The 144179-nt window shown below is 42.2% G+C and overlaps 1 protein-coding gene across 1 annotated transcript; it reads right to left on the bottom strand.

Annotated features, from left to right (window-relative positions):
* Positions 1 to 24337: 24337 nt before the first annotated feature.
* On the bottom strand, positions 24338 to 133714 carry LOC139423130 (sarcoglycan, delta (dystrophin-associated glycoprotein)). Its single transcript, XM_071174815.1, has 8 exons — positions 133310 to 133714; positions 120941 to 121126; positions 96171 to 96272; positions 89317 to 89404; positions 88594 to 88713; positions 61323 to 61395; positions 29587 to 29710; positions 24338 to 28034 (listed from the first exon to the last, which is right to left on the bottom strand). The coding sequence occupies exons 2-8, from the start codon at positions 121124 to 121126 to the stop codon at positions 27855 to 27857; spliced, it is 873 nt and encodes a 290-aa protein (XP_071030916.1). The 5' UTR covers positions 133310 to 133714; the 3' UTR covers positions 24338 to 27854.
* Positions 133715 to 144179: the final 10465 nt, after the last annotated feature.

Raw genomic sequence — 144179 nt, 5'->3', positions numbered from 1 at the left:
CACCGACGCTCCGCCCCTGTGCCGCCTTCTCGAAGAAGCTTAGCCCGGCGGAGCGAAACTATGATGTGGGGGACCGGGAGCTGTTGACTGTCGTCAAGGCCTTGAAGGCGTGGAGACATTGGCTTGAGGGGGCTAAACACCCTTTTCTCCTCTGGACTGACCACTGTAATCTGGAGGACATCCGGGCGGCGAGGAGACTGAACCCTCGCCAGGCAAGGTGGACCATGTTTTTCACCTGTTTGGTATTTACCCTTTCATACAGACCAGGCTCTCAAAATGTTAAGGCAGACACATTGTCCCGGCTGTATGACACAGAGGAGCGGCCCATGGATCCCACCCCCACATTCCCAGCCTCTTGCCTGGTGGCACCGGTAGTGTGGGAGCTAGACGCAGACATTGAGCAGGCGTTGCGTACAGAGCCCGCTCCCCTTCAGTGTCCAGCTGGGCGTATGTACATTCTGTCTACTGTCCACAACCGGCTAATCTATTGGGCCCATACGTCTATTGGGCCCATCTGGTCATCCTGGTATCGGTCGGATGGTGCGCTGTCTTAGTGAGAAGTACTGGTGGCCCACTTTAGCTAAGGACGTGAGGGTTAATGTTACCTCCTGCTCAGTGCAAGGCTCTTACACACCTGCCCAGAGGTAAGTTACAATCCTTACCCGTTCCACAACGGCCATGGTCACACCTGTCTGTGTATTTCATAACTGATCTTCCTCCTTCATAGGGAAACACCACTATCCTGGTCGTTGTGGATCGTTTTTCTAAGTCCTGCCGTCCCCTCCCTCTGCCCGGTCTCCCTACGGCCCTACAGACTGCGGAGGCCTTGTTTACACACGTCTTCCGGCACTACGGGGTGCCTTAATATATATAGTGTCTGATCGAGGTCCCCAGTTCACCTCAAGGGTCTGGAAGGCGTTCTTGGAATGTCTGGGCGTCTCGGTAAGCCTTACCTCAGGTTTTCACCCCGAGAGTAACGGGCAGGTAGAGAGGGTAAACCAGGATGTGGGTAGGTTTGAGGTACTATTGCCAGGACCGGCCGGGGCAGTGGGCAGCGTTCATGCTCTGGGCAGAGATGGCCCAGAACTCGATCCGCCACTCCTCCACAAACCTAACCCCCTTCCAGTGTGTATTGGGGTATCAGCCAGTTCTGGCTCCTTGGCATCAGAATCAGACCGAGGCTCCTGCAGTGGACAACTGGTTCCGGCGCGCGGAGGAGACATGGGACGCTGCGCTCATGTCCACCTTCAATACGCCGTGCTGCGCCAGAGAAAGTGGGTGCGGACGGACGGACGGGAGGGGGGGGGGGGGGGGGGGGGGGGGGGGTACTGTCACGACCGCCGAAGTCGGTCCCTCTCCTTGTTCGGGTGGTGTTAGGCGGTCGACGTTCACCGACCTTCTAGCCGTCATTGATCCATTTTTTTATTTTCCATTGGTTTTGTCTTGTTTTCCTACACACCTGGTTCCAATCCCATTCGTTACATGTTGTGTATTTAACCCTCTATTTCCCCTCATGTCCTTGTCAGAGATTGTTTGTTGTGTGTCATTTGTTCTGGTCTGCGATGGGTTTTTGCACCCTATTATGTTATTTTTGTATACTTTGGTTTTCTGAGTTTTTTTGAATGTTTATCAATTAAACAGCTCCGTTTTTACCAAGTTCATTCTCCTGAGCCTGACTTCCCTGCCATCAGCCCGCACTGCATTACACCAAGGCTCTCCAACACATACTCTCTGATTACAACCTCATTGATGCCTGGGAAGCTCATAAAAAAGAGTACACTTTCTATTCAAACAGGCACAAAAAATTATAGCGAATCAATTTTGTACTATTATCTACATATGATCATTATGTTTACTACTGCCAGATACACATTTCAGAATCTCTTAATAGCCACAAGATGGCACTTTAATGATCCCTTTCTACAAAATCTTACTTTATGTGAACAATTTGAAACAGAAAATAATTCATTCATAATGATTAACAAAAATTCAGTCAATGATCCTCTGATCTTATTTGATGCCGTTAAAGGTTTTATTTAAAACAATGCATTTTGCATCTAGGATGAATAAATCACAATTAAAGAAGATTTGTGAAAAGTTGTTAACAACTTTAGAGCGTTCTCCAAAAAAAATGTCAGACCAGGTAACGACTACTCTCGCCAAAGTCAAGACAGAACTAAATCTATTGATAAGATGGAGAACATAATTTGCCACCCATCAAGTTAGACTCAACCATTACTTCTAAGGTAATCAACGCAAGGATGCCACCCAGTGTTCTCACTATCGCCCCTATCTTTGGTAAAAACAAATAACAATTTTCAAAAATGATATAGTCCCATCTCAAAATGTATTATCCTCAGATAACCTCTGAAGACTATTACATATCTTACATGCCTTATCAGAAACCAAAGCTCCTTAGGAGATCTATCTCTTAACGCAGAAAATGCTTTTGAAAGAATTGTCATATCTTTGGAACATGTGGGATTCATTTTGGAACATATGGGACTTGGCTCCAAATTCATTAATATGATTAAAATACTATATGCCAATCCCTCAGCCATAGTAATAACAGGCAATACCTGCTCTGTTCCCTTCAGAATAAATAAAAGTAGCAGGCAAGGTGATCAGCCTAGTCTCATAGACTAGACATAAAACACAGTCACCCAAGTCATAGACTGTATTCTCTGCTACCGCATGGCAAGTGGTACCGGAGCACCAAGTCTAGGACCAAAAGGCTCCTTAACAGCTTCTACCCCGAAGCCATAAGACTGCTGAACAATGAATCAAATGGCCACCGAATTATTTATTTTGACCCACCCCCCAACTTTGTTTTTTACACTGCTGCTACTCGCTGTTTATTATCTATGCATAGTCACTTCACCCCTACCTACATGTACAAATGACGTTGACTAACCTGTATCCCCATGCACATTGACACGGTATAGCCTCGTTATTGTTATTTTATTATTGTTTTTTTTTACTTTAGTTTATTTGGTAAATATTTTCTAAACTCTTTCATGAACTGCATCGTTGGTTAAGGGCTTGTAAGTAAGCATTTCACGGTAAGGTCTGCATTCAGTGCATGTGACAAATAAAGGTTGATTTGATTAAAAGTAAATCCGGGACACTAACATTAGTATGATATGTTACCATTTGTATGGTTACATAAGACAGTAGGTTACTTTTAGGGTGGATGGGTGGGTGTATAACGCAAACGTCTAGCAACCCAATGGTTGAGTGTTAGAATCTCATCACGGACAACTTTAGCATTTGAGCTATTTAGCAACTTTGCAACAACTTACTACGTTTTAGATACTTTGCAACTACTTAGCATTTTAGCTAACCCTACCCTTAACCTAACTCCTAACTTTAACCTTAACCCCTAACCATAACTCCATATTATAAGAAATGGATGATGGACATCAACAAATAAATACATACCATATGAAACATATCATTTAATACTATTTGAAGTGTCCCGGGTTTACTATTACTATGTTACGTCTACCCCTGAGTCCAGGTTGAGGTGATTCCATCTCACCTCTGCTATTTTTATTGTCTATGGAGCCTCTGGCTCAGGCATTCAAAAGAAATTACAACAAATCACACCAATATCACTAAATTCTATGGATTACTTCATCTCATTATAAGCTGACGATATCTTTATCTAGAAAGTTTATCCCAATCCTTTCCAAATGCTTTTTGGGAATAGATATATTTCCTTCCTTAGATAAAATCGTTGGCATAAATTAAATCCAACCTCAGTAGATAGACAAATATCTCAATTGCTTTAACTGGCAGAATATCTATTGTCAAAATAATTTCCATGGATATATTTCTGTAGTCCCACTTTTGACTATTGGAATAAAATCAACAATGCGATTTACAAATGTACAGTATTTTCAAGGTAAGCGATCCCGGATAAAATTGATGGGAAGTTGGGATGCCCACCTCTTTTTGTTTATTATTCTTTACATACCAATTTTACTATTACAAAATCCGTTATGATCAATATAATAATTTCTCTATATGCATTTCTTACTTTTGTTTTTCTTTTGAGTGGCAGCCCATGCGCACGTTATATAAATTGAAATTGATTGATTATATCAATTGAAATTGTTATTGTACCTGTAAAACCCCCAACAAAAATGACAAAACAAATAAAAACTAGGTAAAAAAGAAGTGATCATTTGATATTCCTGATATATCACCATCGTGCCACTGTGAAGCAGTGTGGCAGGGCTTACAAACTATTACAGACTACAAAGGGAAGCACAACCGCGAGCTGCCCAGTGACACGAGCCTACCAGACGAGCTAAATCACTTCTATGCTTGCTTCGAGGCAAACAACACTGAGGCATGCATGAGAGCATCAGCTGTTCCGGACGACTGTGTGATCACGCTGTCCTTAGCTGACATGAGTAAGATCTTTAAACAGGTCAACATACACAAGACTGCGTGGCCAGACGGATTACCAGGACGTGTGCTCTGGGCATGTGCTGACCAACTGGCAGGTGTCTTTACTGACATTTTCAACATGTCCCTGAATGAGTCTGTAATACCAACATGTTTCAAGCAGACCACCATAGTTCCTGTGCCCAAGAACACAAAGGTAACCTGCCTAAATGACTACAGACGCGTAGCACTCATGTCATGTAGCCATGAAGTGCTTTGAAAGGCTGGTAATGGCTCACATCAACACCATTATCCCAGAAACCTACTCCAATTTGCATACTGCCAAACCGATCCACAGATGATGCAATATCTATTAAACTCCACACTGCCCTTTCCCACCTGGACAAAAGGAACACTTATTTGAGAATGCTATTCATTGACTACAGCTCAGTGTTCAACACCATAGTACCCTCAAAGCTCATCACTCAGCTAAGGATCCTGGGACTAAACACATCCCTCTGCAACTGGATCCTGGGCTTCCTGACGAGCCACCCCCAGGTGGTGAGGGTAGGTAGCAACACATCTGCCACGATGATCCTCAACACTGGAGCCCCCCAGTGGTGAGTGCTCAGTCCCCTCTGTACTCCCTGTTCACCCACGACTTCATGGCCAGGCACGACTCCAACACATCATTAAGTATGCAGATGACACAACAGTGGTAGGCCTGATCACAGACAACGAAGAGACAGCCTGTAGGGAGGAGGTCAAAGACCTGGTCGGGTGGTGCCAAAATAACAACCTATCCCTCAACGTAACCAAGACTAAGGAGATGATTGTGGACTACAGGAAAAGGAGGACCGAGTACGCCCCCATTCTCATCGACGGGGATGTAGTGGAGCAGATTGAGAGCTTCAAGTTCCTTGATGTCCACATCAACAACAAACTAGAATGGTCCAAACACACCAAAACAGCCGTGAAGAGGGCACAACAAAGATTTGTCATGTTTCCTCATATCCTCAAAAGGTTCTACAGCTGCAACATCGAGAGCATGGTTGCATCACTGCCTGGTACGGCAATTGCTCAGCCTCCGACCGCAAGGCATTACAGAGGGTAGTGCGTACAACCAAGTACATCACTGGGGCTAAGCTGCCTGCCATCCAGGACCTCTACACCAGGCAAAGACCCTAAAAATTGTCAAAGACCCCAGCCACCCCAGTCATAGACTGTTCTCTCTACTACCACATGACAAGCGGTACCGGAGTGCCAGGTCTAGGACAAAATGGCTTCCCAACAGTTTTTACCCCCAAGCCATAAGACTCCTGAACAGGTAATCAAATCCAAACTATTTGCATGGTGTGCTCCTCCCCCAACCCCTCTCTTACGCTGCTGCCATTCTCTGTTGATCATATATACACAGTCACTTTAACTATACATTCATGTACATGTGTACATACTACCTCAATTGTGCCGACCAACCATTGCTCCCGCACATTGGCTAACCGGGCTATCTGCATTGTCTCCCACCACCTGCCAACCCCTCTTCACACTACTGCTACTCTCTGTTCATCATATATGCATAGTCGATTTAACCATATCTACATGTACATGCTACCTCAATCAGCCTGACTAACCGGTGTCTGTATGTAGCCTCGCTACTTTTATAGCCTCGCTACTGTTTTTCACTGTCTTTTTGCTCTTTTTATTTATTTACTTACCTATTGTTCACCTAATAACTGTTGCACTATTGGTTATAGCCTGTAAGTAAGCCTTTCACCATAAGGTCTACTACACCTGTTGTATTCGGCGCACGTGACTAATATACTTGGATTTGATTTGAAAAGAACAACGTAAAGAAGTGCTATACTAGAAGTATGTAATCAAACAGAAAATTTGTGAAATGCATTCAAAGCCTAAAACATCTCTTTCTAAGAGATGAATGACACTTTGATGCAGCATAGTGGTGCAGAAAACATTAGATGGTCAGCCTTGCAGTTTCAATAAAAAGCACGGTGGAATTGTAATAAAGCAAGCTTTGGGTGTGAGGAATAAAAGTCGATAAAACCATTAGCATTGTTCCTGAGCAGAGCAATCAATGATGAGTTCTTTATTCATACAGGGACCTTGACCGAACGGAAAAGGGGTTACTGGTTTGAGCACAGATTATAAATCTCCAAGAACATACAGTACAGTCATCACTTAAAAACACATAATTACAAATTAAAATTGACTATTTTATTCTTCTCCAACAAACAAGGGTTTGAAGGTTGAATAAAAAGAAAGCAATTCAACGCTAACATTTAATACAACACAACTCCCCTGTTTTGTTGCCATACATAAAACATTAAATATCTACGGCTTCATGACCCTGAGACAGTGTTTTGTAAACAACATAAACACACAGCAAAATTCCCACCCATGGAGGCACTCGCTGGCAGACCTCCCCTCCCATAATTGGTAACAACGCTTGTGTTGGACGGCCTGCTGGACACTGATTAGGATGTTTAACATGATCTACAGCCCCCTTCTATCTCTCTCTTACCTATCCTCTCTCTCTTCACTCTCTGCCCCCCCCCCCCCCCCCCTCATTTCTCTGTGTGTCTACAGCACAACAAGGAAGAGCCTTCGTGAATATTGGCCTCTGGATATAGGACATATCTCCCGTCGCTCCTGGTTGACAGCTAAATGACTTGGCGACTGTGGCTCCGCAGTAAATTGTAAATTGGACTTGTATCTAAATGGGGGTGTCAGAGAGGGCAACTCTAAAGAGGCTGATGAGCCACTGAGTGACATCAGGGCTATTTGTTAGTTGCTCTGTGTCTGTATTGGCTGTGGAATTGGTTAAACTCCACCTGTTGATGCCCTTTAAGTCTGAATAGAAGTTGTTTTGAATGTACAGTATGATGTTAATTAGTGTTTTAAAAGCCTATACATGTGATTGTGATATTGTGGAAATAAGTGTGAAGTGCTCCTCTAATACATATTTCACTAAAGCCAACATGTAATTGATTGTCAATGGGTGTCTTGGACATCTAAGATGACCCAGATAACAAGAAAATCACTTTTCAAACCACGTCCCTCGCTGTCACAGCAAACCAAGCTTAATTGAAGCGTGATGACTTCATTGAGTCTAACAACATTACATCAAATTAGGGTGTGAAATATAATTTGCAGGACAGGTCAGATGTATATCAGAACAGCATTTAATGTTTTCTGTTAGAAAAACTACATGAACATTTAAAGAGGCAGAGCTTCTGCAATTGGGCAGAGCTATCAATTTAGACAATGGCATATTTAATGCAGGACCATTTTCCAGTTCAAAAGAAGTTCAATTTGTAATCTGTTGGCTAAATTTATCAGCCAACCTAAAAGTTAACTGCTGTATGATTTTATAATATGCATAAAAACACGCTCTAACTATGCAATTAGCCACTATTTGTGTGGTCATGTACAATTACTTTGCTCCTCATTTTACTATTCACAAATTATTATCAACATCATTAAGTTTGATTTGCATTTCTTTCAACCGGAGCAAAGTTTCTGTTATACAGAAAAGTAAAGCACGAGAGATGCCCACTGGACCATAAACTATTGCTGTGCATAAACTGCATCAGCCAAACATATGCCATATACTGCTGCTGCTTCATTTCATAGAGAACTATTTGTAAGATAAACATAATTAATTAAGCAAACAACATTAAAACAAAACTCTTGGCCCTTGTCATGAGACCTACATACACAAATTATTTCCAAATGCAAAATGACTGTCACAACAAGTCATGACAGTTCTTGTTCTTCATAAGAAGTTATCGTATGGGATTAAGCGAGAAGCAATGTAGCTTTTGTTTAGCTAGCATGTCGTTCAAAGGTCTCTTTATCAGCCCCGCAACAAAGTTTCTCCCTGCATGCAATCACTGAGTCCGAGGTGCTAAAGGAGCTCCTGAAACTTAACCCCCAAAAAACACCTGGGCCCGAAGGGATAAGACGCTTTCTTCTTTAAGTTTGCTGCCCCTATCATCACCAAGCCTATCTCTGACCTTTTTAACCTGTCTCTCCTTTCTCTGGAGGTTCCCATTGCTTGGAAGGCAGCCGCAGTTCGTCCTTTATTTAAAAGGGGAGATCAAGCTTATCCTAATTGTTATAGGCCTATTTCTATTTTGCCCTGTTTACCAAAAGTGTTGGAAAAATGTATCAATAATCAACTGACAGGCTTTCTTGATGTCTATAGTATTCTCTCTGGTATGCAATCTGGTTTCCGCTCAGGTTATGGATGTGTCACTGCAACCTTAAAAGGTCCTCGATGACGTCGCCATTGCCCTTGAACCTAAGCAATGTTGTGCTGCTATTTTTTTATTGACTTGGCCAAAGCTTTTGATACGGTAGACCATTCCATTCTTGTGGTCCGGCTAAGGAGTATTGGTGTCTCTGAGGGGTCTTTGGCCTAGTTTGCTAACTACCTCTTTCAAAGAGTGCAGTGTATAAAGTAAGAAAATCTTCTGTCTCAGCCACTACCTGTCACCAAGGGAGTACCCCAAGAATCAATCCTAGGCCCCACGCTCTGCTCAATTTACATCAACAACATAGCTCAGGTAGCAGGAAGCTCTCTCATCCATTTATATGCAGATGATACAGTCTTATACCTAGCTGGCCCATCCCAGGATTCTGGGTTAAATGCTCTACAACAAAGCATTCTTAGTGTCCAACAAACTTTCTCTACCCTTGACCTTGTTCTGAACACCTCCAAAACAAAGGTCATGTGGTTTGATAAGAGGAATGCCCCTCTACCCACAGGTGTGATTACTACCTCTGAGTGTTTAGAGCTTGAGGTAGTCACCTCATACAAGTACCTGGGAGTATGGCTAGACGGTACACTGTCCTTCTCTCAGCACATATCAAAGCTGCAGGCTAAAGTTAAATCTAGACTTTGTTTCCTCTATCGTAATCGCTCGTCTTTCACCCCAGCTGCCAAACTAACCCTGATTCAGATGACCATCCTACCCATGCTACATTACGGAGACATAATTTATAGATTGGCAGGTAAGGGTGCTTTCGTGCGGCGAAATGTTCTTTACCATTCGGCCATCAGATTTGCCACCAATGCTCCTTATAGGACACATCACTGCACTCTATACTCTTCTGTAAACTGGTCATCTCTGTATACCCGTCGCAAGACCCACTAGGCCTCACTTCCCGCTATCTGATATATCAACTGCAGCCCTCATCCTCCACATACAACACCCTTTCTGCCAGTCACATTCTGTTAAAGGTCCCGAAAGCACACACATCCCTGGGTCGCTCCTCTTTTCAGTTTGCTGCAGCTAACGACTGGAACAAGCCGCAACAAACACTCAAACTGGACAGTTTTATCTCAATCTCTTCATTTAGACTCAATCATGGACACTCTTACTGACAGCTGTGGCTGCTTTTTGTGATGTATTGTCTATACCTTCTTGCCCTTTGTGCTGTTTTCTGTGCCCAGTAATGTTTGTACCATGTTTTGAGCTGCTACCAATGTCGTGTTACTACCATGTTGTTGTCATGTTGTGTTGCAACCATACTGTGTTGTCATGTGTTGCTGCCTTGCTATGTTGTTGTCTTGGGTCTCTCTTTATGTGGTGTTGTGTTGTGTCTCTTGTCTTGATGTGTGTTTTGTCCTAAATGTATTTTTTATTTTCTCACTTTTAATCCCAGCTCCCATCCCCGCAGGAGGCCTTTTGCCTTTTGGTAGGCCGTCATTGTAAATAAATATAAAAATCAGTCTTGGCAGTGTAAAGTCATAGGTCATAAACCAACATACACATCTCAGAATGGCAGTTTTAAACTATTCAAGAACCTAGACACTTGGTTGGAGCACCTAGTCAATGTAGAGTAATTTCTCTCAGTCCACTTTGCACCATTGTATACTATGTGAGAGACAAAACCACTTAACATTTACTGTCACTTGTCCCCTTGACTCATGCTGAGAGATGTTCTTTAACTGGTGTTAAAGGTCCAATGCAGCCATTTTTATCTAAATACCTAATAATTTCTGGGTAACAATAAGTACTTTACTGTAATTGTCTTAGCTAAGTGCAATTTCTCAAGCAATAATGTAGCTAGGACTGTCTGGGAGTGGTCTGAGTGGGGAGGGGAAAATGAAAACTAGCTGTTATTGGCAGAGAGGTTTGGAACTCTTTCTTACTGGTCTATATACAGTAGGGCTTACAGTTGCGTCACAAATCACTTAGCAACCACGCCAGGCGGCATGATGAAAGACCAAAGTCAGTCTGCTGGAACTTTGCCCTGTGTGTCCTCCAATTGTCTACATGGCTGGCTGCGTTTTACTACCACTGAAAACATTATTTGGACACAAAAAAACGGATTGGGAGAACCTCTTCAAGTAAGTAAATATACTTTGAAAGTGATGAAGAACAATCTTGCTTGCTAGTGTGGAACCCCATATTATCGGCATATTCAACAGCGTTTAAGAAATATATTACCGTCAATCATGTGATCAAGCCATCCATTTCTTGGTGTCATAAAAATGTTAGCTAACAGGTTATCAATTAGAATGTTTGACATTTCAGTTGAAATGCTACTTTTATTAGCTTTTTGATAAGTGGTTTAGCTAAAACATACATCCCATATTATCGGCATACTGTCCCCAGTCATTGGTAGCTAACGGTTTAATACTAAAATATAAATTAGCATGAATAATTTAAATGAAATAAAACTTTAATTTCAGTGATGTGCATTGAAAAAAACAATAAACTCTTTTGGAGTTTGTGTTGCAGAGATGCACTTGGAAAGTAAAGGAGAAATACACGATGGGTTGAATAAATATATATATTATTTTAGACATGTTTTTTTTTTACAAAGAAATAATTGCATATGAAAACAAACAAAACAAATAATTACATCTCAACCTCCATCCCTATATTATCACAGAAATCATAATAAAAGCCAGCTTCAAATCCAGCTTCACATTGCAGTTCTATAAAACACATAACAAACAGTAATCTTTTTCATACTTTAACATGTGTTTACCTGTGGAGGTGGCTGTATTCAAATTTCTGGGGGCAGGAACACCACACGAGGCTGCTGTGGTGATGTTACCAGGGTAGAAGGAGTAGGCGGTTGGTCCAGAGGAGGTCGCTTTGGTGGTGACAGACAGGGGGGTGATATGTGCATTGTGGTGGTGGTAGACGAAAACACTGACGATGACTTGGAGGAGCTGGTGTTTGTAGTGGTGGGGTTGAGGGGCTGACGATAGTGTGGCCGAGAGAGCAGGCACGTGGCCTTTTTCTGCAGCTGTGGGCTCCGGAGGCTCCTGCAGGAGTTGCACACTGGGAGGCACTGGCAGTGGTGATGCAGCTGTGAGGAGTGGTTCCAGCGGGGGGTCCAGCAGAGGCGATGGCGTTGATGGTCTCATCCATGGCATCCCTCTCATGTGCCCTCTGTGTTCTGAGGGCATCCCCTACCCTCTTTTCCTCTGCCTTCTCACCCCTCTCCTTCCACTGGCACGTGTATTCCTCCCTGCTGAGGCATGTGGCGACCACAGGGAGTCTTCTGTATCGGTCTGGCTGATACTTCAGGACAGTAAGGATGTGCCCCAGGTCCTTCACTATCAGCCCCCCCTCCACCCCCCACCCACCATCCAGGCTGTATCACATCCGGCTGTGATTGGGAGTACCATAGGGCGACGCACAATTGGCCCAGTGTCGTCCGGGTTTGGCCGGGGTAGGCTGTCATTATAAATAAGAATTTGTTCTTAACTGACTTGCCTAGTTAAATAAAGGTTAAATAAAATATTAGGGGGTGCTCTTCTAGGGCTGGGACTGGAGCAAGGGCTGAGGGTCCTCCTATGGTTGTAGGGAGGAGGTGCTTCCAGGAGAGGCAGTGCTGGGACAGTATTCAACAGGACCCTTCGGCGTTCAATGGCACCGGAGGGGATGGCTGGCGTTTTATGGGCTCTTAACCAACCGTGCTATTTTTTTATAACAGCATTGTTTGTAACTTATTTTGTACATAATGTTGCTGCTACAGTCTCTTATGACCGAAAAGAGCTACTGGACATTAGAACAACGATTACTCACTTTGAACTGGACAAATCTTTTTTTTTTTATGAGTCAGACGACAGGGATTTGCTCCAGACACCCGATGAGGCCCTCATCCACGTCATTCGCAGGAACAAGACGGAGATATCGCGGAAGGAGATCGGGGTGCCTTTACCCTCGGTACATTTGGCCAACGTACGATCGCTAGATAATAAAGTTGACGAACTACAAGCACGTATATTCTACCAACAGGACAGCGAGGCTGAAATAACATACAGCTGGCGGGTTACACACTGTATCGGCATGATAGAACAGCAGCCTCTGGTAAGACAAGGAGTGGCTTTCTATGTATAATTGTATACAACAGCTGGTGCACGATATCTAAGGAAGTCTCACAGTTTTGCTCGCCTGAGTATCTCATGATAAGCTGTAGACCACACTATCTACGAAGAGAGTTTTCATCTATGTTCTTCGTAGCTGTCTATATACCACCACAAACCGATGCTGGCACTAAGACCGCACTCAATGAGCTGTATACGGCCATAAACAAACAGGAAAACGCTCATCCAGAGGCGGCGTCCTAGTGGTGGTGGACTTTAATGCAGGGAAACTTAAACCTAATTTCTACCAGCATGTTAAATGTGCGACAAGAGGGGAAAAAACTTTAGGCCACCATTACTCCACACACAGAGACACGTACATAGCTTTCTCTCGCCCTCCATTTGGCAAATCTGACCATAATTATATCCAGGAAGCACCAGTGACACAGTCAATAAAAAAGTGGTCAGATGAAGCAGATGCTAAGCTACAGGACTGTCTTGCAAGCAGACTTGGAATATGTTCCAGGATTCGTCCGATGGCATTGAGGAGTACACCACATCAGTCACTGGCTTTATCAATAAGTGCTTCAAGGATGTCGTCCCCACAGTGACTGTACGTACATACTCCAACCAGGAGCCATGGATTACAGGCAACATTCGCACTAAGCTAAAGGTTAGAGCTGCCGCTTTCAAGGTGCGGGACTCGATCCCTGAAGCTTACAAGAAATCCTGCATTGCCCTGTGATGAACCATCAAACATGCAAAGCTTCAATACAGAGCTAAGATTGAATCATACTACACTGGCTCCGACGCTCTTCATATGTGGCAGGGCTTGCAAACTATTACAGACTGCAAAGGGAAGCACAGCCGCGAGCTGCCCAGTGACACGAGCCTACCAGACGAGCTAAATCACTTCTATGCCTGCTTCGAGGCAAGCAACACTGAGGCATACATGAGAGCATCAGCTGTTCCGGATGACTGTGTGATCACGCTGTCCGTAGCCGACGTGAGTAAGATCTTTAAACAGGTCAACATACACAAGGCTGCGGGGCCAGACGGATTACCAGGACGTGTGCTCCGGGCATGTGCTGACCAACTGGCAGGTTTCTTCACTGACATTTTCAACATGTCCCTGATTGAGTCTGTAATACCAACATGTTTCAAGCAGACCACCATAGTCCCTGTACCCAAGAACACAAAGGCAACATGCCTAAATGACTGCAGACCCGTAGCACTCACGTCCGTAGCCATGAAGTGCTTTGAAATGTTGGTAATGGCTCACATCAACACCATTATCCCAGAAACCCTAGACCTACTTCAATTTGCATACTGCCCAAACAGATCCACAGATGATGCAATCTCTATTGCACTCCACACTGCCCTTTCCCACCTGGACAAAAGGAACACTTATGTGAGAATGCTATTCAATAATTACAGCTCAGCGTTCAACACCATAGTACCCTCAAAGCTCATCACTAAGCTAAGAATCCTGGGACTAAACACCTCCCTTTGCAACTGGATCCTGGACTTCCTGACAGGCCACCCCCAGGTGGTGAGGGTAGGTAGCATCTGCCACGCTGATCCTCAACACTGGAGCTCCCCAGGGGTGCGTGCTCAAGTTTGCAGACGACACAACAGTGGTAGGCCTGATCACCGACAAAGTCGAGACAGCCTATAGAGGGGAGGTCAGAGACCTGGCCGGGTGGTGCCAGAATAACAACCTATCCCTCAACGTAACCAAGACTAAGGAGATGATTGTGGACTACAGGAAAATGAGGACCGAGTACACCCCCATTCCCATCGACAGGGCTGTAGTGGAGGAGGTTGAGAGCTTCAAGTTCCTTGTGTCCCGATCAACAACAAACTAGAATGGTCCAAACACACCAAGACAGTCAAGAAGAGGGCACGACAAAGCCTATTCTCCCTCAGGAAACTAAAAAGATTTGGCATGGGTCCTGATATCCTCAAAAGGTTCTACAGCTGCTACATCGAGAGCATGCTGACTGGTTGCATCACTGCCTGGTATGGCAATTGCTCAGCCTCTGACCGCAAGGCACTACAGAGGGTAGTGAGTACGGCATAGTACATCACCGGGCCTAAGCTGCCTGCCATCCAGGACCTCTACACCAGGCGGTGTCAGAGGAAGGCCCTCAAATTTGTCAAAGACCCCAGCTACCCCAGTCAGACTGTTCTCTCTACTACCGCACGACAAGCGGTACCGGCGTGTCAAGTCTAGGACAAAAAGGCTTCCCAACAGTTTTAACCCCAACCCATAAGATAAGATAACAGGTAATCAAATGGCTACCCTGACTATTTGCATGGTGTGCCCTCCCCCCAACCCCTCTTTTTACGCTTCTGCTACTCTGTTTATTATATCTGCACAGTCACTTTAACTATACATTCATGTACATACTACCTCAATTGGGCCGACCAACCAGTTCTCCCGCACATTGGCTAACCGGGCTATCTGCATTGTGTCCCACCCGCCAACCCCTCTTTTACACTACTGCTACTCTGTTCATCATATATGCATATTCACTTGAACTATATCTACATGTACATACTACCTCAATCAGCCTGACTAACCGGTTCCTGTATGTAGCCTCGCTACTGAATATAGCCTGTCTTTTTACTGTTGTTTTATTTCTTTACCTACCTGTTGTTCACCTAATATATTTTTTGCACTATTGGTTATAACCTGTAAGTAAGCATTTCACTGTAAGGTGAACCTTTTGTATTCGGAGCAGCTGACAAATAAACTTTTATTTGATTTAATTTTAATATAAAATTGTCCATCCTGGATGAAAATGTTTATACTGGCATCACCATGCACAGCCACATTTACATCACACACATTGAGAACAGTTAGCATTCTACATAAACACATAGAACACCAAATACCTGAATATTTTGTCTGCGTATTTCATCAGCCTCTGTCTGGTGAAGGGGAACCCAAGGCTGGCCCAGTAGATACAGTACTACACCAGAGAATTTTCATCCTCTGATGCAAGCAATGTGGGTGGTCCACTGCGACACCCATGGGTCACCCGGCCACTCAGCCTTTCCACCAGAGTCTGCCGAGGTACACCATGCACCTTGGTAGATGAGAAAGTAAAACTGTTATTAGCAGATAAAATTCACATACACCTGGTAATCTCCTAAAGTACAAAAGATGTCTAACCTTGGCAGCCTGGCGGATAGCCATCACTGCACCGCAGTCCTTCATGGTATGGAACATATCCACCTCACTCCTCTGCTTCCTCTTGACTTTCTCCATGCTGTGGTGGGAAATACATGTAGCTAAATAACTTGGAGTACTATAGACATGTTAGAAAGATAACTATCTGAATATGTATAAATATTTACAATTCAAAGCTAAGGCATTGAAAGGTGATGATGAAAGGTTTCATAATAACTGAAAGTGAACCCACGTTTCTTTTATGTTATCTGTAATGAAAATTAGTGTCCCAATTAGTTTAATATTGATGCATACATTGTAACATTTGACAAAGTACTGCCTCTATGTAGCTGTTGTAAGATGAAACATAGCCAATACCCTATAATAACTACAATGTTCTGCAGTTGGGCTGCAGTTATACTGAACTCTAACTGCAGTTACACCACAAAATTACTACAGTAAAAATACGGTGTAATTTTGGGTTCAGTATTTGCAGCATACTGCAGTTATACTGTACTCTAACTGAAGTTATACTGAATTGTACTGCAGTTAGACTGCACTCTGACTGCAATCTTTTTTCATAAGGGGAGTGATAGATATAAAAAATGGTTCAAAGTAAAAAATAAAATTTTGCAGATCGCGCAAAACACCCCCGTCAGATGACTCCAATTTTGACACGGTAAAGCTTGACGACATTCATCTGTTTTCGTATAATCTTACAATTTCTTTCCTTTTTGGTTACTAAGCAGTTCAATCAACATTTAGAAACTAAGCTAGCAACATTAGCAAATCCGTTAGCTATAATTCATAGGTTAAAAACTGCACTTACAGACCACACATATTAAATTGTATGGTCTGTAAGTGCAGTCAAATTTGACAATATACAGTTTGTCCCACAAAACGACTATATAAGTAACTTTTTTGAAAACTCTCATAATCTAACGTAACTGACAAATTGTAATGACAATTGGTGGTCAGCTAGCTAAAGGGTGTATTTAGTTGCAAAACTTACCGTTATTTTCCAGTTTTGAGTTTGAGGCGATTTAGTCCTATAACCACTAGAGAGTGTCTGAAGAAAGGGGGTGCCCTATGTTGGGTGGGAAATAGCTACTGTAACTTAACGTTTGTGTGCAGGCTAACTCAAATGAACATCCAACTTAATCTTAGTTACAGTTAAAGTCGGAGGTTTAAATACACCTTAACCAAATACATTTAAACTCAGTTTTTCACAATTCCTGACATTAAATCCTAATAAAAACTCCCTGTCTTAGGTTAGTTAGGATCCCCACTTCATTTTAAGAATGTGAAATGAATGTGAATAATAGTGGAGAGAATTATTTATTTCAGCTTTTATTTCTTTCATCACATTCCCAGTGGGTCCGAAGTTTACATACACTCAATTAGTATTTGGTAGCATTGCCTTTAAATTGTTTCACTTGGGTCAAACATTTCAGGTAGAATTTCACAAGCTTTCCTCAATAAGTTGGGTGAATTTTGGCCCATTCTGCCTGACAGAGCTGGTGTAACTGAGTCAGGTTTGTAGGCCACCTTGCTCGCACACACTTTTTTAATTCTGTCCACAAGTTTTCTATAGCATTGAGGTCAGGGATTTGTGATGGCCACTCCAATACCTTGAGTTTGTTGTCCTTAAGCCATTTTGCCACAACTTTGGAAGTATGCTTAGGGTCATTGTCCATTTGGAAGACCCATTTGCGACTAAGCTTTAACTTTGCTTCAATAAATCACATACTTTTCCTCCTCATGATGCCATCTATTTTGTGAAGTGCACCAGTCCCTCCTGCAGCAAAGCACCCCGACCACATGATGCTGCCACCCCCGTGCTTCACAGTTGGGATGGTGTTCTTCGGCTTGCAAGCCTCCCCCTTTTTTCCGCCAAACATAACGATGGTCATTATGGCCAATCAGTTCTATTTTTGTTTCATCAGACCAGAGGACATTTCTCCAAAAGGTACGATCTTTGTCCCTATGTGCAGTTGCAAACCGTAGTCTGGCTTTTTTATGGCTTTTCTTGAGCAGTGACTTCTTCCTTGCTGAGCGGCCTTTCAGGTTATATCAATATAGGACTTGTTTTACTGTGGATATTGATACTTTTGTGCCTGCATCCTCCAGCATGTTGTTCTGGGATTGATTTGCACTTTTCACAACAAAGTACATGCATCTCTAGGAGACAGAATGCGTCTCCTTCCTGAGTGTATGATGGCTGCGTGGTCCCATGGTGTTTATACTTGCTTACTGTTGTTTGTACAGATGAACGTGGTACCTTCAGGCATTTGGAAATTGCTCCCAAGGATGAACCAGACTTGTGGAGGTCAAAAAGAAAAATTCTGAGGTCTTGGCTGATTTCTTTTGATTTTCCCATGATGTTAAGCAAAGAGGCACTGAGTTCAAAGGTAGGCCTTGAAATAAATCAACAGGTACACCTCCAATTGACTCAACTGATGTCAATTAGCCTATCAGAAGCTTCTAAAGCCATGACATAATTTCCTGGAATTTTCCAAGATGTTTAAAGGCACAGTCAACTTAGTGTATGTAAACTTCTGACCCACTGGACTTGTCATACAGTGAATTATAAGTGAAATAATCTGTCTGTAAACAATTGTTGGAAAAATGACTTGTCATGCACAAAGTAGATGTCCTACCCGACTTGCCAAAACTATAGTTTGTTAACAAGACATTTGTGGAGTGGTTGATAAACGAGTTTGAATGACTCCAACCTAAGTGTATGTAAACTTCCGACTTCAACTGTAGCTAGCTACCTAACTTTACAAACTGTATAGCTATCTAAATTAATGAACCTGTTTTGGAGACTGGTTTTTGTTCGGATTTTCGGATGACTGACGTGCCCAAAGTAAACTGCCTGTTACTCAGGCCCAGAAGCTAGGATATGCATATACTTGATAGCATTGGATAGAAAACACTGTTAAAACACTGTGAGTATAACAGAACTGATATGGCAGGCAAAAAACCCAGGAAAATCCATCCGGAAATGTATTTTGAGTTCACAGGCCATTTCAGTGCTAGGCTATGGGAAATACAAATAGATAAGACCCAGATTGCAGTTTCTATGGCTTACAGTAGATGTCAACAGTCTTTAGAAATGGTTTCAGGCTTGTTTTTTGAAAAATGAGCAAGTAGTTGAAAAAACTACAACGTGTCTCTCATTCGAAAAGTAGTCTTGTTGGCGCATGAATGAGGTTCGCGCTCTTCGTTATTTAGCTTCCCTATTGAACATACTATTCTCCCTCTTAAATGTGATCGTTTATGTAGATGTTAGAGCACCTGAGGATTAATTAGAAACATCGTTTGAGTTGTTTGGACGATCTTTACCGGTTAACTTTTTTGGATTCGTTTGTCTGCATGTTGATCGAGTGGATTACTGCGATCATTGGCGCCAACTAAACTGACTTTTTTGGATATAAAGAAGGACGTTATCAAACAAAATGACCATTCATTGTGTAGCTGGGACCCATAGGATTGCAAACAGAGGAAGATCTTCAAATGTAAGTGATTTATTTAATCGCTATTTGTGATTTTGTGATGCCTGTGCTGGTTGAAAAAGTATTTTGGTGTGGGGCGCTCTCTTCAGATAATCGCATGGTATGCTTTCGCCGTAAAGCCTTTCTGAAATTTGACAACGTGGTTGGATTAACAATAAAATAAGCTTTTAAATGATTGATGATTATGTATTTTCATGAATATTTAATGTTACAATTTTTGTATTTTGAATTTCACTCTCTGCAATTTCACCGGATGTTGTCGTGGGTGTCCCGCTAGCAGTTCATGCGCCCAAAGAGGTTTGAAATTGGTCACGAAAGTCAGAAAAGCAATAAAATGAATCGCTTACCTTTGATGATCTTCGGATGTTTTCACTCATGAGACTCCCAGTTACACAATAAATGTTCCTTTTGTTCCATAAAGATTATTTTTATATCCAAAATACCTCCATTTGTTTGGCGCGTTATGTTCAGAAATCCACAGGCCCTCTACACTCAAGAGGTTAAAATAAAGTGGTGATCCTAATTGACCTAAAACAGGGAATTTTTACTAGGATTAAATGTCAGGAATTGTGATAAACGGAGTTTAAATGTATTTGACTTAGGTGCATGTAAACTTCCGACTTCACTGTATATATAGGGGCAGTACTCAGTTACATCACTTCCTGAAACAGGAGGTAAAAAATGTATAACATAGTTTCACAATATTAACATTCAATGTATCGAAATGCATGATCATACACATGGAATGTGATCAACATTTACAGTGATATACGTACACATACAATATTCAATTAGGATTAGAAAAACAAAACACAATTTGGACATATTGAAACTTAGTTAGTGCAAATCCAACCCTTCTAGGTAGTGAAATGTTTGGAAGCAGGAGATGATGGGGTTCTTATTTTAAAACATGTACAACTACTACTACCAAATTCAATGCCAGATACTTTTCTCCCAGAAGGTCTGAGTGAAACTTGGGGGTGCCCCTGTGATAATGAAAATGGTTTGCCTAAGACTACCACAACAGTTATATTGTCTGTGCTAAATGTGTTTAAATTGTAAAAGACAGAGAGAATAGTTGGGCTATAATAAATGAATGTTATTCAGTGGGGCAAGGCAAAGCAGAGATTACACACAAAATACTTGCAATTGCACCCATATAACTATAGCCTATTATTAATTAAAGTACAGTATGTTTAAAAAATCATAAACAATCTTTTACACCTTTTAGATGTTGTTCCAGATTACGTTTTATATATTCATACGTATCCTCAAATAAATGACTGTGAAACTGTGTTTGTTTATTTAGAAGTGATTGCTACACCCTTCAAAGGGGGCACTTTTGTCATGAATACAAGGTGATGGTGCTCTTTACTTAAATGGCACAAGAGAATCATTCAGATTGGCACATGATATGACAACCATTTTGTCTTCCTCAGGACTACCTGGACTGATGACTCCTGGCTGGTCGTGCTGCTGACCCAGTTTCAACTGTTCTGCCTGCGGCAATGGAACACTGACCTGTTCACCAGACATGCTACCTTGTCCCGGAACTGCTGTTTTCGTCACTCGCGCTCTCTCTCTCTCTCACATGTCACATCTCTCTCTCTCTCTCACATATCTGAATGCTCGGCTATGAAAAGCCAACTGACATTTACTCCTAAGGTGCTGATCTGTCTTCCAACATGGCTGCCAGGAGGCATTGTATGTCACCTGGCAATTCTCTATTAACTAATTTACTGCCTATTGATGTCACCAGCCAGGCCAAAATTCCATCCCACTAAAACAGGTTGAGATTTCAGGAGGTCTTTTCAAACACCTCTTACACTAAACGGGCATTACCATTTTTTTTCACAATTTCACAGTATTATTCCAACATCATAGTGTGGAAAGATATATATATATATATATATATATATATATATATATATAAAACACTGCAAAATCACGTGTTTGACTGCACTGGGCTTTTAACTGAGTTACTGGAGGGTACAGTGCCTTGCGAAAGTATTCGGCCCCCTTGAACTTTGCAACCTTTTGCCACATTTCAGGCTTCGAACATAAAGATATAAAACTGTATTTTTTTGTGAAGAATCAACAACAAGTGGGACACAATCATGAAGTGGAACGACATTTATTGGATATTTCAAACTTGTTTAACAAATCAAAAACTGAAAAATTGGGCGTGCAAAATTATTCAGCCCCTTTACTTTCAGTGCAGCAAACTCTCTCCAGAAGTTCAGTGAGGATCTCTGAATGATCCAATGTTGACCTTAATGACTAATGATGATAAATACAATCCACCTGTGTGTAATCAAGTCTCCGTATAAATGCACCTGCACTGTGATAGTCTCAGAGGTCTGTTAAAAGCGCAGAGAGCATCATGAAGAACAAGGAACACACCAGGCAGGTCCGAGATACTGTTGTGAAGAAGTTTAAAGCCAGATTTGGATACAAAAAGATTTCCCAAGCTTTAAACATCCCAAGGAGCACTGTGCAAGCGATAATATTAAAATGGAAGGAGTATCAGACCACTGCAAATCTACCAAGACCTGGCCGTCCCTCTAAACTTTCAGCTCATACAAGGAGAAGACTGATCAGAGATGCAGCCAAGAGGCCCATGATCACTCTGGATGAACTGCAGAGATCTACAGCTGAGGTGGGAGACTCTGTCCATAGGACAACAATCAGTCGTATATTGCACAAATCTGGCCTTTATGGAAGAGTGGCAAGAAGAAAGCCATTTCTTAAAGATATCCATAAAAAGTGTCGTTTAAAGCTTGCCACAAGCCACCTGGGAGACACACCAAACATGTGGAAGAAGGTGCTCTGGTCAGATGAAACCAAAATTGAACTTTTTGGCAACAATGCAAAACGTTATGTTTGGCGTAAAAGCAACACAGCTCATCACCCTGAACACACCATACCCACTGTCAAACATGGTGGTGGCAGCATCATGGTTTGGGCCTGCTTTTCTTCAGCAGGGACAGGGAAGATGGTTAAAATTGATGGGAAGATGGATGGAGCCAAATACAGGACCATTCTGGAAGAAAACCTGATGGAGTCTGCAAAAGACCTGAGACTGGGACGGAGATTTGTCTTCCAACAAGACAATGATCCAAAACATAAAGCAAAATCTACAATGGAATGGTTCAAAAATAAACATATCCAGGTGTTAGAATGGCCAAGTCAAAGTCCAGACCTGAATCCAATCGAGAATCTGTGGAAAGAACTGAAAACTGCTGTTCACAAATGCTCTCCATCCAACCTCACTGAGCTCGAGCTGTTTTGCAAGGAGGAATGGGAAAAAAATTCAGTCTCTCGATGTGCAAAACTGATAGAGACATACCCCAAGCAACTTACAGCTGTAATCGCAGCAAAAGGTGGCGCTACAAAGTATTAACTTAAGGGGGCTGAATAATTTTGCACGCCCAATTTTTCAGTTTTTGATTTGTTAAAAAAGTTTGAAATATCCAATAAATCTCATTCCACTTCATGATTGTGTCCCACTTGTTGATTCTTCACAAAAAAATACAGTTTTATATCTTTATGTTTGAAGCCTGAAATGTGGCAAAAGGTCGCAAAGTTCAAGGGGGCCGAATACTTTCGCAAGGCACTGTATAACATAAACAAGGACGTGAAAACGTAGAACAATTATCTGACGGACAGAAGAGTGAATATGCACACAAATGAAGCAATTCTTTTTTAAATAAGTTTATTGATACATTTTAGATTGCAACTCAATTCATAAATACAAACTGTATACAGAAAGTATAATAAATGTAAGATAGTTAACTGACACGTATTCGTGTCAGTTAACACGTATTCGCATTACGTATTCGCATTGTTACAATTCTGTCTATATCCATTTGTTTTGCATAGAATGTGCGAGGATCTTCATTTACATTCGCAAAAATGTGTTTTAATCGTAATTGAATCTTCTCAAAGAGGACTAAATAAATGTATGTGAACTAAATGAATACCTCATACTCGAGCATGGATGACACAGCTATCACTCCTGAAAGCGTTATATCAGATCTGTATCTTAAAATATGAAATAAGCATCCTCTTTTGATTGAATAGAGGACAGGTAACCAAAGTCTCGTTTAAAATGACAAGCTGCAGACTATTTTCAGACACATGAGAGAATGGCCCCTAATGTCAAACCCAAAGCAAGGTACGAAGTGAATTTTTTTTGATTATGAGTGTCATTTTGTCCTCATGCCCTCATCAACATTTTGTGCTCCTTTCACATGTAATGCTGTTCAAAATCGCCTCAAGACGTGACGTAACACATCTTTGTTAAGCTAAGAACTAAAACAAATTAAATTACACAAGAATGCACTTACACTCAGCTCAGAAAAATTGTTCAACTAAATATCTCAGAAACATGCAAAATATGTTATTCAATCAATTAGTGTTTACAGCCATTTTAATGAATTAAAGATTCATAAAACATAATTTTGCAAATTAGAATATAATAAATATGGCATTCAATGTCCTGATTTTAGCTCATTAGATCTCGTTCAATTGGAGAGGTGTGAGAGACAACACATAGCTAACGTTTAGAACACCCAAAAAATGTGTAAAATGGTAGTTCTGATATATATCATTCTGTGTCTTGAGCCACTGGCGGTTAGCCTATTGAACATATATAATTATATCCCCATCATAACAGAGAAACTGTGTATGTTTGAAGACGTCTGTCACTCTCAGTCTATAAGAGTACCACTGCCAGACAGACACTAGGAACGTTTCAATTTCCAAGTTTATTCAGCAATGTCGCAAAAAAAGTAGAAATTGAGATGATGGAAATGGCAGATATAGGATACATTTTCTAAAGATTGACACATTTTTATCCGTTCGACAGGGGTGTATTTTCCTTTGTCTAACTTTCTTTATTGTAAAAACTGTGATGGAAACTGTATTTTTTGAATAAATTATGATTTACAGGACAAGGATTGTCCTGACTTCCAAGAATGCCTGAATTACTTTGCCTTGCTTTTCTGGTTGGCTGGCAAGTATCAACATCCAATTATTTCAGATCTACAGGAGTGCAAGTTTCCCCATGGCACGGACCATGGAGATACGTTGACACATGAGAATTTTTCATTAGAATATGGCAAATATTAGTCAATTATTGCATTCTATCCATGCTGGCTTTTGCGGGCAACCTGAGAAATAAAACAAATAGGTGGAAGGGCATACAGGCTGTCGCCAATTTATTAATGCGCAATTTTCCTAAATGGGTAATGGAAACAACTTTTTTTTTAAGAAAGTTAAATAGAAATGCACCCCAGCAGGCAATTGTCACTTTCTAAATGTTGACCAAAAATCACTGGACCAGTTAAAGGAAACATACTGTAGCTATTGTCAAATGATGGACCCTTATGAGACTTTTGAGTTTGCTTTTCTGCTATAGTTGCAGGGAAATTATCTCACAAAACATGTAAAGGGTCTTAGATAATCCTTCTCAACCTAAGTGTGAACTGTGTTGATCAAGCACTTTTGGAAAATCTGATTCTAAAGTCCCCCATCCCCCATCCTTTGTCTTCTTTCAGTAGGCCAGAAGACAGACTTGAACGAAGGCAATGATTAACAGTGTCTCTCATTAGAATAATTCTACAGGAAGTCCTCCATAATAGTGGTTATTCGTTTGTGTACCCAGAAGCACTGTCATTGATCGGTATTTATTTTAGAGCAGTGTTTCCCAACTCCAGTCCTCAAGTACCCCCAACAGCACACATTTTTGGTGTAACCCTGGACATGGACACCTGATTCAACTTGTCAACTAGTCATCAAGCCCTCAATGAGTTGAATCAGGTGAGTTTGTTGGGGTACTCGAGGATTGGGGTTTGGAAACGCTGTTTTATAATTACAAACAGAGACAATCTAATAACTGGAGTCAGAATGACATGTATGTGCAGTGGACAGGAGAGTAGTAGAGGACTAGGGCCGGGCACTTAGCAAATACTTGCTAATGAGGCTCACGGCAGCCATTTGCCCTGTTCCTAAACAATCAAAACACACATCAAACACTCTGGACAGTCTGTCTCACTATAATGAGGAGGAAAAGGGGAGTTAAACTTAATTTGAGTGGTGTTGATACAGTCCTCTGATCTAGTCAATTAGCACTGGACACACTCAGGTTTGTACACTTTGTGTGTGTCTGTGTCATAACTTTTCTATGGTGCAGAACACTGAAATATAAGAATGCTGTAGTTTGGGTCAACTGATCTGCTTTTCAGACAACAATAACTGTATAAAACAGACCAAATTCAATATGCCTGGGGAAATGCTTCAGTCATCTTGACATTTAGTTTATTATATACTATCAGCAATACTCAGTGGCATTTTACAGTGTGTGCGTCTGAAATCTAAATTAATAAAAGGCTTTTATGTGGAGAAAAAAAAACATTTTACAGAGCCAATACAAAACGTAACATCTCTTGAATATACAGTAGCACAACATTGACAGAGCTGTAAAAACCCAGCTGTAAAAACCCTCCTGAAGACTGTATTGCTTTCCTCAGCAGGGATGCTGCACTTATAACGAGTGGTCTAAGCTGAGGCAAACAGCCCCATTGAAATGGAGTAAAGGAAGAGGACGTCGATGCAAGGCAAAGTGGACTTGAGTACATCCATTTTCTCTCTAATAAACTTGAACACAGACACTGTTCACTTCAGATTGCTTCAGGAGGATTGCAGTGTATGGGAGCTAAGGACAAGTACTCAATGAGTACTGTACAAGATGACTACGTATCAAGTCATAGTAGGGGCCCCTCCACTTTTTGGTTTGTGTGTCGGTTACTCTGAGCATCATTGAACAAGTAGAGCCAAATACACAGTTGATAAAAGGCAAAAAAAAAAGCTTTTAGTAGAACAAATTCCACACAACACACGAGGAATGCAAAGACCTCATCCCCAACTGCCAAACAAAATGGGCTAGGATTCATATGTACTATTGAGCTCAGCATGTGAGAAGTTCACACAAAGAAGAGGACCAAAATAACGAAAAAGCAATATCACTTCTCCCAAAAGGCAAACATTGTACACTATACATGCGTACCTGTAGAATATCAAGATGTTTACTTATTCAATCTTTTTTTTTTTACAAAAACACATGATATTATAAAAGCTTGAATTTGCAAAAGAGCATATTCTCCATTTATCGAGGATATGTCCTTGACACACACAGATGTGATTGTGTATTTACAAATAAACTATATAAAAAAACATGTGTTTGACAATAATATTTGGGCCAACATATTGGTAAAGGGATTAAACCACTGAAAACATATGAGAAAAGGAGAGGGAGAAAGAGGGTGTGGGTGCATGCAGTTGGGTGAGTCAGATATCTTTGCATTCCCACCCTCTACACACAAAGTGGATTTAACCGAAAGGAAAAATCAAATGTACTCATTAACAAAAGAAAGTCTGTGTGATGTGCTTCTCCTTGCCACAAGTGCATTGATATAAGGCACAGGCACAATTTCCCCTCTTTGAACAGAGTGGGTCACAATGGTTCAGTCCCAGTACGAGGAAATGGTAGGGTGATCACCTATGAAGACCATCACATCTCCATCAAATCAAATCAAAGTTTATTGGTCGCATACACAGATTTGCAGATATGTTCTCTATGGTATTTATGGTATATATACAGTATATACTCTGGTATATATTGAGATATACTCAATGTTTACCATAATGTTCCCTTAGCTGTGTGGGTTAAAAATCTGTGCTGCTGTTGTTCTCTTCATGATTCTATAAAGTCGACATTTACGTGAATTGACATGATATGCAAGTGTTACCAAGCTTGACACATTGACAATCAAAATCATTCACAAAAGAAAATACTATTGGCACACACTTCATGTTTCAAAACAAGAGACAATATTCGTTAGAACTGCTAACAAACTAGAAAAATTTAATCATAGAACAAAATAGCAATGAGCCTTCTATCACCACATGTGTGGTAGATGACTTCAAGCAAAAAGTGTAAAATGGCAGGATATTGCAGGGTTTCTAAATGTGGGTGATCACCCTAGTGATTCTGGTACTGAAATTGTCTTCAGGACAGCGAACAGAACATTGTCACTCTGAGTGTCTCTTTGTAAATCGCAGGAGAATCCCTCTCAGTTTCTGCCAGAGGGTTGTTAGGAGGGACAGAACACTTTGTGTGTGTGTGAGTGTCTCTGTGTATGTGTCTCTCTCTCTCTCTGTGTGTGTGTGTGTGTGTGTGTTTGATAACAATGTGTGTTGGTATGATCTATATGTGTATGTGTATGTGTGTTTCAATGTGTGTGTGTGTTTCAGTATACATGTATGTGTGTGTATGTTTCAGTGCTTGTGTGTGTGCATGCAAATGTTTCTGTGTGTGTGTGTGTGTGTGTGTATGTGTGTATGTGTTCTAGAGGCAGACGTTGTTGCTGATCTGACAGGTGGAGCCTTTCCCGGCCTGTGAGAGGAAGAGTTTTCCATTGGGACAGACGCACACCTCATAGACAGTTTGTCTGGAGGTGGTCCCCGATGGAGAGGCCTTGCCCTCCGGCAGACGCAGCAGCCTGATCCTCCGTGCGTCCAGATTGATCTGACCAAGAGGAGACAAGGGAAGATAAAGGCAGAGGGTATTTTATTTACTTACAGTATGTGTAGGTGGGTAGGTTGCTGAGTTAGTGAGAAAGAGTAGAGAGAGCGTGAGAGAGAGAACTGTGTGTGGGACTCCACCCATGTATTTGTTCAAAAAATCACCAAGTATAGCCTCCTCTACCTAACAACAAGACAATTATAATGAGCTTGAGATGATAGATCACTCAAAGCACTGTTGACAATATACTGTAGATCTGTTTGGTTTGCATGATCTATTCATTGTAGAAAACAAAACACAACTCTACATTTTGCTAAAGGCATCTCTGCCATGCTTCTGGGCTGAAGAAAAGTGGCTATCGGCTAACAAAGCCATTACAGGCAATAACCTCTTAACGGTCACACACCTAACTCATCTCTGAGCGCTCCTTCATGATTTAAGATGAACAAATCTATACCCAGGCGTTTAAGCTACACTCTTAGCACCTTTTCTTCTATCTCAAACCTAAAAGGGTTCTTCGGCTGTCACATAGGAGAACCCTTTGAAGAACCATTTTTGGTTCCACATAGAACCCTTTTGGTTCAAGGTGGGTTAAGGGTTATGGGTTCCATGTATAACCCTTTCCACAGAGGGTTCTACCTGGAACCAAAAAGGTTATCCTATGGGGACAGCCGGAAAAACCTTTTGGAACCCTTTTTCCTAACTTTAATTTGACATTACCATTTGAAATGGTATTTATTCTCTTTCACCCAACTTTACCATCCACCCAGTCTAAATCCCATCTCTCTAACCCCCCTCGCCCTCCCGGGACTGGGCTTGTATATTTGCCCGACCGGGAGTGGAACTGCTCCATATATAAAAAGGTAAAAGGAGTCATTATCAGGCGCCTGGGGGAAGCATTCCCATCAAATGACCTGGAACACTTAAGCAGGGAGTCTCAGCTGACTTCTCCACACATCTGCTATTGAGCAAATCTCTGCAGTGAGAGAAAGGTTCGGGGATGGGCAGGTCTCTAATAGGCAAACCTCACCACTAATTGTGGTTGGAAGTGTCAAGGGGCTCCTAGAGAGCGAGAGCTGTCTGTGAGGTGTCTGTCCACACATCAGGCAGGTGACACATGGACAGTTGGAAGGCTTCTCAAATGGAGTGTGAGTGCAGACACCTCACAGACAGATATAGCAAAGCACTAAAATGTCTGATATAAGTCACATCAAGTCCATAAAATGGAGAGGGGCCTCTGTTTATGTGTTATATCACCATTAAACTTCGGAACAAGGGCAACAATAGGACAAATTAAGTTTTACCCTCATTCACATTTTCCTCACATCATAACATTGACAGACAGATATACAGATGTAGAGTATACACATTGTGAGAACTCTTAATGCAGCTTTACTTCCTTCCTGACCTCCTTCCTTCATGACATCAGTGATGAACTGATCTGATATAACTTGAAAATGAAATCTATCGAGTGAAATCTTTTAGATCAGTGACTACTTTAAGGGAGGAGGATGGAAAGATGAAAAGATAAAAGTTGGGAAAATGGGTCCCCTACCTCGCCGTCTTTGGACTCCAGGCGTAGGTCACTTCTACACGTGGCCTGGATGTCCCCTGCCTCTGCTAGGATCTGGATTCCTTTAGGGGCCTCCATGTACAGAGACCGCGTGGGAGACTCCAGCCTGGAAGAGAGAGAAGAGACAATTCCAACAATGACAATATATAGTAAAGAATATCCAAGATAGAGCCTGGGAGAAAACAGAAAAATTATGCCCCTTGGTAGCTACGACTGCTGTTACTGAAACACATGACACACAAACAGAAAAACAAACAGCAAGTGAAAGTGTCAGGTGTATTCACTACATCATGACTTTTGCTAATCGTTTTTCTTCATACAATAACATGTGTCTGTTGTTCATAGTATAACGGGCTTCCATTGTCTCAGGATCTCATATCAGAGTATAACTTTTGGGGAGTGTAGTTATTCCTCAGTCAGTGAATGGAGATATGAACCAGAGCCTGGAACAAAGATATGGAGACAGTAAACAGTAATCTAGGATAAGAGGTTGTGGCTGCAGGTGAAGTTTTTCTCTGGCCCCTGCCAGCCTCAGCCGCTGCCCAACAAGGAAATGAAGTATCGATCACATGGCCAAACAAACAACTAGCAGCATTTATATTCCAATAAGTAGCTGTCATCTTTATTCATATCAAACGGGTTTGGTTGACCTTACTTAAACATTTAAATAATGTAGGGGAGAGAGATGAATGCTAGATGAAGGAACTTGAATTATATCAAATGTCCCTTACATATTGCTGTGATATTACTATATCCTAGTATTGTATTATGTTATATACTGTATCATATTATATTTTTATTATATTTTATAAACTGGGTGGTTCGTGCCCTGAATACTGATTGGCTGACAGCCAGACCGTATACCACGTGCATGACAAAACATTTTATTGCTCTAATTATGTTGGTAATCAGTTTATAATAGCAATAAGGCACCTTGGGAGTCTGTGATATATGGCCAATATACCACAGCTAAGGGCTGTATCCAGGCACTCCGCGATGTGTCGTGCCTAAGACCAGCCCAAAGCTGTGGTATTTTGGCCATATACCACACCTCCTCGGGCCTTATTGCTTAAATCTATCATATTATAATATTCTAGGCTATTACTGCCATCTGACTTGTTAACATTGGAAAAAAGAGGACAGAAAAGGGGCCTGGGTTATTATTATAAGAACATAATGGCCACCGAATGCTGTGCAATGACACTGGGAAATCAATAAACGCTTATAAGATTCAGGCAGTTGGAAATAATGTGGGCAGGATGTCAAAACAGGCTACATATCTAGCGACTGAGACACAACCCTAAATTACACCTCAGGTGTTAAATTAGAGGCCATGTAACTGTTATCACACTGCAATCTCTGCAATGTTCAGCCATTGAGAGAAAAAAATTAAATTTTTATACCTAGTGTGTCACGGTTTTCTGTGTGTGAAAGAGAGTCAGACCAAAATGCGGCGTGGCTATTGCGATCCATGTTTAATGAAACTGAAGCAACACGAATCCAATACAAAAACTACAACACAATAAACGTAACGAAAACCGAAACAGCCTCATACTGGTGCACATACACACAGAACAAGGACATCAAGACACTAAGGACAATCCAAACAGGCTACCTAAATATGGTTCCCAATCAGAGACAATGACGAACACCTGCCTCTGATTGAGAACCATATCAGGCCAAACATAGAACTAGACATGTAACATAGAATGCCCACCCAGCTCACACCCTGACCAACCAAAACATAGAAACATACAAAGCAAACTATGGTCAGGGTTTGACAGTACCCCCCCCCCCTCAAGGTGCGGACTCCGGCCGCAAAACCTGAACCTATAGGGGAGGGTCTGGGTGGGCATCTGTCCGCAGTGGCGGCTCTGGTGCTGGACGTGGCCCCCACTTCACCGTAGTCCTAGTCCCCCACCTTGTCCGCTTCCGTGGCCTCCTCACCATGGCAACTCTTCTCAATGGACAGAGGGGCGGCAGCTCGGGACAGAGGGGCGGCTGCTCGGGACATAGGGGCGGCTGCTCGGGACAGAGGGGCGGCTGCTCGGGACAGAGGGGCGGCTGCTCGGGACAGAGGGGCAGCTGCTCCTGGCTGACTGGCGGCCCCTGGCTGACTGGCAGATCTGGAAGAGTCTGGTTGACTGGCAGATCTGGAAGAGTCTGGTTGACTGGCAGATCTGGAAGAGTCTGGCTGACTGGCAGATCTGGCTGCCTCATGCTGACTGGCTGCCTCATGCTGACTGGCAGCTCTGGCTGCTCCATGCTGACTGGCTGCTCCATGCTGACTGGCAGCTCTGGCTGCTCCATGCTGACTGGCTGCTCCATGCTGACTGGCAGCTCTGGCTGCTCCATGTTGACTGGCTGCTCCATGCTGACTGGCAGCTCTGGCTGCTCCATGCTGACTGGCTGCCTTGGCGGCTCCATGCAGACTGGCAGCTCTGGCGGCTCCATGCAGACTGGCAGCTCTGGCGGCTCCATGCAGACTGGCAGCTCTGGCGGCTCCATGCAGACTGGCAGCTCTGGCGGCTCCATGCAGACTGGCAGCTCTGGCGGCTCCATGCAGACTGGCAGCTCTGGCGGCATTCTGCAGACTGGCAGCTCTGGCGGCTCCTTGCAGACTGGCAGCTCCTTGCAGACTGGCAGCTCCTTGCAGACTGGCAGCTCCTTGCAGACTGACAGTTCTGAACAGGCGGGAGACTCCGGCAGCGCTGGAGAGGAGGGAGCCCCCGTAAGGATGGGCCGGAGAGACAGCCTGGTACGGGGGGCTGCCACCGGAGGGCTGGTGCGTGGAGGTGGTGACGGATAGACCGGGCCGTGCAGGCGCACTGGAGCTCTTGAGCACCGAGCCTGCCCAACCTTACCCGGTTGAATGGTCCCGGTCGCCCTGCCAGTGCGGCGAGGTGGAATAGCCCGCACTGGGCTATGCAGGCGAACCGGGGACACCGTGCGCAAGGTTGGTGCCATGTAAGCCGGCCCAAGGAGACGCACTGGCGGCCAGATGCGTAGAGCGGCTTCATTGCATTTGGCTCGACGCTCAATCTAGCCCGGCCGATACACGGAGCTGGAATATACCGCACCGGGCTATGCACCCGCACTGGGGACACCGTGCGCACCACTGCATAACACGGTGCCTGCCCGGTCTCTCTAGCCCCCCGGTAAGCACAGGGAGTTTGCACAGGTCTCCTACCTGGCATAGCCATACTCCCTGTTAGCCCCCCCCCCCCAATACATTTTTGGGGCTGACTCTCGGGCTTCCATCCGCTCTGCCGTGCTAGTTCCTCATAATGACGCCTCTCTGCTTTTGGTCTTAAGTTGTACACTGAGATGAAGATGAATGAAGAGTGTGTGAACAGATATGTTGAGGATATTTAACATTGAGGAGATGTGTTTAACATCTAGGAGATGTTCACCATCTAAGAATGTAATTGGAAATATCAAACATTTTCCCCTTGAATCAAAGCACAGATGATTGGTGGAGGGATGTGTGGTTATTTTCATCACTAGACTCTTCCATTTTTTTGTCTCTCCCCTGCACAATCCTATTCAAGGATTTCATTAATGGACAAAGTGTTCCTTCATCAAATGCCCATATAAGCCTGGCTGTCACATTGCTAGTGAATGAGTGAAGGTTATGTACCAACACTCATATTGATCCTGTAGTTGTGTTCCAAATGACCATTTACCTAGCACAAGCATGTTAGTTACTGTAACATACAGTGCATTTGGAAAATATTCAGACGCCTTGACTTTTTCCACATTTTGTTACGTTACAGACTTATTCTAAAAGTTATGGGGAAAAAATCCTCATCAATCTACACACAATACCCCATAATGACAAAGAGAAAACAGGTTTTAGAATTTTTGTTAAAATTTGTAAAATATATATATATATATATGTATATACAGCTCAGGAAAAAATGAAGAGACTTTACTATTTATAGGAATGTTTTTGAGTAAAATTATAAATTTTGTTTTATTCTATAAAACTAATGACAACACTTCTCCCAAATTCCAAATAAAAATATTGCCATTTAGAGCATTTATTTGCAGAAAATGGCAACTGGTCAAAATAACCAAAAGGATGCAGTGTTGTCAGACCTAGAATACCTAGAATAATGCAATAATGGAAATTGAGAAATCGGGGAGAAGGGCCTTGGTCAGTCAGGTGACCATGAACCCAATGGTCACTCTGACAGAGCTCCAGAGTTCCTCTGTGGAGATGGGAGAACCTCCCAGAAGGACAACCATCTCCGCAGCACTCCACCAATCAAGCCTTTATGGTAGAGTGGCCAGACGGAAGCCACTCCTCAGTAAAAGGTACATGACAGCCCGCTTGGAGTTTGCCAAAAGGCACTTAAAGGACTCTCAGACCATGAGAAACAAGATTCTCTGGTCTGATGAAACCAAGATTGAACTCTTTGGCCTGAAGGCCAAGGGTCACGTCTGGAGGAAACCTGGCACCATCCCTACGGTGAAGCATGGAGGTGGCAGCATCATGCTGTGTGGATGTTTTTCAGCGGCAGGGACTGAGAGACTAGTCAAGATCAAGGGAAAGATGAACGGAGATCCTTGAAAAGCTGCTCCAGAGAACTCGGGACCTCAGACTGGGGTGAATATTTACCTTCCAACAAGACAACGATCCTAAGCACACAGCCTGGAAAATGCAGGAGTGGCTTTCGGGACAAGTCTCTGAATGTCCTTAACTGGCTCAGCCAGAGCCTGGACTTGAACCCAATCAAACATCTCTGGAGAGACTTGAAGAATATATGTGCAGCGAGGGTTCCCATCCAACCTGACAGAGCTTGAGAGGATAGCTTGTAGCATCATACCCAAGAAGACTAGAGGCTGTAATCACTGTCAAAGGTGTTTCAACAAAGTACTGAGTAAAGGATAGCTTGTAGCATCATACCCAAGAAGACTCAAGGCTGTAATCACTGCCAAAGGTGTTTCAACAAAGTACTGAGTAAAGGGAATATAAATTTGCAAACATTTCTATGTTTTTGCTCTAAGTGTGTCTGCCAAAACTTAGATCAACAGAATAATGTTGTGATGGTACATCATGTCCTTTGAAAGAGGATCAACACAACATGACACTACTTTGTTTGGAGTTTGACGTCAGTGTAGGAGGATGAGAAACATCGTCAGACTATCTCTACTAAAGGAGAAAACATTTCATGTTGGGTTTAGTTGCCATGTTGTGATCGGAAAATAGTCGAAACAAAAATAACTATACCATCATTGGTTAGATTCAGAAAAAAAGGAATTTCAAAAAGCATTTGTTGTTATGAAAATCAAAGCAACCACTCCCATGCATTAATATTATAGCCCAAAGTGCTCTTCCTCTTTGAAAAGCCTATGATTGTGAGCCTCAGCCTGGCTGTCTATCTGTATTCAGGGTCGGGGTGTGCTGTGTGCCTCAGATGCTTCTGGAGGGAAAATAAAACAGATTACAAGACACAACGTTACAGCAACAGCATCCTTGGCATTGTCTCAGGATCACAGAGAGTCAACTAATCAGACGCTTGACCAAGAAATGAAGGTTGTGTTGGGAATAATAGAAGAGGCTGAGGTAGACGTGATGTGCATCTCCTGGTGCACTGTTCAATTATGTATCTATATAAACATACATGTTTTGAAAAACGATCTGTTTTTGCCATTGCCCTAACTGGCTTTCATGCGATTTAAATGTGGGCTTGTCCGAGGTGTCAGACTCGGTGATGTAATGAACATGATGGGAGACAGAGAGCTGGTTTCAAGCGCAGGGTGCTGCAGGTGTTTATTTGTAAAGGACCACAGGAGGATGAATGTAGCTGGGTGCAAAAAGGCAACAATACAGGCAGGGAAAAGGCTAGTAACGTTGTCCAGGAGATCAGGCAATAGGTTGATAACAGGAAATCTGATAGGCTAAAGTACAGGCAGGGAATAGGCAAAAGCCACCGTTAGTGAGGCAGGCAAAAACTATTGTACACAGGAAGATTACATTACACTAAACACAGTGCTCCGAATAGAAATGTATCAAAAAACAAGCAATACCTTACAATGATGGGGTGCAAAGAACTGAAGTAAATAGTACGTGATAATAACATACAGTTGTGTGAACAGGTGATCAGAATTCAGGTGATTGGGATCTGGAGAGTAAGCTGCGTTCAGGGGATCTATGTGTTTGAGAGTGTGAGCTGGAAAGGGGGCTGGAAAGTGAGCTGCGTTCAGGGGATCTACGTGTTTGAGAATGTGAGCTGAAAAGGGGGCTGGAAAGTGAGCTGCGTTCATGGGATCTACGTGTTTGAGAGTGTGAGTTGGATGCAGACGTTACAGGCGACAGTTGCTGTCCATTTGAGTACTGTGGTTGGTTCCCTAAAACTCTGGGGAGGGTTTAGCGAAGGATCAATTACTCTGATAAATATATACTTTAAAAAGGTGGTTTGTCTGACAGGTCTGGGGCTTATTGTAGTGTGGTTGACCCCATTGGGTCAGCACTCCCAACTACAGTCACAGCATTTGTTTTAATGATTACAAATTACCTCCAAAACTCTGCTCAAAGATAAAACAGTTATAGCGGTCAAACAATAAATCTGGATAAATGGCGGCTCCGTTTTCAAAGAAAGCCATTTATGGCTTAATGTCACATTACTTTCTGAGAGCACATTCAATGTTCAAGGAGTTATTGTGGTGCTTTTTTGCTCTCAGGCTAGGCGTCATATTGTTTTGTTTGTATCTGTATAGAGAACGGGTCAGGACATCTGTCAAATAGTCCTGACCTCCTTTCTGCTGCCATAAGTGAGAAATGCATTCAATAGAAGGACATGTCCTATGGATGACACATTAACATCAACCATAGAGATATGATGATGGTTATTGGTAAAATTCTATAACATTTGCAGGGATTGGGAGAATATGACACTCAAAATAGAACATGGTGGGATCCTGAATTCTTACCTGCCAAGGATTCCAACACATTACGTAAATATGAGATTTTTACTCATGCTCCACTGTGCTCACCCCTCTTTCTAATGTAATTGGATAGTTTCGGCCATATCTCATTTTCAATTGGCCATTTGTCATAAAATAATGCATAAATAGAAGAAAAAGCCCTAGCCTACAACCAACAATTACACTGGGAATTGTATGCAGGAGCTTCGGAGCATCATTCAAAGTGATCTGTCCTTTTCTGACAGAACGTTTTTAAATTATCATTTCAAAAGCTCCATAAATGATGGATGAGTCATCACACAAAGTCATATCTCTGGAAGCAATATTATTCATTTGTCATAGAATACTCTCTGCTTGTCTCTCTGTCTCTCTCTCCACTCTTTCTCCAATTAACAACCCAAATAGCACTGTAACAGTAATCCAAATGCAATCTATATGTATCTACACCAAATGAATTTACACAAGATATAGTAGGAATCATATGTACATCAGTAAATATATTAGAGTGAGCTATGTCAAGAACCCGGTATATAAATAAATATTTGAGGTGATGTCAGGGAGTGGGAGAGAACTGTGTGTTTATAGTGTGTTCCTTTTGATTGATGGGTGTCAGAATGTTTGCTGTACATGGTGGCAGGGCTGATAACCAGTGTCACCTGTCAGCGAGGGTAAGCCCACTGTTGCCTTCTCTCCTCTCACTCTGACAGGGCCAGGGGGAGGGAGAGAAGTTCTGTGTCTGTGGCTTTACTAAGTTCTTTTAGGGGGTAAGGTGGAAGGTGAAGTGAGTGTGTGTCTGTGTGTGTGTGGGTATATGTGTGTGTGTCTGGGGGTGTGTATACAGTGGGGTAAAAAAGTATTTAGTCAGCCACCAATTGTGGAAGTTCTCCCACTTAAAAAAATGAGAGAAGCCTGTAATTTTCATCATAGCTACACTTCAACTATGACAGACAAAATGAGAAAAAAAATCCTGAAAATCACATTGTAGGATTTGTAATGAATTTATTTGAAAATTATTGTGGAAAATGAGTATTCTGTCAATAACAAAAGTTTATCTCAATACTTTGTTATATACCCTTTGTTGGCAATGACAGAGGTCAAACGTTTTCTGTAAGTCTTCACAAGGTTTTCACACACTGTTGCTGGTATTTTGGCCCATTCCTCCATGCAGATCTCCTCTAGAGCAGTGATGATTTGGGGCTGTTGTTGGGCAACACAGACTTTCAACTCCCTCCAAAGATTTTTTATGGGGTTGAGATCTGGAGACTGGCTAGGCCACTCTTGGACCTTGAAATGCTTCTTACGAAGCCACTCCTTCGTTGCCCAGGTGGTGTGTTTGGGATCATTGTCATGCTGAAAGACCCAGCCACGTTTCATCTTCAATGCCCTTGCTGATGGAAGGAGGTTTTCACTCAAAATCTCACGCTACATGGCCCCATTCATTCTTTCCTTTATCAGTCGTCCTGGTCCCTTTTCAGAAAAACAGCCCCAAAGCATGATGTTTCCATCCCCATGATTCACAGTAGATATGGTGTTCTTTGGATGCAACTCAGCATTCTTTGTCCTCCAAACACGACGAGTTGAGTTTTTACCAAAAAGTTATATTTTGGTTTCATCTGACCATATGACATTCTCCCAATCTTCTTCTGGATCATCCAAATGCTCTCTAGCAAACTTCAGACGGGCCTGGACATGTCCTGGCTTAAGCAGGGGGACACGTCTGGCACTGCAGGATTTGAGTCCTTGGCGACGTAGTGTGTTACTGATGGTAGGCTTTGTTACTTTGGTCCCAGCTCTCTGCAGGTCATTCACTAGGTCCCCCCGTGTGGTTCTGTAATTTTTGCTCACCGTTCTTGTGATCATTTTGACCCCATGGGGTGAGATCTTGCGTGGAGTCCCAGATCGAGGGAGATTATCAGTGGTCTTGTATGTCTTCCATTTCCTAATAATTGCTCCCACAGTTGATTTCTTCAAACCAAGCTGCTTACCTATTAAAGATTCAGTCTTCCCAGCCTGGTGCAGGTCTACAATTTTGTTTCTGGTGTCCTTTGACAGCTCTTTGGTCTTGGCCATTGTGGAGTTTGGAGTGTGACTGTTTGAGGTTGTGGACAGGTGTCTTATATACTGATAACAAGTTCAAACAGGTGCCATTAATACAGGTAATGAGTGGAGGACAGAGGAGCCTCTTAAAGAAGAAGTTACAGGTCTGTGAGAGCCAGAAATCTTGCTTGTTTGTAGGTGACCAAATACTTATTTTCCACCATAATTTGCAAATTAATTCATTAAAAATCCTACAATGTGATTTTCTGGATTTTTTTTCTTCATTTTGTCTCTCATAGTTGAAGTGTACCTATGATGCCCATTACAGGCCTCTCTCATCTTTTTAAGTGGGAGAACTTGCACAATTGGTGGCTGACTAAGTACTTTTTTGCCCCACTGTATATACAGAAGTTTACATACACCTTAGCCAAATACATTTAAACTCAGTTTTTCACAATTCCTGACATTTAATCCTAGTAAAAATCCCTGTCTTAGGTCAGTTAGGATATCCACTTCATTTTAAGAATGTGAAATGTCAGAATAATAGTGGAGAGAATTATTTATTTAAGCTTTTATTTATTTCATCACATTCCCAGTGGGTCAGAAGTTTACATACACTCAGTTAGTATTTGGTAGCATTGCCTTTAAATTGTTTAACTTGGGTCAAATGTTTCGGGTAGCCTTCCACAAGCTTTTCACAATAAGTTGGGTGAATTTTGGCCCATTCCTCCTGACAGAGCTGGTGTAACTGAGTCAGGTTTGTAGGCCTCCTTGCTCTCACGCACTTTTTCAGTTCTGCCCACAAACCTTCTATAGGATTGAGGTCAAGGATTTGTGATGGCCACTCCAATACCTTGACTTTGTTGCCCTTAAGCCATTTTGCCACAACTTTGGAAGTATGCTTGGGGTCATTGTCCATTTGGAAGACCCATTTGAGACCAAGCTTTAACTTCCTGACTGATGTCTTGAGAAGTTGCTTCAATATATTCACATAATTTTCCGTCCTCATGATGCCATCTATTTTGTGAAGTGCACCAGTCCCTCCTGCAGCAATTTTTCTCCAAAAAGTACGATCTTTGTCCCCATGTGCAGTTGCAAACCATAGTCTGGCATCTTTATGGCGGTTTTGGAGCAGTGGCTTCTTCCTTGCTGAGCGGCCTTTCAGGTTATATCGATATAGGACTCGTTTTACTGTGAAAATAGATACTTTTGTACCTGTTTCTTCCAGCATCTTCACAAGGTCCTTTGCTGTTCGGCGATTGATTTGCACGTTTCACACCAAATTACGTTCATCTCTAGGAGACAGAATGTGTCTCCTTCCTGAGCGGTATGATAGCTGCGTGGTCTCATGTTGTTTATACTTGCGTACTATTGTTTGTACAGATGAACGTGGTTCCTTCAGGCGTTTGGAAATTGCTCCCAAGGATGAACCAGACTTGTGGAGGTCTACATTTTTTTTTATTTTGATTTTTCTTTATCTTTTGATTTTCCTGTGATGTTAGGCACTGAGTTTGAAGGTAGGCCTTGAAATACACCCACAGCTACACCTGCAATTGACTCAAATTATGTCAATTGGCCTATCAGAAGCTTCTAAAGCCATGGCATCATTTTCTGGAATTTTCCAAGCTGTTTAATGGCACAGTCAACTTATGAGATTATAAACTTCTGACCCACTGGAATTGTGATACAATGAATTGTAGGTGAAATAATTTCTCTGTAAACAATTGTTGGAAAAATGACTTGTGTCATGCACAAAGTAGATGTCCTAACCGACTTGCCAAAACTATAGTTTGGTAACAAGAAATTTGTGGAGTGGTTGAAAAACAAGTTTTAATGACTCCAACCTAAGTGTATGTAAACTTCCGACTTCAACTGTATGTGTGTCTGTGTGTGTATATGTGTGTGTGTTTATATGTGTATGTCTGTGGGTGTGCATGTAGATCTTCTTCTGTCTATTATATTCTTTTAAGAGACAGAGCTGAGATTACTAGTGACCTCACCAACTCTGCAATTTATACACAACCGGCTCCAGTCTCTCAAAGTACACTTATTGTTTCCGCCCCAACACTTCAATTAATGTGTATGTGTGTGTGTGTACCTACATGTTTTGGTGGTAGCGAGATAGTATAGTATAATATGTTGGTGGAGGCTTGTGGCTTATGCTCCATGTGGCTCTAAATGCTCATTGATATGGATCTGCAATGTATAAGGGTTCAAATCCTTTGTTCTATTACAGACATCCTTTGTTCTCTATGAAAAGGTTTGAGGCCTTTGTCTTTGTTATCTATTATAGGGGTTCAAGTCCTCTATTAAAAGGCTAGAGTCCTTTATTTTTGTGAAACCTTCTTTTTGAATAGAAGTGAGTTGCTAGTTGAGTAGCAATTTGTACAGGTGTGGTTAATGTAAGTCTTCAACAAGCTTTTTGAAGTGAACAAAAGTTTGATGGGTAGCCAGGCCCTACAGAGACATGTTGTGTTCTAGAAGAGGTTTGAGTCCTTAAAAGGTGCTATATAAATATACACTGCTCAAAAAAATTAAGGGAACACTAAAATAACACATCCTAGATCTGAATGAATGAAATATTCTTATTAAATACTTTTTTCTTTACATAGTTGAATGTGCTGACAACAAAATCACACACAAATTATCAATGGAAATAACATTTATCAAGCCATGGAGGTCTGGATTTGGAGTCACACTCAAAATTAAAGTGGAAAACCACACTACAGGCTGATCCAACTTTGATGTAATGTCCTTAAAACAAGTCAAAATGAGGCTCAGTAGTGTGTGTGGCCTCCACGTGCCTGTATGACCTCCCTACAACGCCTGGGCATGCTCCTGATGAGGTGGCGGATGGTCTCCTGAGGGATCTCCTCCCAGACCTGGACTAAAGCATCCGCCAACTACTGGACAGTCTGTGGTGCAACGTGGCGTTGGTGGATGGAGCGAGACATGATGTCCAATATATGTGCTCAATTGGATTCAGGTCTGGGGAACGGGCGGGTCAGTCCATAGCATCAATGCCTTCCTCTTGCAGGAACTGCTGACACACTCCAGCCACATGAGTTCTAGCATTGTCTTGCATTAGGAGGAACCCAGGGCCAACCGCACCACCATATGGTCTCACAAGGGGTCTGAGGATCTCATCTCGGTACCTAATGGCAGTCAGGCTACCTCTGGCGAGCACATGGAGGGCTGTGCGGCCCCCCAAATAAATACCACCCCAGACCATGACTGACCCACCGCCAAACCGGTCATGCTGGAGGATGTTGCAGGCAGCAGAACGTTCTCCACGGCGTCTCAAGACTCTGTCACGTCTGTCACGTGCTCAGTGTGAACCTGCTTTCATCTGTGAAGAGCACAGGGCACCAGTGGCGAACTTGCCAATCTTGGTGTTCTCTGGCAAATGCCAAACGTCCTGCATGGTGTTTGGCTGTAAGCTGTGGATGTCGGGCCCTCATACCACCCTCATGGAGTCTGTTTCTGACCATTTGAGCAGACACATGCACATTTGTGGCCTGCTGGAGGTCATTTTGCAGGGCTCTGGCAGTGCTCCTCCTGCTCCTCCTTGCACAAAGGCGGAGGTAGCGGTCCTGCTGCTGGGTTGTTGCCCTCCTACGGCCTCCTCCACGTCTCCTGATGTACTGGCCTGTCTCCTGGTAGCGCCTCCATGCTCTGGACACTATGCTGACAGACACAGCAAACCTTCTTGCCACAGCTCGCATTGATGTGCCATCCTGGATGAGCTGCACTACCTGAGCCACTTGTGTGGGTTGTAGACTCCGTCTCATGCTACCACTAGAGTGAAAGCACCGCCAGCATTCAAAAATTACCAAAACATCAGCCAGAGGAAGCATAGGAACTGAGAAGTGGTCTGTGGTCACCACCTGCAGAACCACTCCTTTATTGGGGGTGTCTTGCTAATTGCCTATAATTTCCACCTGTTGTCTATTCCATTTGCACAACAGCATGTGAAATGTATTGTCAATCAGTGTTGCTTCCTAAGTGGACAGTTTGATTTCACAGACGTGTGATTGACTTGGAGTTACATTGTGTTGTTTAAGTGTTCCCTTTATTTTTTTGAGCAGTGTATATACAGTGGCAAGAAAAAGTATGTGAACCCTTCGAATATACCTGGATTTCTGCATAAAATTGTCATTAAATTTGATCTGATTTTCATCTATGTTACAACAATAGACAAAAACAGTTTGCTTAAACTAATAACACACAAACAATTATACATTTTCATGTCTTTATTGAACACACCGTATAAACGTTCACAGTGCAGGGTGGTAAAGTATGTGAACCGTTGGATTTAATAACTGGTTGACCCTCCTTTGGCAGCAATAACCTCAACCAAACATTTTCTGTAGTTGCGGATCAGACCTGCACAACGGACAAGAGGAATTTTGGACCATTCCTCTTTACAAAACAGTTTGTGTTCAGCAATATTTTTGGGATGTCTTTTGTGAACTTCTGTCTTGAGGTCATGCCACAGCATCTCAAATCAGAAACCGTGGATTGATGGCAGCATTCGTGTGAAACTGAAAGCGCGAACCACTGCTTTTAATCAGGGCAAGGTGTCTGGTAACATGACCGAATACAAACAGTGCAGCTATTCCCTCCGCAAGGCTATCAAACAAGCTAAGCGCCAGTACAGAGACAAAGTAGAATCTCAATTCAACGGCTCAGACACAAGAGGCATGTGGCAGGGTCTACAGTCAATCACGGACTACAGGAAGAAACCCAGCCCAGTCACGGACCAGGATGTCTTGCTCCCAGGCAGACTAAATAACTTTTTTGCCCGCTTTGAGGACAATACAGTGCCACTGACACGGCCTGCAACGAAAACATGCGGTCTCTCCTTCACTGCAGCCGAGGTGAGTAAGACATTTAAACGTGTTAACCCTCGCAAGGCTGCAGGCCCAGATGGCATCCCCAGCCGCGCCCTCAGAGCATGCGCAGACCAGCTGGCCGGTGTGTTTACGGACATATTCAATCAATCCCTATACCAGTCTGCTGTTCCCACATGCTTCAAGAGGGCCACCATTGTTCCTGTTCCCAAGAAAGCTAAGGTAACTGAGCTAAATGACTACCGCCCCGTAGCACTCACATCCGTCATCATGAAGTGCTTTGAGAGACTAGTCAAGGACCATATCACCTCCACCCTACCTGACACCCTAGACCCACTCCAATTTGCTTACCGCCCAAATAGGTCCACAGACGATGCAATCTCAACCACACTGCACACTGCCCTAACCCATCTGGACAAGAGGAATACCTATGTGAGAATGCTGTTCATCGACTACAGCTCGGCATTCAACACCATAGTACCCTCCAAGCTCGTCATCAAGCTCGAGACCCTGGGTCTCGACCCCGCCCTGTGCAACTGGGTACTGGACTTCCTGACGGGCCGCCCCCAGGTGGTGAGGGTAGGCAACAACATCTCCTCCCCGCTGATCCTCAACACTGGGGCCCCACAAGGTTGCGTTCTGAGCCCTCTCCTGTACTCCCTGTTCACCCACGACTGCGTGGCCACGCACGCCTCCAACTCAATCATCAAGTTTGCGGACGACACAACAGTGGTAGGCTTGATTACCAACAACGATGAGACGGCCTACAGGGAGGAGGTGAGGGCCCTCGGAGTGTGGTGTCAGGAAAACAACCTCACACTCAACGTCAACAAAACTAAGGAGATGATTGTGGACTTCAGGAAACAGCAGAGGGAACACCCCCCTATCCACATCGATGGAACAGTAGTGGAGAGGGTAGCAAGTTTTAAGTTCCTCGGCATACACATCACAGACAAACTGAATTGGTCCACTCACACAGACAGCATCGTGAAGAAGGCGCAGCAGCGCCTCTTCAACCTCAGGAGGCTGAAGAAATTTGGCTTGTCACCAAAAGCACTCACAAACTTCTACAGATGCACAATCGAGAGCATCCTGGCGGGCTGTATCACCGCCTGGTATGGCAACTGCACCGCCCTCAACCGTAAGGCTCTCCAGAGGGTAGTGAGGTCTGCACAACGCATCACCGGGGGCAAACTACCTGCCCTCCAGGACACCTACACCACCCGATGTCACAGGAAGGCCATAAAGATCATCAAGGACATCAACCACCCGAGCCACTGCCTGTTCACCCCGCTATCATCCAGAAGGCGAGGTCAGTACAGGTGCATCAAAGCTGGGACCGAGAGACTGAAAAACAGCTTCTATCTCAAGGCCATCAGACTGTTAAACAGCCACCACTAACACTGAGTGGCTGCTGCCAACACACTGACACTGACTCAACTCCAGCCACTTTAATAATGGGAATTGATGGGAAATGATGTAAATATATCACTAGCCACTTTAAACAATGCTACCTTATATAAATGTTACTTACCCTACATTATTCATCTCATATGCATACGTATATACTGTACTCTATATCATCGACGGTATCCTTATGTAATACATGTATCACTAGCCACTTTATACTATACTATGCCACTTTGTTTACATACTCATCTCATTTGTACATACTGTACCCGATACCATCTACTGTATCTTGCCTATGCTGCTCTGTACCATCACTCATTCATATATCCTTATGTACATATTCTTTATCCCCTTACACTGTGTACAAGACAGTAGTTTTGGAATTGTTAGTTAGATTACTTGTTATTACTGCATTGTCGGAACTAGAAGCACAAGCATTTCGCTACACTCGCATTAACATCTGCTAACCATGTGTATGTGACAAATAAAATTTGATTGATTTGATTTGATTTGATATAGGTCAGGACTCTGACTGGGCCACTCCAGAAGGCGTATTTTCTCCTGTTGAAGCCATTTTGTTGCTGATTTACTTTTGTGTTTTGGGTTGTTGTCCTGTTGCATCACCCAACTTCTGTTGAGCTTCAATTGGTGGACAGATAGCCTAACATTCTCCTGCAAAAGGTCTTGATAAACTTGGGAATTCATTTTTCTGTCAAGTATAGTTACGCTGTCCAGGCCCTGAGGCAGAAAAGTAGCCCCAAACCATGATGTTCCCTCCACCACTCCCTCCTCCATACTTTACAGTTGGGATGAGGTGTTGATGTTGGTGTGCTGTGCCTTTATTTCTCCACACACAGTGTTGTGTGTTCCTTCCAAACAACTCAACTGTAGTTTCATCTATCCACAGAATATTTTGCCAGTAGCGCTGTGGAACATCCAGTTGCACTTTTGCAAACTTCAGAAACTGCAGCAATGTTTTTTTTGGACAGCAGTGGCTTCTTCCGTGGTGTCCTCCCATGAACACCATTCTTGTTTAGTGTTTTACGTATTTTAGACTGGTCAGAGATGTTAGCATGTTCCAGAGATTTCTGTATGTCTTTAGCTGACACTCTTGGATTCTTAATCTCATTGAGCATTCTGCGCTGTGCTCTTGCAGTCATCTTTGCAGGACAGTCACTCCTAGGGAGAGTAGCAACAGTGCTGAACTTTCTCCATTTATAGACAATTTGTCTTACCATGGACTGATGAACATCATGGCTTTTAGAGATACTTTTGTAACCCTTTCCAGCTTTATGCAAGTCAACAATTCTTAATCTTAGGTCTTATGAGATCTCTTTTGCTCCAGGCATGTTTCACATCAGGCAATGCTTCTTGTGAATAGCAAACTCTAATTTTGTGAGGGTTTTTTATAGGGTAAGGCAGCTCTAACCAACATCTCCAATCTCGTCTCATTGATTGGACTCCAATTAGTTATTAGCCTAGGGGTTCACATACTTTTTCCAACCTAAACTGTGAATGTTTAAATTATGTATACAATATAGACAAGAAAAATGCAATATTTTCTGTGTTATTAGTTTAAGCACACTATGGTTGTCTATTAATGTGACTTCGATGAAGATCAGATCAAATTTGACGACCAAATTATGCAGAAATCTAGGTAATTCCAAAGGGTTCACATACTTTTTCTTGCCACTGTATATACATATTTTGGGGTTAAATAAATATATAAAGATAGAGACATATATTATACAGCTTTTGAAGTTAATAAGAGAGAAAACCACTCTAGAAAAGGGCAGAACAGCTCCTCCGGATGTGAGCATGAAAAATATTTAAAATTCACTGTCTAGTGATGTGAAGAACCATTTCAAAGTAGAGAAGTGTAGGCAAGAGATAATAAAGAAACATTCCATCATTATTGACAAAGATTGAATATGGAATCTGTCTGATAAACAAAAAGCTTGGGGAAATATACAGAGAATGTCTAATTCCTTGACAAAGACACAGTGGTCTTTAACTGTATTAGCCAAATTAAGAAAACGGGATGAGAAATTATTTTGGGAGAATCAAATCAGATCAAAGTTTATTTGTCATGTGCGCCAACTACAAAAGGTGTAGACCTTCCAGTGAAATGCTTACTTACAGGCTCTAACTAACAGTGCAAAAAAGGTATTAGGTGAACAATAGGTAAGTAAAAAAATAAAACCAACAGTAAAAAGACAGTGAAAAATAACAGTAGCGAGGCTACATACAGGCGGGCTGATATAGGTAGTATGTACATGTAGATATGGTTAAAGTGACTATGCATATACAGTTGAAGCCGGAAGTTTACATACCTTAAGGGAACATTTTGACATTCGCCATATGGTTAGTGAGAAAGTCCATATTGAAAATGTACGGTCCCTTACCAGACGTCCGAAAACGGTTGAAAAATTTGCGGACGCGTCGGGCCGTGTGGCAGGGCCGGATCTACCGGGAAGTCATCAAACGAACTCTCTCGGACATTCGGTTTCCGTTTTATAAAATAATCAAATTTTGGTCATTTTTCCGCTGTCCCGATAAATCTCACAAGAGGGCGAATGGAATCATATTGCAAATGTACAAAACATCACGAATCACGACGTGGCCTTATCTCCAAAACGGAAAAGACTTCGAAAAAGAAACTTGGTGAGCGTAGGTTCGGCAAATCAAATCAAATAAAATTGTATTTGTCACATACACATGGTTAGCAGATGTTAATGCGAGTGTAGCGAAATGTTTGTGCTTCTAGTTCCGACGATGCAGTAATAACCAACAAGTAATCTAGCTAACAATTCCAAAACTACTACCTTATACACCTAAGTGTAAAGGGATAAAGAATATGTACATAAAGATATATGAATGAGTGATGGTACAGAGCGGCATAGGCAAGATACAGTAGATGGTATTGAGTGCAGTATATACATATGAGATGAGTATGTAAACAAAGTGGCATAGTTAAAGTGGCTAGTGATACATGTATTACATAAAGATGCAGTAGATGATATAGAGTACAGTATATACGTATACATATGAGATGAATAATGTAGGGTATGTAAACATTATATTAGGTAGCATTGTTTAAAGTGACTAGTGATATATTTTACATCATTTCCCATCAATTCCCATTATTAAAGTGGCTGGAGTTGAGTCAGTGTGTTGGCAGCAGCCACTCAATGTTAGTGGTGGCTGTTTAACAGTCTGATGGCCTTGAGATAGAAGCTGTTTTTCAGTCTCTCGGTCCCAGCTTTGATGCACCTATACTGACCTCGCCTTCTGGATGATAGCGGGGTGAACAGGCAGTGGCTCGGGTGGTTGTTGTCCTTGATGATCTTTATGGCCTTCCTGTGACATCGGGTGGTGTAGGTGTCCTGGAGGGCAGGTAGTTTGCCCCCGGTGATGCGTTGTGCAGACCTCACTACCCTCTGGAGAGCCTTACGGTTGTGGGCGGAGCAGTTGCCATACCAGGCGGTGATACAGCCCGACAGGATGCTCTCGATTGTGCATCTGTAGAAGTTTGTGAGTGCTTTTGGTGACAAGCCGAATTTCTTCAGCCTCCTGAGGTTGAAGAGGCGCTGCTGCGCCTTCTTCACGATGCTGTCTGTGTGGGTGGACCAATTCAGTTTGTCTGTGATGTGTACGCCGAGGAACTTAAAACTTACTACCCTCTCCACTACTGTTCCATCGATGTGGATAGGGGGGTGTTCCCTCTGCTGTTTCCTGAAGTCCACAATCATCTCCTTAGTTTTGTTGACGTTGATTGTGAGGTTATTTTCCCTACCCCACACTCCGAGGGCCCTCACCTCCTCCCTGTAGGCCGTCTCGTCGTTTTTGGTAATCAAGTCTACCACTGTTGTGTCGTCCCCAAACTTGATGATTGAGTTGGAGGCGTGCGTGGCCACGCAGTCGTGGGTGAACGGGGAGTACAGGAGAGGGCTCAGAACGCACCCATGTGGGGCCCCAGTGTTGAGGATCAGCCAGCGGGGTGGAGATGTTGTTGCCTACCCTCACCACCCTCACCATCAGGAAGTCCAGTACCCAGTTGCACAGGGCGGGGTCGAGACCCAGGGTCTCGAGCTTGATGACGAGCTTGGAGGGCACTATGGTGTTAAATGCCGAGCTGTTGTTGATGAACAGCATTCTCACATAGGTATTCCTCTTGTCCAGATGGGTTAGGGCAGTATGCAGTGTGGTTGAGATTGCATCGTCTGTGGACCTATTTGGGCGGTAAGCAAATTGGAGTGGGTCTAGGGTGTCAGGTAGGGTGGAGGTGATATGGTCCTTGACTAGTCTCTCAAAGCACTTCATGATGACGGAAGTGAGTGCTACGGGGCACTCGTCGTTTAGCTCAGTGACCTTAGCTATCTTGGGAACAGGAACAATGGTGGCCCTCTTGAAGCATGTGGGAACAGCAGACTGGGATAAGGATTGATTGAATATGTCCGTAAACACACGCCAGCTGGTCTGCGCATGCTCTGAGGGCGCGGCTGGGGATGCCGTCTGGGCCTACAGCCTTGCGAGGGTTGACACGTTTAAATGTTTTCCTCACGTCGGCTGCAGTGAAGGAGAGTCCGCATGTTTTAGTTGCGGGCCGTGTCAGTGGCACTGTATTGTCCTCAAAGCGGGCATAACGGGCAGTTGGCCCCGAACAAGATGGCGTCTTGGCTTCAACGGTTTTTGAGTTATGGCCATTTTTCTGGGATTAAAGGTCCAAAATGAAAATAGAGCAATAATTTCAAAGTAAAGGAACCTACGGTGTCAATAAAAAAAGAACCAGACATTTATCAATCGTCGTTTAATGTCAAATTGGTGATGTTCAAAAATAGGTGTTTTTAAAAAAAAAAACAGTTACAGATCCAGTTGCAGGGTGTTCATACAAATCTTTTTAAAGTGTGCTGCGGAGCTCTGCAAGATTTCTGTGATTTTCTGTGATTTTCTGAAATAACTCACACTCACTAAACCCTCCGTAAATAACTCAGTTCTTAACGTAAATACTTAAAACTCAGGATTCTGTAAAGGCATACCCCAATCAATTATTTATAGCTTCCTGTGCCAACCGGAAGTGCCTTAAATGGTGTCATAGTGGCTGTTTTGAAGGTCTTAAAATGGTCAGACCTTTTCAAAGCTTCATGTGTGATTAGGCAACCCCCATGAACTGTAAATCAGTCATGACTCCCATTAAATTTCAAAGAAAAACTAAATCACACACACACACACAGCTTGGCAGGAGGGACCCATTGGGGTGCGTAGAGACACACAGTGCCTGCAATAGTTAGCTTTGTTCGAGCTAAAAAATAACCGTCAGGCCTAGAGTTCTGAAACTTTAGAAACCTGTTCTAGACCTCAGGTCGATAGTGTGTGGTGAGTTAGGTGGCTCTAGAAGGTTCTCGGACCGAGAAACAGCCTTGTACATTTGCAATGACTTCAATTCATTTTGACCATTACAAAAATGACGACATTTAGAAAAGTCTCAGAGACGCAAGACTAGGTGCATTGAAACCGGCTCGGCCCATAGAGACGGACCCCAATGTTTCTGTCTGATAGCTCATTCAAGGACCCCGTAGCAAGGCATGGAAAAAAGTGGATTTTCAGCACCAATTAGGGTCTTGCTCGGGCACCGAATGACCTATCAAGCCGAAACTTGGGATTCGGGGTCGCCTCACATAGGCCTACACATAATGTCCGAACTGGACCCGCAGCTAGAACGTAACTACGTTTTTAAAGTTTTTATTATCGTTTGAACAGAAGGCGTTGTGAATTTTGGGCCAGCTCTGAAGTATGTGATAGTTGGCTACTAAGCGAGTTGGAAAACGTGGGTTTGGTGTCAGTTTGTATCAGTTTGGTGTCAGAATGATATCTAATTGACTGATGGACGGTGACTTGCTGGTGACTCTTGTCATTTTGCAATATGTTTAAACGGAGAGGGACCATCACCGAAGTGACATTCTGAAATCAACCCTAACGAGCAATTGAGAGGAACCAGAATCACTGCCCAGCCATCCCGAGTTCATCGGGCCAGTCAATTTCGCATTCCTGCAGGATTTTTCTAGCATGACAAATTTGTGATGGTAAATGCCCATTGAACCATATTGCAAATGCACAGTGAATTTGCAATATGGTAAATGCCCATTGAACCATATTGCAATGGCACAGTGAATTTGCAAAAGTGAGAAAACATAAACAAATGGACATAATGAAATCAACACAACGAGCGGTGGAGAAGAACCACTATCAATGCCCGGCCATCCTGTGTTCACCAGGCCAGTCAATGTTGCATTTCTGCAGGATTTTTGAGCATGACAAATTCGTGATGGTAAATGCCCATTGAAACATATGGCAAATGCACGTGCATTTGCAATATGATTCAATAGTGAAAAAAACATCACCAAATGGACATGATGAAATCAACACAATGAGCGATGGAAAGGAGCAACTATCACTGCCGGCCATCCTGTGTTCATCAGGTCAGTCAATTTTGCAATTCTGCATGATTTTTGAGCATGACAAATTTGTGATGGTAAATGCCCATTGAAACATATTGCAAATGCATTTGCAATATGATTCAATAGTGAAAAAAACATCACCAAATGGACATGATGAAATCAACACAACGAGTGATGGAAAGGAACAGCTATCACTGCCCGGCCATCCCGAGTTCATCAGGCCAGTCAATTTTGCATTTCTGCAGTATTTTTGAGCATGTCATTTTTCTTGGTCCCCAAAAGAGTGACTTTTGACTTTGACTTTTGTCTTCCTATGAAATCATATTGCAAATGGACAAAACATATGCCTTATGCACAAGTAAAAAAAAATGTCAAAATGATGATAATAAGCATGGTAGCCATTTGATTACCTGTTCAGGAGTCTTATGGCTTGGGGGTAAAAACTGTTGAGAAGCCTTTTTGTCCTAGACTTGGCACTCCAGTATCGCTTGCCATGCAGTAGTAGAGAGAACAGTCTATGACTGGGGTGTCTGGAGTCTTTGACCATTTTTAGGGCCTTCCTCTGACACCGCCTGGTGTAGAGGTCCTGGATGGCAGGCAGCTTAGCCCCAGTGATGTACTGTGCCGTACGCACCACCCTCTGTAGTGCCTTGCGGTCTGAGGACGAGCAATTGCCGTACCAGGTGATGCAACCAGTCGGGATGGTCTCGATGTTGCAGCTCATGACAGGACATTGCAGAGAGTTAAGGATAGTTTGAAAGCTCTTGGTTCACAAATCAAAAACTTTAAAAAAGAAATTCAACAATTACAGGCAAGGGTCGTGAAAACATACTTGGCTCCAACATGTGGAGGACCATGTGTTCCTTCAATCCACCTTCAGGCTGAGTCGCGCAAGAATGATGGGTTTCAAGCATCTGGTCAGCACTGCCTGGCTTTGAGTCAACAGATTCTGACAGCGGTGACGAACGATGTCTTAGGCCAACTAGAACACAGACTGTAAAAGGTAGTAAAGCGAAACCTCCGGTGACAGTAAACACACATAAATCAGCATCTCCAAAACAGTTGGATGAATGGTCGAAAACTTTGAAACATCCCCGAGAAGGGGGTATAAAAACGTGAGACCATTTGAAGCATTATAAGAAACTCTACAATCTACATCTTCATGATGGGTTACAGTTACTAGCCTTTGGTCTGAACAACCACGAACATGGTGTAGGTTTATAGAGCTGTGGGTGTTGAAAAGCAAGATGTGGCCAATGGATGGAGAGCCATCCATGTTTTCCTTAAGGGTACCAATAGGGGAGAGATAACCAAATGTGTTCAAAAACTGAAAGAACCGTTTGTTGATTTTGAAGAAATGTTTAGAGCAGAGGTGGTTAGACACAGTGGGTTACCTGGCATGGAAGATGAAGATGCCCCATTTTTGGAGGAATTGAGGGTAATCACTCATCGTTGATGCAATCCATACATGATGATTTGCGGGGAAAAAAATAGTTTCCACAACTAATGACTGGGAGAGACAACTACGGTGACAACATTGACAAGTTGTCACGACTGGACAGAGACATCAAAAAACAAATGTGTTATGGCTCTACACCCCCTGATACAATGTGGATAAATAGTTACTTGTCTAACAGAACACAGAGGGTGTTCTTTAATGGAAGCCTCTCAAATATAAACCAGTTAGAATTAGGAATTCCCCAGGGTAGCTGTTTAGGCCCCTTGCTTTTTTGAATTTTTACTAACGACATGCCACTAACTTTGAGTAAAGCCAGAGTGTCTATGCATGCGGATGACCTAACATTATACACATCAGATACTACAGCGACTGAAAGGACTGCAACATTCAACAAAGAGCAGCAATTAGTTTCAGAGTGGGTGGCAAGGAGTAAGTTAGCCTTAAATATTTCAAAAACTAATAGTACTGGGGAGAAGATGGGGAGAAGTCTGTCTATAATAAAGCGATGCTCTGCCTTATTAACAACACTATCAACAAGGCAGGTCCTACAGGCCCTAGTTTTGTTGCACGTTAACTACTGTTCAGTTGTGTGGTCAGGTGCCACAAAAAAGGACATAGGAAAATTGCAATTGGCTCAGAGCAGGGCAGCACGGCTTGCCCTTGGATGTACATAGAGAGCTAATATTAATAATATGCATGGTAATGTCTCCTGGCTGAAAGTGGTGGAGAGATTGACTTCATTACTACTTTTATTTATGAGAGGTATTGACATGTTGAATGCACCAAGCTGTTTGTCTAAACTACTGGCACACAGCTCGGACACCCATGCATACCCCACAAGACATGCCACAAGAGGTCTCTTCACAGTCCCCAAGTCCAGAACAGACTATGGGAGTCACACAGTACTACATAGATCCAGACAACATGGAACTCTATTCCACATCAAATAACTGACGCAAGCAGTAAAATTGTATTTTAAAAAACAGATAATAAAACACGTTATGGAAGAAGCAGGGATTGTGAAGCAACACAAATATTGGCTTAGACACATGCATACACACACACACACACACACACACACAAAACACACACACACACACACACACACACACACACGCACACGCACACACTATACACACACATGGATTTAGTACTGTGGATATGTGATGGTGGTGGAGTAGGGGCCTGAGGGCACACAGTCTGTTGTGAAATCTGTGAATGTATTGTAATGTTTTTAAAATTGTATAAACTGCCTTAATCTTGCTGGACCACAGGAAGAGTAGCTGCTGCTTTGGCAGCATGGCTAATGGGGATCCATAATAAATACAAATACAAATCAACATAATAAACCTGCTGTTCTCAGATTTGTGCAGGTTCTGAGTGAAACCAACAACATTATTTGTTCAGTAAAATAGAAACCTGGTGTATGTCATTATTGCGGGATTTCTGGTCACTGGCAACGAGAATGTCGGAAATAAAACGTGTTCTGAGTAATGGCCAGGAGAAGCAGGGTCCGTCTAAGGGAAAATGGAATCACGACAACAGCCCCGACGACACAATGCTGATGCAGAAATTTAAGAAGCTCTCTCCGGCTCAGCAGCAGATTTTGCTGGATGCTGTGGAGGTAAACTAATGGACTCCCTCTACGTCCCATCTCAGCTGAAATTGGATGGAATATATGGGAACATGATGGTTAATAACTTTGCAGTAGATTTTTTAGTAGATACGGGTCCTGAAGTCACTATATTGCCCATATCTTATGCAAGACATGTATGTCCTCAGTACACAGGCAAGAAGATGAGAGCCACAGGAGTAGGGGGTGACATATATGAAACAGACTAAACCATTATCAAATTCTATTGGTCCATTGAAGATTGATGCAGGGGTGTGGATAGGCTCATTTGAACAACCTATTTTAGGCCTTGATGTTATTATGCAACTTGACTCTACATTGAACTTTTCTGAAGGAAAGGTGACGTGGCAAATTAGACAACTGCAGGGCTCTACAGTTCAGAACCATCCTATTTGTACTACGAAGAAAAATTTGTGTGGAACTTGGGATATGTAACCAGTGTGCTTGACAGGTGTTGCCCCACCTTGCACAAAACAATATCACATTAGCAAGGAAGCTATGGACGCTACTAAAGTAGTGATTAAAGATTTATGGGACATGGGTATAGTTGAAAAGACACCATGTAATCCAGCTACTCTGATGTATCCTACAGATACCACATTACTTGAACACGACTGTTGTGAGTTGGTTTTGGATCAGCTCTCTGATGGGTTTATAGAGTCATTCGTTGGAAAAACCTGAGTTTATCTTATACACAGATGGTTCAAGCATTGTGGAAGGGGGTGTGAGGATGGCTGAGCATAGGTAGTTACTACAATGGACAATGTGATAATACCAGGCACGTTAGATATGAGAAAAGCAGACGTTCACTTCATGAGTGACACAATGCTTAACTATTGCATACAACAGTAGGGGAAGCAGACAGACAATTAAAAGAGGCGTGGGGAATAACTCCCAAGGGGGAACATGATGTAGTACCAGGACAGTGGATGATGGTAAAAAAATATGAAACAGACACATTAAGGCCAAAATGCGAAGGTCCTTATCAAGTTTTGCTCATAACGAGTTCAGCAGTAAAAGTAAAGGGGCAATCACGATGGATACATGTCATTCATTGCAAGGTTGTCCATTTTGATGACAAAGTGGAGCCTGGAGAATAAAGAACTGATTGATTAGGAAACGGGGGCCAATCTCGGGTGAAGAAGCATAGTAAGATAATCAGAACCTGATAAGCTTCTATGTTGTATACCGCAGTCATCATATTAGGGATATCTAGGTGAAATGTCCAACGTTTTTCTGAAAATTGGAGCTTGCTTACTTAGGGAAATCCATGAAATATGAATTTGTCTTAAAACCAGGACATGTTACTTTCACTTTTTGTTTCCTTCGTTACAGGTTATGATAATCTATCGTCTGAGGCTGCAGCAATATCCTTCGATTTAAGGACTGTACCTGAAATAATACAAGATTACCGGTGAAGTGCAACCAGTGGAACGGAAGAAGAATTCCTCAATACAGGCAGACTGTCAGAACATAATTTCCAACAGTTATCTATGTGGGACTGATACCAGTGTGGAAGAGCACTTTAAAGGACTTGGGGAATGATTACCTTGCCAATAGGATGATTGAATATTGTCTTGCAGACAATTGTTATTTTTTGTGTGTGTCAGTTTCCTCCTAATACAGGATGTGGTAGGAATCGGGACATCATCACTACACCTGTTAATACTTATTTTCTATAACTTTTTGGAAATCAATTTCTTATTGTAACAGCAAGTACTGTGTGCCCTTTGTGTTTTATAGAAATGCAAGGTGTTTAATGTGAATGATTTTAAGCTTACTGCTAATGTTTTTTATACTGTCTATTTGTTCATGTTTTTTAATTGTTTTCTAAAAATACATTATTTTTTAAATGGTCTAGAGGGGAGTGTATGAATATGTTGAAGAGATGTTGAAGATAAATACACAATGCAGAGACAGAGGACGAGAGGTCAAAAGGACAAGAAGTCAATAGAGTAATAAAGATTAAGGGAAATAGTGTTTTTTTCTGTAATAGGGAATTATTGATCAATGGTTCAGAGACATGAGAGGAATATGTCTTCTGAAATAGGATACTTGTCATTTGTCCAATGGCTAGTTTTATTGCAAGGGATTCTAATTGGTCAACCACAGGCTAGGGCTGGGTTATAAAACTACATACTGTCCCTTTGTTCTTGGGAGATAATCACAGGAGAGATCCACTGAAGAGAGCATCCCTGAGGACAGGGGAGAATGACCATCTACCTCCCTGTATGATTTGTCCTCTTCAAATAAACCGATTTTCCTCCCCCTGATTTGCATTGGGGTCTGTGTTATTAAAGAATAACATAAATTGCTAACATTCATTATCTCTCTCTCTACCAATGTGTCTCCCCTGTCATGTCTACTCAACCACTTGCCAGCCAGCACCTAAACTCATTTATCTTTCCCTCTTCACGAGTGAGAAGCTCCTTGAATTCAATTTTGATGAGCATCCGGGCATTGATCTGGGCGTAGTGAGGGCCGATCCAAGCAGCAGTCCTGCCAAAGATACGGCCATTGATCTCTACATGTCAGAATCCACAAAATAACGCTTCCGAATGGTTCTCCATCGACATTCTACTGGACAGGAAGTAGAGCTAATTGCTGGAGGAGTGTACATTGCTTACAGAGTTTCTCCAAGCTACAGGTAATTGGAAGAAAGAGTCAAAACCTTCTGAACCAGTTCAAAGGCTTTAGCAGTTTAATGTTACACTGTAAAAAGGGCTCTAAAGTGGAACAAAATGTTTTGCTGTGTGACAAAGAGTTTTTTGGGGGAGCACTGTGCGACTAGGAAAAACCCCCAGATAATAATTGTTTTAATGATAAGGCTACACTCTAACGTTGTTTCCAAGTGCACTAAACAAAAAAAGCAAGTGCAGATTCGATAGCGCCATAGTTGCACCATTACTACAGCAAAAACAGCTTGCTTGAAGCCCAACCAGTTCAAAAGATCTGACCCATATTACCTGCACAGCATTTTTATCTTCCAATAGTGGCTCGCTGGGACTGCAGCTTACATTCATAAACCATGTCGTGGGATGTTCTAAAACTACTCGCGAGTCATTCATGTTTTGTTTACTCTTTGTTCAGTCATGTTACTTCATTGGCAAGCTAACAACCTGGTAACTTTACCAGTATATCCAAACATTTTGTGGCACAGAAAGAAAGGAAAAGGGATGATAATCCTGTGTGGCTCAGCTTGTAGAGCAATGCCAGGGTTGTGGCTTCAATTCCCACATGGGATCAGTATGAAAATGTATATACGTAAATTGCTATGGATAAGATGGTCTCCTAAATTGTAATTGGATAGCTTCTTCAGGATATCATTGATCATAGCATTTTTTGTGTATACACAATATGTATGTATGTGTATATATACAGTACCAGTCTGCAGCAGAGGTAACTCTGGGTCTTCCTTTCCTGTGGTGGTCCTCATGAGAGCCAATTTCATCATTTCAAAGTTCTTGACATTTTCCAGATTGACTGACCTTCATGTTTTAAAGTAATGATGGACTGTCATTTGTCTTTGCTTATTTGAGCTGTTCTTGCCATAATATGGACCAAATAGGGCTACCTTCTGTATACGACACCTACCTTGTCACAATACAACTGATTGTCTCAAACACATAAGGAAAACATTCCACAAATTAACTTTTAACAAGGCACACCTGTCAATTGAAATGCATTCCAGGTGACTACCTCATGAAGCTGGTTGAGAGAATGCCAAGAGTGTGCAAAGCTGTCATCAAGGCAAAGAGTGGCTACATTGAAGAATCTCAAATATAAAATATATTTGGATTTGTTTAACACTTGATTCCATATGTGTTATTTCATAGTTTACAATGTAGAACATAGTAAAAATAAAGAAAAACCCTGGAATGAGTCAGTGTGTCCAAACATTTCACTCGTTCAGTACTGTATATATATATATATATTTTTTTTTTACAAAGCATAGCTTTATTGTGCATAAGTCAATCGAACTTGGAGATACACAGAGAGTAGCCACCCAGTCTAAGGGCTTGCGGGTGCTGCATCAGCAATCTTCTTGGCTGCTGTATTGGCTGTCTTATGGACTTTCTAATTGTGCTTCTTGGAGAAATGCATGTTCTTCATGAACTTAGTTACGACCCCTTTCATGGACTCATAGAGTTTTGATCTGGGCTTCTTGATCCCATTCCTGTGGGCCATACGGGACTTGTGAGTGGTGTGATTCTTTGCCATCTCTGTTCTGTGGCTCTGCCACACGTACGAGATGACAACCGGAAGAAAGCAATGATCATAGCAATGAATGAATGACAGATTTCTTGAATGTTGTCAGGACAAACCTGACATTTTAAAGAGACAGTGTACAATTTTAAATGTAATGCATCTCAGTAGGAACATTTTGCTTTTACACATTGTAGAAACCTAATACTCCTCAAATGACTTTGGAATTTCAATAACAGGGATTTGTATCAACATATTTTAATAAACTCTTTGCAGTGTTACATATTAGTTTAAAAAGTGGCTACAATTCATAAAGGCCAAATATAGCCTATATCTCAATCAATTGAAAAAAAAAAATTTTTATGGTGCTCCTACATTCCATGTGGTGCTCGTAATTAAAACAAGATTGGGAGCACCAGTGCTACTGATGAAACATGTTGATTTAGAGCCTTGGCCATGTGTTTCGCACCATCATAACAGATTTTATCTTGTGTTTTTATCCTTATCCAGAAATGAGAATTAAATTGTCTGAGGATGGTGCTAGACCATCTGAAATAAAAAATGAAATGCTTTAAATAAAGGTTAAATCAAGGTCATGTGACATGATTGCGCACAACACAGTGCTCTAGATTGGGAAGGGTGGCTGGGGAGATGTATTTCTAAAAAACATGCAACAATTTCAAAGATTTTACTGAGTTACAGTTAATATCATACAATTTAAATATATTCATTCGGCCCTAATCTATGGATTTCACATGACTGGGAATACAGATATGCATCTATTGGTCACAGATACCTTAAAAAAAAGATAGGGGCGTGGATCAGAAAACCAGTCAGTATCTGGTGTGACCACCATTTGCCTCAGGCAGCGCGACATATCTCCTTTGCATAGAGTTGATCAGGTTGTTGATTGTGGCCTGTGGAATATTGTCCCACTTCTCTTCAATGGCTGTGCGAAGTTGCTGGATATTGGCGGGAACTGGAACACAAAGTCAAACACGTTGATCAAGAGCATCCGAAAACATGCTCAATGGGTGACAGATCTGGTGAGTATGCAGGCTATGGAGGAACTGGGACAGCTATCCAGCAATTGTGTACAGATCCGTGCGACATGGGGCTGTGCATTATCATGCTGACACATGAGGTGATGGTGGCAGATGAATGGCACGACTATGGGTCTCAGGATCTCATCACGGTATCTCTGTGCACTCAAATAGCCATTGATAAAATGCAATTTTGTTCATTGTCCGTATGGTATGCCTGCCCATACCATAACCCCACCACCAGCATTGGGCACTCTGTTCAGAACGTTGACATCAGCAAACCGCTCACCCACACGTAACCAAACAAGCTGTCAGCCATCTGACCGGTACAGTTGAAACCGGGATTCATCCATGAAGAGCACACTTCTCCAGCGTGCAAGTACCCATTAAAGGTGAGCATTTGCACACTGAAGTTGGTTACGAAGCCGAACTGCAGTCAAGTCAAGGCCCTGGAGAAGACAACGAGCACGCAGATGGGCTTCCATGAGACGGTTTGTGAAATTTTGTGCAGAAATTCTTTGGTTGTTCAAACCCACAGTTTCATCAGCTGCCCAGGTGGCTGGTCTCAGATGATCCCGCAGGTGAAGAAGTTGGATGTGGAGGTCTTGGGCTGGCGTGGTTACACATGGTCTGCGATTGTGAGGCTGATTGGACGTAGTGCCAAATTCTTGAAAACAACGATGGAGGTAGCTTATGGTAGAGAAACTAACATTAAATTACCTGGCGACAGCTCTGGTGGACATTCTTACAGTCAGCATGCCAATTGCACGCTCCCTCAAAAATGTTGACATTTCGGGCATTGTGTTGTGTAACAAAACTGCACATTTTAGGGTGGCCTTTTATTGTACCCAGCACAAGCACCCGTGCTGTTTAATCAGCTTCTTGATATGCCACACCTGTCAGGTGGATGGATTATCTTGGCAAAGGAGAAAAACTCACTAACAGGGATGTAAACAAATGTGTGCACAATATTTTAGAGAAATAATATTTTTGTGTGTATGAAACAATTCTGTGATGTTTTATTTCAGCTCAAGAAACGTGGGACCAACACTTTACATGTTGCTTTTGTATTTTTTTCAGCGCAAAATGGTTGACATTGGTAGTATGCATGGGGCTGGAGCAGGGCTTCCCATACTCGGCCCTCGGGACCCTAAAGAGTGCACATTTAATTTTTTTCCCAAACACCACACATCTGATTCAAAGCTTGATGATTAGTTAATTATTTGAATCAGCTGTGTAGTGCAAGGGCAAAAAATAAAATGTGCACCCCTTGGGGTCCCAAGGACCGAGTTTGGAAAACCCTGGGTTAGTAAATCATTTCACAGGCAATAATCCAAATCACACCCTCACTCTCGCTGAGCGACACACCATGGCTTAGGGAAATGCCCTGTAATCTTCAGCCAGCCCAAATGCACCAGCACAAACTAAACTGTACAGTAGGTCCTCTGCCCACGACGGGAGCAATTTTTCCATCATTTTATAATAGCAACCCAGTGACATGCCACAGCAATTCCCCCATTAGTTTTTTGTTGTTGAATGTTGTTTGATTATAAATGCATAGAACATGAGAAAGGTGATGCATGGTGTTATAGCTGTGTGTGAGTTTGTGTAAGTATGTAAGTACAGTATGTATCTACAATATGTGTGTGCATCAGGAGGAACTATTCAAAGAGAAATGTATTTTACCGTAGCTCTTTGAAGGGCTCGGCCCTGACGTGTGGCGTCTCCACAGAGTTGCTGAACACGGCTCCCTCGGCACCTGCAATCACAGAACCACAACATTAGCCAGGAGACCTGGGTGGATAAATTGAGGCAACATCTCAAGACATCAGTCAGGAAGTTAAAGCTTGGTCACAAATGAGTCTTCCAAATGGACAATGACCCCAAGCATGGTCAATTGGTCAAACAGTTCTATTTCTGTTTCATCAGACCAGAGGACATTTCTCCAAAAAGTACGATCTTTGTCCCCATCTGCAAACCGTAGTCTGGATTTTTTATGGCGGTTTTGGAGCAGTGGCTTCTTCCTTGCTGAGCGGCCTTTCAGGTTATGTCGATATAGGACTCGTTTTACTGTCGATATAGATACTTTTGTATCTGTTTCCTCCAGCATCTTCACAAGGTCCTTTGCTGTTCTGGGATTGATTTGCACTTTTCACAGCACAGTACATTAATCTATAGGAGACAGAACGTGCCTCCTTCCTGAGCGGAATGACGGCAGCGTGGTCCCATGGTGTTTATACTTGCGTACTATTGTTTGTAAAGCAACAAAATGTGTGAAAAGTCAAGGGGTGTGAATACTTTCTGAAGACTGTACATCAGAACAGAAGAGCTCCTCCTAGAACAGATCGTTAAGCACAGAGTTATCTTTCCACATGGGCGAGGGAGCGCTTCTCTTTGCATATTTACCCTCGCCGCTTTCAGAGCGAAAAGCTGAGAGCTGTAATTTAAGAACAACCCTAAAGTAATAACGGCCCTGTAAATTTTCTCAAGTACTCTGGTCCTCCACCATCATCCCGTTCCTATAATTGAAATAACCCTTTTTTTCTAGGTGTTTTTTTGTCCCTACGGTGACTCAACGAACTTTGAAATAACATTTAGTCGAGACCTTTGATCCACTAGCCTGATTCTGTTACTGTGATGCAGCACCCTAACCTTAGGTTTTATTCAATAGCACAGGGTGGGACTACAGTAGCTCAGAGCCAAAGTTAACTGTGTGGAGCAGGTGAGACTTGTTGGACATGGCGGCCCATATAGATCTGTGGCTTCAGAGATTATGTCCATTGATTTGGCATCACAGTGTGGTATTGAGCGACGGGCCGATGGCTTGCAGAGTGGGGAGGTCTGCCAGGAGGAATGGGCCGAAATTCACCCAACTTATTGTGGAAAGCTTGTGGAAGGCTACCTGAAACGTTTGACCCAAGTTAAACAATTTAAGGGCAATGCTACCAAATACTAATTGAATGTATGTAAACTTCTGACCCACTGGGAATGTGATGAAATAAATAATTCTCTCTACTATTATTCTGACATATCACATTCTTAAAATAAAATGGTGATCCTAACTGACTTAAGACAGGAAATGTTTACTAGGATTAAATGTCAGGAATTGTGAAAAACTGAGTTTAAATGTATTTGGCTAAGGTGTATGTAAACTTCGACTTCAACTGTATTTGTAATTTGTGTTTTAGATAATTGTCTTGCTGAAAGGTGAATTCATCTTCTATTGTCTGTTGGAAAGCTGAACCCAGTTTTCGTCAAGGATTTTGTCAATGCTTAGCTATATACTGTTTATTTTATCCTAAAAATCTCCCTAGCCCTTGCCGATGACAAACAATATGATGTAGCCACCACGTGCTTGGAAATATGAAGAGTGATAGTCAGTGATGTGTTGTCTTGGGTTTGCCCAAAAACAACTCCTTCTATTCAGGACAAAAAGTTAATTTCTTTGCCACATTTACTGCAGTATTACTTTAGTGCCTTATTAAAAACAGGATGCATGTTTTGGAATATTTTTATTCTGTACCGGCTTCCTTCTTTTCACTCTGTTAGCATTAAGTAGCTATAGTACAATGTTGTTGATCCATCTTCCGTTATCTCCTATCACAGCCATTTATCTTTGTAACTGTTTTAAAATCACCATTGGCCTTATGGTGAAATCCCTGAGCGGTTTTCTTCCTCTCCGGCAACTGAGTTAGAAAGTGTGCCTGTTTCTTTGTAGTGACTGAGTGTATTGATACACCATCCAAAGTGTAAATAATAAATGCTCCATGCTCGAAGGGATGTTTAATGTCTGCTTTTTTGATAACCCAACTACCAATAGGTGCCCTTCTTTTCGAACCATTGGAAAACCTCCCTGGTCATTGTGGTTGAATCTGTGCTTGACATTCACTGCTCGACTGAGGGACTTTACACATAATTGTATGTGTGGGGTATGTTAAACACTAGTATTGCACACAGAGTGAGTCCATGCAGCTTGTAGTGTGACTTGCTTAGCAAATGTTTACTCCTGAACTTATTGAGGCTTGTCATAACAAAACGGTTGAATACTATTTTGGACTCAAAACATTTCAGCTTTCCATTTTTAATTAATTTGGAAACATTTATAAAAACTTAATGCCAGTTTTACATTTCGGGGTATTGTGTGTAGATCAGTCACACAAAATCTACATGTTATCAATTTTAAATTTAGACTGTAACACAACAAAATATTGAAGGCACTGTATATGTATTGGCAGCAGCACGGCAGCGTTGGTCCTCCTCTTCGGTGCAGGATTGGCAGGGGGTCTGCTCTGCGTTGGGTTTGAAGAGCTTAGCTCGGTGGGGGAAGTTTGATCCATTCTTTTACTTTGACAGCTTTGCTTCTGGGAGTCACATCTCCTCAGCAGGGGTGAAGGGAATGGCTATGAGACTGTCACTGGACTTCTGTGTTGTAATGTATATGGATGAGACGTAAAACAACTCCACTTTTAGGGGGTTTAGAGTCCACCTGTTGTAAATTCAATTGATTCGACATGATTTGGAAAGGCACACACCTGTCTATATAAGGTCCCACAGTTGACATTGCATGTCAAAGCAAAAACCAAGCCATGAGGTCGAAGGAATTGTCCGTAGAGCTCCGAGACAGGATTGTGTCGAGGAACAGATCTGGGGAAGAGCTGGCTGCCTTAGAGCTGGCCGCCCGGCCAAACTGAGCAATCGGGGGAGAAGGGCCTTGGCCAGGGAGTTGACACAGAACCCAATGGTCACTCTGACAGAGCTCCAGAGTTCCTCTGTGGAGATGGGAGAACGTTCCAGAAGGATAACCATCTCTGCAGCACTCCACTAATCAGGAATTTACAGTAGAGTGGCCAGACGGAAGCAACTCCTCAGTAAAAGTCACGTCAGCCTTCTTGGAGTTTGCCAAAAGGCATCTAAAAGACTCTCAGACTATGATAAACAAGATTCTCTAGTCTGATGAAACCAAGATTGAAGTCTTTGGCCTCAATGCTCCAGAGCGCTCAGGACCTCAGACTGGGGCAAAGGTTCACCTTCCAACAGGACAACGACACTAAGCACACAGCCAAGACAATGCAAGGGTGGATTTGGGACAAGTCTCTGAATGTCCTTGAGTTGCCCAGCCAGAGCCCAGACTTGAACCCTATAGAACATCTCTGGGGAGACTGCGACACTCCCCATCAAACCTGACAGAGCTTGAGAGGATCTGTAGTGAAGAATGGAAGAAACTCCCCAAATACAGGTGTGCCAAGCTTTTAGTGTCATACCCAAGAAGACTCAAAACGCTGTAAATGCTGCCAAAGGTGCTTCAACAATGTACTGAGTAAAGGGTCCTAATACTTTTTAAAATTTGTATTAAATTTGCAAACATTTCTAAAAACGTGTTTCGTCATTATGGGGTATTGTGTGTACATTGATGAAGGGAAAAAAAATTATTTAATCAATTTTAGAATAAGGCTGTGACGTAACAAAATGTGTGAAAAGTCAAGGGGCCTGAATACTTTCCGAATGCACATTGTGTGAACTCCCACAGGGATGAGGGTTCATTAAGAGATAATACAAAGGAGCCAGACCCTCATCAGACCATTCATATGCATAGATTAAACTATCTCTTACCACAGTTATACACCGAGTACGTTTACATGCACACTAGTAATTCGATATTGAACTGATTATGGCATTAGGCTGGTTATTTATTTTGTCATGGAAATACATTACACTGTTAATCAGCTTAAGGTCAAAATCGAGGTAAGTACACACTGATTAAAAGACCTGGGGCCTCATTTATAAACTATGGCTATGTACAAAATATACCCCAATTTTGCATGCACCAGATTTCACGCAAAAGTTGGCATTTATTTAAATGTTTCTTGATGTGAGAATGTGCTCACCTCCCTGTAAACGTTAGTGGTTGAAATGTTGTATTGCCAGCTGGCAAGTAAGTATTTTGTGAAAATGGGGGATATGATGAAAAGCTTATTCTTAAAAGATTTCTAATAGGAAAACATATTAACAAGAATGTAACCATTTGCCATTAGTGAGAAGATCAAGAATCTGTGTGTTTAATATTTAGAGTCTAAAATAATTAGACATAGGAATTTCGTAACCATTGCAGAATATATTCCTCACCTTTTCTGGCCGTGATGGGTTCATATTCCCAATGGAGACATACAACAAATTACCATGCGCATCTCTCATTTAATTGGACCTAGTAGCCTAGTAAATAGATAGGCTATATGTATTTCAAGTTTTTCAATATCATAGGCAGCGCGGTTTATAATATGGATATACAGTCGAATTTAACTGCTAATCCTTTACATTGAAGTAGCCTACAGTATGTATCAAGTTTCAAGTGTTATTGTCATGTGCACAAGTAGCCTACAGTGAAATTGTTACGGTTTTCTTCGGGTGAAAGAGAGTCGGACCAAAATGCAGCGTGGTATTCTTGAAACATGTTTAATGAATACGAAAAAACTAACAATACAAAACAACAAACGTAACGTGAAAACCTATACAGCCTATCTGGTGCAAACAAACACAGAGCCAGGAACAATCACCCACAAAAACACTCAAAGAATATGGCTGCCTAAATATGGTTCCCAATCAGAGACAACGATAATCACCTGCCTCTGATTGAGAAACAATTCAGACAGCCATAGACTTAGCTAGAGAACCCCACTAAACCACAATACCAATACCTACGAAAACCCCAAGACAAAACACACCACATAAATAAACCCATGTCACACCCTGGCCATGACCAAAATAATAAAGAAAACACAAAATATAAAGACCAGGGCGTGACAGAACCCCCCAAGGTGCGGACTCCCGACCGCACAACTAAACCCATAGGGGAGGGTCCGGGTTGGCTGTCTGTCCACGGTGGCGGCTGCGGCTCGGGACGTGGACCCCACTCCAACCAAGTCTTAGTCCCCTTGTAATGAGTCCTTTGATTGGCGACCCTCGCCGCCGACCTTGGCCTAATACCCCTCACCAAGGATCCCACTGGACTGAGGGGCAGCTCGGGACTGAGGGGAAGCTCGGGACTGAGGGGAAGCTCGGGACTGAGGGGAAGCTCGGGACTGAGGGGAAGCTCGGGACTGAGGGGAAGTACGGGACTGAGGGGAAGCTCGGCACTGAGAGGAAGCTCGGCACTGAGAGGAAGCTCAGCACTGAGAGGAAGCTCAGGCAGGTAGTAGGCTCTGGCAGATCCTGGCTGGCTGGTGGTTCTGGCAGATCCTGGCTGACTGGCGGATCTGGAAGATTCTGGCTGACTGGCTGCTCTGGCTGCTCCATGCAGACTGGCGGCTCTGGCTGCTCCATGCAGACTGGCGGCTCTGGCTGCTCCATGCAGACTGGCGGCCCTGGCTGCTCCATGCAGACTGGCGGCTCTGGCTGCTCCATGCAGCCTGGCGGCTCTGGCTGCTCCATGCAGACTGGCGGCTCTGGCAGCTCCATGCAGACTGGCAGCTCTGGCTGCGCTGAACAGGCAGGAGACTCCGGCAGCGCTGGAGAGGAGGAAGGCTCTGACTGCGCTGAACAGGCGGGAGACTCCGGCAGCGCTGTAGAGGAGGAAGGCTCTGGCAGCGCTATACAGGCGGGAGACTCCGGCAGCGCTGGAGAGGAGGAAGGCTCTGGCAGCGCTAGATAGGCGGGAGACTCCGGCAGCGCTGGAGAGGAGGAAGGCTCTGACTGCGCTGAACAGGCGGGAGACTCCGGCAGCGCTGTAGAGGAGGAAGGCTCTGGCAGCGCTAGATAGGCGAGGCGCACTGTAGGCCTGATGCGTGGTGCTGGCACTGGTGGTACTGGGCCGAGAACACGCACAGGAAGCCTGGTGCGGGGAGCTGCCACCGGAGGGCTGGTGTGTAGGTGGCACAGGATGGACCGGACCGTGAAGGCGTGCTGGAGATCTTGAGAGCAGGGCTGGCACAGGACGTGCAAGGCTAGGGAGGTGCACAGGAGGCCTAGTGCGTGAGGCTGGCGCAATCTTCACCAGCCGACTAACACGCACTTCAGGACGAGTATGGAGCGCTGACCCAGGTGCCATCAAATCTCCGACACGCTCAGTCGGGCGAATTCCGTACCTAAAGCAACAACACAGCAACTCCCTCATAACTCTCTCCTCCAATTTCCCCATTAACTCCTTCACAGTCTCTGCTTTGCTCACCTCCAACACCGGCTCTGGTTCTGGTCTCCTCCTTGGCTCCTCACGATAAACAGGGAGAGTTGGCTCAGGTCTGACTCCTGACTCTGCCACACTCTCCCTGAGCCCCCCCCCCCCCCCCCCCCCCCAATACATTTTTGGGAGCTGACTCTCGGGCTTCCTTCCGCGCCGCCGTGCTTGTCTCTCCAACTCCATTCTCCTATAACCCTCTTCGCACTGCTCCAGCGAATCCCAGGCGGGCTCCGGCACTCTCTCTGGGTCGACCGCCCACCTGTCTATTTCCTCCCAAGTCGTATACTCCAGACTTAGTAGCTCCTGCTGCCGCTGCTTGTCACCACACCGCTTGGTCCTGTTGGGGTGGGTGATTCTGTTACGGTTTTCTTCGGGTGAAAGAGAGTTGGACCAAAATGCAGCGTGGTATTCTTGAAACATGTTTAATGAATACGAAAAAACTAACAATACAAAAACAACAAACGTAACGTGAAAGGCTGTATAGGTTATCTTTTTTTTTTTTATTTTAGAAAAAAATATTTATTACATTCAATACCATTCATTCTTTACAACTCATAATTTTCATTCATACTTCAATAATGGTATTTTAATTTAACTAAACAAAAACCGCAAACAAAACCTCAGGGGAGCATCTTCCCTCCCCGTCATCCTACAAACTACCTTTCCCTATCTCCCCGTCCCTAATCTATCCCCTTACAAATCTAAATGACACCCAGCCCTAAACCCCCCTTCTACCTCTCCCGGGCAGCATGCTGCCCCCACTTCCTCTCCTCCCTCTTCATCCTCCCCCTCAAATCTCCTTCCATCCTCCTCACTATCCCTTCCACCCCCCAATCTCTCCCTGTCTTCACCATGTTCTGCCTGGCTTCCCACAGCCCCCGTTTAAAGAGACTCATGAGAAGCCAGAGCAGAAACCTGTCCCTATCCGTCCCTCTCGCTCTCCCTACACCTCTCTCTAACCTGGCCCACGTCAATACAAAATCCCCCCTTACCAAACCTAACAACACCCGTGCCCTAGCCCATATTACTCCGGCAAAGGCACAGTCCCAAAAGACATGGCGCACAGTCTCCTCCCTGCCACAAGAGGATCTTGGACAGGTGGGGGATTGCACCAAACTATACCGGTACATGATGGAACGTACCGGCAAGCACTTATGGAGGCTCAACCAATTCAGGTCCTTGAGCCTGTTGTCCAGACCCCGCGCCTGCACTCCCTCCCAGACCACTTCCGAGATGCCCACTACAGGCGCCGGACTCCCTGCCTTTCTGACCTCCTCGTACAGGTGCCTGTGATCTAAACCTACTCGGGCAACTTCAACCTCAGGGTGCGCACGCAGCCACTTGGCCGCATGACCAAAGTGCCACGGCAGCTGTTCCGCCCGAGGACCCGTGTTAGACCACACCATTACGCTTCTGGCCTGATACGAGAAGAACACCCGCAGGAGGTAACCGGACGGGTGTATCACTGGATGAGCAAGCTCCGTTAACAAGAAAAAAACAAAAATTGCGTCCAGCTTGAGGGGGAAATGTGGTACCCCCCTACCTCCCTCCCCGATGGGACAGAGCATGCGTGCCCTGGCGACCCACTCGCACCTGCCACTCCACATGAACTGAAACACAAGCCTCACTAGAGGCCTCCTCAGACAAGCCGGCAATGGGTAGATGTACGCCAAATACAAAAGAGACGGCAACACATCCACCTTTAGGACCCGGACTTTGCCCATAAAAGACAAATACCCAGCCTTCCACATTGCTAGCTTCCTCTGTACCACTGTGATACGCATGTTCCAGTTTAGCGTCGCTGAGCCGGAGGTCTCAAAATGGACCCCGAGAATCCTCAGGGCCCCCTCACAGAGAGATAACCCCCCGGGCACATCCGTTCTACTGCGCCATCTTCCGAAAAACTTGACGGAAGACTTTGCATGGTTCAGAACCGCTCCCGACGCTCGGGTGAAATCCAGGCACGAGTCCTTGTCAGGCACGAGTCCTTGCACAGCAGCAAGGAAGTGTCGTCGGCGTACTGCGTCATCTTAACACGCAGCCCACCACTTCCAGGGATCAACAAGCCTTCCACCCCTGTGTCTGCCCTAATGGCAGCCCCCAGAGTCTCCATGTACAGAACGAAGAGGAGAGCCGTGAGTGGGCACCCCTGCCTGACCCCAGACGAGAAGTCAAAAACGTCACCCAAGTGACTATTTACACTAACTCGGCACCCCGCTCCGACATATAATGTACGAATCCATCCTATGAACTTCTCCCCAAATCCTAATCGACCTAACACTCTGAATAAAAAGGATCTATTCACGCGATCAAAGGCTTTTGCCTGATCTAGCGCTGCTACCATTAAAGGCAGTCCTCTATCTTCAACCCAAGCGATGGAGTCCCTGATTAACTGTAGGTTCCATCTAATAGATGGGCCCTCTACCCCGCACGTCTGATCCTCATGGACGACGTAGGGAAGGGCTGTGCGCAACCGGTCTGCTAAAACCTTTGCAAGTAGCTTGTAATCTACACACAGCATGGTCAACGGCCGCCAGTTGCCAAGGTCTGTTACTTCCCCCTTCTTATATAAAAGTGACAGCACACCAACAGCCATTGATCCCCCCGGGACCCCCGTCTCAAGGATGGCCTTCAAGACTTTGAGGACCACTGGTCCAAGTATACCCCAAAACTTGAGATAAAACTCAGCCGGCAGCCCATCCATCCCAGGCACCTTCCCTTTTCCCATCCTCCTAAGAGTGCTCTCAACCTCTTCTAGTGAAATCTGGGCCTCCATCACTTCTCTAATGTCCTCCGGCAACCGCCTGGACAAGTGTTCTAAAAACACATTTCCCTGCTCTACATCTATTTCCCTTTCCTTAAATAAACCTTGGAAATTATCAGTTGTCACCCTGACCATATCCTCTGGTTCTCTAACTATACTACCATTTTCTTCCCTAACGCCATGCATTACCTTCCTACTCTGTCTGGCCCTAACCGACTTAAAGAACATACAGTGCCTTGCGAAAGTATTCGGCCCCCTTGAACTTTGCGACCTTTTGCCACATTTCAGGCTTCAAACATAAAGATATAAAACTGTATTTTTTTGTGAAGAATCAACAACAAGTGGGACACAATCATGAAGTGGAACGACATTTATTGGATATTTCAAACTTTTTTAACAAATAAAAAACTGAAAAATTGGGCGTGCAAAATTATTCAGCCCCTTTACTTTCAGTGCAGCAAACTCTCTCCAGAAGTTCAGTGAGGATCTCTGAATGATCCAATGTTGACCTAAATGACTAATGATGATAAATACAATCCACCTGTGTAATCAAGTCTCCGTATAAATGCACCTGCACTGTGATAGTCTCAGAGGTCCGTTAAAAGCGCAGAGAGCATCATGAAGAACAAGGAACACACCAGGCAGGTCCGAGATACTGTTGTGAAGAAGTTTAAAGCCGGATTTGGATACAAAAAGATTTCCCAAGCTTTAAACATCCCAAGGAGCACTGTGCAAGCGATAATATTGAAATGGAAGGAGTATCAGACCACTGCAAATCTACCAAGACCTGGTCGTCCCTCTAAACTTTCAGCTCATACAAGGAGAAGACAGAGATCTAGAGCTGAGGTGGGAGACTCTGTCCATAGGACAACAATCAGTCGTATATTGCACAAATCTGGCCTTTATGGAAGAGTGGCAAGAAGAAAGCCATTTCTTAAAGATATCCATAAAAAGTGTTGTTTAAAGTTTGCCACAAGCCACCTGGGAGACACACCAAACATGTGGAAGAAGGTGCTCTGGTCAGATGAAACCAAAATTGAACTTTTTGGCAACAATGCAAAACGTTATGTTTGGCGTAAAAGCAACACAGCTCATCACCCTGAACACACCATCCCCACTGTCAAACATGGTGGTGGCAGCATCATGGTTTGGGCCTGCTTTTCTTCAGCAGGGACAGGGAAGATGGTTAAAATTGATGGGAAGATGGATGGAGCCAAATACAGGACCATTCTGGAAGAAAACCTGATGGAGTCTGCAAAAGACCTGAGACTGGGACGGAGATTTGTCTTCCAACAAGACAATGATCCAAAACATAAAGCAAAATCTACAATGGAATGGTTCAAAAATAAACATATCAAAGTCCAGACCTGAATCCAATCGAGAATCTGTGGAAAGAACTGAAAACTGCTGTTCACAAATGCTCTCCATCCAACCTCACTGAGCTCGAGCTGTTTTGCAAGGAGGAATGGGAAAACATTTCAGTCTCTCGATGTGCAAAACTGATAGAGACATACCCCAAGCGACTTACAGCTGTAATCGCAGCAAAAGGTCTCCTTCCAGTTCTCTGCTGCCAATGACTGGGACGAACTACAAAAATCTCTGAAACTGGAAACACTTATCTCCCTCACTAGCTTTAAGCACCAACTGTCAGAGCAGCTCACAGATTACTGCACCTGTACATAGCCCACCTATAATTTAGCCCAAACAACTACCTCTTTCCCGCCTGTATTTATTTATTTATTTGGCTCCTTTGCACCCCATTATTTTTATTTCTACTTTGCACATTCTTCCACTGCAAATCTACCATTCCAGTGTTTTACTTGCTATATTGTATTTACTTTGCCACCATGGCCTTTTTTTTGCCTTTACCTCCCTTATCTCATCTCATTTGCTCACATCGTATATAGACTTGTATATACTGTATTATTGACTGTATGTTTGTTTTACTCCATGTGTAACTCTGTGTCATTGTATGTGTCGAACTGCTTTGCTTCATCTTGGCCAGGTCGCAATTGTAAATGAGAACTTGTTCTCAACTTGCCTACCTGGTTAAATAAAGGTGAAATTTACAAAATAATTAAAATGTGCCATTGTTTTCCCGTTCAGAAACTGACACAGTCCTTTTCCAGGTACAGCATAAATTACTGCTAAAGATTAAAACATTCTGCCAACAAAGCAAATAGACCAGTATGTTAAATATTTGACAGTATGGGTAGGCTACAGCATTGCTGTGCGATAAGAGCACAACATCATTGTCTATTTAATCTCAGAGCCTATACCAACACAGGACATATAAACCCAATAAACTATTGATAAACTAAATATTGAACAAAGATTAATCTTTTGTGTGCCGTGGTCTAATCACAATAGTTCAGAATTATACAGCAAATAAATGGCGTTACTGTCAACATAAAAGGTGAATGGAGGCGTTTTTCATGCTGAGTTTTCAGGTTCGTTCACGCATGCACCGTTTTACGACAGTTCTGATTGATAACGGGAAACGTGTATGTATGGATTTCGCCAAATTTATAATTCTCAATATTTTTGTACAGTATATGCGCAGATTTTTAAGAAATGGCGCATCCAAAAATTTACGCAACGGTTATAAATGAGGCCCCAGATTTTCTGAGCAATCTTTCCAACTATTGGACATGTAAATGCCTTAATCAGCGTTGATCTTCGCATGTGCTAGCACGAGCAGGCGGGCTTCCAAATTTTGCGCAAGTGAGTTCGGAAAAACTGAAAGTATGCATCTTTGAAATAGTTTTCACATACAACCTTTAAATGTCCGAACCCAGAATAAAATATTATTCATTTTAAGAGTGGAAATCGAGTCTGCCGCATGAGCATGCTTTTGCGGCACAGTCGATAGCGCGCCGGACCTCGGGCTCGAAGGCCTGTTTCATTACAGTTCGATTTAAATGTTTACATGCTTTGCAAGAACGATTTCCCTAATAATCCCACATGGGCACATCTAAAATCAGGCTACCTGATTGGGCTTTGATAAATGCGGAAAATCGGCAACCAAAATAAACGTTTCAACACATCGATCATGTTTTTTTTTAAACCCAGGGTCGTTACACTACTCCCTCCATTCAAAGAGCGCGTCCTCGCGCTAGCTTGCGACGTCTTACAGGAAAGCGCTCACCGGCCAAGCACACGCACTGTCCGATCACTTCCGACACCAGTGTAATGAAACAGGAGGGAGCAGGTCCCGAACCCTTCCGGCGTGCTATCGACTGCATGCTGTGTGGCAGACTCGATTTCCGTGCTTATAAACCCAGGGTCGTTACAGAACTATCACTAAATATTTACAATAATTGTAATGTATTGTGTGCCTGTAACTTAATGTAGACTACAGCACATGCATATACCAACAGACTAATGAGACTACACTCAGAAAAAAAGGGTTCCAAAAGAGTTCTACTGTCTATAGGAGAACACTTTTGGTTGCAGGTAGAACTATTTTTGGTTGATGTAGAACCTTCTGAAGAAAGGGTTCTACCTGAAACTTAAATGGTTCTACCTGGAACCAAAAATGTTTTTTCAAAGTGTTCTATGGGGACAGCCAAACAACCTTTTCAGGTTCTAGATAGCACCTTTTTTTCTAAGAGTGTATAGCGGATAGGAGACATCCCACAGTCCCCAACCCCAAATAGCCTGTCACAAGTAACCCACAGACTTAAAGAGCAGAAAATAAAACGTTCATACATATTTCTACACTGTAGCCATGAGCCCTTCAAGTAATTATCCAGGCCTCACAGCCAAAACATTGCCCTTTGCTCAAATGGCATGGAAAAGAGTTGTGATGCAGCTTTTATGGGGAGATATTTCACTTTATGGTGTCTCCTACGGTAAGCGACTATTATATTATGGAGAGAAAGGTGGTCAATACAGTGCCAGCTTAGCGGTAACAAACGTAACAAATTTCACAATTACTTTTTTGTGTAAAAATGCTGACAGAGAAAAACTCAGCCCCCCGCCTGACAGCCGAGATTGACATTGATCGGTGAGATACACAAACCACTCAAACTTGCCAACCATATCCATGAAGAGTAATAGAGGCTGTCCATATGTAATGTTATGTTCAGAGAATACATGGCGAGGGTGTGTGATGAGCTGTCAAGACAGCAGCATGTCAGAATACTGTACAGTCAAAGCCAGTTTTGGGGAGGGATTTACAGATGATGGGCCTCTTTTGGCACAAAAAAAAATCACACTTAAGTTGAGTACTGTTGAAGTTTGTTTCAGTAGGTGTATTCCTACAGTTAAGAGGGATTCAACCAACAATATAACCCAGCATGGTTTTGGCAAAATGCATAACACGGCATTAACACATTGAGTTAGAACCTGTATAATCTGTACTAAACGGCCAGTGCAGTATAGCAAAAAACACAACATCAGTTCCCCATTCTGACACAGTAGGGCCCAGACAGCCTTCTCTCAAACACTACTACCAGCCAGCTAGCCACAGTCCATAGACGAAAATAATAGATGATCAAAGCCCCTGGGAGAGAAATGATTAAAGCGACTCATTGTGGACATACAGACTACAGCCGTAGTCAGATCAAGACCAGGAAACAAAATCACTGTGGGAAGATAAAGGCTGCCTTTAGCCTTTGGCTGTATGCACAGTGTGTGGCTGAGTCTGTGGTGCCATTCAGCCTAACTGACAGATCAGTACTGTTAGTTTGGAGAAATTATGCATATCACACAGTGTCTATAATGTCTTCACTTTCACACCTTAATTAGAGAGCAAGTTAATGTGATGCAGTCCTAATATGGACACTGTAATAGTGAATGTTTGATATTCCCCATATGCAGGATACTGCATAGTTGGGTATCTGGTAACACAATGGGGTTCAACATAGGGAGCAGTGCTGGATAGGATCAAAGCTTAGTTGTACTACGTATGGCCTTAAATCAATAGCCAGCCTATGAGATTCAATCGATTCAATCGACCAATATTATTCATCTCATATGCATACGTATATACTGTACTCTATATCATCGACTGTATCCTTATGTAATACATGTATCACTAGCCACTTTAACTATGCCACTTTGTTTACATACTCATCTCATATGTATATACTGTACTCGATACCATCTACTGTATCTTGCCTATGCTGCTCTGTACCATCACTCATTCATATATCCTTATGTACATATTCTTTATCCCCTTACACTGTGTACAAGACAGTAGTTTTGGAATTGTTAGTTAGATTACTTGTTGGTTATTACTGCATTGTCGGAACTAGAAGCACAAGCATTTCGCTACACTCGCATTAACATCTGCTAACCATGTGTATGTGACAAATAAAATTTGATTTGATTTGATTTGATTATCTTCTCACTTGTATTTACACATCACCTTATGGACTTTAGTCAACTTTCATACATAGGCAACCACACACGTGCAAATTTTATTATCTGTGCATAGTCATTTTAATAACTCTACCTACATGCACATATTACCTCAATTACCTCGACACCGGTACCCCAGCACATTGAATATGTACCGGTACCCCCTGTATATAGCCCCGCTGTTGTTTCAGTGTTTACTGCTGCTCTTGAATTATTTGTTATTCTTATCTCATACTTTTTTTTAAAGGTATTTTCTTAAAACTGCATTGTTGGTTAAGGGCTTGTAAGTAAGCATTTCACTGTAAGGTCTACTACACCTGTTGTATTCGGCGCATGTAACAAATACAATTTGATTTGATGTGTGCACAAGCGTGCTTACACACACACGCTCACACACTCACACGTTTGTAAACGCGCACACTCACATGCATTCACATTCACACACCTCTCTCTAAACGCTCCATTGGGAACCTGACTGGGCCAACTCTCCCAGTGACATCCTGTAATGCACCGGCCATAAACGTCCATAAACAGATTGAGTGAAAGATCGATAAAGCCATTTTAGTTTTATTTCCAACTTCCCACATAATGTCCCTTCTGAAATTATTTTGTCAATGTGTTTCCATTACGTCTCCTTCGACCCTCCCAGTCCGCCAGTCTCCTGCTGATCAATCAGCGCCTTATGAAGCATGCAGCAGGATATATCACTAGTGTTTGGAGGCCTCATAAACATTCACTTAATGTCTTCCATAGCGACTGGTGGTGGGATAGAGGGAGGCGATGGAGAAGAGTATATGGGCAAAGGATGACAAATGTGAGACGTGTTTTTAAATAGCCTATGTAGCACAGTCTGTACAGACCGGGCCTCCCAGTGAGAGGTTATGTTGTTTATCCAGACATATCAGTAGGCATTACGGCTGCACCCACATTACATGGCCTGCGGGTCTTCCACATCAGTAGTATTTAACTGGGATAGCACTGCTGCTGAGCTGATATCTGGATATACTGCTGTATTTACACTAGGATGTTCAAGGGCCTTTCTTATGATAGCAGACCTGTATCTACACATAGGATCAATCAATGTTTAAATTACCTTTGGCTATCATGATTGCATAGATGTATATCGATTGAGATGGGATAGATGTGCACATATGTTTTACATGTATTTAACCCCTCATTTTTGGAATGAAACATTCTAAGCCCTGTCTAAGCCGGGGGGGGGGGGGGGGGGGGGGGGGGGGTCTTGCTTCCATTCAGTCACAAGAGCATTAGTGAGGTCGAGCACTGATGTTAGGCGATTAGGTCCGCGTTCCAATTCCTCCCAAAGGTGTTCGATGGGGATGAGGTTAGGATTCTGTGCATGCCAGTCAAGTTGTTCTACTCTGATCTCCACAAACCATTCCTGTATGGACCTCGCTTTGTGCATGGGGGAAGGAAAGGGCCTTCCCCAAACTGTTGCCACAAAGTTGGAAGCATAGAATCGTCTAGAATGTCATTGTATGCTTTAACGGTAAGATTTCCCTTCACTGGAACAAAGGGGCCTTGTCCGAACCATGAAAAACAGTGCCAAACCATTATTCCCCCTCCACCAAACTGTACAGTTGACACTATGCATTCGGGCAGGTAGCGTTCTCCTGGCGTCCACCAAACCCAGATTAGTCTGTCAGACTGGCAGATGTTGAAGCGTGATTTATCACTCCAGAGAACTTGTTTACAGTGCTCCAGAGTCCAATGGTGGCGAGCTTTACACCACTCCAGCCGACTCTTGGCATTAGGCATGGTAATCTTAGGTTTTTGTGCGGCTGCTCGGCCATGGAAACCCATTTCATGAAGCTCCCGACAAACAGTTATTGTGCATGACGTTGCTTCCAGAGGCAGTTTAGAACTCAGTAGTGAGTGTTGCAACCGAGGACAGACAATTTTTACGTGCAACGCACTTCAGCATTCCCGCTGTCCTGTTCTGTGAGCTTGTGTGGCCTACCATTTCATGGCTGAGCCGTTGTTGATCCTTGACGTTTCCACTTCACAATAACAGCACTTACAGTTGTCCAGGGCAGCTCTAGACGAACTGACTTGTTGGAAAGGTGGCATCCTATGACAGTGCCACTTTTAAAGTCACTGAGCTCTTCAGTAAGGCCATTCAACTGACAATGTTGGTCTATAGAGATTGCATGCCTGTGTGCTCGATTTTATACACCTGTCAGCAACGGGTGTGGCTAAAATAGTCGAATCCACTAATTTGAAGGGGTGTCCACATAGTTTTGTATATATGGTGTATGTACCTCAATTACCTCAAACCCCTTCATATTGACTCAGTACTAGTACCCTGTGTATATTGCCAAGTTATTGTTACTCATTGTGTATTTATTCCTTGTGTTATTATTTTTCTATATATTTTTATTTTCTTACTATTTCTATTTATAAAAAAATCTGCATTGTTAGGAAGGGCCCGTAAGTAAGAATTTCACTGTTAGCCTACACCTGTTGTTTATGAAACATGTGACAAATACAATTTGATTTGATTTGTATATAGCCTCGTTATTGTTATTTATTGTACTATTTTCTATTTTTATTTGCAAATGTTCTTACTTTTTAACTCTGCATTGTTGGGAAAGGGGTTTGTAAGTAAGCATTTCATGGTAAAGTCTACACCTGTTGTATTCGTCATATGTGACAAATAAAATGTAATTTAATTTCCAATTAATGGAAACACCAGTGCAGCATCCATAAATAGGATTCCAGCAATAGTACTCAGAGAGAGCAAAATCCAGGTGGCCGAATGCAGGAAAATTGGAACTATATATCTGCCTTGGGTGCAGTGCCATTTAGCGGCAGAATTACATAAGTTTGTTTCCAAGGACCCGGTGGACCTTTTATAGTGAAAGTGGCTCTCGCTTCTGGAACAAAAGTGCACTTGAGTGTTGGGGAGAAGTAGGTTCTTGGACGTGATGTACAGTTGAAGAGTGCTCCAGGGATCCTCAGTAGTACACTAGATTGCAGATTATAATTAAATAAATGTAGCATCAGCCTCATTGTTGCAGTAAGTCAGACAGGGGTGGGATGGTTGCATTGGTGAAAGCGGTGGGGAGGAGAAGAGCACACCCCACATATATCTTTTTTAAATTGTATACTATGGTATAAATATTATAGAATTCACTTTAGTGTTTCTGCAGACTTTACTGTAGTATTCACTGTAGTGTTTTTGAGGACCAAAGTAGGCAAAAACACTACAGTCAATACTGTTGTATTTACTGTAGTATACTATAGTATTTAAAGTTAACTATAGTGTAACCACTGTAGTAAAAGAAAACCTTTGTAAATACTATAGTAATTAATGTAGTGTTTTTGCAGATTGTAGTATACTGTAGTATTTACTATAGTGTTTTTGCGGACTGTAGTATACTTTAGTATTTACTGTAGTGTTTTGCATACATTACTGTAGTATTTACTATAGTGTTTTTGTTTTGTTATCTTTGACATGGAAATGGAGGCTTTTTCCTTCAGAAAACCTACTGGAGAAACAGTAAAATACCACATTTTCCATAACCTGTAGCTATATGAGACTGGGGGTCTGAACAGATAGTTCGGAGCTTCTACTCTTTTCTATAACCCGTTGGGAACACAATTTATGGACTATTCTTGGCATAGATTTCTCACTTATAGGTGGACAAATTGTGATATGGTGGAGGGGAATTGGCAGGGTATATGCAAATTAAATAGTGTAGTATTTACTATAGTTAGATCCAAGTGAATTGTTTTTGTAGACTTTACTGTAAAATTTACTACAGTGTTTTTTTGTTGCGGATAATACTGTGGTAAATACTCCGATATTATTTGAAAAATAAACTGCAGTAAACACTACAACATTCTATAGTATTTACTACACATGATTGAGGGTTAAACAGCATGTAGTATAGTATTCTACAATTTACTATAGAATTTAATAGTAAGTACTATAGTATTCTATAGTAAACCATTTTTTTCATGTGGGACTGCATCAAGAACATGGCTCAACAGGGACTGATAACTTGTAGATATTAAACGGGGAAATAGTTTGTTAGTAAAAGCAAGCAGTAAAGTATTTTAAGGAGACTACTACAGATGGCGTGAGAGTGATGTTTCATTTTTAATACACCAGAACATATTTATTTTGTAGCTGATCATTTTTGATGCACAATTGCAAGTAAATGTAGGCTATCTGTTTACTGTATGTATTGATTTTCTATATACTTGTACATTAAGTACTATATTTGCAACGTCATGATTTCACTGTGGCTTTCAAGTAGTCTACTGTCATCTGGTCATCCGGTTTATAGCTACAAACTTCAGTGCTCACACCCGTAGCAGGCGCCTAGTATAGAGGGAGATGGAGCGGGATGGGAGAACAGAGTGTCAGTGGAGCCGATAACATCATCCTCTGCTACCAGGCCATTTGTCACCTAAGGAGCTACTGTAGCATGGAGCCGTACATGGAGCTGTGGAACACATCACTGTGCCTTGTGGTTAATCAAGCTCCGGGAAGCCACAGTCTGGAAGAGTGATATCACACTGATGAGTGTGTTTGTACAGTATATGTGTGTGTGTGTGTGTGTGTGTGTGTGTGTTTGTGTGTGTGTGTGTGTGTGTGTGTGTTTGTGTGTGTGTGTGTGTGTTTGTGTGTGTGTGTGTGTCTATGTGTGTGTGTCTGTGTGTGTGTGTGTGTACGTGTGTCCTTGACCAGACCTTGGGAGGAACCATTAGAACAACAGGCCCATTGCAAGAGTAAAGTGAACAAGGAAAAAAGGACAGTCATTGTAAATCGAAAACCGATCTCATACTGCTGCAAAAGTCACCTAAAGATTCTCAGGCTTACACTTAAGTCCATTACCAATGCCATCCATGTTCCAAGATACCATTAGTTATCATGGATCAGTGGTGGATGCAGTTAGAAGCTATTTTCATTGGAAGCGAGGTATACATCAACACCTAGACCATCCTCCCTCTCACATATCCTTGACAGGAATTATATATCCTCAAAATGAGAAGAAAAACATTATACGTCTGTAATGCCAGTGACATACAGTACTGTGCCTTCAGAAAATATTCACACCCTTTTATGTTTTCCACAAATTTGTTGAGTTACAAATTGGTATTAAAATGGATTTAATTGTAATTTTTGGTTAACGATCTACACAAAACACTCTGTAATGACAAAGTGGAAGAACAATTCTAAAATAATAATAATTAATTAACAGGAAATTCATTCATATATTTTGATTAGACAAGTATTCAACCCCTTAGTCAATACATATTAGAATCACCTTTGGCAGTGATTACAGCTGTGAGTCTTTTGGGTCTCTAAGAGCTTTGCATACCTGGATTGTACAATATCTTCCCATTATTATTTTTAAAATTCTTAAAGCTCTGTCAAGTCGGTTGTTGATCATTGCTGGACAGCCATTTTCAAGTCTTGGCATAGATTTTCAAGCAGATTTAAGTCCAAACTGTAATTAGTCCACTCAGGAACATTGAATGTTGTCTTTGTAAGTAACTCCAGTGTATATTTGGCCTTACATTTTAGGTTATTGTCCTGCTGAAAGGTGGATTTGTCTTCCAGTGTCTGTTGGAAAGCAGACTGAACCAGGTCTTCCTCTAGGACTTTGCCTGTGCTTAGCCCTATTCCATTTATTTTTATCCTAAAAAACTCCATAATCCTTGCCGATGACAAGCATACCCATAACATGATGCAACCACCACCATGCTTAAAAATATGAAGAGTGATGATGTTGATTGTGTTGGGTGATGTGTTTGTTGTGTTGGATTTGCCCCAAAAATAATAATAAAAAAAAAAAAATAAAGTTCATTTCTTTGACACATTGTTTTGCAGTATTACCTTAGTGCCTTATTGCAAAAGGATGCATGGTTTGGAATATTTGCTATTCTGTACAGGCTTCCTTCTTTTCATTCTGTCATTTAGGTTAGTATTGTGGAGTAACTACAATGTTGCTGATCCATCCTCAGCTCTCTCCTATCACAGCCATTTAACTCTGTAACTGGTAAAATCCCCAAATCATGGTGACATTCTTGAGCGGTAATGGTTGGGTGTATTGATAGACCATCCAAAGTGTAATGAATAACTTCACCATACTCAAAGGGATATTCATTGTCTGTTTTTTACTCAGCTACCAATAGGTACCCTTCTTTGCAAGGCATTGGAAAACCTCCCTGATCTTTATCGTTGAATCTATGCTTGAAATTGACTGCTCGACTGAGGGGCCTTATAGATAATTGTATGTGTGGGTTACAGAGATGGGGTAGTCATTCAAAAATTATGTTGAACACCATTATTGCACACAGAGTGAGTCCATGCAAATTATTATCTGACTTGTTGGGCAAATCTTTACTCCTAAAGTTATTTAGGCTTGTGATAACAAAGGGGTTGAATAGTTGTTATTGACTTAAGACATTTCAGCTTTTCATATTATAATATATATATATATTTTTTACATTATTCCACTTTGTCATTATGGTGTATTGTGTGTTGATCAGTGACACACAATCTAAGTGTAAAATTCAGGCTGTAACAAAACAAAATGTGGAAAAAGTAAAGGGGTGTGAATACTTTCTGAAGCTCTGTATAAACAAGACTTGATAGGAAAACAATGCCTCCATGATTTTGCAAATGTCCTGCTGGAATCTCAAACGCATCTTGTTTGTCAGAGACACTCATTGCTGTAAACCCTGAGATTGTACTGACTTCACGGTTACAATCTAATCTAGCTTTGTGACCTGTGGTGGGCTCGCTTTATGTGGACCGTGAAACCAAGCCCTAGGAAGAGGCCCGGGTAAAGCAGAGTGCAGAGGATATAACTCACTGGCTTTTATGGATTCTTTATCATCTACTTAGCATGGTCACCTGACAGAAATCCAATGGTCACTTTGCAAAGCACATTCCCCATTCATACCTGATCAAATGGTGAAATGTAGTCTCCCTCTCACGCCTTAAATAAATGTCATGTATGACACTCGTCACACAGTAAAACCCTGCTGCTCTTTATGATCTTCTTACTGAAAGCTGGAGCCACAAAGAGAGAGAGAGAGGAAGGGAGGAGGATAAACTGAGGAAGAGAATGAAGTGAAATGGATGAATGTCATCATATTCAGGAATGACTTGGCTATAATGTTGATGGTAATGCAGAAGGTGAAACATAAATAAAGTTTGGTTATCATTACTGTCATATGTCCATTACTCCATTACTATTTCTAGGAAAGGATATACAGTACTTCACAGTTCCAGGTCTCTCTCGCTCTCTCTCTCTCTCATACACTCTCTCACCATCTATCTATTCTCTCTCTTTATCTTTCTCTCTCACACTACTTCTCTCTCCCTCTTTTTTTTCTTACAGCAGACACAAGGTGCACTGAACCCTGGGAAGCACAAGGCATGAGGCCATAGACCACTGCAGCCCATGCGGACTACTGGACACCGATACAGAGCAGTGGATTCTAACAACAACCTAGAGCACCAGGACTGTAAGACAGTGACCCCAAATTAACCAGGTCAAAGGGGACCTGCTTTAGGGTTGTGACCCCATCATCAACAGTCTGGACCAGCACTGCCAGGTAGCCACCCACCATGAGTGGATGTGAACCTAACCCGATACAGTAATTAGATACTGGCTGAGAGTGGAGGAAACTGAGGTCAGGTCAAGTGGCTCTCCAGCAGTCATACACTGTAATACACATCACAGCTGAAAGTCTGAAGACCATCATGATAGATACAGTAGATAGGAAGAAAATAAAGGCATGGTTGTTTGGCCACAGGGTGATATCTGTATCTGTATCATGCTCTCCTCATAAACCTGATATGAATTAAACATTTCCCATTTTTTTCTGACGGGTGTCACATTACGGACTAGGGATTGTAAAAATATTATGGAGTTGGCATTCTCTGCCCCATCTGTTAGATCAAGCATCTGGACTGGCGTAGTGATTACTCTCTGGGTGATGTGGTTAATGTGTGAAGAGACAGACACATCACTAATGGATGGGACTACTTTCTGCACGTTGCTTTTCTCAATCCACATTGACATCCCCCTGCGTAGCATCTAAAATGGGGTTTGCCACATCATCTGTGCAATTCTAATAACGTGGTGATTTTTATGTCTGAATGCAGTATGACATGATTTAGCGATAGTTTTGCATACCCTAGCGTACCTGTAGACTTCCAGCCATTGTGCTAACACAAGTTAGCATTGGCTCACGCAACTACCTCTAACTTCTTTCCTACTGTACGCAGAGAGATAAAAAGGGCATCTGCCAGAATCTCGCAGTATCCCTTTCTTACCATATCTGTTTCCGAGCTCCTCCCTCATCAGTGTACTGATGTGGTTATTAAGTGTGCTATTCAATTTAAATTAGCCTCCACTGGAGTGAGTCAATGGGCTCTAATTGAGGCTAATCAATGAGCCTTTAATTATAATTATAACAAAAAAATAGCAGCAGGTAATGTCAGTATTCTGTGGACTCCTGCTAATTATGGTATGGGAGAGACAGGGGGATAGAGAGGGATGGGGGAAATATGGGAATACTCTATTGAGCATGCTCCATTAAAAATCTGGAATTCCCTGTTCAAAGCAGATTTGAATTACCACAAAGGAGTGCTCCATTGTGTCCTTGCATTCCAGGCTAATTCATTATTTTCTCCCATTGTTTTTCCTGTGTAATTGATTACGTGTGGTTTCCTAGGGAAGACGATGGAGGATCGCTGTAGACTGCTCGTGGCACTTCTGTACTGTACTGGGCAGGCTCACGAGAATGTACAGTTGAAGTCGGAAGTTTACATACACCTTAGCCAAACACATTTGAACTCAGTTTTTCACAATTCTCAACATTTAATCCTAGTAAACATTCCCTGTCTTAGGTCAGTTAGGATCACCACTTTATTCTAAGAACGTAAAATGTCAGAATAATAGTAGAGAGAATTATTTATTTCAGCTTTTATTTCTTTCATCACATTCCCAGTGGGTCAGAAGATTACATACACTCAATTAGTATTTGGTAGCAATGCCTTTAAATTGTTTAACTTGGGTCAAACGTTTCGGCTAGCCTTCCACTTGCTTCCCACAAAATGTTTGGTGAATTTCGGCCCATTCCTCCTGACAGAGCGGGTGTAACTGAGTCAGGTTTGTAGGCCTCCTTGCTCGCACATGCCTTTTCAGTTCTGCCCACACATTTTCTATAGGATTGAGGTCAGGTATTTGTGATGGCAACTCCAATACCTTGACTTCATTGTCCTTAAGCCATTTTGCCACAACTTTGGAAGTGTGCTTGGGGTCATTGTCCATTTGGAAGACCAATTTGCGACCAAGCTTTAACTTCCTCACTGATGTCTTGAGATGTTGCTTCAATATATCCACATAATCTTCCTGCCTGATGTGCATCAGTCCCTCCTGCAGCAAAGCACCCCCAAAACATGATGCTGCCACCCCGTGCTTCACGGTTGGGATGGTGTTCTTCAGCTTGCAAGCCTCCCTTTTTCCTCCTAACATAACAATGGCCATTATGGCCAAACCGTTTTATTTTTGTTTCATCAGACCAGAGGACATTTCTCCAAAAAGTACAATCTTTGTCCCCATGTGCAGTTGCAAACCGTTGTCTGGCTTTTCTATGGCGGTTTTGGAGCAGTGGCTTCTTCCTTTCTGAGCAGCCTTTCAGGTTATGTCGATATAGGACTCATTTTACTGTGGATATAGAAACGTTTGTACTTGTTTCCTCCAGCATCTTCACAAGGTCCTTTGCTGTTGTTCTGGAATTGATTTGCACTTTTCGCACCAAAGTACGTTTATCCATAGGAAACAGAATGCATCTCCTTCCTGAGCGCTATGACTGCTGCGTGGTCCCATGGTGTTTATACTTGAGTACTATTGTTTGTACAGATGACAGTGGTACCTTCAGGCATTTGGAAATTGCTCTGAAGGATGAACCAGACATGTGGAGGTCTACAATTTGTTTCTTGAGGTCTTGGCTGATTTCTTTTGATTTTCCTGTGTCAAGCAAAGACACAATGAGTTTGAAGGTAGGCCTTGAAATACATCCACAGGTACACCTCCAATTGACTCAAATTATGTCAATTAGCCTATCAGAAGCTTCTAAAGCCATGACATCATTTTCTGGAATTTTCTAAGCTGTTTAATGGCACAGTCAACTTAGTGTATGTAAACTTCTGACCCACTGTAATTGTGATACAGTGAATTATAAGTGAAATAATTTGTCTGTAAACATTTGTTGGAAAAATGACATGCACAAAACTATAGTTGGTCAACAAGAAATTTGTGGAGTGGTTGAAAAAACAGTTTTAATGACTCCAACCTAATTGTATGTAAACTTCCGACTTCAACTGTATATGCAACGTACACTGACATTTTGCCACAGCTCACTCTGTCTTAATTAAAGGTCTCCAGAGTGCACAGTGTGTGGTCTCGTGTACAGTATACAACCATTATGGTTCTTCAGGCTTCTGGCTTATTCAGTGACGTACAGTATTACCATAATATTACTCACACAGCTGAAAACAATTGCTCTAACTGATAAATCATAACCCTATTCTGCTCCACAATGGTGTATTAATAACCAAAAATATATATAAATTATATCCACCTTGTGAGGAACTTGCAAACGTTATGTAAAAGCAACAGTAAACAGTTCAACTCTGAATTGCATTACAACAATGTTGATATCATAATACAGCCGTGCAGTCTCTCAGGGGTCTCTCATTGGACAATAATCCATGCATTCTGATGGGGGCATCACAAGGATCACAATCAAACTCACTTCCTCCAGTGCTCTTGTTAGAAATATTTAACTTTTGTTTTCCTCAAGTGTCAAGCTTTATATTTTCATTTCATTGCGTTCAGATGGACACAGTTACACTACGCCTACTGTGGATTTATATAGCAATGCTCAATTTGGAGACCGTCTTGAAAGAGTTGCAGATCACTGTAATCAAGTGTTACCCTGCAGCACTGATTGAGCCTTGTGTTACAAAGCGAGACACATACGAATGAAACAATTAAACTCAATTTTTGCCTCTGAAAGCCAATTTACAGCCACATTTAGGTCGCAGATTGCTTTTGCCATCAATCAAAGGCTGTATTCTTATCCCAAAGTTGCTTGTTATGTTCTCTGGATGCAGCACCTGTCGCTCTTGTGTAATAAAAAATACAATAATTTCAGGGAGTTGATTAGCTTTTTAGAGATCTTGATTTACTTCATATCACAGCTAGCACCAAATTGCAAAGTTAGCATGATTCCAAACACCTCCCATATTCCCCATTGGATCCTGGATCAGTTTTTACAGTAGATAGTGCAATACATGCCTAATGAATGCAGCGAAAGCTCTATCATAGATTTACAATGACCTCAGTTGGGCCAATTAAAGTTATATGCTCAGCATAATTATGCATTTTATTGGTTTGGACAAAAGCATTAATTTGGTAATGGCATGTGACAGTTTTATAGGAATCTGGCCTCACTTCATCCTGTCTGATGGACGGAATGACAGAGGGAAAGGGGTCAGCAGCAGCTTTCCCATGCCTGAGGTCATTGGCTATATTCATTGATTCACACAGCTGTTGTTTGGCATGGTTTGGAGCACACGCAGACAGGCATAGATGCACACACACATACACACGCATGCATAAACACATATACTGTATGCCTGCATGCCCAACCACACATATGCACAGAAACTATTAGTACAACAGAGGCCTATTTAGAACTAAGAAGGCTTTTCGACTGACGACTGTGGTTGACAAGGCATTTGATGAACCCTGTGGCCCTTGGCAGCCCCATCAAAAAGGGTCAGAGATAAATGGAGTAATTGAAGAAACATCACTACATTTCTTATCTTTCCCTGCCCTCTCTCTCTCTATTCCTCCCTCCCTCTCTCTCTCTGTACCCCTCCCTCTCTCTCTCTCTGTACCACTCCCTCCCTCTCTCTCTGCATCCCTGTGCTTAGTGGAAGGGAAGAGAAAGGGGAAACCTAGTCAGTTGCACAACTGAATGCATTCAACCAAAATATAGCTGAGTTGAATAGGGTAATGAACTCTGGCTGAGGAGCTCTGGGGGGGGGGGGGGGGGGGGGGAATAAATGTAGATGAGGGTTGTGAGTAATTGCTGCCTTGGGAGGGACGTTCAGAGATGATCAAATGCACGGAAAACAACCTGAAAATGTTCACCCTTTTTCTACGAATGTGAATGAATGATTGAAATGATTGGATTTGTGTTTTCTACATATTTTTGATTACCTTACTCAGATAGTGTAACAATATTATACAACATAAAAGTGACAGAATCTGCTCTTGTTCCAAAAAATTTGATGATTTCTCCATATCGGAATAATACAGAATCACTCATCGTCCCTTATGGAAAACTTAGACGCAGAGTCTTTAAATGTGAGTTGTCAATTATTATTTTCTCTGTGATGATTGTTCATTCAATTGCTGACTAGCCGTCAAAGGGCAGCTATTTCTTGCTAAATTTCAATTAACTGTAAAATGATTACATCCAAAAGATCACCACACTTAAAGATGGCGAGCAGTCAAGTTTAAAAGTCCACTTCAATAAATTGCTAGTAGACTTTTGAGTATAATGCAGTGTCTGATCCAGTAACCTACCTGTCACCCGTAGCCTCTCTGCTCCCACCACCACCTCCTGATCATCAGCAGAGAACAGCAGCTTCCCTGTGCTAGATTTCACTTCCAACATCTTCCCTCGAGCATGCACTCCACTGGATCCTGGACAGAGCATAAGGTGTCAGGAAAAGTCAGTGAAGTTCTAGTTTAACAGGTAGCTGCTATATGAAAAACCAAGAAAGACAGCTTGATTTATGCAATGAGACAATAACTGAACTATAACTACAGTCAAATATTTCAAGAGTAAAAAGACAAAGTAAATCAGATCAAAATATAGAATAAACATAGCCCGACACCAAAACAAACAGCAGAGAAAAAACAACTCCTTTACTTGGATGATCCTGAAATGGTTTCATGTCGTGGGGAGAAACAAGTGATCTGAGCAGAGGGCGACTGACACGTCATGAAAACAATTGATTCTGCTTCGCCGTGTCTGGAGTGGAGTCTCTAGCATACCGTATTCCTATTGCTCACTGATCCACTCAACATCTTTGCACGATAATCAACAGCCAGAAGACAAATGTCACTGCAGTTTACCATGGGAGTAGTGTTTGTCTGTAGCTGTTCATGGATCGAAATGTTTGTTTGGAACAAAAGAGAACTCTCATCCATGTCAATGGATTTTCATTGCTTTGTACGGTGTCCATATTAGGACAAACCCTCCATGGATGTGTGACTGTCTCCGATCGTGTTGCATGATATTACCTGCAATAAGTTGTGTGACCAGCTGATTCTTCCCATTGAGGATATTGATGGACACATTTTTGGAGGATTGCAGTAACAGTGGGCTACCCTGCGGAGACAAAGCAAGTAAACAAACAATGCAGTTTACAAAAACACAAACCCAACGATAGTGACCCTAGTGCTCAGTGTGAGTGTGTAACTAGGACTGTATGTTTTACAGATCATTTCCATTAGCCCACAAGTCAAGAGCCCATCTGAAATGCAAATCACGTCTGAACCCTGGATCTGTCTTACGTGCCAGAGTAATCTTGCATGCTTCAGTCAAGTTCTTAATTAAAGATAGTAGGCAGCCATTGTGTTGCGCTTAAAGCCGGCAAGATAATGCATCTCATGTATGTTAGAGATAATATTATGGCCCTTCAGGCTTATCAAGGTTCCTTTCAGCTAAGCAGTACAGGAAATAAACAAAATATTGATATTCCTGAATAGACATACGTCACTTTAACAATGTGGTTGAGCACATGAGATTTGAATTAAGAGGTTATGTCATATTGTTCTTTTAGTATATTAGGCCCCACTGGCACAAGCAGGAATGGTTCTTGTTCTGCTGCGATTCATGGAATTGGAATTTCTAGCCTCCCAGACTCTTTCTCCTGCTACAGTGTGTATCCTTAGGACCTGCTTTCATGTACACTGATTGTGCCGCCTCTCGTCCCTATTAATGGTTTGTTCCACAAAATGAGTGCCTTTTGCATCCCTTTGATATTTTAAGTAGAAATTGTGCACACATATTGTATTTTAAAAGCCTGTTTTATTAAATGAAGTGCCCTTTAATATACCATAAAACTTCAATTAAACGCCTGTCCCTTTTAATAGCCCGGCATCGAAACACATTTCAGCAAATAAACACTGGGTCTAAATGAATTGTTTACGAGTGAACTTCAGTGAGTACTGCAAAGATTGAAAAAGAGGATAAAGGAGAGCAACATCCTTGCCATGGATGAGACAGCAGTGTTGCACATGACAGAATGGGATTTATGGCTGGTTTAAGATGAAATCGTCAACCCTTTTACTTTACTTGGCAATAAAACCTTTCAGAGTCATAGTTTTGATGGTTTCACCCTTAATATCACTGCCGTCCACTCACCAATTGTATTCCTGAAAACTGCCATTTACACATGACAGCATAAGCTACAAATAGATATAATTGGTTTAGGGCTTTATGGGCGGGAACTTTCTTTTTTACTTCACCCAAAAGTCAGTATGTGAAGTGCTATTTTGACACTTTCAAAATGCAAATAAGTTAGATCAGTTTAGGTAATACATTTGTTCAATTGTTTATGACAATGTTTAATCAATATTGTCACATGAAAGACAAAATTATTTTGTTAAAAAGTCTATTTACAGTCCTGACTAAATTGCAGCTTGGCGTTCGCTACTGGTAGCTGTGAGGTAGCAGCTAATATTAATTTGTTCTAACTAGCTATCCTCTTCCTCTGTTTCTGAATGAATTTATGTATATTTATTTTTCTAGCTAGCAAAATGAGTGAGCTAGATTTTGTTTGTGTACTGCCATGATTCGATAACATAACTAAGTTTGTCACTACTATTGGCTAGTAAAATCTAGCCAGTTGGACAGTGATAGCTGCAAACTAAAACCGGGGATAGAGACAGGGAAGATAATTAACTTTCTGTTTCATCTGCTGCTGGCTTGCTAGCTAATGTTGACTCAAATATGTTTTTCCACATGTAATTGATAAAACTGGATTTTTATTCTATAATGAATGTAATTGTGTCAATGTGAAAAAATCCTCTCTGAATATAGCTAGCTACCATGTAAAATATGGCTACTAGACAACAGTAGAAGCTATCTATGCTCCAACTTCAGTCTATCAGGTTTTCTGATATGGTTTTCCTGTCTGGCAGAGATATATTTCTATGATTGTACTGTTAGCTCCTGGTAGTTAGCTAGCTATATTACCGAAATGACTCAATCCTAAATGAACTAGATAGGATGGAATACTTTGAGTTTGGTCCACTATGACTGTATCTGATCAGGTGATGGCTTATCCATGTGTGATGGATGAACCTATCCAGACACAAGCAAAGAAAGTGTTTCCTGTAAGTCAGATAATTCTGGTTAGCCTACAGCCCTTTAGTGACTCAAAAAGTTGTTATAGTATGTGTTATGGATTTATGAAACAATAAATAATTATTTTTCCCACACAGAAAATCAACATTTGGCTAGCCAGGTCCCAGATCTGTTTATGATGTCTTGCCATCTCCTATTGTATGATTGTTTTCATGCCATATTACCATAGAAGTTGGCTATACATAAAATATCAAGCTAACAATTTCCTAATTGTCAGAACAGAAAGAGTGAAACTTTAATGTACTGGAGGCCAACTCTAGTAATCATAGGGTTTGTTACAAGAAAGATACCAAGGAGAATAGGAAGTGGTTTGTTTGTGTAGCACCTGAATGAGAGGGAAAACGTTCATGGATCTTTGGGGACTGAAATTGTTTTAGGTTGTGGCACTCCAGTTAGTATTAATCATTGTGGACATAAATAAATAAAGGTAACTGTCAAAGATGTCTACACTGACACCCTGTCTAGGAAATAGGCTTCCATTTGGAATGCAGCCCTAACATTGAAAGATGATCAACTATTTTTCCTCCTGTGCAGGGTGAACCTGGAGTTGTCCTACACTGAGTTGACAGAGGAGCTGGGTTGTGTGAGAGCTCTGGCTATCGAGATCCCGAAGAAGGCATCCCATGAGCTAATGGGTCAGTATGTCCCAAACACATTATGCAAATATTAAAGATTACACTCCATATTTAATAAAATAGAGTACCCTTGTGAAACCAGATTGACTACTGTGCTCACACTGGCTTCACTTCACTTGCAGAGAAACAGAATGTGAGCTTGCAAGATCAGACTTGTTTAGGTAGGTTATATAAATACAGTAAGCTTGATGCCATGCGAACTGATGCTTCACCCCCCTTCTAGGTCTAAGAAACTCCCCAGCATCGCTCCCTGGCCTCTAAACACCCCTCCCCTCCCCAGACCACCTCCACCCTCACCTCTCCCCTTCCTTCCCACTCTTCACCTCCTTCTGGCCCTGCCTCCTATTCCTGCCGGCCAATCACCCACCGCTTCCAGTTCCTCCACAGCTACTCTGACATAGTCGACTCCTCTGCCCATCAAAGGACACAGCCATGGCTCCTCCATGACCCTCTCCTGCAATGCCCTCACCCTTGCATGTTTTTCTTTCCTTATACCAAACTTCCTGGATGCCAGCATGTTTAATTCATGACTCTTATGGCCTTGCAGATGTAAACGACTTGTGAAGACTGTAAAATAATGTTGGGCTTTTAAATTGTTCCCCTTCTGACTGTTCACGTGATAGGCTATATGCCTAGTGTAATGGATGTACAGAAGAAATTGAAGTTGTAAAAGCCAATTATTGTTATTATATTGCTTATTCTAATCATATTATGTAATATCAGATACATTATGATGGCAATATCCCTGAGATGAATGTTGTTTATAATGTTATTAAGTGTTATGTGAGACCTGAACGTGGCATAAATTATTTGAATTTTCTTTCATGCTACACTTCTCAAAAGGCACCCAATTGGTGGAACAACCCTAATACAGTATACTATGTGGGAGAGGGAGAAGAATTGGAGAAGAGAGAGAGCGAGAGAGGAACAAGAGAGAGATGGAGGGAAAAAGCAGTAGAGAGGATCCTTGCTTAGGGTTTTCTATCTCTTTCTCTTTATCTCCTTTGGATCAGACAATTGTCTTCTCCCATTTCTCACCTCTATCGATAATTACTATTCCGCTCACCTCCGCCGTTGTAGGCCAGCTCTCTCTCTCTCTCTCTCTCTCTATCTCTCTCTCTCTCTCTCTCTCTCTCTCTCTCTCTCTCTCGGTGCTAGACAGATGAGATAAAGCATGTGGCTCTGCACATTATCAAACTATCCATCCATTGCATGCTCTGTGGTATTATTACTGCCAGGCAGAGGGTGAGGGAATGTCTATCGCTCCATCTCCTATGACATCACCTCTCTCTGATACTACTCTCCCTCTTTTGTAAACCTTTGGCAAATATGACCATAACTCTATCCTCCTGATCTCTGCTTACAAGCAAAAACTTAAACAAGAATTTCCAGTGAAGCGCTCAGTACATAAGTGGTCTGATGAAGAGGATGCTAAGCTACAAGACTATTTCGCTAACACAGATTGGAATATGTTCCGGGATTCATCCGATATCATTGAGGAGTTTACCACATCAGTCACCGGCTTTAAGTGCATTGACACTGTAGTTCCCACAGTGACAGTACGTACATATCCCAACCAGAAGCCATGGATTAATCCGGACATTTATAAGAAATCCTTCTATGCCTTCTGACAAACCATCAAACAGGCAAGCGTCAATACAGGACTAAGATCGAATTCTACTACACCGGCTCTGACACTTGTTGTATTTGACAGGGCTTGCAAACCATCATGGGAAAACCAGCCGAGAGCTTCCCAGCAAAGTGAGCCTACCAGACTAAATGCCTTCTATGGTCGCTTCGAGCCAAGCAACAATGAACAATGCTTGAGAGCACCAGCTGTTCTGGATGACTGTGTGATTATGCTGAGTAAGACCTTTAAACAGGTTAACATTCACAAGTCCTCAGGGCCAGATGGATTAACAGGATGCGTTTTGACCAGCTGGCAAGTGTCTTCACTGACATTTTCAACCTCTCCCTGACCAAGTCTGTAATACCTACATGTTTCAAGCAGACCAACATCATCTCTGTGCCCATGAATGCCAAGGTAAGCTGTCTAAATGACTACTGCCCCGTAGCGCTCACATCCGTAGCCATGCAATGTTTTGAAAGGCTGGTCATGGCTCACATCAACACCATCATCCCAGAATCCCTTGACCAACTCCAATTCGCATTTCCCGCCCAAACACATCCACACATCTCTATTGCACTCCACACTGCCTGTTCCCACCTGGACAAAAGGAACAACTATGTGAGAATGCTGTTCATAGACTACATCTCAGCGTTCAACACCATAGTGCCTTCCAAGGTCATCACTAAGCTAAGGTCCCTGGGACTGACCACCTCCCTCTGCAACTGGATCCTGTACTTCCTGATGGGCTGCCCCCAGGTGGTGAGGGTAGGTGACAACACATCCGCCATGTTGACCATCAACACGGGGCCCCCTGTAGCGGTGCATGCTTAGTCCCCTCCTGTACTCCCTGTTCATCCACGACTGTGTGATGTTAGGACTAAAACCACATCAGTGGGGCTGAAGTGGAGCGCGTCCAGAGTTTTAAGTTCCTCAGTGTCCACATTGCTAAGGACCTATTATTGTCCAAACCCACCAACATAGTCGTTAAGAGGGCACAACAATGCCTCATCCCCCTCAGGAGGCTGAAAAGATTTGACATGGGCCCTCAGATCCTCCAAAAATTCTACAGCTGTACCATTGAGAGCATTTTGACTGGCTGCATCACCGCTTGGTATGGCAACTGATCGGCATTCGACCGCAAGGCGCTACAGAGTGTAGTACGTACGGCCCAGTACATCACTGGGGCCGAACTCCCAAGAATCCAGGACCTCTATAGAAGGCGGTATTAGAGGAAGGCCCTAAAAATTGTCAAAACTCCAGCCACCCAAGTCATAGACTGTTCTCTGTACTACTGCATGCCAAACGGTACCAGGGCGCTAAGTCTGGCACCAAAAGGCTCCTGAATAGCCACCCACAAGCTATAAAACTGCTAAATAGTTAACCAAATAGCTAACCGGACAATCTACATTGACTCTATGGACACACTGGACTCTACCCACACATACTTACACTGACACTCCAACACACACACACACACACACACACACACACACACACACACACACACACACACACGCACACGCATACGCACACGCACACGCACACGCACACGCACACACACACACACATGCTGCTGCTACCGTCTATTATCTATCCTGTTACCTAGTCACTTTACCCATACCTACCTCAATTTCCTTGTTGCCTGCACATCGGCCCTATGTATATAGAGTACCACAGTATGAGTCATAATAAACATAAAACCTAGCGGTCAAATAAGGAAATGGTTCCAATAATTTTTCCAGGTGACTTTAATCAATATATTTGCTTGTTTTGACCCTCCAAAAATTAAATGCTAATTAGCTGCTAATGTGGCTATCATAGAAAACTACAAATGCCATGATGATCTGGACGAGACTGCTAAATCAAGGCAAAAGTAAGAATCTCTGGATTCTTCATTTAGTAATGAACAAATTGGAAAAATGTCTTTAAATTGACAATTCTGTGAGCTGTCTTGTGCAAGTTTTAAATTGACACAATACATGTGAGCAAAGGCGTTAGCTAGAGATTACGTGCCGGATCTTGCAGGGATTTGTAGTCTGAGAGTGAATAGAGCCTAATATATTGATAAAAGCCACCCTGTCTGAGAGAGATTTACATAGTTATCAAAATGCCTACATGAAACACAGCCCTTATTTTAAGTGTTTATAAAATTCCTTATGGGAAAAATAAATGGTGGAAAAACGATTGGAGCCATTTCCCTGTTTGACCGCTAGGTTTTATGGGTATTACAATACCTCTATTGTGGGGCTATAGAGCCAAACTATCATTGCTCATTGTGTATTTACTCCTCGTGTTACAATTTTATTATATTATTATAATGTTTTTTTAAAATTGTATTCTGCATTGTTGGGAAGGGTTAGTAAGTAATAATTTCACTTTGACACAACTCCTGTTGTTTACGAAGCATATGACAATCAAAATGTTATTTAGTGGTGGAAGTGTCAGGGGCAGTACTTACTGGTCTGGACTGAATTTCTTTAGCATACAGAGGTTGAAGAAACTCAGAGTCACCCTCCAGTTTCAGGCCCTTCTCCGTTATTCTTAAATTGCCCATACCATCCTGTAGAGAAAGAGAAAAGGAATAGGATATGGTCAAAATTTAAGTATGAGTTGAGGGAGTTCCATCTGCTGATGAAGCAAAGACATAAATAATAAATGTGTAATACAAAATTGGTACTAATGCACACATATCATGAATTCATCTCATCCATACTTCATTGGACATAAACATATTGATATAGGCATAAATCAACTAGCTACAGTAATGGTGTGAATACCACAATATCAAGCACTGAATATTGGAACAGTGTTCACAAAGCCCCTATCTGTTTCTCTGTGTTACTGAACCATGTCAGACTAAAGGATATCAAGCAATGATGAGCAGAGCTTTGGAGAACAGAGCTTCCCTGGTCAATAAATAAGCATGGTGGATCACTGTAAAGATGATATACTTGTCTGATAAGACAAGTATAGCTATTCCTCCATGTGATCATCAGGAGAAACCAAGCCTCTTTTTTTTCACCATACTTGATCCTGAGTTCTGAGGAGCATTACCAAATGGAGATCAAGACCCGTGCAATCCCTCTGGATCTGAATGCTTTAAAACACCTTCTGACAATCCCTCCTCTCTCCGTCTGCCCACCTCTTTCTACCTTCTCTATTCCAATTCTGACAAGATAGTGAGAAATGTAAAGTGAGATCTGAACGTGGCTTGAATATGTATATATCTATCCTGTGGATCGGCAAACCATATGAGATGATATAGCTGATAAATGTAAGCAGCATAGACACTTTGAAGAAGGCAAAAGTCTATGTGATGACTAGATATATATTTTTTTGCCACTCTGCAGTATGTCCACCTTCCCACTATGGAGGAAAGTGACTGTCCTCATCATCAGATTCAGCCATTGATTTACATCAAAGATTCGGATTCACTCTGTCCTGCTTTTGCTGTATTATTATTCACTCGTTACCCCCACAGCTCTTCCATTTCAGAAGCTATCTGATCCATCACTGAAGACGCACAATAGTTGATATAGTCACTTGTTCATCCCCTTCATCTCTCCCTCTGTTACAGAAACTCACATCCCCAGAGTTTGAGCATCTGAGACATGCTGTGACACTGTGTATAAATGCACAGATCTCTGAGTACTGTAGGAAACTCAAATTCCAGGAATTCCACCGATTTTGTGAGCCTTGCACCTCTCCCAAAAGTGCGCAACATGAAAGTAACACAGCTAACAACCCACTGGGTAAAGATGTAATTTCAAAGTCTAGTTTTGATTTACATTTGGTTGAGTTGTCAACTAATGTGAATTCAATGTGAAATCAACAACAAATATCACCATGTCATTTGATTTAGGTTACAATTTGGGTGATAAACAGCCAGTTCTCTTATGTTGATAACTTTTTTCAAATCCAATCCGTTTTCCACGTTGACTCAACATTATCACATGGATTTTTTTTTAAAATGATGTGGAAGCAACGTTGATCAACCAATTTTTCGTCCCAGTGGGAAGAAACTTCACCATTATGAAAAGGGAGACTTTTTCATCTTTGAGAAACTTTCTGGCAATGTACCCTGGGGGTTTGAAACCGGTGCTGGACTATTCCTGGAATGTTTTTGGACAGAACAGTTGAAAGGTACCTAATATCCTGGACAATTCGAGGTGAGATAGCCATAATCTCTTACCTCCCACACACACACGTATTTGGGTATAGGAATGCAACAGCCAGTGTTCGCTCGCTCTCTCTCTCTCTCTCTCTCTCTCTCTCTCTCTCTACTCTCTCTTTCCCTACTCCCTCTCTCTGAGTGAGCAGTATGGTGCGGGGTGGTGTGGGGAGGACAGGCAGGAGGCATGTCATGAATAATGCAGATAGGCACTCATTGACAGAGGAGCACCAGTACACTCAGGTGTGTCTTCTCCTCTCTTCTCTGTTTCTCTATTTTCCTCTACTCTCCTCGCTCCACATCGCTCCGGTCCGTCGGGAATCAACAAACCTTCACTCGCATGCCACAGTTTATGCAGCATCAAGGAGTAAATTGATTTCCACTCAACACATCTTGGCACGAATGTCACTGCTCTGGGAGTTTGATATTTATTGTGGACCCAAGAATGTGGAATGGAGCGTGTGGCTTGTGTGTAGCTTGCATGTGTAGTGTGTGTGTCTGTGAGCATGTGTGCATGCGTGCCTGCCTGCATTTGTGTGGGTGCCGGTCTGCCTGTGTCAGTGTGTGTGTGACAGTGTCCCTGGCTAAGATGTAGATTCCATCTCTTGATGTAACTGAGGGATGGCGGTGAGCCAGCGGGAGCGAAGCACACAGCCAAAACAACACTGCTCCTTGTCGACAGCTGTTAAGGGTCCTCTCCGCCAAGCCACCAGATCTTATCTGCCACGCTGACAAAAGGAAACAACGACACAGCAGCAGCACACATTTGCATGAGAGTCAGGAGGTTGTTCGCCCCCTGTTAGCTAATGAATGCACATGCATCAGTACAGGTGACCTACCTGCTGAACAGAACCAAGCTGTCAAGCTGTGCCAGGCGTAGTGGGCTGGGCAGGAGACACAAGGTGATGGGGCAGTGTCTGGGACAAAGGACGCTTTGAGACTTGAGAATGCAAGTGCGTGCTCTCACACATACACGCACAGATGTGCACACAAACACACACAGATGGCGTACACACACACACACAGATGGCACACACACACACAGATGGCACACACACACACACACACACACACACACACACACACACACACACATACATACAGTACACAGTCTCACTCCACAACCGGAGAGAAAGTGTGGGACACCTTGAAATCACTACGATTCATAATGTCAATATTGAGGGATCTCAGAGCTATTATCTAATGACAGCATCAACATGTAACTTATTCCCTCATCACTTGAGGCAAGATAAAATAAAGTGAGATGATTTAAACATCTTTATGTCTAACAGAGAAAATTATTAGTTAGCTTTTTCTATATGCTGAAGTCACAGCACAGGATCTATTTATTAGGATACTCATACAAATCTGAAAATCATGTATTTTACTAGGAGAGACAGTACTTTTCCTTTGCAAACTCTGCATGACTGTACACAATCGCTAATTTGAGTTTAAATGATTAGCAAACATTCCTTCCCTGACTGAGACATGGCAATTATTAAATTGCCGAAAAACTATTCTACTGAATCATGTAAAGTAAGTATAACACATCAGTGGATATAATAAGAAGACTGACGAAAAAGTGGAGGTAAGAAGAAGACTGACGAAAAAGTGGAGGTAAGAAGAAGACTGACGAAAAAGTGGAGGTAAGAAGAAGACTGACGAAAAAGTGGAGGTAAGAAGAAGACTGACGAAAAAGTGGAGGTAAGAAGAAGACTGACGAAAAAGTGGAGGTAAGAAGAAGACTGACGAAAAATAACAGATGAGCTTAGTTCATATTGTCCGGTAAAACAGTAGGTTGTTGCTATGGTAGAAATAGATGTAACTATTTTAGAGAGGGTTGGAGGCCATGGCATGTTTCATTAACATATAGAATGGGATTACAAAATTCCTCTGCATACAGCCCAGACATGATTCATAAAGTCTAATACATTACAATCTATCAGGATATACGATGTGATCATACTTACGGATTACCATAGCTTAAATTACAACACCCCTTCCAGCAGCTTACAGTTTTAACCCTGAATGAAGGATATAATGATCAATTGCAGATCACAGGACATGAAAACAAACAACAAGCCATATGCTATAGTTAAAAATGTGAGAATTATGTGATCCTGGAGCATGTGTAGATATGATTTTCGCATTTGAAATGACAGCCGTTGTTTTCACTTTAAATGCCTTCTGTCACTACAACTGAAAAAATGAATAAATAAATGACAAAACAGACAAATGTCTAGCTCAGAACATTTGGTGCTCTTTCAACGCTCCTTTGCCACCCTAGTGGCTTTGCTTGCTACTTCAGCTCTAAGTCCTCAGTAATACATTTTGACAATGCACTGATAAAAAGTTTCAACCCTCTGATTTCAAACACCACAGCCCGTCTTGCAGACGATTCCACTTATTCCACAAGTGATAGCTGCAATTCTGCTGTGGTCATGTAGCTATATATATACAGTTGAAGTCGGAAGTTTACATACAATCAGTTTGGAGTCATTAAAACTAATTTTTCAACCACTCCACAAATTTATTTTTAACTATAGTTTTGTCAAGTCGGTTTTGGCAAGTTTTGGCAAGTCGGTTAGGACATCTACTTGTGCATGACACAATTTTTTTCTTCCAACAACTGTTTACAGACAGATTATATCACTTATCACAATTCCAGTGGGGCGGCAGGGTAGCCTAGTGGTTAGAGCGTTGGACTAGTAACCGAAAAGTTGCAAGTTCATACCCCCTAGCTGAGAAGGTACAAATCTGTCATTCTGCCCCTGAACAGGCAGTTAACCCACTGTTCCTAGGCTGTTATTGAAAATAAGAATTTGTTCTTAACTGACTTGCCTAGTTAAATAAAGGTAAAATAAATTCAAAAACAATTCCAGTAGGTCAGAAGTTTACATACACTAAGTTGACTGTGCCTTTAGCTTGGAACAGCTTGGAAAATTCCAGAAAATTATAGTCATTGCCTTTAGAAGCTTCCGATAGGCTAATTGACATCATTTGAGTCAATCGGCGGTGTACCTGTGGATGTACACTGCTCAAAAAAATGAAGGGAACACAATGTAACTCCAAGTCAATCACACTTCTGTGAAATCAAACTGTCCACTTAGGAAGCAACACTGATTGACAATAAATTTCACATGCTGTTGTGCAAATGGAATAGACAACAGGTGGAAATTATAGGCAATTAGCAAGACATCCCCAATAAAGGAGGTTCTGCAGGTGGGGACCACTTCTCAGTTCCTATGCTTCCTGGCTGATGTTTTGGTCACTTTTGAATGCTGGCGGTGCTTTCACTCTAGTGGTAGCATGAGACGCAGTCTACAACCCACACAAGTGGCTCAGGTAGTGCAGCTCATCCAGGATGGCACATCAATGCGAGCTGTGGCAAGAAGGTTTGCTGTGTCTGTCAGCGTAGTGTCCAGAGCATGGAGGCGCTACCAGGAGACAGGCCAGTACATCAGGGGACGTGGAGGAGGCCGTAGGAGGGCAACAACCCAGCAGCAGGACCGCTACCTCCACCTTTGTGCAAGGAGGAGCAGGAGGAGCACTGCTAGAGCCCTGAAAAATTACCTCCAGCAGGCCACAAATGTGCATGTGTCTGCTCAAACGGTCAGAAACAGACTCCATGAGGGTGGTATGAGGGCCCGAGGTCCACAGGTGGGGGTTGCGCTTACAGCCCAACACCGTGCAGGACGTTTTTCATTTTCCAGAGAACACCAAGATTGGCAAATTCGCCACTGGCGCCCTGTGCTCTTCACAGATGAAAGCAGGTTCACACTGAGCACATGTGACAGACGTGACAGTCTGGAGACGCCGTGGAGAACGTTCTGCTGCCTGCAACATCCTCCAGCATGACCGGTTTGGCGGTGGGTCAGTCATGGTGAAGGGTGGCATTTCTTTGGGGGGCCGCACAGCCCTCCATGTGCTCGCCAGAGGTAGCCTGACTGCCATTAGGTACCGAGATGAGATCCTCAGACCCCTTGTGAGACCATATGCTGGTGCGGTTGGCCCTGGGTTCCTCCTAATGCAAGACAATGCTAGACCTCATGTGGCTGGAGTGTGTCAGCAGTTCCTGCAAGAGGAAGGCATTGATGCTATGGACTGGCCTGTCCGTTCCCCAGACCTGAATCCAATTGAGCACATCTGAGACATCATGTCTCGCTCTATCCACCAATGCCACGTTGCACCACAGACTGTCCAGGAGTTGGCGGATGTTTTAGTCCAGGTCTGGGAGGAGATCCCTCAGGAGACCATCCGCCACCTCATCAGGAGCATGCCCAGGCGTTGTAGGGAGGTCCTACAGGCACGTGGAGGCCACACACACCACTGAGCCTCATTTTGACTTGTTTTAAGGACATTACATCAAAATTGGATCAGCCTGTAGTGTGGTTTTCCACTTTAATTTTGAGTGTGACTCCAAATCCAGACCTCCATGGGTTGATAAATTTGATTTCGATTGATAATTTTTGTGTGATTTTGTTGTCTGCACATTCAATTATGTAAAGAAAAAAGTATTTAATAAGAATATTTCATTCATTCAGATCTAGGATGTGTTATTTTAGTGTATTTCAAGGCCTACCTTCAAACTCAGTCTCTCTTTGCTTGACATCATGGGAAAATCAAAAGAAATCAACCAAGACCTCAGACCACACGTCTGATTCATCCTTGGGAGCAATTTCCAAATGCCTGAAGGTACCACGTTCACCTGTACAAACAATAGTATGCAAGTATAAATACCATTGGACAACGCAGCCGTCATACCGCTCAAGAAGGAGACACATTCTGTCTCCTAGAGATGAACGTACTTTGGGGTTAGAAGTGCAAATCAATCCCAGAACAACAGCAAAGGACCCTGTGAAGATGCTGGAGCAAATGGATACAAAAGTATCTATATCCACAGTAAAACGAGTCCTATATCGATATAATCTGAAAGGCTGCTCAGCAAGGAAGAAGCCACTGCTCCAAAACAACCATAAAAAAGCCAGACTATGGTTTGCAACTGCACATGGGGACAAAGATTGTACTCTGATCTGATGAAACAAAAATAGAACTGTTTGGCCATAATGACCATCGTTTTGTTTGGAGGAAATAGGGGAGCCGAAGAACACCATCCCAACCATAAAGCACGAGGGTGGCAGCATCATGTTGTGGGGGTGCTTTGCTGCAGGAGGGACTGGTGTACTTCACAAAATAGATGGTGTCATGAGGCAGGAAAATTATGTGCATATATTGAAGCAACATCTCCAGACATCAGTCAGGAAGTTAAAGCTTGGTCACAAATGGGTCTTCCAAATGGACAATGACCCCAAGCATACTTCCAAAGTTGTGGCAAAATGGCTTACGAACAACAAAGTCAAGGATTGGAGTGGCCATCACAAATCCCTGACCTCAATCCTATAGAAAATGTGTGGGCAGAACTGAAAACGCACGTGAGAGCAAGGAGGCCTACAAACCTGACTCAGTTACACCAGCTCTGTCAGGAGGAATGGGCCAAAATTCACCCAACTTATTGTAGGAAGCTTGTGGAAGGCTCCCCGAAACGTTTTACCCAAGTTAAACAATTTAAAGGCAATGCAACCAAATACTATTTGAGTGTATGTAAACTTCTGACCTACTTGGAATGTGAAATAAAAGCTGAATAGTCTCTCAACTGTTCTTCTGACATTTCAGATTCTTAAAATAAAGTGGTGATCCTAACTGACCTAAGGCAGGGAATTTTTACTAGGATTAAATGTCAGGAATTGTGAAAACTGAGTTTAAATGAAGGTGTATGTAAACTTCCGACTTCAACTGTACATAAATATACAATATATAGTGGAATTGCCTTTCAGATTGCTCTATGCAGCATCCAAATACCACATCTACTGATCGAGGCCTTCAAAGCAAAGAGAAGCCAACACCACATCATCCATCAAGAGTATTTTGGCTTTGAGGAGGAGAGTAAGAGAGAGTGAGAGGGAAAGAAAGGAGCAGATAGAGAATGGAGATGGAGAGAGAGGGAAAGAGACAATGGAGACAGACACAATAGAGAGGGAAAGAAAGTGAGATGGGAAAGAAGAAGAGGAGCGAGACACAGAAAGAAAAAGAGAGGGGTGAGAGAGAGATATCTGTCCCATTGAATTAACCTGGCAAAGTGTGCACACCACCCCATCTGAGTTTGACCCTGATTTAAGAGAGGATTCACTGTCAGTCAGCTGCTATAGATTTCCTATTAACTTCATATTCATTCGGGCTGTACAACACAACCCTGAGCCGCCTATAGGAGTGCTGAATCAAGATGTGCCATGACAGTGATTGATATGCTGTGCCAGAACACACTAGAGCCTCCTCCCCGTAATGGATAGCTCATGATACAAGACCAAAAAGTGCAATTATCACCTCTTAATTTCTCATCTCTCACCGCTAATTGTAAACAGTTATTATTATTTTTTTTCAGGTGGACATGAGGGAGGCTGAAAGAGCTTCTAGGAAGATGCAGTGATTGTCACGCTCAAGCCCTGACTTTGTGACTGTGCACTCCGAATTGAAGAGACACAGTTTGGACATTGATTGACTGGGCTGATGATGAAACGCAATGTCCTGGAATTGACCTGACCGAACCGCTCAAGCAGAGGGAAGTTGACTGTCCACCATCACCACCTGCAAACTTTGTTTCCCTCCAAGACGACCGCAAAAACTAAAGTGCCTCTGCAGCATTCCCCGTCACTCTCTGTTTGCACACCGAGACACTTAAAATTAGGTATTTTTCATAGCCTCCTAGCATCTCCCCCAGATCCATGCCACTAGATCAGGATTCCATAACAACCTGCATGTACAAATTTACGACACCAGGGCTTTATTGACTCTGAGCAGGGAGATTGAATAGCCTTGTTTTCAAGGCACAACATCAAAGGGAAGTGCTGGCTTCAAGGTCTTAATAGATTCTGCCACAGCAGAGTGGGGAAGGCTTTTTACTCCCCTACTGCAGAGACACTGGACAAAGGCAAGCCTCTTATTCACTCTCTGTGCTCCTTTTCAATATGACTGCTATGGTGCCTCCCCCCAGTAAAAAAAAGTATTCTCTCTTTGTCATCCTCTGTCTAACACTGAAAAACAGGCAATTTTCTTGAGATATTTTACAGAAGAACCCGCTGTATGTTTCTATTGAGCTATGATATTTTGCACTGTCCTTGGACCCAGTTATGAAAGCTATAGCCAATAGTGCTGTCTAGATTGTCCTGTCTATTTTAGCAGGGAAGTGTCAATGACAATGTATGTTCCCCCCGACTCGAACATGGCCCTGCAACTCTAGAGATCATGTTTTAATTGATTGGAGGTGACCTGTATAACGCTACCTATGATTAACTAGAGCTGTGTAGAAGAGAGTGTTGGGGCTTACGTGTATTTTTGTGTACATTTTTTTTGTGGAATGTACTACGCTGCTCTACTACGTTGTTGAGATACATCGAGTTTCCTTGTAGGCCTATTTGGCAGGAAAACTGTGAAGCGAGCTGTAGCCTATTGCCTGTTTCTGTTTACGAGTCTTTCATTAAAGAATGTGAAATAATGCTGTGTTTATTTGCTGCTTTTCAGTAAATCATGTAGCTGTTCTTTAGGCTATGGCCTAAAATACATTTGTTAATATGGGCAAAATATTATAGTATAGCATAGGCTACCGAATTTATGAAAGTAAACAGTTCATGCAAAGATTTTGGGATCTGGTAAAAGGCTGACATTTGTGCGTTCCAATTCAAAATAGACTGCCACATGACAAAATAAATAGAAACATGACAAAATAAATGGAAACATGACAAAATAAATGGAAACATTGTAACAATAGCCTCTATGATTAAAGGGATCGGAGTCCCTGCAGACGACACTACAGTGGTAGGCTTGATTACCAACAATGACGAGACAGCCTACAGGGAGGAGGTGAGGGCCCTCGGAGTGTGGTGTCAGGAAACAACCTCACAGTCAACGTCAACAAAACAAAAGAGATGATCGTGGACTTCAGGATACAGCAGAGGGAGCACCCCCCTGTCCACATCGACGGGACAGTAGTGGAGAAGGTGGAAAGTTTTAAGTTCCTCAGTGTACACATCACGGACAAACTGAACTGGTCCACCCAAACTGACAGCGTGGTGAAGAAGGCGCTGAAAACACTCACCCACTCTTGTCACTGAAAACACTCACCCACTTTTACAGATCCCGGGCTGTATCACCGCCTGGTACGGCAACTGCTCCGTCCACAACCGTAAGGCTCTCAGGAGGGAAGTGAGGTCTGCACAACGCATCACCGGGGGCAAAGTACCTGCCCTCCAGGACACATACACCTCCCGATGTCACAGGAAAGCCAAAAAGATCATCAAGGACAACAACAACCCGAGCCACTGCCTGTTCATCCCGCTATCATCCAGAAGGCGAGGTCAGTACAGGTGCATCAACGCTGGGACCGAGAGACTGAAAAGCAGCTTCTATCTCAAGGCCATCAGACTGTTAAACAGCCATCACTAACATTGAGTGGCTGTTGCCAACATACTGAGTCAAATCTCTAGCCACTTTAATAATTAAAAATTGGATGTAATAAATGTACCACTAGTCACTTTAAACAATGCCACTTTATATAATGTTTACATACCCTACATTACTCATCTCATATGTATATACTGTACTCTATACTGCATCTTGTCTATGCCGTTCGGCCATCGCTCATCCATATATTTATATGCACATATTCTTATTCATTCCTTTACACTTGTGTGTATAAGGTAGTTGTTGTGAAATTGTGAGCTTACTTGTTAGATATTACTGCGCGGTCTGAACTAGAAGCACAAGCATTTCACTACACTCGCATTAACATCTGCTAACCATGTGAATGTGACCAATAAAATTTGATTTGATTTTAAAGCCCACTATGTTACCTATTTGTTATCATTAAATGTCCTGAATAATGGATTGGAAAATATGGTGGGTGTCGTGAAATAGACTAGGTAGGCTATCCTACACAATTGTGCACAGTAGCCTACATTGTTGTCCAACACATAGAAACATATGAAAACATTATCTCATTACCTTGATTATTTCTCTGTTAAATAATCTAGGCCCAACTGTAAATCAAGCAGACAATAGCAGATAATCAACATAAATGTAGGGGTGTTGGATTAGATCCAACGCGGATCACAATTGTCTTCACTTGCGCAATGAATGAGACATCAACATATTCTTGACATTCTTCCAAATAACGTTTTCCCACCCTGGCTGTTTTTGCATGGCATGCTACAGTGTTCCACAACAGTTGTTTGTCACTTGACTGTCTTTCAGAAAAATATTTCCTGGATGATGGATGATGGTCAACAATATCACTAGGCCTAACTAAACATCTGGATACCAAATGCCCTCCCAACATGTGAGGTCTGTATCTATATATACGTACATGTTAGGTGAATATTTCTGTAAGAAGCATTTGATTTTGCAATTGCGTACATCATTTTGGATTTGGGTGCCAATAAAAACAGTTTTAATGGACTAAAATATCAATATGAACATTTGATAAAGTGGTTTTGCCATTAATAGTGCACCATCTCATATACTGAGCAATACTTTTGTCCTGCTGATGGCTCATAAGGAGTTGATGGGTTTTGTATTCAGATAATTGATTAGACTAGATCAGATCACACCTAGCCTACTGGTCAATCAGCTCATAGTTGTCTGGACACTTTCCTATGTGCAGCGCATGTCAGTCATATTTCCTTATATTTTTTAGAATACAACTGGGAGCCTATTGGATACAGACTTTACATAGGCTATTAGTGCTGATCCCTAATATTCCTCAAATCTCTGGAATTATTTAGTATGCTGCCGACAAACAGCTGGGCAGAATATCTAATAATTAGCCTATCCTATAAACTCATCACAACTATGCTGAAAATTAATTAATTTGTACAGCCCTTGCTAAAGCCAATTATAACGTTTGAGTAGGCTAGGTTTATTCAAGGAAATATAATGGGCCTAGTTTCATTATATTGATAAATAGATTGTATAGAGCAAATTGAAAGAAAATTCATTATTACAAGATTGAAATAACTTTGTTGTGCATTAATGAATATATTGGTAGGCTTATGAATTAGATTGTTTGAGTTATTCGCCCCAACACTGTTTAATTTATTTAGTATTTTATTTGATTTCACCTTTATTTAACCAGGTAGGCCAGTTGAGAACTGTTCTCATTTACAACTGCGACCTGGCCAAGATAAAGCAAAGCAGTGTGACAAAAATAACAACACAGAGTTACACATGGGATAAACAAAAGTACAGTCAATAACAATAGAAAAATCTATATACAGTGTGTACAAATGGAGTAAGGAGGTAAGGCAATAAATAGGCCACAGTAGCGAAGTAATTACAATTTAGCAAATTAACACTGGAGTGATAGATGTGAAGATCATGATGTGCAAGTAGAAATACTGGTGTGCAAAATAGCGAAAAATGTAAATAAAAACAATTTGGGGATGAGGTAGGTAGTTGGATTGACTATTTACCAATGGTCTGTGTACAGCTGCAGAGATCGGTGAGCTGCTCAGATGCTTAAAGTTAGTGAGGGAGATATAAGTCTCCAACTTCAGCAATTTTTGCAATTCGTTCCAGTCATTGGCAGCAGAGAACTGGAAGGAAAGGCGGCCAAAGAAGGTGATGGCTGGGGATGACCAGTGAGATATGCCTGCTGGAGCATGTGCTACGGGTGGGGGTTGTTATAGTGACCAGTGACCTGAGATAAGGCATAGCTTTATCTAAAAGGAAGGCAACGAATGCAGAGCATTTTATTCAATATTCTGCCTAATGAACAAATGTATTTTAACTTCATAAGTGAACCAATATATAAGAGCCTTCAGACAGGTTAAAACGAGTTTTCCCATGGAAGAAATATGACAGCCTTCACTTCCCCATGGCGCCACCAGCCAGCTGGCATTCCCCAGCCAATCGCGCACACACGGATGAGAGTTGCCAACAAAGGAGTTCACTTCTGCTGTAGCCTTTGCTGTAAAATATAACTCGTTGCGACGGTGCTTTGGGGGATGGTGTAGTACAAGGTGTGTACAGTAGGTATGGGGAAGGGTCTCTCTCTCTCTCTCTCTCTCTCTCTCTCTCTCTTGGGGGATTGGAAACCAATTGCAACCCTTCTTCTCTCCCCTGATCAAGTTGAGCTAGAGACTCAGGCCTGTCAACACTCCTTTATCCTGGCTCTAATGTTGATTTCACATGGGAGATGTCTTGCATTTCCACTATTATACACCATCCCCATCCACACAGAGACTCTGTAGAGTAATTTTAATCTGTCTAACTGCTTAGTTATTCATCGTTCCCCAAGGGTAATTGTGTGGCGCCACATGGTAGAAAACGGGTCACAGACGGCAAAGTAAAAAATAAAAAATAACATCCTATACAGTAGAATTTATTTTAGTCTATTCTGTACAGTATGGGTAGGAGAGTAGAGTAGAGTCAGTTGAATAAAAAAATGTATGCCTGAGATTCTAAAGCTTTTCATTTTGACTAGTTCGTTGAGGTAGTACGTTGAATAGTCCTGCATTCCCCCAATGTTATCTCCCATCCCCGAAGATAGCGAGTCAGCCCTATATACTGGGACAAGTTGTCAGAGTTATCTCCTGTCTACGTTTTGATCTCTACATTTTGGTTATTTTCTCCCCATGAAAAAAACATAACCTTCAGGCTATGCCACATCAGAAGTGGCATCCTGGGCATTCACTGGCAATCTACAATATTGTCAAGGCTGTTTAAAACTAAATTGGAGGACTATTTTTAAGTCTAAAATATATTCATGTCTATTTTTCACATGTTATTGTATTATTATTATTATTATTATGTTAATAGCAAATACTGTGTCATCAAAAAGTGAATCCCATCATCAGATAGAAAGACACAGAGGGAGAGAGAAGGAGAGAAATGGGGTAGACAGAAGATCTGTCTTGAAAACATGTAGATTTGTCAATGATCTGCACATCTTGTTTTCTCAGGGCCCCTGCAGTGAGCTTAAAGAGAGAGAATGGCCTGCAAGGCAAGAAATAATGACAAGTAACATCACTCTGATCTGTGAATGCCAGTATTGATATTTACTTCAGATCAATTGGGAAAAAGTGTCTATCTGAGAAAGTCGGCAAAGAGCAAGTGTTTGGCATTGAGACAAAGTGCAGCATTAGGTAGAAAAATAATAATAACTGCTATCATGTTTTTTTATTTAGAATAACCGCAATCATATCTACTACCACCCTGAATGTAGAGTGCAGTAATAACCAAAAACTTTGACTAGAATGACATATAAGGTAGGCTGGATATAAATGCTGATAACATTTGTTTTTTTATTTTTATTTTTTTAATACGAAAAGCCAGAGGCACACTCCAACACTCAAGCATCCTTTACAAACAAAGCATTTGTGTTTAGTGAGTCCGCCAGATCAGAGGCAGTAGGGATGACCAGGGATGTTCTCTTGATAAGTGTGTGAACTGGACCATTTTCCTGTCCTGCTAAGTATTCAAAATGTAACGAGTACTTTGGGTCTTAGGGAAAATGTAAAAAGTACAATATTTTCTTCAGGAATGTAGTGAGGTAAAAGTAAAAGATGTCAAAAATACAAATAGTAAAGTATTGTACAGATACCCCCCAAAACGACTTAAGTAGTACTTTAAAGTATTTTTACTTAAGTACTTCACACCACTGGTGCCGACAGAGGAGAAATCAGCAAACCAGCAGACAGACACTCAGGGCACAGAGGACCAGAGCTAACCATGCGTAGTCCAGAGGGACAATAGCACTAAGTGTATAGAAATGTCCTGATTACTTTCCCAACCAGCGGCTACTACAGGGTCACCGCTGTAGTACAATCCTCAGGGATAGACCACTAGTGTCTTTGATCTCCATTTCAAAGAGACACTGACTTCTCTCTCTTTTCACTCCTCCTCTCCCCATGCCTTGTTATATAATATAATCTATCTACTGGTACAAACCACAACTTGATCAATATAATAACATTCCACTCTAAACAAACAAATTGTGTTATGCACACTTAGGTATTTTCAAAGAGAAACCAAGGACGATGTGAAACCTCTAATAAGGGTCCATGACATAGTGAAGGAAGGAGACTAAAAGCATGCAGCATCTTTATATGTATATCACTATTTATTTATAGCACAGAGGCATGGGAAAGAAAGAGGTGGTGTAAGGTGACGCTATCCTAATATGGACGCAGTAACAGATGGTTGCTTGTGTACTGTATGTAGGCTTACAATACACCCCCCCCCCCCCCCCCCATCCATCCAAACTGGAGTCAGGGGTAGACGTAACATACGCATCTTTACTATGATATGTTACATTTCATATGGTACAGTATGTATTCATTTGTGGATGTCCATCAGTATTTTCGTATGATATTTCACGAATTACAATTTGTATGATATGTTAAGACTTTAACTAGGCGTTAGAGGTAGGAGTTCAGGTAATGGGTTAAGGTAAGGGTTCGGAGTTAAGGTTATAGTTAAACTCAGGGTTAAGGTTAGGAGTTAGGGTTAGGGGTTAGGGGTTAAGTTTGGGTGAAGGGTTAGCTAACATGCTAAGTAGTTTCAAAGTAGCTAAAAAGCTAAAGTTGTACGTGATGGGATTCAAACACGCAACCTTTGGGTTGCTAGACGTTCGTGTTATACACCCATCCATCCTCCATGACTAGCCTCCCTCCTTTGTTACTATTTTACATCTAGTCTTTGAGGCCAGGCTGATTACTCACAACTCCTTTTGTTTTTGCCTTAACTAACCTTACCAAGCATAACATATCATACTAATTTGAGTGTAACAGATTTACGTTTACTATGTTACATCTAGTGTTTGAGCCCATCCATCCTCTCCGACCAGCCTCCCTCCTTTTGTTTTTAGTTTAAATAACCTTCTGTCTTATGTAACCATACCAAATGTAACATATCATACTAATTTGAGTGTTACAGATTTACATTTACTATGTTACGTCTTTGAGGCCAGGCTAATCCCTCACACCTCCATTGTTTTTGGCTTAAGTAACCTTCTGTAACCATACCAAACGTAACATACCATACTAATTTAAGTGCCACAAATGTACTTTTACTATGTTACATCTAATCTTTGAAGCCAGGCTGATTCCCCACACTTCCAAACAAAATCCAATTCCAGCACATTCTCCATTCTGCTCTTCATTTTGTAAATGAATTACATTGGAAAGGTGGAAAAACAAGCTGGCATGTTTCTCCATGCTCTCTGTCTCTGACCTTTCCATGCTGTTTCTGTGTAGTGAGACTTAATTGTCCAGAGTGAGAGCCAGCCAGCCAGTAGGCCGCACATCATCAACAGACTGGGAATTAAACAGGCAGTGAATCCAGCAATCTGGAGGCTGCCTGGAAGAGAATGGGCTGTTTAGATTCAACGTGGGCCAATTCATGTAAGACAGAGGCCTCTCTGAATGGAAAAACAACTATCCAGTTGGTACAGGGATGGAAAGGGAAGAAGCTTTTAGCATAACTCATTTAAACCCTAAGGGGAGTCAGACAATCAAAGCTCATCAATGTTATTTTTCCTCATTGTGTGTGCAGCTGCTGCAATATATGTCTATCACCACCGGCTGTACATAGATGCATTGTGATTTCAACATTCAGACAGTAAAGTCACATGAGGAATTTCTTTATGAAAAGTTAAAATTATTTATTATGTGTACAAATAAACAAAATTAAGAAACAAAACAATATTGTTTGTTCAATTTACCATGGTGGCTGATGAACCTCAAATATTGAAGAAAAATAATTGACAGAAATTATTTAGCAGAAAAATTTGTTGAATGGATGAATGGGTTGCATTTACTCAACACTTTTCATTACCTAGGTCTCATGAACCACCTATAAGTTGAACCTATGGTCTTATTGTGGAGACAAATGTTGCCAGGTCTGTCATGCTGTAGTTGATTTAGATTATGAGGACCAGAGTACCAAATAATCATATGTCTGTGTATTTGTCAGGTAAACCAACATGATGACACACGTGGCCTTCCAGCTTGTTGTATATGTAATTACAGATATGTGGTCCGATTCAGGAAACTAGGCATATGTCGGAAGTCACAACTTCACAGGAGAGCCTTTTGAACGGATTTCTTTTTTTTAATCAAAATGCGTTTTTTTGGGGGGCAGAAATGTCTTCTTGAACATGTTAACTTTCATGTGCCTTAATATCAAATCTGTAAATACTGTACGAATCAAATTGTTAAATTACGAGCATAGTTGGTTTAGCCACAGAAAAAGTAAGCAACCTTCACACTAGCCATTATTGGCTGAGATAATGAGTGGGCTGGACATGCCGAGAGATGAGTTTGGATTGGTCGGTGTTGCATCTTGTGTCTATAAAATGAGCTGCTCGTCATGCATAAATAATAATTTCTACTGCATTTGTTTTGGGAAAGATATTAGGTTAGCCATGGAGAACTGCAAATACAGTATGTTGCTGCTGCTCTCAATAACATTACTGCTGCTCTCAATAACATTGCTGCTGCTCTCAATAACATTGCTGCTGCTCTCAATAACATTGCTGCCCTGAATTTATCAGGCGCTATCGACAAAGGTCAGTGGGAAAAAGTTGTGATGGACTACTTTCTGGACTACTTTCTAGACAAAGGTCGTGCCATGCAATGCTGACTCTCTCATTTCATAACACGTTTTGAAATCAGTGGAACAACGGGCCAAACAAGTTATGCAAACTAAACGGATACAACACAGGATGTCTTATAAAAGGGGTTGCAGTCGGCCATGAAGCTTTCATCCATACTGGTAAGAATCTAGCTCCAGATTCAGATATTATACGTTTCTAATTTTGTCCGAAAGTTGATTTCATTGCAAGCTAAAGCTTATCTTTTACCTAGCTAGTTGGAGTTCGATGGCTGCTAACTAACAATGAGCCTAACGTTATTTGGTTAATTGTAGCTTGTTATGACAATTGGTTTGTATTGCTAGTAACGTTACTCTATGGATTGGGATTATACTACATTTTTCAAGCTAACGTTAACGTGACATGTCTAAACAAAAGATCCCAAGTTAAAGCTTGCAGTTAGCTAGCTGAGGTTAGGTGGCTGGCTTGTTAGCTAACATTAACTTATGTGTATGAAGTGTGTGTAATGTTAATGATGTTTTCTTAGAATGCCATTTCGCATTGCTAGTTAAAGCCTTGTGTTAGCTAGCTAACATTGAACATAACTTTAGCTAACTATGACAATCGGTTTGTATTGCTAGTTAAAGCTTGCTGTTAGCTAGTCAGCTGACGTTAAAATGGCTGGCTAGCTACAGTAGCTAACATTACCTGAATGAACTATGTGTAGTGACGTTCTCAATGCCATTTCACATCTACTGTATAATAATGCTAAAATACTTGTATCTGGAATTTGTCTTTCACCATTAATCAGTAGAACACACCTGCCACTAATTCCCAGTCATACAGTCATCAACAAGAGAGCTGGCCCAAGCAACCATTTCTTCACCAACTACGGAGTTGGGAAAACTTGTGTGGACCTGAGTTGTGATAACTGCAGTGGCCAAAACAAGTTTGTGCTCTGGTATTGTGCCTGGTGGTTCATGCACAAGCTCCACCACAATCTGGACCTTCACTTCCAGATCACAGGCCACACCAAGTTTGCCCCTGTCTTGTGCTTCGGCCTCATCATACAGGGCTTCAGAAATACCAGAGTGAACACTTTGTCTGAGATTGGTGGTGTTGTGAAGTACAGGGGTCAACATCCCACAGCTGGTTGGACTGGAGGATGATACGGTGCTGGTGGAAAGCTATGGCTGGCAACAACACCTGACTCTCTACTTCAGGCCGCTGCCACAGATCATGCAGTACCAGCACTTCAGGTAAAAATATTTTTATTTTTATGAGGTTATTCTTATCTAAACTTGGGAGGTGAATTGATGTTGTGCAGGGTTGTAATGTCTTCAGATTTTTTTGTTATTCCCTGTTTCACAGCTTCAATGCTCCGGAGCCTGGTGTTGTCGCCAAGGAGCGTTCAGACTGTCAGGACTAGGTTTCAGCTGCTGCGCAACGCTGACATCCTATGCCTGTAAAAGCACCACCTGGACTGGACACAGCTAGACAAACTATCTTTTTGACAAGATCAGGGAGTTTCGTGATGAAGAGGCTATGGACATCACGTGCCCTGCACCAAAGTCAAGGGCAGGACAGAAACAGACTCTCCGAATATAGATTCACTTGTTCATGCGTGGTTTGGACGGGCCAGTCATCAGCACTATCTGCAGTGCCTCTATTCACATGACTCTCTCCCAACACACCATACGCCATACGTTGCTGCTATTTTTTTTTTATCCTGCTGCTCAGCCACTTTAACCCTGATTGTATGCATATAACTACCTCGTCTATCACTATCGTTATTGTTCTTATACGTACTGTATATTTTATTTATATTGACACTATCTATTTCTGATATTGCTACTATGTAAGTAACCATTTGGCTGTACCGTTTACACCTTCTGTAGAGACCATCCACTTAGTAACTTAGCAGAATATTGATATGTTTGGTCGTAACATGATTTTGTGACATACCACAAAATTATCATGTGACCGTATCAAGTCTCCACCACTTAAATATATTGCGAATGCATCTGTTTATGTACTGTACATGTGTATCTCACTCAGGTTTCAACTCGGGTTGCATGACCTTCACTTATGTATGGAATACTATGTGATAAGTGTAACAGTATATAAAGTATGCTAATGTACTGGTGTGAAGGCATTTGGGCAGTGGTGTAAAGTACTTAAGTAAAAATACTTTAAAGTACTTAAGTAGTGTTTTGTGGTATCTGTACATTACTATGTATATTTTTGTCAACTTTCACTTCACTACATTTGTAAAGAAAATAAATGTACTTTTTACTCCATACTTTATCCTTGACAACAAAAGTACTTGTTACATTTTGACAGGAAAATTGTCCATTTCAAACACTTCTCAAGAGAACATCCCTGGACATCCATACTGCCTCTGATCTGGCAGACTCACTTAACACAAATGCTTTGTTTGAAAATTATGTCTGTGTTGGCTATCCATCAATAAAAGATAATACAATTGTGCCGTCTAACTTTCTTAATATAAGGAAGTTGAAATGGTTTACTATTGATACCTACAGTTGAAGTCAGAAGTTTACATACACTTAGGTTGGAGTCATTAGAACTCCGTTTCTCAACCACTAAACAAATTTAGTGTTAACAAACTATAGTTCTGGCAAGTCAGTTAGGACATCTACTTTGTGCATGACACAAGTCATTTTTCCAACAATTGTTTACAGACAGAATAATTCATTGTATCACAATTCCAGGTCAGAAGTTTACATACACTAAGTTGACTGTGCCTTTAAACAGCTTGGAAATTCCCAGAAAATGATGTCATGGCTTTAGAAGCTTCTGATAGGCCAATTGACATCATTTGAGTCAATTGGAGGTGTACCTGTGGCTGTATTTCAAGGCCTACCTTCAAACTCAGTTTCTCTGCTAGACATCATGGGTAAATCAAAAGAAATCAACCAAGACCTCAGAAAATAATTGTAGACCTCCACAAGTCTGGTTCAACCTAGGGAGCAATTTCCAAACGCCTGAAGCACCACGTTCATCTGTACAAACACCATGGGACCACGCAGCCGTCATAGCGCTCAGGAAGGAGATGCGTTCTGTCTCCTAGAGATGAACGTACTTTGGTGAGAAAAGTGCAAATCAATCCCAGAACAACAGCAAAGTACCTTGTGAAGATTCTGGAGCAAGTGGGTACAAAAGTATTTAGTCAGCCACCACTTGTGCAAGTACTCCCACTTAAAAAGATGAGAGAGGCCTGTAATTTTCATCATAGGTACGCTTCAACTATGACAGACAAAATGAGAAAAAAAATCCAGAAAATCACGTAGGATTTTTAATGAATTTATTTGCAAATTATGGTGAAGTGTACCTATGATGAAAATTACAGGCCTCTCTCATCTTTTTAAGTGGGAGAACTTGCACAATTGGTGGCTGACTAAATACTTTTTTGCCCCACTGTATATCCACAGTAAAACGAGTCCTATATCGACATAGCCTGAAAGTCCGCTCAGGAAATAAGAAGCCGCTGCTCCAAAACTGCCATAAAACAGCCAGACTACGGTTTGCAACTGCACATAGGGACAAAGATTGTACTTTTTGGAGAAAGTACATTGTGCCCCTGGCTATTTGTTAATTATTACATTTTTTTAAATACAATAGTACAGTCTGGTTTAATATGGAATTTGAAATTATTTTAACTTTTACTCAAGTATGACAATTTAGTACTTTTTCCACCAGTGGATGTGGCTGGGGGTTATAGCATTTCTTTCACATGATCCATCAATTTAGACAAGTGTATCTGGGTAAGCATCATCTAATATTTATTCAATATTTTTATCTGGACATTTTCTGTTTACTTGGAATTTTTCCTTATGTGAATCCTTATAGAGATGTGTGGGACTTGCTTATGAGGGTGTGAACAATGATGAATGAGTGTAGACAAAGGAGAGCTCTAATAGGTACCAAAACATTCAAAGGCCCTTTTCTAAAAAGTGAGTTTACAAGTGTATCAACTTTCCAAGTACAATTAATTTCCCATTGTTCCTCAAAAATGTTGTGTATGATATATAATTTTGTAGCTTGAAGTCTCTACTTTTATCCAATGTAAAAATACTGAAAATCTAATTTTGCTACGTAAGACTGAATCCAGGTGGTGAGTCACATATATTACAAACAAAACTATACAGTGTAATGCATAGACATTTCTGCTGATGCCAGTGAAAGCAACACAAGATGAGTTATATAATAATATAATATATAATTCTGACTTGCTGCTTAGAGACAAACTGCAGTGCTGTACCATGATGAGAGAAAATGTATCAGAGAGAATGTGAGAGATAGAGATAGTAGATAGTACAGAGCAGAGAGAACGACTGTGGAGAGTGGGGCGAGACGAGGGATAAACAAATTATTTGCCACACTGACATATTAAACAGCCTCTCTGAGGTTAATAGAACATTTTAAACATTTCAGTCTGGCAGAAATCTAGCACTGCCTCCTTGGCCCCTCACCACCTGCCATAAACAAACAGAAAAACAAGCTCCACAGCCCCTTTATATGACAGACCCGCTTAGCTCAGTCCAGGCCTGAGAGCACCAGCAGCACCAATGAAAACAGAGATGGGCGATGACTCGGTAATGGCTGGTGTCAAGTACTGGGGATTAAAGGAAAAGTTCACTTCTGAACAATGAGAACTACCTCTGACTCTCAGGTCAATGATGGTACTGGTGAATCATGAATTTGCCAGGCTTTCTGTCCATGTCCTCTATCTTTCATCAGAGAGTACTGTGCTAATCAAACGGGTGTTGAGGTGGTGGCACAAAAATATGGGAATGGCTAAATGGACAGGGGATGAGAATGATACATCATGTATCTGGCCAGACAAGAAAGGCTTGTCTTTTGGCCCTGTGGAGCGTTAACCGGGGCTGTTGCTGCTCCATCCTGCATGGGCCCTAGATTATTCTCCCCAGAGTGGTGATCCACTCCCCAGAAAGAGGGCTATGGCTGGGAGGTGTGGTTGGAGCAGCTGCTCCAGGGAGGCCCCTATGCTCCCCTCTCACCCTATTAGAGAGCTGACTCTCCCAGTCAGGGCAAGCAGAGCAGGGTGACCTGGCATGGAGCCCAGAGCAGCCAGGCTTGTGTTTGAATAGGACGACTACCTCTGACTCTCAGGTCAAAATGCTGGGTAACCTTTCTGCCCACAGTTAAAAAATGCAGCAGCAGCAAGCAGAGGTGGTTGATGAGAAGACAAGGTTCCTGTAACCCTGCGTGGCTCGTCTGTCTCTGACACGCACCAATGCTTTAAGGTTAGACTCCGGGCACACAGTCTGAATCGGTATGCCCCACTTATCTCTCTTCCTGCTCTTAATGAGGAAGGTTTAACAGTATGACAGTGGGTTTTACAGGCAGACCCGGAATAATGACAGTGTTGCTAATTACCATTACTGCTGACACATGATGTTAGTGGAGTTTGCCTTATGAGTCCACTCCAGAACAGTACAATGTGATGAATTTAACCGGGGCAACCCAGATAGGACTACTGCCAATAGATCTGTCTCCGTTTCCCCGTTAACTTTGTCATTCTGTGCTACATTGGCAAGGAGTGCACAGTACACCTTAATCTATATCAGTCTAGACCAGAGTTTCACTTGCATTAGAACATCCCCATTTAACACAACGAGGAGTTGTAAATGCTGGCAGACAAGCACTAGGTCTCAGAGGTAGAGTGGGAGTCTGAGGAGACATGGCCCAATGTTTGAATCTGTTTGGTCTGGCATCAAGCCTGCTCTGTCACTGGACTCTGACTCCAGCTAGCTACTTCCTTTGCTGTCCATTTAAGACACAGAATTGCAATTTCTAAACACGTAAAAAGACAGCCTGAAGGGGAGTAGAGACCTCACCAACTCTGTCATTTAAACACAACCAGTTCCAGTCTCTCAACTGACACTTATTGTTTCCTCCCCAATAGTTAATTGTGAATCTGCCCTGCAGGCCTGTGTATATGAGTGTGTGACCATTCTCCCATGTCTCTGTGTGTGTGTGTGTGTGTGTGCCCCTTCAACACCCACCTCCTCTCCACATTCATTTTCACAGTCTCACTGTAACTCAAGACTTTGAATATTTCATCCAAACCCATCCTTGACATGTCATCCAGTACTGTGGGGCTTCGGAGCAATTAAATGCAACATAAATCTGACAAGCAGACACCTGCTCTTCTGCATCCATGGATCTCCAGGCCTGTCCTCAATCACTCTCCATACAATCTATGTCCTTGATGCCGTCTAAGGAACATGAGACAGCAACACCTTACTAGGGGTTATCCGGGGGACAGTGGACTGTTTCATAGGCTGTAGAACTAATGTAGCTTCGGCAAAAATTAAGATAGATATTTGATCTTCCATGTTTGAAGCTTTTAAAGGGGCTATAGTTTCTTCCCTACAAGGATGATGGTAAAATCTAAGGTTTATGCAGGCATTTAGCTGGATCACTTTCACCATGATATCACATCCCACTTAGATCTATTTGGATAAAGGTTAGGACCCTTAATATAGCCACTCAGCGTCTAGAACATACTATGCAGTCAGACACACCAGACATCCAAATTGCTTTGAGTATTTTTTAAATTTATTTTACCTTTATTTAACTAGGCAAGTCAGTTAAGAACAAATTCTTATTTTCAATGATGGCCTAGGAACAGTGTGTTAACTGCCTTGCAGTGTCTGACTCATCGCTGAGGATTATCTAGCAAAAAGCAGCCTCAAACGACATGGCTCAAAGGGTTTGAGCTCCAGACTAACACTCCAGATATTCAGAGAAACACAGTGGAAATGTATGTCAAACTCTACAGTCTAGTGCTAAGTACTGTATGACATGGCATTGAGGTGAATGGTACACATGTGTAATCTAATGTAGTGTATGGCCCTGGTGTCACCACTCTCCTTTGCTGATATCACCCCTATCCTGTGCTGATGTCACCTCTCTACTGTGCTGGAAGTGACAGTGTCATTGGTTCCAGACGGGCACCTTGAGGCGGCTGCACTTGAATACTAAACATGCCCTCAACTGAACTCTCTCAGGTAGAGAAGAAAAGAACAGTGGGGTACTCGGAAACTAACAACATGCAGGGATGGAAGGAAGGGAGAAAGAGAAGGCGAGAGAAGGGGAGGAGAGAGGAGTGGAGGAGAGAGACCGCTAGCATGGAGTTAGCTACGTGGACTAACACCGTAGCAGATCGACCACTGTGAGGGAAAATTAAGGCGGCGGGCTAAAACGCCACAGCTTGTAATTACTGGCCTGTCATTATAGCCCCCCCATGGAGAAAAACCCTATTATTCCAGTACACTTCTAAGCAAATACAATAATCAATTCCGCTAGAGCACAGTCATAAAAGCAAATCCCAAGTAAAAAGCAGGTAAGGAGGAAGACTTACAATGGTGAAGTTCATGACCTTTAGTATCCAGATGGTTAAAGCAAGGTTGACCAGGATCAGGATCATTAACAGGAGCACGAAGAAGTAAAGGCAACGTTTCCGCCAGCCATAAATCCCCACTTTGTACACATGTGGTTTCTCTGAGCTCTGGACATTGTTCCTATGAGTGCACTGTTCTTGGGTCATCTGCAAGAGAAGAAGAAGAGGATAAGTGACTTCCTGAAAGTAAAGAAGATGTATTCTGAAACTATCACACTCCCAAAAGCGTACATTCTGGCCCTACTGTTGAAGCCATAGTCAGCCATTGAGTTTGAGCACAATAAAATACAATTTAGTTAGTTTGATTCCTAACACATTGTCCCATAAGCTTTCTATATCTCCATTACTCTCTCTCTGCACCATTGATGTGCTGATAGTGTCCATTAATGATGATTCTAATTGTCTGCCTGTAAAGTGGGAGAAGACATTGTTCACTTCAAGCACCATAATTATAGCCTTATAACTCCGTACAAAATATAATTTATTGTCTACAATGCTAGGAGTGGCTGGCTCCGACACCAAAACCAATCACATTTGACAACCACACACATTCACCGCAAACTGAAACAAATGACACGAGACAGCCCATGTGAAAACTCTAAAGCCAGTCAGCAAAAAATGTGATTTTACTGTTGCATTTCAAACAGGACCAAATACTCAATTACATTCAATTAAGTTTTGCACATCTCCAGATTGGCATCAATCTTACATTTTCCAAAGTAAACTTTGAGTTTAGAGCAGAACTGTACATACACAGACTAAGAGCTTGATTAATTGAATATGGGGTGTTAGTACTGGCTCGAACTAAGGCTTGCAGACACTGTAGATCTCTAGAACTAGGGCTGGGGACCCCGAGTGCACTACACAATAACAACACACAATCTACAATAGGAGGTAGAGGGTTCCTTTCAGTGACTCTCACCAGGTGGGCTGGTGATATAACAAAAATGAATGTGGATACAGTTGTAAGCATCCCCAGGTGGTGTGTACACAATACACAGTACAGAAACAAACAGACAGTGAGAGACAGGATCTACACACAGCAGTACTGTATTTCTGTAAAACATCACTGTTGGAGTATTAACCATAACCCTGTTGGAGGCCATCGATAAATCATAACTTTGTGTGACCCCCTGGAGTGTCATCTTTCTGTACATCAGCCACATAAACCTCATGTCGTATTACACACTGAGTTAGCACAGAGTCATCTCATACACAGAGTCAACAGCGTCATCTCTCACCACACATTCCAGATGGGGAAGAACTCCCACATACAGAATGATTGGAAAAATTGAGGCAGCTTACAGTTTAAATCATGGTATTTTACAACCATAAAGGGACTGGTGCACAGAAGGAAAAACTGATGCTCCAGGAAAAATACATGGACATTTGGAGGCCCACCAGAGCACTGCCCTCTGACTATATAGCTACTGTCCAACGGGGGGACTCTGTTCTGTTATTAGGAGCCTAAAGAAAGCACAGTGGCACAAAACAAAGTCTGTTTCCAATTAGAGGTAATCCAAGCATTGCTGAATGTTGTTGGTTCTTCTCTCTTGCCAAATCACTGGGCATCTCTCCACTACGCTGTTTTATAAACAACATGTGGATCGGGTACCAGAATCTGTCAACTTCTTCCCCAGTTTTCCATTCTGTCCAAATTTAAGGGGGAGTGTATTGTATATGCACAATTATGGGAAGAAAATATTGTGCCATATGCCCCTTTTAACTAATTAACATTCACAAGCAGTCCTAATCTTCATTTTCACCACACAAGATTTCTAACATCTATCTTCGCCATATTCTTTGCCTTATTGTCTTATTCCACGGAAACACTGTTCCACTTTACATAAAGTAGCTAAGTATGGCTAATTTAAATCGATTTTAAAGGTCATATAATCACAGTCAACAACTTAAGGAGTGTTGAGTCTGCTCCAAATCTAACAAAGTGTTCTCTCAATGAGTCATAAGTAACTGAGCTCCAGCTACACAATCAACAGAATTAATTAACTAATGCTGGTCTGAAGCCCATGAAGCCCATCATTAACCATTGCTGTCTGCAGGGCACAATGAATACTTTAAGAGCTCAACATGCTCTGTGTTCATCGTCTCTTATACATACATTAGGAGTGCCAGCTTTTAAAAATGGCCACTCCTTGCTTGTCAAAAAGCTTACAAACCTGATTAAGGAAACTTGGCAAGGTGTGTAAGTGTGTCCCTCCCTGGCTTTTTTTTGGCTTAGAATGCCCTCCAACATAATTAGATAAGATACCTCTGAACATCATTGTCTAATGCTGTTCTGATTATCTCAGGGCCCATGTACTGAAGTTAATCGTTCTGAAGATCAAACCTAAAAAAATCTGTATTCATGTTCAAGAACAGAGGGTGCAATACCAGTGGATTCAAAGACTCAAGTTCAATTTGATTTAAGAAGGAAGAACAACCTGGTCTCAGAGAATTTCGTATAATTCTGTACGACATCCATGATATTTTACATTTGGTATGGTTAGATAAGACAAATGATTACTTAAGGCAAAAAAGAAAGGAGGGTAGTAGGGCAGGCAGCTGGGCCTAATAACGCGAACACCTAGCAACCCAAAGGTTAAAACGTCTGAATCTCATCATGGACAACTTTAGCATTTTAGCTAATTAGCAACTTTTCAACTACTTACTACTTTTTAGCTACTTTGCTCTGACTTAACATGTTAACTAACCCTTCACCTAAACCTAACCCATTTAGCTAACCCTTCCCCTAACCCTTTATTAACCTAACTCCTAAACTTAACCCTATCCTTAACCTCTAGCCTAGCTAACGTTAGCGAGCTAGCTAACATTCGCAACCTAACTAGAATTTGATGTATGTTTTGCAAATTTGTGACATATAATACGAATTGTAATCCGTAACATATCATACAAAATGGGTGTTGGACATCCACAAATGAATACATACCATACAAAACTTAACATATCATACTAAATTCAAAGATGGCGTAGCAGTGAAGACGTGTTTGTTTTGTCCTCTCGTGTACTTTTGTATTTTTTCGTATTTTTTGTATATATATTTCAATTTATTTTCAATCTCTTCTCGATTTTTTTATTTGATTATTCCTTCCGGTAACCTGCCTCACCCAATGTGATACGGAATCGCAATTATTTTCAATTTTAGAACACATTCAAGAATCTCCAGAAGCTAACCAGTGAATTAGCTACAAGCTATTTAGTAATTGTTAGCCACTGCTAGCGGCTTTTACCTTCTGCACAGATACCAGCCCTGTTTTTAGCCTGGATAATACTCGCCTGTCTACCAATATCGCTTGTCTACCAATATCGGACTGTCTCTCCACAACAACGCCGGATTCCTGACGTAATCCCTGGACCACTACTTCTGATCATCACAGCTAGCTTGCAGCTAGCTAGCTCACAGCTAGCTTTCACTCACCGTGGCACCTAGTACCGAAGCTATTCCCTGAGGCCCACCTCCCGGCCTACTCAGCTGTTCACCCGAACCCCACTCGTACACAGCTAGAGCCCAAAACTCCACCGGATCCTTGCTGTAAACTCTGGACCTTGGCACCGGATCACCGCAGCTACCGATTGGATATAGTGGCTAACGCCACTGCCACGAAGCTAGCACCAGTTAGCCGTGAGCCAGGCACATCTCCCGGCTAGCAAACTAAATTCCACAATACCTCTTTCGCCATCTGACTTGGATTCTCTTTCGACACGGCGCCCCGCCGCACCACCATGATTGGTCTGCCGACGAATACTCCATCCTCTGTGCCTTCATCCGGCCTCCGTCGGAGCAGACGCTACTAACTTTAAACACTGTGTCGCTAGCGTAGTGGGGCTCCCCTGTTCCATCTACTGCTGCCCCCTGGACACTATGATCACTTGGCTACATAGCTGATGCCTACTGGACTGTCCATTAATCACGGTACTCCATTCTGTTTATTTATTTTTTATCTGTCGGCCCCAGCCGCGAACTCAGGCCCTGTGTGTAGTTAATCCGACTCTCTCTGCCTAGTCATTGCCATTTTACCTGCTGTTGTTGTGTTTGCTGATTACCTGTTGTTTTAGCTATCTCTCCCAATCAACACCTGTGATTACTTTATGCCTCGCTGTACAGTATGTCTCTCTCAAATGTCAATATGCCTTGTATACTGTTGTTCAGGTTAGTTATCATTGTTTTAGTTTACAATGGACCCCCTAGTTCCACTCTTCATACCTCTGATACCTCCTTTGTCCCACCTCCCACACATGTGGTGACCTCACCCATCATCACCTATCATCACCCAGTGCCTGGGCTTACCCCTGCTGTACCCGCACCCCACCATACCCCTGTCTGTGCATTATGCCCTGAATATATTCTACGACGCCCAGAAATCTGCTCCTTTTATTCTTTGTCCCCAACGCTCTAGGCGACCAGTTTTGATAGCCTTTAGCCGCACCCTCATGCTACTCCTCCTCTGTTCTGCGGGTGATATGGAGGTAAACCCAGGCCCTGCATGTCCCCAGGCACCCTCATTTGTTGACTTCTGTGATCGAAAAAGCCTTGGTTTCATGCATGTCAACATCAGAAGCCTCCTCCCTAAGTTTATTTTTCTCACTGCTTTAGCACACTCTGCCAACCCTGATGTCCTTGCTGTGTCTGAATCCTGGCTTAGGAAGGCCACCAAAAATTCTGAGATTTTCATACCCAACTATAACATTTTCCGTCAAGATAGAACTGCCAAAGGGGGAGGAGTTGCAGTCTACTGCAGAGATAGCCTGCAAAGTAATGTCATACTTTCCAGGTCCATACCCAAACAGTTCAAACTTCTAATTTTAAAAATGAATCTCTCCAGAAATAAGTCTCTCACTGTTGTCGCCTGCTACCGACCCCCCTCAGCTCCCAGCTGTGCCCTGGACACCATTTGTGAATTGATCGCCCCCCATCTAGCTTCAGAGTTTGTTCTGTTAGGTGACCTAAACTGGGATATGCTTAACACCCAAGCAGTCCTACAATCTAAGCTAGACGCTCTCAATCTCACACAAATCATCAAGGAACCCACCAGGTACAACCCTAAATCTGTAAAAAAGGGCACCCTCATAGACGTTATCCTGACCAACTGGCCCTCCAAATACACCTCCGCTGTCTTCAATCAGGATCTTAGCGATCACTGCCTCATTGCCTGTATCCGCTACGGGTCCGCAGTCAAACAACCACCCCTAATCACTGTCAAACGCTCCCTAAAACACTTCTGCGAGCAGGCCTTTCTAATCGACCTGGCCCGGGTATCCTGGAAGGATATTGACCTCATCCCATCAGTTGAGGTTGCCTGGTCATTCTTTAAAAGTAACTTCCTCACCATCTTAGATAAGCATGCTCCGTTCAAAAAATGCAGAACTAAGAACAGATATAGAACCTGGTTCAATCCAGACCTGACTGCCCTCAACCAGCACAAAAACATTCTGTGGCAGACTGCAATAGCATCGAATAGTCCCCGCGATATGCAGCTGTTCAGGCAAGTCAGAAACCAACACGCAGTCAGTCAGGAAAGCAAAGGTCAGCTTTTTAAAGCAGAAATTTGCATCCTGTAGCTCTAACTCCAAAAAGTTCTGGGACACTGTAAAGTTCATGGAGAACAAGAGCACCTCCTCCCAGCTGCCCACTGCACTGATGCTAGGTAACACGGTCACCACCGATAAATCCATGATAATCGAAAATTTCAACAAGCATTTCTCAACGGCTGGCCATGCCTTCCTCCTGGCTACTCCAACCTCGGCCAACAGCTCCACCCCCCAGCAGCTACTCGCCCAAGCCTCCCCAGCTTCTCCTTTACCCAAATCCAGATAGCAGATGTTCTGAAAGAGCTGCAATACTTGTACCCGTACAAATCAGCTGAGTTTGACAATCTGGACCCTCTATTTCTGAAACGATCCGCCGCCATTGTCGCAACCCCTATTACCAGCCTGTTCAACCTCTCTTTCATATCGTCTGAGATCCCAAAGGACTGGAAAGTTGCTGCAGTCATCCCCCTCTTCAAAGGGGGAAACACCCTGGACCCAAAGAATTTCAGACCTATATCCATCCTGCCCTGCCTATCTAAGTTCTTCGAAAGCCAAGTCAACAAACAGATCACTGACCATCTCGAATCCCACCGTACCTTCTCCACTGTGCAATCTGGTTTCCGAGCCGGTCACGGATGCACCTCAGCCACACTAAAGGTACTAAACGATATCATAACCGCCATCGATAAAAGACAGTACTGTGCAGCTGTCTTCATCGACCTGGCCAATGTTTTCGACTCTGTCAATCAAAATATTCTTATCGGCAGACTCAGTAGCCTCGGTTTTTCTAATGACTGCCTTGCCTGGTTCACCAGCTACTTTGCAGACAGAGTTCAGTGTGCCAAATTGGAGGGCATGTTGTCCGGTCTTCTGGCAGTCTCTATGGGGGTGCCACAGGGTTCAATTCTCGGGCCGACTCTGTTCTCTGTATTTCTCTCAGTGATGTTGCTCTTGCTGCGGGCGATTCCCTGATCCACCTCTACGCAGATGACACCATTCTGTATACTTCTGGCCCTTCCTTGGACACTGTGCTATCTAACCTCCAAACGAGCTTCAATGCCATACAACACTCCTTCCGTAGCCTCCAACTGCTCTTAAACGCTAGTAAAACCAAATGCATGCTTTTCAACTGTTCGCTGCCTGCACCCGCACACCCGACTAGCATCACCACCCTGGATGGTTCTGACCTAGAATATGTGGACATCTATAAGTACGTAGGTGTCTGGCTAGACTGTAACCTCTCCTTCCAGACTCATATCAAACATCTCTAATCCAAAATCAAATCTAGAATCGTCTTTCTATTTCGCAACAAAGACTCCTTCACTCACGGCGCCAAACTTACCCTAGTAAAACTGACTATCCTACCGATCCTCGACTTCGGCGATGTCATCTACAAAATGGCTTCCAATACTCTCCTCAGCAAACTGGATGCAGTTTATCACAGTGCCATCCGCTTTGTTACTAAAGCACCTTATACCACCCACCACTGCGACCTGTATGCTCTAGTCGGCTGGCCCTCGCTACATATTCGTCGCCAGACCCACTGGCTCGAGGTTATCTACAAGTCCATGCTAGGTAAAGCTCCGCCTTATCTCAGTTCACTGGTCACGATGGCAACACCCACCCGTAGCACACGCTCCAGCAGGTGTATCTCACTGATCATCCCTAAAGTCAACACCTCATTTGGCCGCCTTTCCTTACAGTTCTCTGCTGCCTGTGACTGGAACGAACTGCAAAAATCATTGAAGCTGGAGACTTTTATCTCGCTCACCAACTTTAAACATCTGCTATCTGAGCAGCTAACCGATCGCTGCAGCTGTACATAGTCCATCGGTAAATAGCCCACCCAATTCACCTACCTCATCCCCATACTGTTTTTATTTATATACTTTTCTGCTCTTTTGCACACCAGTATCTCTACATGCACATGACCATCTGATCATTTATCACTCCAGTGTTAATCTGCTAAATTGTAACTATTCGCCTACCTCCTCATGCCTTTTGCACACAATGTATATAGACTCTCTTTTTTTCTACTGTGTTATTGACTTGTTAATTGTTTACTCCATGTGTAACTCTGTGTTGTCTGTTCACACTGCTATGCTTTATCTTGGCCAGGTCGCAGTTGTAAATGAGAACTTGTTCTCAACTAGCCTACCTGGTTAAATAAAGGTGAAATAAAATAAAACAAATAAAATGGGCATCTCAGATTTACTTACAGAATCAAACAAAATGCTCTGAGACCAGTTTGGGAAGAAACATCAATGCTGTTGCAGTACAGGCCAAATGTACTTCTCTTCATGTATTGATTTTTAGGTCACCAATGTTAAAAAGCCCCACAATTGCCATAATATTATTTGATTTACTGTAGGTCTCGCTGCATATCTGAGCGACCACAAGCAGAGTAGATCTCAGCCAAACTATTTAAATCTGGTTTAAACTGACACTACTTAAAAATTACATGGGCTAGGGGTTGAGAGGAGCAGCGCCCCACTGTGATTTAGACATGGGAAAAGAGAGAGAGAGAGAGAAAAGGAGCAGAGAGAGAAAGATGGAGCAGAGAAACCCTCCCACAGATCAGCCTATAATGTGGTGACAGGTCAGAGGGAGTCAAGCGCACAACACCCCTCGCCTCCTATCGCCTCCCTCCCTTGGGAAAAGACAGTGATGGCAAATTGCATTTCTCTGCGCTGGAATCTTTTCTCTCGCTTGCTCTCTATACTGTGAGAGGTTAAAACCTTAATCCTTAGATTGTCATAAGCACTGTGGCAGTTTTTTTAATAACAGGTCACAGCCACTGTGGTGTAAACAGTGTACAACAATTGCATCCAAGAAGAGTCTCTGGAGCAGGGCTATGATGTGGAAAGCTGTATTGAAACGAGTCTGTTGCTCATTAATATTGTGACATTCACACATGTTGCAGGAGACAGTATACTGACATTTCAGCTTATAATCAAAATTGTACACAGTACATGCCATGCAAAAACAGTACATGAAATGAAAATGTTATGAAAAATATAGAAAAACAACTATCAGCTATCTATAAATAGCTATAGATACCCACTGTTGTTTCATGCCCATCTCTTACATTAAATGGTTAGCATGGAGCCAGAGAATATGAAACACCAGGAGCTGAAAGCTGTCTTTAACCAGATGGCATACTAGTTCTCTCACCACTAAAATCACAAAATATTACTCAGAGAGCCAAGTATTGCTCCCTTTCCCTGTGTGCATTTACATGGTGCTTACAGTAGAATTAGACAAAACACAATCCCAATGCTTTTCAGGAGCACCCTGATAAAAACCTAAAACATTTCCCAAGTAACCCACATTAAAAAAGAATACAGTTTACTATAGAATATTGTAGTAAACTTAGTACACTGTAGAATACTATAATCCACACTGTAGAATCTCTTGATTATGTGTAATACTTACTATACAATTTTGTATTATACTGGAGGATACTATACTACCCACTGTATCCCTTGATAATGTATTGCTTACTTTAGAATTGTTTAGTATACTGGAGAATACTACACCACGCACTGTAGTATCCCTTGATCATGTGTAGTATAGCATTTTATAGTATACTGTAGCAAGGTGAAATTGGACGTCTATCCATGTCCTGAGGATGTCTGGAAATGTCTTCAAAATCGGCCACTAGGGGCAACAGTGAGCACTATTACCATCAAGTATGCTTGGGTTTTGCTAGCACATTGTGGATGGGGATGATGAATCAGAAGGTTGCGTGTTCGATCCCAGTTGGGGACACTGTTTTTTATTTATTTTTATTTTAACCCTATCCCAAACGTTAACCCTTACCTTAACCATTTGGAATGAGTGCCTAAACTTAATGTTCAAAAAAAATACTTCCACCCAGGTCGGCTGTCATATTTAAAGAATATACAGATGATGGTACAGTCTGCACGCAGGTCATGCTTTGTATACATAACAGGCTGTTATTACACTTCGCAAAATTGCACAATGCGATAGATTATTGCAGGACAAATGTCTTGTGGGACATGAAACCCTTATTTGAGAAGGGCATGGTTGTCCTGTTTTGCTCAGTTGGTAGAGGATGGCGCTTACACTGCCAGGGTTGTGGGTTTGATTCCTGGGGCCAGCCAAAATGTATACACGCATGAATGTAAGTCGCTTTAAATAAAAGTGTCTGATAAATTGTTTTCTTTTACTTAACTAGGCAAGTCAGTTAAGAACAAATTCTTATCTTCCATGACGGCCTAGGAACAGTGGGTTAACTGCCTTGTTCAGGGTCAGAAAGACAGATTTTTACCTTGTCAGCTCAGTGATTCGATCTTGCAACCTTTCGGTTACACGTCCAACTCTCTAACCACTAGTCTACCTGCTGCCCCAATGGCATATATTATTGTTCCCTCCTTATCCTTTACTTATAGCTCTTTAGTAGGCACAGTCCCATCCCACACTGGAGACTGTTTCTATACATTGATACCATTACCTTTTATACCAATCAGTCATTCTGCTCAATAACAGGACTTTGCAGACTAAAGTAGACAAAGAGAGAGAGGCCAGAGTTGACCCTGTTTGCCGTGTACTCAGGAAGGAACTGTCAGGAGGGAGAAGAACTGAGAGGCGCCATAGACAACACATGCAACTATACTTAGTATCCATACACTTACAGAGAGAAACACCTCTGAAAGCTTTGGTGTTATATGAAGAAAATAACTGCACTCTACCTCAAGTGATCTGAATGAGACTAAGTAGTATTTTGCATTGCTTTAAAAACAGCACAGCAGTCAGGAAAACTGTGTATTGATTGTTTAAAAGACAAAAAATAACCTGTGCAGGCAGATGACGCCTATTTAAAAGGCATCGGGTGACTAGTTGTAGTTAGGGAATTAATATTAAAGGAAGTGATCAATATGACTCAATTAATGCCTTCATCATAAAAACTTTATGAGCCCATTCCAAGAGGGGTGAGTGACTCTTTAGGACCATTGGATTTGACTGCTGCGCCCCAATTATATTTTATGGTGAGTTGGTGCACCCTAATGAAGGCCTAATGATCTGGAGAGTGACAAGAAACAGCCGATGGAGGAGCTGCTTGCACAATGTCAAGCCAGGATATATGTTACTCATCAAACTGCCAGAACTAAACAAAAAGAAAAAGAAAAATAACTCTCAATATGCCCATTTTTAAACGTCTCCCAAGAATAGAATATCAAGAATATCAACAACACTAATATAAAGAGATGTGCTACTTTTGTAGCATCTTGCCAAACTCAACTGGGAAGCACTGGGCATCATGTGGTAACTAAGTATAATCCACACATTATCACTCAGCATATCTCTGCCTCTCTCTTACACTCTTCCCCTCAATCTCTTTTACTTTTTCCTCTCTCTCACTATCTGTCTCTTTCTACTCTCCCTCTCTTGCTCTCCTCTCTCTCTCTCTCTCTGATTTCCAGTGGGCAGAGAAAACATCAGTACACAGTCTAGCTAAATGTTAAACAGATGAGAAGGAGCTCTCATTTTGAAGTGTGTCTGTGCTACATACTGAGCCTTGGCACAGATCCTTATGAGAAAAACTCAGACATCTTCAACAAGCGCTGTCTCTGGGGCAGACTGGAAAGGAGCTGTTGATTCTCACAGGATGTACATACACATTTGATACAGAGGAAAGAACACCTATCTGGCTTGTTTGCACACTACAAATACAGGAATGGACAGTACAATGCACAATAGAGTTTGAAATGCCCAGCTGAGATTGCATACCAAGGCAATACTGTGCACGTGAGATCTGTAGGTGATTTTATTCAGTAACTTTATACAGAATGAATAACACAACATTTGTCCCCATCTCTGTCATGTCAGGTCAATGCTTGCCTGGCTGTGTTTATCCCTATGAGGAAATAGCTAATTATCACACCTCCTCTTCTACTCCTGACACCCGCCCCTCTGCTTTGACTCACGTGGTCACAGCAAATATCAACATCGCGAATAAACACTCAACACCTGCTTGGATCCTCGTTGCTATATAAGGGTTTAGGACTGTCCCAATGGACACACAGCATCTGTTGTTCACAACACTATATTGGGAAGGGTCTCTCTCAAAGACCGCCAATCCCCCCCGAACCCAGCCCACACACATAGACATACCAGTTGCCACAACCCCCTCCTACACTGCTGAAACTACAGTCAGTAGTAAAGTAGTAAAGTATGTAACTCTTCTCAGTGGACCCCCACAACCATAAGCCTGCTGCCTGAACTCTTTCCACAGTAAGTTACTTATTTATAGGAACATGTATCCCATAGGGGCAAAGTAATTGAAACAAAATAATGCCGACAGGACTGATATGGTGAAGTTGGCCAGTCAGTCCCAGCATACGATCGCTAGCGGCTGTGAGGAGAGAGTTACAGAGCAAAACCCTTGAAAATCTTTATGCGATGAATTTTTCAGAAAAAGTTTGGGCAATCCGCCTCCGTAACTTCTCCTGGAAACACATACAGTCCCCGCCTCAGTCCAGAGGTCTCCCTGAACAATGCTTATAAAATAGACTTTTGTGAGTGCTGGGAAAAACATGAAGCAAAAACAAACAATTACTGAGACAAACTAAAATGACTCTTTTCAAAAGAGAAGGGCAAACTTAATTTAGTTTCTTCCGAACAATGAGGCAATAGTGTTCTAAATAAAGAGCAGTCTTCTTCACGCCTACTCCCCATTCCATCACTCAACATTATGAGTAGCAAACTTAAAAGTCCCTGTAAAACAAAAGACAGGAACTGAGCGCAAAAAAAACTTACCTCTCCCCCTGTCTTGCTCTCCTTCTCCTATCCCTCTCTCTGTCTCTCACTCAGGGCTCTCAGTGATCTCTCACTAAATCAGGGTGTGTCAGGCAGATAAAAGGAGATTGAGCTCCTCTTAAAAAGCTGCATGACAGACTCCAGGCAGCCCCCTTGTCAGCTTTTCCAAGAACATGTCCCTGCCCAAGTCGTGAGGTATTTCCTGGACACTACGCACACTCCGTTATCCAAGAGGTCTCGTTGGAGGCTACTCTACTCCACTCTGCTCTGCAACTCGTGGGGACTGGAGATTCTGCACCACTCTGCTAAGGCTGTTAGAGCTGAGTTACAGCCTTATGGTCGCCAGACAGATTTAGAAGCCCAGACACATGTGGGAAGTTAAAGAGGCAAGGCTGCCTGGATTGTGACAAGCCTTTCTGACGGTGTGTGTGTGTATGTGTGTGTGTGTGAAAGAGGGACTGGAAGAATAGAAAAAATACATTCCCCTCCTCCACTTAATATGCTGTGGCCTGCCAGTCTGTCTAGCAAGGGAGGAAATAACCACAAAGCTTTTCCTACACAGCACTTTCTTTTTTTCTCCTACCAGCCATACCCACAGTGTGGTCAGAGCAGATGAATAATAGTAATCATTGTTTAACAGGCACAGCCCGTTCAGCATTTTAAGTGGTCAGTGAAGACGGCCCACGGACACCAGGGAATGCATGGTGTTGTTATTGTTGTTGTTTGGTGATATGGAGCTTCAACCGCTTTGGTTGATTATAATTTTTTCAATAAAGGGAACTACCTAACAGGCCTGCAGTAAGAGAGACAACACTCCTCAGCTTTTCGACTTGCTTATGAGGATGTAGCCTGCTGTTTGAATACATCTGGGGAGATCTATTTTCCTGTTTTAACAAAAGATTTAAAGATTCCAAGAGGAAGCTGTGAAGACGGGGGTGTTCCATGAAATTAGTACTTTTTGCGTCCATTTTATATTCTAAGTAGAAATTGTAAAACAATTTTAAAAGCCTGTTATGTTAAATTAAGTGCCCTTTAATATAGACCCCATGGATAATACAATAAATCAGATGTTTTATATGAATATAGGCTTGATAAAGTTCTGAAGTTGAGCATTTTGCCATATCCCTCCATCAACCCTGTGTCACTTCTAGGAAGATTTTAACCCACTTAATTCCAAAATGTCTCCAAGTTTAACATTCATTGTAAAGACCTGGTTATTTGTCTGCTTTGACAAAATAATTTCAGAAGATTATCATTGATCATGTGATTAGTGATTAATTTATGTCTGTCCCTCATTTCAAGGTCAACCCTATTACGTGAGCTGAACTCTCATTCTAATATGGTGAAACTATTCCTTTTTAAATATATATTTTTCAAAAGAAACATTGAATATCTAATAGTCAAATCATAGATTTGTAGGTGAGCTGGATGTACTATTTTTGGCAATTTTCTGGTGGAAAACTGAGCGGGTCGAGCATAACATATCAACCCTGTTACCCATACTGTTACACATTGCCCCTCCCTGTAGGACACAACCAGCCTGTCACAAGGAGATTCATGACTTTTTTAAGAAGAATTCGACAATCCCTGTTACAATTATTTGGCACTTAATAGACACTAACTATGTTAATTTATTAGGGAAACGTTTTTTTATTAAGTTGAACATCTGCTTTTTATCACAGAATGTTAAAATGAGGTGAAATCCCTTATTTTTAAGTTATACTTCTTAAAAGGCACCGAATTGGTGGAACGATCCAGGGATAGAAGAGATAGAACACCAAAACAAGAGTATGTCTGAGTTTCAGGAGGGGAAAGCTTTTGCTTACTCCTGGTCTTATTATGTTGTTGTGTGAATCCCACCTCGGAGACAATTCCCCAACCAGTTATGTGTATATCTGGGCTAGAATTGGCTGCGGATCCTCCCAGGGCTCTTTCTTTATTCTGACATGTGTTTGAAAACAACCAATTAGAGTGAGTTTCCAGCAACAGGATTTAGAGCTGGTCCAAACACATGGAGCTTTGGTAAATATGGATTGTGACACAGATGTCATCATGAATAAATACCGGTTTTCATTCTTCTACCAACATTCACTACTCTCTCGCTATTTGCCTTCCAAACACCTGCTCTACTTCTGAAATATAGGCCTGTAATTCCCTGATTATTTGTGTCACGATTATGATTTCACAATTCATCAAATATGGTATTATGGGGCACTCAATCACAATATTGAAAGGATTCGAATATCGTCTGATCATAGAGCTACTCTATTAAACCAACAGAAAATGTCAAAACATTAGCTGACTATTACAATCATATGTGAGTGAATACATATAGTTACAGTTGATTGTCATTAAAACTTGTTTTTCCACCACTCCACAATTTCCTTGATAACAAACTATAGTTTTGGCAAGTAGATTAGGATCTACTTTGTGCATGACACAAGTAATTTTTCCAACAGTTGTTTACAGACAGAATATTTCACTTATAATTCACTGTACCACAATTCCAGTGGGTAAGACGTTTACATACACTAAGTTGACTGTGCCTTTAAACAGCTTGGAAAATTCCAGAAAATTATGTCATGGCTTTAGAAGCTTCTGATAGGTGAATTGACATATTTTGAGACAATTGGAGGTGTAACTGTGGATGTATTTCAAGGCCTACCTTCAAACTCAGTGCCTCTTTGCTTGACATCATGGGAAAATCAAAAGAAATCAACCAAGACCTTAGAAAATAAATTGTAGACCTCCACAAGTGTGTTTCATCAATGGGATCAATTTCAAATGCCTGAAGGTACCACATTAATCTGTACAAACAATAGTATGCAAGTATAAACACCATGGGACCATGCAGCAGTCATACCACAGGAGATGCGTTCCGTCTCCTAGTGATGAACATACTTTGGTGCGAAAAGTGCAAATCAATCCCAGAACAACAGCAAAGGACCTTGTGAAGATGATGGAGGAAACAGGTACAAAAGTATCTATATCCACAGTAAAACGAGTCTTATATCGACATAACATGAAAGGCCGCTCAGCAAGGAAGAAGCCACTGCTCCAAAACAACCATAAAAAAGCCAGACTACAGTTTGCAACTGCACATGGGGACAAAGGTTGTACTTTTTGGAGAAATGTCCTCTTTTTGGTTGAAACAAAAATAGAACTGTTTGGCCATAATGACGATCGTTATGTTTGTAGGAGAAAGAGGGAGGCTTGCAAGTCGAAGAACACCATCCCGACCATGCAGCACGGGGGTGGCAGCATCATGTTGTGGGGGTGCTTTGCTGCAGGAGGGACTGGTGCACTTCACAATATAGATGGACGTCAGTCAGGAAGTTAAAGCTTGGTCGCAAATGGGTCTTCAAATGGACAATGACCCCAAGCATACTTCCAAAGTTGCGGTAAAATGGCTTAAGGACAACAAAGTCAAGGTATTGGAGTGGCCATCACAAAGCCCTGACCTCAACCCTATAGGAAATTTGGGGGCAGGACTGAAAAAGCGTGTGCGAGCAAGGAGGCCTACAAACCTGACTCAGTTACACAGCTCTGTCAGGAGAAATGGGCCAAAATTCTAATTATTTTGGGGAGCTTGTGGAAGGCTACCCAAAACATTTGACCCAAATTAAACAATTTAAAGGCAATGCTACCAAATACTAATTGAGTGTATGTAAACTTCTGACCCACTGGGAATGTGATGAAAGAAATAAAAGCTGAAATACATCATTCTCTCTACTATTATTCTGACATTTCACATTCTTAAAATGAAGTGGTGATCCTAACGGACCTAAGAAAGGGAATGTTTATTTGGATTAAATGTTAGGAATTGTAAAAAAACTGAGTTTAAATGTATTTGGCTAAGGTGTATGTAAACTTCCGACTTCAAATGTACATGTCAACCAATCTTTCTTTTTTCGAGCTAATCTAGCTAACTACAGGTGTAGGAACTTAATTTGATCACTCTTGTGTTGCTGAGAATTTTCCTGCGCAGTGTTGTGATGTACATAAATTCACTGAAAACCCGGACTTACACACGTTTATATTAAATTATTGCACGTTTATGTAACCTAATGTTGGCCAGCTAATAGACTACCACAGTATGGGTCATAATACCCATAAAACTTAGTGGACAAACAGGGAAATGGTTCCAATCGTTTTTCCACCATTCATTTTCCCGTAGGGGATTTTAGAAACTCCTAAGATAAGGGCTGTGTTTTGTGTAGGCTTACCCTGATGTGATGTTTTGATAAATCTCTCTAGGACAAGGTGACTGATCAATATATTCACCTGTATTTACCTCCAAAAATGAATCGCTAATCAGCTGCTAATGTGGCTATCATAAAGCACTACAAATGCCATGATGATATGGATAAGACTCCCGAATCGAGGCAAAGGTAAAAATCTCTGGATTGACTATTAACTAATGTTAGCTAAATGTAGTAATGAATAAATGGGCTACATTTCTTTAAATGTACAATTCTGTGAACTGTCTTGTACAAGTTTTAAATGGACAAAATACCTGTTAGCAAAGATGTCAGCTAGAGATGATGTGCAGGAGCTTGCAGGGATTTTCTGTTTTGCATGATGTCTACTTTGATGCTAATTAGCATTTTTTAATCTTATTTTGCTGCAACAATACTGGTGAAATTAAGATCCTACATCTGTAACTACGTTAACTAGCTAGGCTTCCCCAGCATTGGTCTCACTGTGTTTGATTCATTTACTGGTGTAATTACTGGCAATTGAAAGTCAATCACTTTCATTCCCCAGTAAGGAGATGGAGGAGCATGCTTGTACCGACAGGACGCATGTGGAGGGAGTAGCTCTGTTTTGTACCGTCAACACTGTGATTATATGTTGAAGCCAGACAGCATAGTTGAAATTAATGCTTTAAAATCGATAGATCAATATATTCCCAAGCAACCAGGAGTGAATGAGCGGTCAGTTATATATAATGGTGAACCAATCTGTGGGCAAATGGCTTCCTTACAGGAAAAAACAAAGAACTTGGAGATACAAATCAGAGCAATGCAGAGCTCAAGGATATCCATGAAAAGATAGCTAAAATGCTCTCAATGATCACCAAAACACACAAACTGTTAAAATCGGTTGTTAAAAAAGTAGATTTGCTCGAAAGGAAAGTAGAGTCTATCATGTATACAGGGTGGGCATGTAGACGAACAAAGCAACACAATGTACCTTTTGGAAGTAAAGCTACCAACTTTAGAAGATGTACTGTACCAGCTAGAAACTGAGACAAAATATTGTCCCTACCAGAATACGAGGAAAAAGGAGACCTTTCCAGATATGTAATCAAGCTGATATCGGATAAGCTTGGGGTGGATGTATCACTGGAGGATCTGGAGTGATGCCATCAGATCGACGTGAAATATGAGAATGCTAAATACCCTTGCTTTGTAATCTTAAAGCTGTAGAAATATCAGACAAAAGTCTACATTCTGAAGGCACAAGGGTAGGGGGGATCAAAATCCATGACCAGTCCATTTGATTTGTCGAGGACGTGTCTGCTAAGCTTAGAAAAAAAACGCAATTAATTCCAATCAGACAGTCAGTGGAGGAAAAAAAGACTCAAGTGTCAACTCCGATTCCCGGCAGTGCTGTGGGTATGGAATTCAGTACTTCCTAGGTTCATGTATCAAACTGTTAAATTGTGACAATAAAATAATAACAAAGCTTATAAGCAACAGAATGGCAAAAAACGACAGGTCAAGGCAGGCAGGGGTCGATAATACAGAGTAGAGTGGCAAAGGTACAGGATGGCAGGCAGACCCAGGGTCAGGTCAGGCAGAGGTCGGTAATCCAGAGTAGGGTCAAAGTCACCGGACGGCCGGCCAGCTCAGGGTCAGGGGCTGGCAGAGTGGTCAGGCAGGCAGGCTCCGAGTCAGGACAGGCATGGGTCAAAACCAGGAGGCAGAGAAAAAGAGAGACAGGGGAAAAGCAAGAGCTGAGACAAAACGCTGGTTGATAAACATGACAAACAGGCACAAACAGACATAAAACACAGGTATAAATGCCCAGGGGATAAGTGGGGAAGATGGGTGACACCTGGAGGGGGGTGGAGACAAGCACAGGTGAAACAGATCAGGGTGTGGCATTAATACAAAAAATAAACACTTGTAAAAAAATACAAGAACATGTTTCAGTTTAATACAATATGTAAAAAAAATAATGACTGTTGATACGCAAAAAGGCTTCTAACTTTCCAGCTGAAATAATACATTTTATAAAAAATATTGTAAATGTCCTACAGCAAAAATAGACACACATATACACAGATAATACATTATCTGATGAAATTGCTCTCCCCCTCCGGTTTGGACTGGCAATTGAACCACTTGCAGAAAGAATTAGACCGGATCCAAATATAACCGGTATCAGTATTGGTAAACATCAATATAAACTAAACTTAATTGAAGATGATCTCCTGATATACCTGACCAATATTGAAAACTTGATGCCGCTTTTGCTAAAGATATTTTCAGAATAAAAAAAATCTCAGGATAATCAGGAAAATTAGCATGGAAAATACTAAACAAGGGCAATAGGAAAAACAACAACACAATCTACATCAATCCTTTAAGTGGACCACAAAACAAATGAAATACTTATGATGCTTAATAAGTGACAAAAATATATATATATATAAAGATAACTGTATTCCATTAATCAACACTATGAAAGCATATCAAATTAAATGGAATAATCTCCACATATATCTTACAGGTAGAATGGCATGGCTGACAAAGTTTTTGCATTTCTTTTTGGTAATACCAGTTACCCCACAGAAGACATTCTTTACAAAAGTATATTCGGCATAATTGACTTTATATGGGCAAATAAAATTCATTGAATAAAAAGGAAAGTTTTAGATCTTCCTAAGTCTGAAGGTGATTTTAATAACCTTCCAGACTTGGAATTGTATCTCGCTAGCCAAGGCTTTTACTTGCGACATATTGTTAAATGCACTAAAGACAAGCAATGGGTTCATATTGAAGATGCACATACTCATCCCCAGAATCTTTTTTTTGTGTCTATTTTCAAAGGATAAAGCTAAGAACATTAGCAACTTCATACTTAAGAACGCTATAACAACATGAAAGAAAATTAAACATTTTCTACAACAACCAATATCGCTCCCTAAAAACCACAACCTTATGGAACAATCATTCGAAGCTTTTCAGAATTCACCGATAAATAGGTCCACATGGAGAATTAAATCCATTATTTAACTAGGCAAGTCAGTTTAAACTTCTTATGGCTGAGATTCCGCTAACGGGATCGATATGACAACAGCCAGTGAAAGTGCAGGGCTCCAAATTCAAAACAACAGAAATCCCATAATTAAAATTCCTCAAACATACAAGTATTTCACACCATGTTAAAGATACACTTCTTGTTAATCCCACCACATTGTCCGATTTCAAATAGGCTTTACGGCGAAAGCACCACAAACGAGTATGTTAGGTCAGAGCCAAGTCACAGAAAAACACAGCCATTTTTCCAGCCAGAGAGGAGTCACAAAAATCAGAAATAGAGATAGAATTAATCACTTTTGATGATCTTCATCAGATGACACTCATAGGACTTCATGTTACACAATACATGTATGTTTTGTTCGATAAAGTTCATATTTATATAAAAAAATCTCAGTATACATTGGCGCGTTATGTTCAGTAGTTCCAAAAACATCTGGTGATTTTGCAGAGAGCCACATCAATTTACAGAAAAACATTATAAATGTTGATGAAAATACAAGTGTTATACATGGAACTTTAGATACACTTCTCCTTAATGCAACCGCTGTGTCAGATTTCAAAAAAGCTTTACGGAAAAAGCAAACCATGCAATAACCTGAGTACGGCGCTCAGAGCCCAAACAAGCCAAAAAGATATCCGCCTTATTGTGCAGTCAACAGAAGTCAAAAATAACATTATAAATATTTACTTACCTTTGATGATCTTCATCAGAATGCACTCCCAGAAATCCCAGTTCCACAATAAATGTTTGTTTTGTTCGATAATGTCCATCATTTATGTCCAAATAGCTCCTTTTGTTAGCGCGTTTGGTAAACAAATTCAAACTCACGAAGCGCGTTCACTAGGAGCAGTGGAAAAGTCCAAAAGGTCTGTTACAGTCCGTAGAAACATGTCAAATGAATTATAGAATCAATCTTTAGGATGTTTTTAATATAAAACTTCAATAACGTTCCAACCGGAGAATTCCTTTGTCTGTAGAATTGCAATGGAACAGAGCTCGCTCTCACCTCAATGAGCGTCACGAGCTCAAGGCATTCTGGCAGACCTCTGACTCATTCCCCTCTCATTCCCCCCCACTTCACAGTAGAAGCATCAAACAAGGTTCTAAAGACTGTTGACATCTAGTGGAAGCCTTAGAAAGTGCAATATGACCCCATAGACACTGTATATTCGATAGGCAATGACTTGAAAAACAACAAACCTCAGATTTCCCACTTCCTGGTTGGATTTTTCTCAGGTTTTTGCCTGCCATATGAGTTCTGTTATATTCACAGACATCATTCAAACAGTTTTAAAAACTTCAGAGTGTTTTCTATCCAAATATACTAATAATATGCATATATTAGCAACTCAAACTTCAAACTTGCAACCTTTCAGTTCCTAGTCCAATGCTCTAACCACTAGTCTACACATCTAAACATATCTAAAACTAAAAGCATTGTATTTGATACATTTCCTAAGATCTAGACCTCAGTTGAATCTGGTAATGAATGATGTGGCTGTTGAGCAAGTTGAGGAGACTAAACTTCCTGATGTGACCTTAGACTAAATTGTCATGGTCAAGACATATTGATTCAGTTGTTGTAAAGAGTAGTCTGTCTGTGTGTGTGTTAAAGAGATTATACTTTTTAACAACACAGTCGACCCAACAAATCCTGCAGGCTCTAGTTCTATCTAATCTTGACTATTTCCCTGTGATATGGTCAAGCACTGCAAATAATGACCTGGAAAAGCTGCAGCGGGCCCCAAACAGAGTAACACATCTTACCCATCAATGTACACAGAGGGCTAATGTCAACAGTATGCATGTCAGTCTCTCTTGGCTCAAGGTAGAGGAGATATTGACTGTAACAATTCTTGTTTTTGTGAGAAATATAATTTTGTTAAATTCCAAATTGTATGTATAATCATTACGGACATATTTACCCCAACCAGACATTCCAACAGTCCCCAAAATCAGAACAAATTCAAGACAAGACACAGTATTACAGAGTGCCATGATCACATGGAACTCCCACACATCTCAAATTACTCAAGCAAATAGCAAAATTAGCTTTAAAAAACAAATAAAACAACACAACACAACAAACTTGAAGCTGTCAACCTGCTCCACTACAGCCCCGTCAATGAGAATGGGGGTATGCTCGGTCCTCCTTTTCCTGTAGTCCACAATCATCTCCTTTGTCTTGATCATGTTGAGGGGAGGTTGTTATCATGGCACCACACAACCAGGTCTCTGACCTCCTCCCTATAGGCTGTCTCGTTGTTGTCGGTGATTAGGCCTACTACTGTTGTGTCATCTGCAAACTTAATTATGGTGTTGGAGTCGTGCCTGGCCATGCAGTCATGAGTGAACAGGGAGTACAGGAGGGGACAGAGCAAGCACCCCTGGTCCTCGTGTTGAGGATCAGCATGGAGTATGTGTTGTTACCTACCCTTACCACTTGGGGGCGGTTCGTCAGAAAGTTCAGGATCCAGCTGCAGAGGAAGGTGTTTAGTCCCAGAGTCCTTTTGCTTAGTGATGAGCTTTGAGGGCACCATGGTGTTGAACATTGAGCTGTAGTCAATTAATATTGTGTATTTTTTCATTATGTGTCGGAACCCAAGAAGACTAGCTGTCTCCATTGGCGTCGGCTATTTTTGAATAAAGATGTCTGGTACATTTTCCACAGTCCATTGTTTAAGTCAGAGCTATTCTCCTAGCATCTCGTATGGCATCTGAGCAAGGTCTTTCCTGCATTGTCCCCCAAAAATCAATTAATCAATCACTCACTGGGTATTGAATACTAGTGTGCTCTGGAACCCACTGCTTTGAATCATGCTTTGTCCAAACTGCTGTTTCAGTGGATAGAAGACTGTATGTCACTCTGGATAAGAGCATCTGCTAAATAACTAAAATGTCAAATATAAGACTGTGAGAGTGGATTTGAAGCAGATGTCTTACATAGAGACAGGGCAAGGTAATAATCATAGCGCTCTGCCAGGAGTCTTACTAGACATAATGGAAATCTCATCATTCCAGTATCACCGGAATAGGATAAAGTTCCCTTTAGATACTGATCTAAGGTCAGCTTAGCATTTTAGTTGCCATAGTGGTTAAAGAGTAGGCTGATCCTAGATCTGTGCCAAAGGCAACTACTATCCAGAGCAGCAACAGCAGAATAAGATGACATTGCCACCAGACAATGATCTGAGGCCAGTTAAGACATTGATGACTAAGGTGAAGCTGATCCTAAATCTATTCATATGGGAAACTTTGAGCCAGAGCCGTAACACCAGTGGCATCACATCCTGCCTCACATTGTTTGTGTTCTCCTACACCACCTGACACTGTTTCAATTCATTGGTGGACACCCAAAGTGCTCCTCAGGAGTCGCTAATAGAATTAGCATCTGTCATTCCAGGCCTGTGCCTTCATGTTTCACTGTCCCCCCATAGCTAGTGGAGAGGGAAATGAAGAAACATATTGCTCCCATTATGTCTTGGCATTTTCCATAGAAATGTACTGACTGTGTTCCGTAGGAGCAGGGAATGATGTAGGCCAAGATGATGGCTTTGGCAGCCTGAGACAGGAGCGCTCCGACGAGCTAACACTC

This window comes from Oncorhynchus clarkii, chromosome 12 (genome assembly GCF_045791955.1).
Source record: "Oncorhynchus clarkii lewisi isolate Uvic-CL-2024 chromosome 12, UVic_Ocla_1.0, whole genome shotgun sequence".
Classification (NCBI taxonomy): domain Eukaryota; kingdom Metazoa; phylum Chordata; class Actinopteri; order Salmoniformes; family Salmonidae; genus Oncorhynchus; species Oncorhynchus clarkii.
The sequence above is the reverse complement of the archived record's forward strand: the minus strand, read 5'-3'. Positions and strand labels throughout refer to the sequence as shown.

Coding starts and splice junctions, on each gene's coding strand:
- LOC139423130 (XM_071174815.1), bottom strand. CDS start 121,126: ATGACCCAAGAACAGTGCACTCATAGGAACAATGTCCAGAGCTCAGAG. Junction 96,273..120,940: donor AGGTCATGAACTTCACCATT/GTAAGTCTTCCT, acceptor CTTTCTCTACAG/GATGGTATGGGCAATTTAAG. Junction 89,405..96,170: donor AAGAAATTCAGTCCAGACCA/GTAAGTACTGCC, acceptor TTGTCTCCGCAG/GGTAGCCCACTGTTACTGCA.